Source organism: Carettochelys insculpta, chromosome 29 (assembly GCF_033958435.1).
Source record: "Carettochelys insculpta isolate YL-2023 chromosome 29, ASM3395843v1, whole genome shotgun sequence".
Classification (NCBI taxonomy): Eukaryota; Metazoa; Chordata; order Testudines; family Carettochelyidae; genus Carettochelys; species Carettochelys insculpta.
Window position 1 is genome coordinate 4017592 of NC_134165.1, and position 106258 is coordinate 4123849.

The 106258-nt window shown below is 52.8% G+C and overlaps 1 protein-coding gene across 1 annotated transcript; it reads right to left on the reverse strand.

Annotated features, from left to right (window-relative positions):
• Positions 1-29633: 29633 nt before the first annotated feature.
• VAV1 (vav guanine nucleotide exchange factor 1) lies at positions 29634-98654 on the reverse strand. Its single transcript, XM_074980392.1, has 28 exons — positions 98451-98654; positions 93177-93293; positions 73495-73611; positions 64039-64097; positions 62430-62495; positions 61606-61714; positions 60943-61038; positions 59613-59681; positions 58587-58690; positions 56890-56989; positions 55544-55639; positions 53853-53921; positions 52577-52663; positions 51141-51226; positions 48540-48672; positions 46506-46615; positions 45853-45954; positions 45212-45309; positions 43556-43578; positions 41905-41950; positions 41183-41319; positions 34894-34959; positions 34192-34223; positions 33791-33907; positions 32877-32964; positions 32362-32476; positions 30992-31146; positions 29634-29963 (listed from the first exon to the last, which is right to left on the reverse strand). Exons 1-28 carry the CDS (start codon positions 98652-98654, stop codon positions 29910-29912), a joined length of 2655 nt encoding a protein of 884 aa, XP_074836493.1. The 3' UTR covers positions 29634-29909.
• Between the last annotated feature and the right edge of the window lie 7604 nt (positions 98655-106258).

Here is a 106258-nt window from a genome sequence, read left to right on the forward strand (position 1 = left end):
TACCTCCATTGCATCTGCTCGATCCGTTGGCTAATGAATAGTTTATCTGAGAAGTACAAGAGCTGCTGCCAACGGCATTAGAGCAAGTGTCACTACAGTCACCCCATCACACAGCTCCTGCTCACTGAGTGGAGCTCTGCAGCTGATACTCACAAACACACTTCACAGCTGGATCGGTGAAGGGCTCCTTCCCAAAACTGGGCACAAACCCATGCCTACAGCTGCAGCGGTGGCCCCCAACAATGTTTTCACAAGTGGCAGAATCAGGACAGACGGAGGAATTCGCACACACGTTAACTGTGAAAGGAAGATGGAGCCCTGTCATTTAAGGCATGCAACAGAGAACCCTTCACACCTTGTCTTTGACCTTCTCAGAGAGTCGGCTGGGAACCCTGACATATAACTCTTCTGTCAAGAGCAAGACTTGTTCCCAATGGCATTTCTGAAAGTGACGCTTCAGTCACCCCATTACACAGCTCCTGCTCACTCAGGGGGGGATCCGCAGCTGATACTCACCCACACACTGCACTCTTGGGTTGGTGAAGGGCTGCTCACCAAAAGTAGGCACCAAACTATCCTTACACGTGCAGCGGTAGCCCCCGAAGATGTTTTCACAAGCTGCATTCTGAGGACAGATGGAGGAATTCGCACACCGGTCAACTGTGAAAGGAAAACGGAGCTCTGTTGTTTATGGCATGTTACAGAGAACCCATTCCACCTTTTCTTTGACCTCCTTAGTGTCCTACACATTCTTTTGTTCACCTGTTATTTGTGTGGTGAGGAGAAAAGGGTGGACCTAGCAGGGCAGGTGGCTGGGGTGTCAGGATCAAGCCAGTTAGAGGACTCCTCTGAAGGTACCAGGGCAAGGAACTAACCCCATCTCCTGAAGCCACAAAAGGAAAAGCAGGAGTTGCTGAGGAAGGTGGAGGACTGGTATAGGGGACGGGGAGGAACTGAGCTGGCTCCGACTGGTTTTACGCCAGAACACAACCAACCCACGTACACATTTCCCAGTCTGCACATATGAGTCCCACAGTTTAACACCGCACCGTGTCAAACTAAAACTTCCCTTTTCATCCATTTGCTTGTGGCCGGCCCCAGAATGGCCCATAGAAGGAGGGGAGTGCCCAAATCCTCCACGCTACATCTTCTCAGTGAGGCTTCTGCCCGAGAGATAACAGCGCCCCAAAGGGAGTGGTGGAAAGGGGAGGGGCCACCTTACGCTCCTCCCCTCTCCACTTCTCAAAGATCCTGCCAATCACGTGGAGGAGGGAAAGGTGCTGAAGCCATGGAAGGCTGTAAGGGTGGACTTGACGGCTCCTATAGCCTGGATATCTCCCAGGAACTTTCTGCCCCAAGAGCCATCCTGCTCCGTCACCCGAAGCCCTGTGCATTTCTTACACTTTACCCCAGGGCTCTCATATTTCTGACAGGAGAAAACTGAGTTCTGTCACCACACCCCCACCATGCTCTGTGCTATGGCCCTTCCATCGCTGTCGCCATTACTCCTCCTTTCCTCTCCCCCTAACTCACTCGCTTTCTCCAGGCTGAGGAAAGGGGCTGGAGATCTTGGGCTGTGGGGACTGAGGTGGGCCAGAAATGAGGGGGTTGGAGTGATCCGAGGAACACAGGAAGCGGCAACGTGTCCCTCAGCTCCAAGGTGGAGGAGGGGGCCAGGAGCGTGCTGCCCCCACTGGCAGAGGCAATGGGCGGGAGCAGCAGGATCAAGCCAACGGCTGCTGCTAAGGCGGTACTTGCAGTGGGGCAGCAAATTGACCTCTCCTAAACCTGCCTCCACCCACACAAGGTGGCAGCAACCGCCTGGGAGCCATGCACAGCCGGGGGCGCAGGTGGGGGCCTGCCTTAGCCCCACAGTGCCGCCAACCACGCTTTTAATGGCCAGGCGTGCAGTGCTTTTCTGCCAGGCGTTCTGGTCAGAATCCGAACACCTGACAACACGAGTTGAACCCAGCGTTGGTTGAGCCTCCTCTACCCTGCGCTGCTTAGAGATGGATTCAGCCCCAGAAGGACTATACATCTCCATGCTGCCACTCACCCAGGGCTGCGTGCTGAGTGTACAGTCTATTGTTATCCTGCTTTTTTCACTCTCACTGGATGATCTCTCATTCATGGAGAGAGGAGAGGACAGATTAATAGATGGCTCCGGAGTGTTGTAATAATCCCTTTGGCAGGTCGTAGCTGGACTTTGACCTGAGGGCATAATTCCCATTCTTGAAGGGAAATCCTCGCACCGACTCCCACCAAGCCAACGTGCTAACAAGAGAGTTGAGCTACAGCAGCGTAATCTAAGGTGCTGGGAACTCTCAGGGGCAGCTAGCCCATCCCACCACTTCCACCAGCCTGGCTACTCTCTATCGGCAGCATGCTACCTCCATTGCATCTGCTCGATCCGTTGGCTAATGAATAGTTTATCTGAGAAGTACAAGAGCTGCTGCCAACGGCATTAGAGCAAGTGTCACTACAGTCACCCCATCACACAGCTCCTGCTCACTGAGTGGAGCTCTGCAGCTGATACTCACAAACACACTTCACAGCTGGATCGGTGAAGGGCTCCTTCCCAAAACTGGGCACAAACCCATGCCTACAGCTGCAGCGGTGGCCCCCAACAATGTTTTCACAAGTGGCAGAATCAGGACAGACGGAGGAATTCGCACACACGTTAACTGTGAAAGGAAGATGGAGCCCTGTCATTTAAGGCATGCAACAGAGAACCCTTCACACCTTGTCTTTGACCTTCTCAGAGAGTCGGCTGGGAACCCTGACATATAACTCTTCTGTCAAGAGCAAGACTTGTTCCCAATGGCATTTCTGAAAGTGACGCTTCAGTCACCCCATTACACAGCTCCTGCTCACTCAGGGGGGGATCCGCAGCTGATACTCACCCACACACTGCACTCTTGGGTTGGTGAAGGGCTGCTCACCAAAAGTAGGCACCAAACTATCCTTACACGTGCAGCGGTAGCCCCCGAAGATGTTTTCACAAGCTGCATTCTGAGGACAGATGGAGGAATTCGCACACCGGTTAACTGTGAAAGGAAAACGGAGCTCTGTTGTTTATGGCATGTTACAGAGAACCCATTCCACCTTTTCTTTGACCTCCTTAGTGTCCTACACATTCTTTTGTTCACCTGTTATTTGTGTGGTGAGGAGAAAAGGGTGGACCTAGCAGGGCAGGTGGCTGGGGTGTCAGGATCAAGCCAGTTAGAGGACTCCTCTGAAGGTACCAGGGCAAGGAACTAACCCCATCTCCTGAAGCCACAAAAGGAAAAGCAGGAGTTGCTGAGGAAGGTGGAGGACTGGTATAGGGGACGGGGAGGAACTGAGCTGGCTCCGACTGGTTTTACGCCAGAACACAACCAACCCACGTACACATTTCCCAGTCTGCACATATGAGTCCCACAGTTTAACACCGCACCGTGTCAAACTAAAACTTCCCTTTTCATCCATTTGCTTGTGGCCGGCCCCAGTATGGCCCATAGAAGGAGGGGAGTGCCCAAATCCTCCACGCTACATCTTCTCAGTGAGGCTTCTGCCCGAGAGATAACAGCGCCCCAAAGGGAGTGGTGGAAAGGGGAGGGGCCACCTTACGCTCCTCCCCTCTCCACTTCTCAAAGATCCTGCCAATCACGTGGAGGAGGGAAAGGTGCTGAAGCCATGGAAGGCTGTAAGGGTGGACTTGACGGCTCCTACAGCCTGGATATCTCCCAGGAACTTTCTGCCCCAAGAGCCATCCTGCTCCGTCACCCGAAGCCCTGTGCATTTCTTACACTTTACCCCAGGGCTCTCATATTTCTGACAGGAGAAAACTGAGTTCTGTCACCACACCCCCACCATGCTCTGTGCTATGGCCCTTCCATCGCTGTCGCCATTACTCCTCCTTTCCTCTCCCCCTAACTCACTCGCTTTCTCCAGGCTGAGGAAAGGGGCTGGAGATCTTGGGCTGTGGGGACTGAGGTGGGCCAGAAATGAGGGGGTTGGAGTGATCCGAGGAACACAGGAAGCGGCAACGTGTCCCTCAGCTCCAAGGTGGAGGAGGGGGCCAGGAGCGTGCTGCCCCCACTGGCAGAGGCAATGGGCGGGAGCAGCAGGATCAAGCCAACGGCTGCTGCTAAGGCGGTACTTGCAGTGGGGCAGCAAATTGACCTCTCCTAAACCTGCCTCCACCCACACAAGATGGCAGCAACCGCCTGGGAGCCATGCACAGCCGGGGGCGCAGGTGGGGGCCTGCCTTAGCCCCACAGTGCCGCCAACCACGCTTTTAATGGCCAGGCGTGCAGTGCTTTTCTGCCAGGCGTTCTGGTCAGAATCCGAACACCTGACAACACGAGTTGAACCCAGCGTTGGTTGAGCCTCCTCTACCCTGCGCTGCTTAGAGATGGATTCAGCCCCAGAAGGACTATACATCTCCATGCTGCCACTCACCCAGGGCTGCGTGCTGAGTGTACAGTCTATTGTTATCCTGCTTTTTTCACTCTCACTGGATGATCTCTCATTCATGGAGAGAGGAGAGGACAGATTAATAGATGGCTCCGGAGTGTTGTAATAATCCCTTTGGCAGGTCGTAGCTGGACTTTGACCTGAGGGCATAATTCCCATTCTTGAAGGGAAATCCTCGCACCGACTCCCACCAAGCCAACGTGCTAACAAGAGAGTTGAGCTACAGCAGCGTAATCTAAGGTGCTGGGAACTCTCAGGGGCAGCTAGCCCATCCCACCACTTCCACCAGCCTGGCTACTCTCTATCGGCAGCATGCTACCTCCATTGCATCTGCTCGATCCGTTGGCTAATGAATAGTATATCTGAGAAGTACAAGAGCTGCTGCCAACGGCATTAGAGCAAGTGTCACTACAGTCACCCCATCACACAGCTCCTGCTCACTGAGTGGAGCTCTGCAGCTGATACTCACAAACACACTTCACAGCTGGATCGGTGAAGGGCTCCTTCCCAAAACTGGGCACAAACCCATGCCTACAGCTGCAGTGGTGGCCCCCAACAATGTTTTCACAAGTGGCAGAATCAGGACAGACGGAGGAATTCGCACACACGTTAAGTGTGAAAGGAAGATGGAGCCCTGTCATTTAAGGCATGCAACAGAGAACCCTTCACACCTTGTCTTTGACCTTCTCAGAGAGTCGGCTGGGAACCCTGACATATAACTCTTCTGTCAAGAGCAAGACTTGTTCCCAATGGCATTTCTGAAAGTGACGCTTCAGTCACCCCATTACACAGCTCCTGCTCACTCAGGGGGGGATCCGCAGCTGATACTCACCCACACACTGCACTCTTGGGTTGGTGAAGGGCTGCTCACCAAAAGTAGGCACTAAACTATCCTTACACGTGCAGCGGTAGCCCCCGAAGATGTTTTCACAAGCTGCATTCTGAGGACAGATGGAGGAATTCGCACACCGGTTAACTGTGAAAGGAAAACGGAGCTCTGTTGTTTATGGCATGTTACAGAGAACCCATTCCACCTTTTCTTTGACCTCCTTAGTGTCCTACACATTCTTTTGTTCACCTGTTATTTGTGTGGTGAGGAGAAAAGGGTGGACCTAGCAGGGCAGGTGGCTGGGGTGTCAGGATCAAGCCAGTTAGAGGACTCCTCTGAAGGTACCAGGGCAAGGAACTAACCCCATCTCCTGAAGCCACAAAAGGAAAAGCAGGAGTTGCTGAGGAAGGTGGAGGACTGGTATAGGGGACGGGGAGGAACTGAGCTGGCTCCGACTGGTTTTACGCCAGAACACAACCAACCCACGTACACATTTCCCAGTCTGCACATATGAGTCCCACAGTTTAACACCGCACCGTGTCAAACTAAAACTTCCCTTTTCATCCATTTGCTTGTGGCCGGCCCCAGTATGGCCCATAGAAGGAGGGGAGTGCCCAAATCCTCCACGCTACATCTTCTCAGTGAGGCTTCTGCCCGAGAGATAACAGCGCCCCAAAGGGAGTGGTGGAAAGGGGAGGGGCCACCTTACGCTCCTCCCCTCTCCACTTCTCAAAGATCCTGCCAATCACGTGGAGGAGGGAAAGGTGCTGAAGCCATGGAAGGCTGTAAGGGTGGACTTGACGGCTCCTATAGCCTGGATATCTCCCAGGAACTTTCTGCCCCAAGAGCCATCCTGCTCCGTCACCCGAAGCCCTGTGCATTTCTTACACTTTACCCCAGGGCTCTCATATTTCTGACAGGAGAAAACTGAGTTCTGTCACCACACCCCCACCATGCTCTGTGCTATGGCCCTTCCATCGCTGTCGCCATTACTCCTCCTTTCCTCTCCCCCTAACTCACTCGCTTTCTCCAGGCTGAGGAAAGGGGCTGGAGATCTTGGGCTGTGGGGACTGAGGTGGGCCAGAAATGAGGGGGTTGGAGTGATCCGAGGAACACAGGAAGCGGCAACGTGTCCCTCAGCTCCAAGGTGGAGGAGGGGGCCAGGAGCGTGCTGCCCCCACTGGCAGAGGCAATGGGCGGGAGCAGCAGGATCAAGCCAACGGCTGCTGCTAAGGCGGTACTTGCAGTGGGGCAGCAAATTGACCTCTTCTAAACCTGCCTCCACCCACACAAGATGGCAGCAACCTCCACAGAGCGAGGAGCAGGGGCCTGCCTTCGCGCCCCCCCCACAGTGCCGCCAACCACATTTTAGTGGCCAGGCGTGTGGTGCTTTTCTACCGGGCGTTCTGGTCAGAATCCAAACACCTGACAACACAGGCTGAACCCTGCGTTGGTTGAGCCTCCTCTTCCCTGCGTTGCTTAGGGATGGATTCAGCCCCAGCAGGACTATACGTCCCCATGCTGTCCCTGGCCCCAGGCCATGTGCCAACTGCACAGTCTACCCTTATCTTGCTACTGTTCACTTTGATAGGGTGACCCCTCATTCATGGGGGGCGGAGGGGACAGATTAATAGATGGCCCTGGAGTGTTGTAATAATCCCTTTCGCGGGTCACAGCTGGACGTTGACGCAAGGGCGTAATTCCCACCTTTAGGAGAAATCGTTGCACCAACTCCCACCAAGATCCTGTGCTAAAAAGGAGCTCAGTGCGGCAGCGTGATCTAAGGTGCTGGGTACACTTAGGGGCAGCTATCCCATCCCGCCACTCCCACCAGCCTGGCTACTCTCTATTGACAGCATGCTAGCTCCTCAAACTGGGGGTTACTGCTCCAGGGTGAAGGGCTAACACACTCTTGGTCACTGCGTCTGCTCAGTCCGTCAGTTTTGTACCCTAAGGAATAGCTTATCCAACAAGTGCAAGAGCAGCTCCCTACAGCGTTAGAGCAAGCGTCCCTACAGTCGCCCCATTACACAGCTTCTGCTCGCTTAGTGGGGCTCCGCAGCTGATACTCACCCACACACCGCACTGCTGAATTGTTGAAGGGCTGCGTCCCAAAACTGGGCAGAAACCCATCATTACAGGTGCATTTTTGATGCCCTCTGGTGTTTTCACATTGTGCATTAGCAGGCGAGAGGCTCACATTTGCACACCAGGTAGCTGTGAAAGGAAGACGGAGCTATGTCATTGAAGGCATGTAACAGAGAACCCTTTGCCCCTCTTCTTTGTCGTGCTTAGTGTGGTTCATATTCATTCATTACTCTTGCAAGGGGTGACAGAAGGGTGGACCTAGCAGAGCAGCTCATTCCTTGCTGAATGTGTGGCAAGTGAAGACAGTCGTTTCTGTCCCATAGTAGACCGAAGACAGAATGTACGTTTTGTAATCTTTGTGTCTTGATACGTTTTAACTTTGAAAATGAGAGCTCCCCTTCGCAATCTGTTCCGAAGGTGGGGAGATATCATTGCTTTCAGCATGTGACTTTTGGAAAATTTGTCACCAGCTTGTCTGTTATTTGTACACTGATCATTTCTGCCACCTTTCTTCCCTGTTGCATGCATACATGAGAAGAGAAAGTCCTCTGTAAATGCATGTTTAAGATCTGATGGACAGATATTGAATAATGCCCTTGCTCTTAAGGCAACGTCATCATGTGACATTGATCTATCTGTACCCCACACACTGAGGCTGTGTCTACACTAGCCCTTTCCTTTTGGAAGGGGCATTGTAATGAGCGAGTTGGGAAGATGCTAATGAGGCACTGCCATGAATATGCAGTGCCTCATTAGCATAACGGTGGCTGCTTGCGATTCAAAAAGCACCTCTTTGGAATTGCGCACTGCCCATGTAGGCAGGGGCCTTTCAAAAGGATCCCCTGGATTTTGAAAGTCCCTTCTTCCTAAAACTAAATAGGAAGAAGGGACTTTTGCAGTCCAGCGGGTCCTTTCAAAAGGTCCCCGTCTACACAGGTGGGGCAAGATTCAAAAGTGGCGCTTTTGAATCGTGAGCAGCCGCCATTATGCTAATGGTGTATATGGTACATGGCCATTTGGTTATGTGCTTGGCTGAGGAGCCAATGGGGCGAAGCTACCATCTGTGGGATTATGACTGGACGCCTCTAAGTCAGAGTCCCCCCTAAACCTAACGATACGGCAGCGCCGTGGAGCCTCGGTTGGCCCTGGATAGCTGGTCCCCTCTCTTCAGGGAGGCCAGGCTCGGTGAGGAGAGCCATTTGCACCAGGACCAGAGCGTGGGCAGAAGGGAACAGCCTCTCACCCGTTGCAAACCGCATGTTCGTGGGGAAACCTGGTGCTAAATCATTTGTAGACAACCTGATTCTGGGTCAGGGTTTCCATGCGTAGCAGAGCAGCTCTCTTACTGCATATTCATGGCAGCGCCTCATTAGCATCTTCCCAACTTGCTCATTACCATGCCCCTTCTGAAAGGAAGGGGCTAGTGTAGACATAGCCCGAAGGATGTGGGTTTCTGTCCCATGTGGTGGCACGCAGGCCACCTACACAAAGAAAAGCTACGTCACCTCTGCAGCCTTAGCTGAGCAGCAGCTGGCTTTTTAGCTCAAACTGAAGCTCCTGCATTAAACTCCAGAGGTCCCAGGTTCCAGTCTGCCTGTGGGCGGTTACATATCCATGAGAAAACTACCAAAGTTCCTTGTATACGACCATGCAGCTGCTTAATAAGCACAACCCAGGAACACAGAGTGCTGGAGACTCAGGAGAGCGGCGGAGAGGGGACCTGAGGGCAGCTGTCTTATACCCACTGCTCAGGGACACAGGCCAAGGCCTGCTGTCCTCGAGCACCCTGCACCACGGGCAGGCAGAGAGACCGTGGCAGTTCCTTTGCCCAGCCACAGGTGGTTCGTAGACAGAGCCATGCAGGCAGCAGTAGGGAGCCACTGGAGCTCTTCGCCTGCCCCCAGGGCACAGAGACAGAGGCAAGGGGCTGTGCTCAACCCCATGCTCAGCAAGGGATGGATTTTGCCCCCTCTCTGGTTTGACTGGGGGCAGGGCCTGTTGGGAAGAGAGGCAAGATGCAGCCAGGGAGCAGCCCCCCACTTTTGGGAAAGCCCCAGCACTACGTGTCAGTGCTTGTTCCTGCTTCCTTGCAAGCTCAACAGCATTAGAGCGAGAGAAAGAACCGTCTCCCTTTTCCAGGGCTCCCCGGATTCCGTTGGACTTAGGAGCTCGGTCACATTTGCACTGAACAGTTGGATCCGGGAAGTCTGGTCCCTTTGAAGTGGCTACAACTCAGGCTGGTAGATGCAATAGAAGCCGAGAAAGCAGCACTCGTCATTAACGAAAACTCGACCCTGTTCAGCCACCAGTGGAGCGTGCAGCTTTCTGCTGAGTGGGGAAGTAGGAGGCAGAGACAAAACGGAAGAGGTTGGAAGAGAAGGAGAAGTGTCCAGAGAGTCAGAAAGAGGAAAAGGGATGAGAAGCATTTTGCCCGTTCAAAGTCCCTTTCCAGCTCCAGGACACATCAGGGCTCCACTGTGGAGATTTTGTCCGTGTTTCTTGGTGTCCACTTACGAGCACTGCCGAAACATTGAGTCTCCATGAAGCAGACGACCCAGCAAAAGCCTGAAAGAGAAGAAAACAACCAAGGATATTTTAATTGCACTGAGCTTTAATGCTGTTACTCTGTAGGAGGCTGCATGGCCTAATGGATAAAGCATTGGGGTTAGGAGGCTGGGGTTTTATTCTGGGCTCAATCATTGTCCTGCCAGTTGACCTAGGATAAATCCTTACCCCTTCTCACTGTCCTCTTGGTCCAACATTTGTTTCAATTGTTAAGGTCAAGGCAAGCATTGAGTCCCCAGAGGACCTGACATAGTAGGGGGCTCAGGTTACAGGTTGTGAGCCCTAAACATTTCTGGAACATAGTCTGCACATAGCAGCAGCAATTATGGATTTTCAGTGGGACAAACCACAAGGACTTGTGGAATAGTAGGGATGGAAGGAGTCAACACTGAATCGCTAGAGGTCAATAAATGGCCAGCAGGACCTGCAGGAAGCGGTTGCCTGCCCTGAGATGCTTTCTCCAGCTCCCACTGCCCAGAAACAGTGAACCAAAGTCAACAGGAGCTGCAAGTGACTGTACCCGCAGATGCACTGAGCAGACGTGAACAATAAGTGGCCCACAGGCTGGACACATTTTCATCAGGGTTAGCCACAAGATGCTTTATTTACCCGTTGACTTCAGCAGAGCTATAGCAACTCACCAGCCCTTAAAACCCAAAGCCAGTTTTGTCTGAGTAAACACTGAAGCTACATCTACACTAGCAGCCCCCTTTCGAGAGGGGGATGCAAATGTAACATTGGGATAAGCTAATGAGGCGCTGCAATGAATATGCAGCACCTCATTGGCATAATAGCAGCCGCAACACTTGGAAAGTGTCGCTTTTGATCATGCACGGCTCGCCTACATGGGGTCCTTTTTGAAACGACCCTGCAGATGTTGAAATCCCCTTATTCTTATTTGGTTATAGGTATAAGGGGATTTCAAAGGGTGCGGGGTCCTTTTGAACAGGACCCCGTGTAGATGAGCCGCTCATGATCAAAAGCACATTGAATTAATGAACATGCAGCACCTCTTTAGCATATCCCAATGTGTCTTATTCGCATCCCCCTTTTGAAAGGGTGGTGCTGGCATAGACATAGCCTGAGTGAGGACACTCAGGATTTGTCTCATTCTGTAGCCTGCACTATAAGGCCCTGTCTACAAGAGCCAGTTCTTTCAGAAAATCGGGCCCTTTTTCAAAAGAACACACGGGGCGTCCACACACACAATGCGCTCTTTCGATCGGAGATTGAACGAATGCGGCTGTTCTGCCGGAAGCCCTCTTCTGCTCCCAGATCAGGAAGAGCGCCTCTTTCGAACGCTTCCTTAGGGGAAATAAAAAGAGACGTGTAGACGCTCCACAGGCCCTTTGTTTGAAAGAGAGGTCTTCAGAGCAGCAGATTTTTCGATCCCTGGCCTGTCCTTTTGAAAGAGCGGGCCCGTGTGGATGCTCTCTATCAAAAGAGCGGCTCGATCTTTCGATTCGCTTTTTTGTGTGTGGACGCGCTCTTTTGAAAGAAGATCTTCCAGAAAGTCATCTTTTGAAAGATTGCGGTAGTGTAGATGCTGCTTGAGAGAGAGACGGTCTCATTTCTCCCATTGCCCAATCTCCCCAGACCACATTTATCAGATCATCTACCACCACTGTGTGAAAGCCGCTTCTTTGTAAGCTGCTCGCAGTCCCAGAGTACTTCTGTGTATCTTTAACTGACCCTCTGCTAACTTTGCAGAACCTCGGGACCATGCTTTGGATGTGGCCCTCAGAAGCCCAGCAGCTCACCAAGAACCTCTCTGGGGCTGGACAAGCAAGAGAAATTCTCAGAAGTTTAATTCTGGTCCCAGAACTGTAGCAGCCCCTGGAAATGGTACTTGAAGCTTCCTCTTTCCACTCTCAACTGGAACCAGGAACCGCAAAGGCACATGGTGACGATTTGAAAATAAAGTGAACAAAACGTTTTCGATCTAAGATATTTGGGGCTGATTCTTATCTTATCCTGACAGATTTGGTAAACTGAGGCCAGGTCTACAGAAGACCTTAAAGTCAATCCTAGACATGCAATTCCAGCAACGGCAAGTACTTAGCTGGAATTGACATATCTATGCTTGACTGATCTGTCCGTCCTCACCGAGGGAGGTTGATGGAAGAAACTCTCTCACTGACCTCCCTTACTCCTCACAAGACTGAGGAGTACAGGGATTGACTGTTGAGCCCTGATATTTTGATTTCCTGGGTCCCCACTAGGCAGGGGAAATCAAGCCCTGGATGGTTGACCATGACCGTGTTGATCTACCGGATAGTGTAGATGTACCCTTACAATAAAATAATGGGTCGCACCAGGCACTGGAGAAGCAGAGGAGCTCACAGTCTTTGGCCAGAGGCTTTTCCAGCCTCTCACTGCTTTGAATTTGTGATCCTGAAATTTGCAGCCCATTATATGAGGCTTTTTTCACTGGGGATCCCAGGTGGCTGCAACTTAAAGGAAGAGCTTTCCCAATAGGACTAGTGATGGCAGACAACCCAGCTTGTCTGATGAGGGAACGGACAGTCAGAAGTCATCTAGCTTCAGCTCCCAGCCCTGGAGGTTGAGAAGTCATTTCAGCTCTGAATTTGGCACCAGCTTGGTGGAATCTTGTGTCCAGTTCTCATACCCACTATTCAAGAAGAATGGTGAGAAATGCGAGAGGGGTCAAAAAGAGCCAAGACAATGACCAGAGGATTAGCACACTTGTTCTAGGGAAAGACTCAAAGAGCTCCATCTATTTACCTTACGAAAGACTGGATCTATACTAGAGATGAAAGCTGATTGTAGATACACAATTCTAGCTATGGCAATTGTGTAGCTGGAACCGACTTATCTACAATCAACTTACCTGGCTGTCCTCACAGAGGGAAGTTGATGAGAAAAGCTGTCCCATCAACCTCCCTTGCTCCCCGCGATATTGAGGAGGATACGGGTCAACTGCTGACCCTAGATAGTTTAATATCATGCATCCCTCCTAGGTGAAAAAAACCAAACCCCAGAAGATCGACCCTGTTGACCTTCTGCATAGAGAAGACATATCCAAAGACAAGGTGAAGACTTGATCACCTTCTATAAGCAACTGCATAGGGTACAAGTATTTAATAATGGGATCTGTAGTTTAGCAGAGAGTCGTAACACAGTCCAGTAGCAGGAAGATGAGGCTAGAAACACTCAAACTAGAAACAAGGTTCATGTTGTTGAAGGGTTAGTGGGGTAAATAACCATCAGTCCAATTCTCCAATCTATATTTCTATTAAATTGGTCTGGCAGCACTTTATGTTTTCTTCCAGATCATCGATAAAATGAGCACTCATTTCCAGAGCCAACAATCTGGGCTGAATGCCCATCGCTGAAGGACCCCACAAAAATCCCAGCACACTAACTATAGCAGCAGCTGCTCATGAACCCTTACACTAGGGGATGTTCAAACAGAGAACAAAGGTAGGCCCTCTGCCCTAGAGAACTTAAGTTGTCTCATCAGTGATCTACAAAACATCCTGGGCAATGATCCTTCACTCTCACAGACCTTGGGAGGCAGGCCAGTCCTCGCCTACAGACAGCCCCCCAACCTGAAACAAATTCTCACCAGCAACTATAGACCACATCACAGTAACTGCAAACCTTGGTGCCAACTCTGCTCACATATCTACACCAGCAACACCATCAGAGGACCTAACCACAGCAACCATGCCATCAGGGGCTCATTCACCTGCACATCTGTTGCGTCAGGTAACCTGTGGTATCTACGTAATGTAGTATTGTAAATAAATATATGGAGATATACCTCTCTCGTAGAACTGGAAGGGACCTTCAGAGGTCATCGAATCCAGTCCCCTGCCCTCACAGCAGTACTTTTCACTATCTACTCATATAACGTTTGCCACCTTGTGCCAGCAATGCCCCTCTGCATTATACATTAGCCAAACTGGGCAGTCTCTATGTAAAAGAATAAATGGTCACAAATCAGACAACAGGAACGGTAACATACAAAAACCTGCAGAAGAACACGTCAATCTCCCTGGATGCTCAGCAACAGATTTAAAAGTAGCCAACTTACAACAAAAAAGCTTCAAAAACAGAATCTAACGAGAAACTTCAGAGCTGCAGTTCATTTGCAAATTTGACCTCATCAGTCAAGGATTGAACTGGAGTTGCTGGCCAGTTACAAAAGCAGTTTCTCATCTCTTGTTCACACCCTCACATTAGCTGCTGATAATGGGCCACATCCTCTGTGACTGAATTGATTGTGTCAACTCCGGCCGTCCTCTTGACTGGGACTCCCTCCTTTTCATGAGCCTATAAATTTAGACCACCCTCTGGAACCCCCACTCATGCCTGTGATGAAGTGGGTCTTTGCCCACAAAAGCTTATGCTCCAAAATATCTGTTAGTCTATAAGGTGCCACTGGACTTCTTGTTGTTTTTGAAGATACAGACTAACTCAGCTACCCCTCTGATTCTTGAGTTTTGGTTTCTGTCAAGTCCCACTGGAGGAACACAACCCCAGTTCTTTCCAACTTACCAAGAAGACAGGTGATAAGCAGCCTCATTGGAGGAACCTCCTTTTACTCCAAGGCAAGAACACTGCACTTACTTTAGCTGGCAGTATTTTTCTCAGAGGAAGTTTGCTGTGCAACACAGTTTTTACCAGGGCTTATCATCACAGTGCCTTTGTAACCGCCCATAGGCAGGCTTGAATCTGTGATCACAGGAGCTTACTCCGGAAGCCTCTACAGTTTGAGCTAAAAGGCTAAACCTGTAGAGGAGACTCATTCTTCCTCTGTGTAAGTGGTGTAGGTGCCACTACACAGAACAGTGAACCGCACCTAGGTGTGTGGGTTACACTTCATCTCAGCTGTCTCTCTCTCAATACCCGACTCCTACCCAGGATGGTCTCTAAGCAGCTGGAGAATGTTTATTATAGGAGTAAACCAACCTCCAGTGATGCTAGAACTAGGGGAACTGGGGGGCTGCCAAAGCCCCCAGTTAAATAACAAATGCCAAATGCCTGCTTTCCACCAGCAACTGCCCCAGCACTTCCACACAGTATAAAAATTGTTCCAGCTCCCCGTTTACTTCCCGGCAATCTACCAGATGTAAATTAACAGGGAAAACTGAAACTGACTAACAATAATTGTGGAGTGGGATGACTTTAAATAATCTCAACTGTTCTTAGTTGCACACAGAACAACATTCCCTCATGGCAGCTCTCGGGCTGCCTTTCCTTTTAGCAGAACACGACTGAAATCAGAGCTCCATCAGCTTTCAGGCCATGCAAACTCAGGGCTTAGCAACCAAATGAGTCTGTAGCGCTGATCATCTCCAAGTTGTTCTAACAGTCAGTAAACCCACAAAACAAAAGCAAAACTTCCAGCTGGAGCATTCCACCTGGCCACAACTTCCAGGACTTTCTACTTAGTGTCCCAGCTCCAGGAACCTGCACTTTCCTTCATCTTCTTGCCACCCATCACCAGCCCCTTTCCTGCAGGGAACACTGGTCCCTTTCTCAGCTTCTTCTGATTAGCGAGCAAGGCTGGCTTTAAATCAGGCAGGTGCCACCCTCCCATTAGAGTCTGTTTGGTTCTTCTAGTCCACTGGTTCTCAAAATGTGATCCAGGGCAGGGGGAAGGAACTGGGGGCTACTAAGTGAGAAGAGGGGACTATGGGAGTCAGCACATCTGGATTCTATTTCCAGATCTAAGAGAGGACTGTAGTCTCATGGTTAAACCAGGGGCCTGAGTGTCAGGTAGCCAGGGGTTTGGTGTAAGCTCCATTAATTAGGCAGGCAGTCTGTCATTTCCTCATGTGCAGTTGCCCAAGCACACACCTTACAGGGATCTGTTTTGAGCCTGGCTTTATTCAATATCTTCATCAACGATTTAGATGCTGGCATAGAGTATGCGTATTACATTTGCGGATGATACCAAGCTGGGAGGTGTTGAAACTGCTTTGAAGGATGGGGTCATCATTCAAAATGATCTGGAGAAATGGTCTGAAGTAAACAGGATAAAGTAATGCAAATTACTCCACTTAGGAAGGAACAAATCAACTTCATACACATAGAACGGGAAACTACCATCTAGGAGGGAGTACTGCGGAGAGGGATTCAGGGGTCATAGCGGACTACAAGTTAAATGTGAGTCAACAGTGATGCTGTCGCAAAAAAAAAAAAAGCAAACATGATCTTGGGATGCATTAACAGGAGCGTAGTAAGCAAGACATGAGTGGTCATTCTTCTGCTCTACTCTGTGCTGATTAGGCCTCAGTTTCCAGTTCTGCGCACCACGTTTCAAGAAAGAGGTGGAGAAATTGGAGAAGGTCCAGAGAAGAGCAACAAGAATGATTAAAGGTCTAGAGAACGTGAGCTATGAGGGATGACTGAAAGAACTGGGCTTGTTTAGTTTAGAAAATAGAAGACTTAGCTGGGACATGACAGCAGTTTTCAAGTACCTTAAAGAGGGTTACAAGGAGGAGAGAGAAAAATTGTTCTCCTTGGCCTGAGGAGCAATGGGCTTAAACTGTAGCAAGGGAGGTTTAGGTTGGACATTGGGAAAAACTTCCCAACTGTCAGAGTGGTTAAACAGCAGAATAAATTACCCAAGGAGGTTGTAGAATCTGCATCACTGGAAATTTTTAAGAGCAGATTAATTAGATACCTATTGGGGATGGTCTAGACAGTGCTTGGTCCTGCCAAGAGGGCAGGGAACTGGACTTAATGACCTCTTGAGGTCCCTTCCAGTTCTAGTGTTCTATGATTCTGTACTAAGGGCTGGGCAGAGCCCTGACTGGCCCCAGAAGGGAGGGAATGCAACATTTCTTCTGAACTTAGCTACTGTAGGTTCTGTCCCTTCACACACCTCTCTGCTGTGAAATGACTCACTTCTGGATCTGTCTGAAGCAGTGGTCCTGGGGCCTAGCCAGACTAGCTGGACAAGGTTGTAGCACATCACTGCCAGCCTGTGTTTGCAGCACTGTTCCTCAGAGGACCATCGTGGCCAATCTCCTGGCCTGCTGCTAGGGGACAGCTGTGGAGACCAAGAATCCAGGTGGGGAGATAAACTTTTGGGGAAGAGTGCACATACAAGTCACCATCCACCCAGCCAGTGAGGGTTAACATAGCATGCACCACTCGTCTCTCTGCTTTAGTGGTGCAGCTTTCTGCAGCCTTATCTCCCTGCTCGAGCTCAGTTCCCCTCCTTTATGTCCTGGAGCTGGGTGGTGACACAAAATGTGAAAGAAAGAAACTTCCCCCTTTGAAGCCACAGGCCTGGGTGCTAAGAGGCCAAAGCCCGAAAACCAAGAAACACCCTGGGTGGGGGGAAGGGAGAACCTGCCTGGGAAGCTAAAGGCTTACCACCAATGCAGCTGGGAGATGTGACCATGGCACTTCCAGACATGTCTGAGTCAGTGCCCAAACCCCACACCATCCCGGCACTTTCGGGGGGAGCCAGAAGGACATTTTGCGATACCTCCAGCTCTTGTGGGCCCTCCTGGGCCCAGGGAGCTTCATCTAGTCAGATCTCGGCCAGAGTCACAACAGCAGTGATGTCCTGGCAGCGTAAGCGGCTGCTGCTCAAAACGCATCCTGGGTCCTTGGCAAGCAGCATACAGCCCCCTGCTCCTGAAACGAGCGAGCTAGAGGGAGTCTTTGTGGGCCTGCACAGGCTGCAAACCCACGTCCCCGGCCACAGCAGGTATCAGCGGGCGAATGGTCCCGCTGCTGAGGGAAACTTGCCCAGCTTCAACGTGACCTCAGTGAAATAGGCTGGAGAAAGTATCTCCCTTCCACTCTCCGGTGGGGCAGAGCCCACCAAACTCCAACAAGTCTGGGCCCAGGATTTTGGGGGGGGGGGGGGCAACCCCCACCCTTATTGTCACTGAGAGCAGGGGCAAGGGTTTCCCCTCTCCAGCGGGGTGTCTCTGCACTGGACGTTTCCCTGCCCCGACTAACCCCTTCCTCCCTTCCCCTTCAAATGCTCAGATGGGGGAGCCCTGTGCAATCCATCTCTTACACAGAGCTGATGAACCACCCTGTAGCCCCACAACAACTTCAAGCGTTGGTGAGACTCCACAATTCTCACACTGAGTGACAGCATAAATTGTGACTTTACAACAACATGTTGTTTACAATAGATAAAACCCCATTGCTTCACTTGCCCTGGAGAGGTACAACTGGGTTCAAAACAGACCTGGCTATGTTCAAGGAGGGTCAGGCTCTTAGCCAAGACCACTATGCCTCTGACTCACAGAAGATGGGACTGGATCATTTGGTAATTGCCCTGTTCTGTTCACTCCCTCGGAAGCATCTGGCACTGGCCCCTGCCAGAGACAGGAGACTGGGTGAGATGAACCATTGGTCAGACCCAATATGGTCATTCTTATGGCCCTAAGGCAATCCTGTCCCAAGGAGGAGAGCAGAGGATGGCTGTATGGGAGCCCGAGAGCTGGCTGTGCAGCTAGGGCCTTGTACCAGGCTAAGTTCAGACAGCTGGGGCTGAATCATAGAATCCTAAGGCTGGACAACACCTCAGGTGGTCATCAGATCCAGCCTTCTGCCCAAAGCAGAACCAAACCCAACAAAATCAGCTCAGCCAGGGCCTTGTCTGCAGGCTGTTGACAATGGTGAGCAAATATATGCCATGACGGCGGCAGCTGGGCCAAATTGAAAGAGACCAAAAATCCACGCGCAGCCCAGAATGAAGACCTGGGCAATGGCATTAAAGGGCAAGAGCCTGGAGAAAGGCAGAGAGAGAGGTCCCATGATCTGGGGTGGCTCAGGCGGGTCTGAGTTGAAATGACGAATCCCTCCAGATAGTGCTGCTTCATTATTGCCCTCTACAGGCGGGAGAGCGGCTGAGCCAGAGAGGAGTTAGTTACAGGAGAACTAAATGAAGAGCCCAGCCTGGCTGAGAGGGATGGGATGGATTCAGAGCCTTTGTGGCTCGGGCAAAAGGAGCCCTGTAACTCCTCACCAGTGCTGGCTGCAGCCACATGAAAACACAAGGAGGCCTTTGTTACATGACCCAGTTCTATGGGTCTGCCAGAGGAGCCCCGATAGGCCCTGTTGCAGAGGGTGAATGGGGTGAGGAAGGTGGCAGCAGGGGGTGCACAGCAAAGGGCACAGCAGTTTTGCAAATCTGAGGAATCGGAGACGGGGAACAGAGAAACTTCCACCAGCGGAGAAACTGTCCACCTGGGCTTTGCAGCCTGGGACACCAATAAAGGGGCATGCAGTCATGCTCTTGGGGACAGTCTGCCAGACGATGGGCCACCAAGGCTGGCACAGCACTCAGCAAAACTCACAGCTCCTGCTCCCAGTATCGTCGGGGGTCTGAAAGAGGGAAACTGAGGCAAGGTGACTTGAACAAAGTTACGGTGCCAGTAGGATTGCTGGGAATAGAACCTGGAAGTCCTGACTCCCAGTTATAACCATGTGAGCCCCTCCCTTCCTCTCCCCTCCCAGAGCTGGGGACAGAATCCAGGAGCCCTGACCACCACCCCACCCTCCCCCTCCCCCTTACCATAGACCCACACGTCTCACCTCTGCATTTAAAACAGCCTTACCTAGTGTCCTTGAGGGCAGACACTTCGTTGCTGAGGCTGGAAAGTTTTCTCTGCCACTTCCAGCAGGTTGAGCCAAACTGGACGGAATGAATCTAGAATCAAAGTAGAATGGGGTCACTTGCCCTGGTTTGTCTCGGGGTCCAAAGAGGGGATGTGAAGGGCAAGGGGGCAGGGCATGTCCCTGCAGGAAGGCGAGTACAAATTGTCCCCAGACAAGCAAGTACGCTGCTGTTTGGTATTATTCAGCCAGCCGTTCAGCTGGTGCAAACCAGCCCTGCTCCATTGACATCAATGGCACAATACCGCTCAATGCCAGCTGACGGTCTGGCCCTACAGTTGGCCGTCTCAATGTGACACTTAGCGATAGACCAGGGAAGGGAGGCAGAGTTTCAACGCCCCCCGCCACCCCGTGCTGAAGCAGAAGTCACACAGCACAGAGCCACGAGGGACGCATACCCCGATAATGACACACACCTCCCCCAGCAAACTCTGGTCCAGAGGAACCCCTTCTCCAGGCGGAGCCAGCCGCTACCAGAACAAAAGGTTAGCACCATCTTCACTGGCCCAACGATTTTCACTGACATTCAGGGTGACCGATAGCAGGGCTGACAGCAACGTACGTTTCTTACAGGTACCATCATGGTGTAAGCCCCTCTTGGGGGGCCAGGCTCAGGACAGAGAGTGTGGGGAGAGTTGTGACACAAGGGTACCTGTAAGAAATTTAAAAGTGGGGTAGGGGGAGCTTGGGGTGGTGCAGGAGTCAGGGCTGGGAGCTGGAGGTGGGGAGTTTTAAGGCAGGGGGCTGAGAGGGGGCTGGGTTACCTTAGCTGGGTGGCAGACAGGTCCCTGTCCCGCTGCTCCTGTCTGGGGCCACAGGAGCTGGGGCCTGGCTGTGTGGGGCACTGCTGCAGGCAAACGGGCAGCAGTGGTTTGAGAACCCCCCTGTCTGGCCGCTCATTTCCCCAGCTTCATCTCCAGGGCCGGCCGTGTACAATGAGAGACAGCAGGAGCCTGCCTAGGAGCGTGCCCACCTCCGACAGCTCACCCCCAGCCACCCCCGCTTGATCCTGCCTGCTCACCTGGCTGCCTGCTGTGGTGGGCGGGGTTGCCAGCAGCAGCGTGGAGCGGGAACTGCAAGAGCCCGGCTGGGAAAGCACGCCACGGATCTTCCCGGAGCAGGGCACTGAGGCGCACAGCCTTACTTCCACCTCTGGAGCTAAACTGAGAGCTTGGGGGTCCCACTGGGCACAGTCAGAGTGAGCGACTGGCCCTGCTGTGGACAGCACATTCTAAAGCCATCAGACGGCTGGATGAGGGAAACTGAGGCAGAGAAGGGGGTGTGGCTCATTTGGGGGGAGTCTTCTGGCCTGTGTCATACAGAAGGTCAGACCCCACAGTTGGGCCCTGCTGACCATAGAATCGATTAATGTTAGTCGAGGTCACCCAGAGAGGTTGGTCGCAAAGCCAGAAATAGGACCCTGGTGTCTTGCACCCCAGTCGACTAGAAGTTAATTCATTTGCTCAGGAAGATGGAGGCACAGCTGTTGAGAGAGAGAGACACCCATGGATCCAGAGCGCCTTTCCCTGGGAAGTGCTGGGACACACACACACACAGAGGACTAGCATAAGATAGGACCTACCCTTTACTCTCCCTGTTGCACTCAGTACGAGATCAGGTCAGTGAGGCCCTGCTGGCTAATCACCTACTCCGCGAAGGATGTATAAGGCCCCAGTACTGCAGCAGATAACCATTGTTAATCGTTTTGCCTCCCAAAGTCCTGGAGAAATTGAGATAAAATGGATGAAAGATTGAGGCAATTTTCCATGTGGGGAAACTGAGGCACAGAACAGCATGACTCAGGGCCTCCCTTACTCCATGTTAATGCCCTAACCACTCCGCTCGGGCTTGCTAACCGCCGGCATGCGTGACACTCCCGGCACATAAGCCAGTTTGCAGTGGCATGCAGTGGGAGCCCAGCACCGCCCCTCTACGCCCCCATGCAGCATGGGAGGGGGCGGGAGCACAGGGCTGGAGGCGGAGCTACCATCACAGAGTCCCACCAGTGGCGTGGGCCAGGGCTGTGGCATGAGGCCACCCGCCCACAGAGCCCGGGGATCACAAAAAGGCTTCTCTGCCAATTGTAAGACTATTAGTCACCTTCAAAGTATCAGCGGCCCTCGGCCCGTACTTGGACGTCCAAAGGTCAAGTTTCAGCACTCTGCCTCGGGAAGGTTGCTGACTCCTGCACCACACCATCCTGCCTGTCCTTCAGCCATGGCAGGAGGTCCATCATTTCACCCCCTTGTGGCACTTGGCCACGGGAGGACACTGGAAGCGGCTGCTGCTTCCAGGGCAGCAGCTGAAAGGGCCCGGCTCTGGCACTCGCTTTTCCTCCCCTCCATAGCCGCCTGGCATAACCGCCGCTGAGACGGCCACCGCCAGGGCTGGAAAGCCGTAGCCAGAGAGGCTCAGAAGCCGCATCTTGGGGCTGGGGGTGCCGAAATAGTCGACGACCCCGAGGTTGCAGGTGGTGAGGAGGAGACCCACGGCCCCCAGGATCATCCAGGCTGAGCAGACCAGGATGAGGTAGCGTCAGAGGACACCAAGGACCACGCAGGCCAGCTCAGGAAGGAAGAAGCCCCCTGCGGGAGCCCAGAGATCAAAGGCTCTTCCCAAGCGTGGTTCCTTGGGCCAGGCTGGCATTTCGTGGCAGCATTAGGCAGCACAGGACAAGCTGGTGAGGCAGGGAGGACCACAGAGTCCATGTCCAACAGTTTGGCTAAAGAGTATTGCAGCATGGGCTCCACCCTAGCACCAGGGGGACTAACCGCCACTCTCTGCTCCCCTGCAAATCCGGGCTCAGGGGAAGGAGGGTGTTTCAAAAAGCCCACTCAAGACCTCTGGGGCTTTCAGCTTGCACTAACGCGGACAGGGGTGGCACCTGTTTCATTTATCAACTTCCAAGGAGCGTCCCCAGGCTAGGTCCACCCGCAGCAAACACCACTTCTGCTCCCCTGCTTGAGAGAAGGGCTTTGCCCCAGGTTCTCCTCTCTGCCCTGAGGGCCACCACTAGAGACATGCCCAATAACCCTTCCTTCTTCAAAGCAGGTTGTGAGAGGCTCCCACCCAGGACAGGGTGGCCTAGTGTCTAAGCCCCCTGGCCAGGGCCTGGAGTATGGTCTTCAGCCCCACCCAACAATCTATAGGATAAGTTTGGGGCATGGCCCCAAGAACCTAGCTCCCCCTTTGGCAGGAGAGGGGTTCCCCACTCCCCTCTGTGCCTGGGGGAGGGTCCTGAGGCCATGCCCTCCAGCAGCTCAAGATCAGGTCCTGCTACCTCAGAGCCAGCTCTTGCCAGGTCAGCTTCAAACTGGGCTGGTTCCCTCCCTTTATACTCCACCAGGCCTGACACTGGCTGCAGGTGAACCAGGGTGGGGCTCATTGGGCCAATAGGCCCTGTTTAACCCCTGCCCTGCCAGGCCTCCCTCTCACACTCTTACATATGTCAATAGCGTTACCTCCATTTTAAAGATGGGGAAACTGAGGCAATGGGCAGGGAGGTGATTTGCCCCAGGTCACCAACAGCAGAGACAGGACTAGAACCCAGGTCACCACACGGCACTCTATCCACTAGGCCACACTGCCAGCCACAGGAGGTGCTGTGCTGCGGTAGGGAGGGCTTTGCCTGATGGCTGGTTCTGTCCACCATGGTGTGGAAGAGGAGGTTGGCCGGGAAGAGGCAGAGGCAGGGCTGCAGGTTGAGGGAGGTGCTGACATTGCGGATGGAGCAGCACAGGAGGAAGGTGAGGATGGCGAGGAGGAGGCTCAGCAGGGAGAGGGCCGGCCCCACACGGGAAACGAGGAAGAGAAGGAATCCTGCCTGTCGGGGAGGCAGGACAGCATTCATGAGTCCTCCCATGCAGAATAGCTAGTGCAGATGGGGCTTGGTGAGTAAGCCCACTGTTTTCCTGCGCATCTTTCCTGCTGTTGCAGGAGAGCATGAGCAGAGGAGGATGTAACTCTACGGGATGGGGGCCTTTATTTTAACCCCAGGGCTCTGGAAGCCGGCACAGCACCACGGCATGGGGAAATGCTACTTCCCCTGCCCACTCCTCACATCAGCCCCTGGGTTTTCTCTGGTGCTGCCCCCAGGCTGGGAGGGGCTCCCTCTAAATACCTGCAGAGCTACCACCCTACCCTCCTTCAAACTCTCCTTTGATAAATGCACAGAATCCCAGGGCTGGACAAGACCTCAGGAGGTCATCAAGTCCAGCCACCTGCTCAAACCTGGACCAACCTTAACTAAGTCATCCCAGCCAGGGCTTTGGCAAGCCAGGACTTACAAACCTCTAGGGATGGAGATTCCACCACCTCTCTAGGCAACACATTCCAGTGCTTCACCACCCTCCTGGGGAAATAGTTTTTCCTAATATCCAACCCACACCTCCCGCTCTGTGACTTTAGACCATTGCTCCTTGTTCTGCCATAAGTCACTACTGAGAACAGCCTCTCTCCATCCTCTTTGGAATCCCCTTTCAGATCGTTGAAGGCTGCTAACAAATTCTCCCCTCCCCACCTCACACTCTTCTCTTCTGTAGACTAAATAAGCCCAAATTCCTCAGTTCCTCCTCACGTGCTCCAGCCCCCTAATCATTTTTGTTGTCCTCCGCTGGACTCTCTCTTTTTGTAATGGGGGGACCAGAATAGGACACAATACTCCAGATGTGGCCTCACCAATGTTGAATCAAGAGGAGTAATCACTTCTCTAGATCTGCTGGCAGTGCTCCTACAAATGCAGCCCAATAGGCCGTTAGCTGTATTGGCTACAAGGGCACATTGCTGATTCATGTCCAGCTTCTCATCGACTTTAATGCCCAGGTCCTTTTCTGGAGAACTACTGTTGCCATCCAGTCCCCCACCTGTGGCTGCTCAGATCCTCCCCCGAAGCACACAGCCACATGCTGCAGGCCCGGGGCAAGTGTGGTCCTGTTACCATTCTATTCCCTGATGCCATGAGGACTCAATTCAGGGCCTCATTAGTAATCTTCAAAATGGCCATTTGCAAGGCCATTTTGAAGTTTCGGCCAAGTGTGGCCACAGCCATCAAGACGGACTTTTAACCAAGGCTTTCTTTAAACTACGCTTCCAAGCAAACTGCTTCAACGAACAACCCTGTCCTATCTTCCCTTTTAAATGCTCAGATGAGGGGAGCCCTGTGCGATCCATAGCTCACACAGCACCCTGTAGCGCCTCCCCGCGCCCAACAAATTCAAGCGTTGGTGGGGCTCCACAGTTATTATACTGGGTGATAGCATAAATTGTGACTTTACACCACCATGTTGTTTACAATAGATGAGAGGCCATTGCTTCACCTGCTACCCATCAGGCTTTGTTTGCAAGGTCTTACACATGCACATCTTTGCTTTTTCATGCAAATAATCTCCAAAGGACACATTCCTCAAACCCTTCAGCTGCATTGTGCTTCTGCTGGCACATTCCTTACATGCCAAATGACGGGAGGTCAGTTTTGTCTGGCAGACCAACCCTTCCACTGCTGACTGGGCTCTTAGGAGACATTTAGGGGTAAATTACAGCAAAGTAACAGCACAGAACACAGCAAGCCAGGACGGAGGGCTGGAAACAAACTTTATGGGGTCGCGGGAACTTGGCTATACCTGTGATAAGTGGTCGTCCGGCTAACGAAAATCATGCCAGATTATGGATGTTGCTGGAGAACAGAGTTCCAGATTTGAGAGGTTCAACCTGTAGTCCGGGGCCAACAGTCCCCTCTCATTCCTCTGATACTCTCCCAGTTTGTCACCTGACATACACCCCACAATGAGTCCAGGTCCATGCCTAACAGACACTCCCCCGCACACCTGGCCAAAATAATACCCAGTGAGCTCCCTCTGCCTACACGGTGCTAGCTTCTGGGCACTGTTTTAGGTGGGGACCTAATCATTGTCTCCACAGCTGCTGTTTTAATTCTACCTGTAAGGAGGATCGTTTGCACCTGTGAACCTTGATTGAGGATTGGGCCCTGGCAGTGCTAGGTGCTGTACAAATACAAAAGACAGTCCCTGACCCAAAGACTATAAATTATTTTTTTCATTTTTTTGCCCAGCATGCATTAGAATTAAATACCCAATTCCATGCAAACTTACTTGCACCTTCATTGTGGCTGCTGCCTTCTCCTATCAAGCAAGCAAATGGCACAGCTTTTATCATGTGGTGGTCCTTCTCAGAGGAAGTTTCCTAAATGACACAGTTTTAACTGCAGCTGCTTACGCACAGCACTGTTTCTCTTGCAGCAGGCCTGTTCCCGCTACCCAGAATGGCTTGTGGACATCAAACATGTGCCCATTATCAGCGTGCCCAAATATTACCCCTGCTGTTAACAGGAAACAATGGGGGAAGTTGAGATCTTGTCTATTCAGGAACTGAAAATAAGGTATGGGGGATTGGTCTTGTGTGGACTGAGGAGATAGGATGCCTGGGTGTGTGATCTCAGGGGTAGAGCAGTAAATAGGAACTGACACACTTAGGGGTGGGGTCTCTCATCAGGGCAGCATTGTCTAGCGGCTAGTATTAGCAGGTGGTGAGATTCAGTGCAGGGAGGGAAAATTTCATTTGACAGAGGAGTTCAAAGCTGGTTTTCGTGCCATGCAGGAACGAAGCGTGAAACTTTCAAAATTCTCTGAGAAAAATAATTTTGGGGCACAAAACCATTTTGGAGGTCGTGAAACGTTCCCTAGCAGTGAAGGTTTTTCGCCTCGCTTGCTGCTTTGAAAACATTCCCTTGTATCACTACACACCCTGTGACACAAAACGTAAATGGCAGAACGTAATGTTGGGTTGGAAAAGAAAACTTGAACCGTTTGGCTCCGAATGCTAAAAACGAGACACCATCGGAACTTTTTTCTCAAGACAAATGGGCTAAACTGCAGCTCGGGCGGTTTAGGTTGGACATGGAAAAAGACTTCCCAACTCTCAGGGTGGTTAAACACTGGCATAAATTGCCTAGGGAGGTTGTGGAGTCTTCATCGCTGGAGCTACTTAAGAATGGGTTAGGCTACGTCTACACTAAGCAATAAATTCACATTTATTAAAATCGATTTTTTAACGCTGGGTTTTATAAATTCGAATCCGAGTGTCCCCACCTCCCCAAAAATTCCCCACAAAGTGGAATTATTGCTGCCACCCTCAATCACCAACCATTGACTCTTGCAGTAGTGCATCGTGGGAACCTATCACACACTTCCCTCTGCCCCTTAGCATTCTGGGTATTTTTGCTGGTGCAGCACAGGGGAAAAATGCCCCGCAAGTGGCAGTGGGTGTGTGATGTCATCTTCCCACGTTGCAGTGGGCTCATTCCCTTCCCGTGGCAAGCAAACAGCCGTTTTTCCAGAAGGAAAAGTAAAGAAACCACAATGATCGCCCAGTTAACAGAAATCTCTTGCTTCAATAACTGAATTGCTTTTTGTAACAGAATTATCAAAGGCGTCTGAGTCCTCTCAACTGGCCCTCCAGCCCTTTTGCCTTGTCTCAAGGGGGACCATTTGATAAGGAATTTGCCAAAGCTTGAAGAAGAAGGAGGATAGACACAGTTAAGTAAAAAGTTTTGGGTTCCACACTACACTACACAGAGCTCTCCAACATGGGGAATGGGGCTTGCCAAATTTCAAAAAGTGGTGGTGCTCAGGTGGGGTGGGGGCAAAAGCCCCCAAAAATCTTAGCCACCAGGGACAGACTTTCCCCTGGCAGCAGCAAGGCCCTGAAAATCTTTCCTGCCTTTGGAGCCCTCACCGCGCACAAGCCAGGCCACAGGGCTGCCTGGCAGCATGGTCTGCACTGAACAGCAAGCATGCCCTTTTACTGGGGCAGGAGCTAGCCATGGGATGCGGTTGGGCGCGGGAAAGACTCCGCCTGCATGGCGCCTGGAGGGAGGGAGGGAGGCGGGACCCTGCACAAATGTAAACTGCAGATAAGAAGTTTCTCAGCCTCTGATAGAAGCACATCCCCCAAGCAGCCTCGCTGCAACATGGTGCCAGAACAGAAAACAAAATCCAAGTGCTCAGCTTGCAGAGGTGGAGAGAGAACCATGAACTCTGTGTCGGGTCTGTTTGTAAAGGATGGATGCGCTCACAGCATGAATAGCAAAGAAAGAAAGAAGTTTCTCAGCCTCTCACAACAGCATGAGACGCCCTCCCCCCCCCCGCCACGGGCTTCCTGGTGCCGAATTCAAACTCGCAGGCTTCCTGTTACCTAATTCCTGAGCACCTGGAGAGCAGTGGAGATGGAAGCGGCCGGAGCAGAGGACTGTGGGGCATTGTGGGATATAGACTGAACACCTCTGCATGCTAAGGAAGTCTATTAAAAGACATGGTGTTTCCTTCATTCGAACTTGCCGCCGGGGGGAGTAGCTTGCTGCAGTGTTATAATACCCACCTTAGCGTTGCCTGCAATCGACCTAATGGTCTTTACAGTTGACAGTGACACTGTAAAATCGAGCTGACTGCCTTAAATTCCACTTTATCATGTAGTGTAGACACAGCCTTTGATGGAGACCTGGCAGGGAGCTCCCAGTTCTAGTCGGCTATGATTTGATGACAAATGCTTCTGTTTGGAGAGAGATTTCCCATTCGGGCCGTCTCTTGGGTTCTGTCCCCAAACTAGGGAGCGAGAGGGGGAGGACCCCTGGGATCTCTTCCCAGCTTTAGGAGGATTGTAATGTAGTTAGATAAGGGCCCAAAAGAGAAGCCGGTTTACCACACTGGCTTGGTGTTAGGCCTCAGGCCCAGGCAACAGACTAAGCTAAGTGAAGCTGTGAGCAAGATGCAGGTTCTGCTCACAGAATTCAGCCACAACAGGGCTGATATTACACTCGCACACATCCCAAAGTGGCACAAGGCACTGGCCGTAAACAGATTCCAAAGGGAGGGTAACAGGAGACCTCATTAGGAGGCTTTGTTGTACCAAACCACATCTCACAAACCGTCTTGACCCAGCAAACTCTGGAGCTTAGCACAGCGCCCTCAACAGTGTGAGCTCAAAGGTCACCGGCTCTCAGCTAAGGCTGCAGAGGAGACGGTCGTTCACTGTACGTGGTCTAGGCGCCAGCACATGGGACAGTGACCCACAGCCAGTAGGTGTGAGGGTCACAAAGGTAAGAGGGGCACACCAACCGCGGCAAACAGAAGGGTTAGACTGTTTTGATCCAATCACCTTACACGAGGTAATGAGTGGATCTAGGGACCACCGAAGGCGGCAACCTGCTCCGTCAGGAGTGATGGGTCATGGCTTTGTGCCTCCAGCAGCAGCACAGAAGTAAGGGAGGGATGACGGGGAAGGACCACGACTTTTGGGCAGGAACCACCACACTCTGACATACTTGCAAGGAATCCCACCAAAAAGAGGCTGAGAACCTTATCACTAAAGCCTGGTGGGAGAATGGGGAGCAGGCCTCCTGGGTTCTCTTCCCAGCTCCTGAAGGGGCGTCAGACCTAGTGGTTAGGGCGGGGGGGATGGGGGGGGACTCTGGGCTCGGAAAGTCAAGCCTCCTGGGTTCTAATGCTGGATCCAAGGGGTTTAGTTTGGTGCTTAAGTGTGAAGGGCTGAATCTGGGTCTGCTGGGTCTAACTGCCAACAACAGGATGTGCGCTCTGGTGCTTAGAAGCGGGGCCTGGCAGTCAAAAGTCCAGGGCTCTGTTCCTCGCTCATGCATGGGCTTGCCAGCCCACCCTGCTGAGCACTTTACTAAAGGGTTAATGGCAATCGCATGGGCCTGGTGCTACGTGGGCGAGGGACCTTCCCTCTCTGTGGAATGGCCTCCTACCTATTCACACGGCAGCAGCCCTCTGCGGTTCACCTGCCTGGGGCGGTTGGATCATGGTATGGGGACTGGAGAGAAAAAGGCTCTTGGGTGCATGGCAGCGTTCCCGATAAGCTGAGCGCTTGGGCTGCTTCCCAGGACAAAGTCAAGTGCCAACCAGGTGGTTAGCAGAGCGCCCACAGCCAGCAGCCTGTGTGTCTATTGGTGGTGCACACCCGCACGTGTCTTGGAGCACACAACAAAATTTATTCCGCCCTTGGGTGGAAAAAATTAGCGGGCGCGCTGGTGCAGGGTGCCGGATGATGCATCCACCATTCCAGTTTATTTAACACAAAATGTCCTTTACACGTAAGAGAACCGGGAAAGAGAAGAGGTATCTGAAAGGTCATAAATTAATAATCCGGGGGGCACTCTTCCCCGCCGCACTGGCCACTGAGCACCAACACACCAGCTGTTCTTGCTACAGAGCCCCGCGTGGGCCTCGGACGTGTTGGGAGCTCACGGCGTCAGCGCTGCGCAGGGTCATGCTCTCGGGAGGCAGGGGGGTTGGATTACACAGGGCGCCAGCCCTCAGCAATATTCTGAATAATCTTCCTCCACGTAATTCGCTGGGAACCAGCCAACCTAGGAGGAGAAAACCCAGTAAGGTGTAGAATTGTTATCACAAAACCCTTACTGGCAGATGGCCCACATCTTATAGATGCACTGCTGTCCTCTTCTCGACGGGATTGGTGCTGCTCACCTGCATGTCATAAGCCATGTACTGCTAAGAGCTAAAGGGGATTCTTCTGCAACTCATCTTTCTTTGCAGCAGCAGGAAGATCTGCATGCAATCTCCAGTGCTGTAGTGAGATCAGCTGGTCATACCACACAGCACGGGGGCCGCTATCGTGACGTGTGGGTAGCAGAGTCCGTACCTTGGATCTCTGGATTTAAGAGCACCAGTCTCTGCTCCTGAAGCTAAGAAGCCCAGCTCCATTCGCTGGCTCACCCACTGCTACTCTCCCATTTCACGAGAGAGGAATGAGGTATCACTGCCGTCACCATTTGGCCACAGCTTTCTTGGTCACACTAGGTGTTCATGATTACCAGTTTCATTAGAACCTGTGAGCGTGCGTGCACGCACACGTGCGAGGATTGTACTTGTGCAAGGGGGGATTGTGCAAGTGCACGCATGTGTGTGGAGACTGCATATGCCCATGTCCGTACGTGTGCGTGTGCACCAGGAATGTGGGTGTATGCGTGCAGATGTTGTGGGTTCGCACATCTTTGTGTGTAGGTTGTGTGTGTGTGTAAGAGCGAGCATGGAAAGTGCTACCCACTGAGTCGGGCAGGATCACACCTGCTCACAAGCGTGTGTGGGCACGGGCAAGCAGGAACTCTGCCCCCTGCTGGACAGAATACATCAGCATTGCTCTCCTGTGCGTGAGTGTAGAGAGCCGGGTTTGTGTGTGTCTGGTGAGGGTAAGCCCTATGCAGACAGCAGTGTGGAAAACACTGACCCCTGCTGGCTGCGACATGTCAAAGCCGGTCGCATGTGTACGTGTAACCCTGCCCCCTAATGCACAGGCCCTGTCGCCTGTTCTTGTGTATCTGGGGGCGGGGGGGCGTGAAACTCCCCGGTGTTAGCCCCCACGCAGCGGTACACTCACCCGGCCATAGATCTCCCCTTTCCACCAGCCCTGCTGTCCCTTCTTGCTGAGGATCTTTATGATGTCGCCTTCCTTGATCGTCAGCTCCGTGCGGTCCCGTGCGCAGAAATCATAGCGAGCCTTCGCGGACCCAAAGTACTTCAGCCCACCTGCTGCTGCAAGGGGAAAGACCCAGGCTAGAGACAGTTGTGCCAGGACCAGACACCCTTGAATTATGACCCAGCCCCTAGTGGGAGGCTGGAAGGTAAGTGGCCTCTGGTCGTGTCCGTCATCTGGTTGGGGGCAGTGACCACAGGGTGGAAGATTGTCTCTCTCCTCACCGGGGGTTCCATGGGCTTGGGCCACCAGGGTGGAGTCCAGGCACCAGCCGTGACCAGGGTAGAAGGAACCACTGGCGCAGCATGTGTGCAGCCCAGATATATCATAGAATCATAGAACACTAGAACTGGAAGAGACCTCAAGATGTCATCCAGTCCCCTGCCCTCCTGGCAGGGCCAACCACCATCTAGATCATCCCTGTTAGCTATTTATCCAACCCGGTCTTAAATATCTCCAATGATGGAGATTCTGCAGCCTCCCTAGGCAATTTATTCCAATGCTTAACGCCAGGAAATGTTTCCTCGTGGCCAATCTAAACCTCCCTCTCTGCAATTTAAGCCCAGTGCTTCTCCTCCCTGCCTCAGAAGCTAAGGAGCATAATTTTTCTCCCTCCTCCTTGTAACACCCTTTTAGATGCTTGAAAGCTGCTATCACGTCCCCTCCCAGCCTTCTCTTTTTCAAACTAAACCAACACAATTTTGTGAATCTTCTGCCATAGGTCAGATTTTCAAGATCTTTAAATCATTTTAGTTGCTCTTCTCTGCACCCTTCCAAATCCTCCCGTCCTCTTTTTAATGGAGTCTTTGCCAGATCCAGCCTGGAGCACAGATCTCACTGGGGTACTGGGTTTCAAAAGGCTCCCCCAGCCTGGCTGCTGCCCTCCCCAGCTGGGGACTGCCCCAGCCCCTTTACCGGCACATCTCCAAGTGCCCACATGCCAGCAGCTGGCCAGGGTGAATGGCTTGAGCTGGGCTGGGAAAGTTTGGCCTCACATTTTTTCCTGGATTTGTCAGAATGTTCCCATTTTTGTGGAAAACCCCAGTGCTAGGGTGCCTTCCAACATTAACCCTTGGAAATCTGACAACAATTAAAACAGGGAGGGAGCAAAAATTGGGGTGGAAAAGCCACCGTCCATCAAGAAAAACATTTTGGGGAACATTTCCATCCCGCCTGTGCTCAGGCACGAGGCTCTATCCCACGAATCCCAGGAGCTGCAGCACTGCGGGGCTCTTGAGGTCTCCCTACTCCACTGCCAGCCCTGCCCTTGATACCAGGATATCGAGAGATGGTCCTCTGCTCTGGCTCCTTGAACGGGAACTGCAGCGTGGTGTCGAGGTTTTTGAAGCAGTCTTTCAGGGAGTTCTGCTGGTAAAACTCCACCAGCTCCTAAGAGGGAGCAGAGAGAGGCCCTGAGTGGGCAGAGATTCCTTCTGTCCTGGAGCAGAGATCGATGGGAAACCCATCCCCCAGCGGAACAGGAGCCCAGTGCTGGAGGTGCTGCTCCAGTGAGCATCACCCAGTGTGGAGAAAGGGGCTGGGGCTCCTTCATATTATCCATCGCCTTTGTCTAAACCCCAGATGCAAACAACTAGACCCCATTCCTTCTGCCCCCGCACCTCCAGCCAGGTGTAGGACCCAAGAGTCCTGGCTCCCAGCCCCTCCTGCTCTAGTCACTCCACCACACTGCCTTGCTGAGCAGCTGGCGTTACGCTGAGTGGAAGTGGCAGGAGATCTTCCAGCGAAGACAAAGTGGAAGCAGCAGGTAGGAGAGCCCTTCAGTCCTTACTATGAGTCCTTTGAACGCCTTCTTCTCCGTGATGCGGTACAGGCCCTCTGACGTCATGATCTTGATGTGTTTGACTTCTACGTTGAACCTGGGGACACAGACAAAGGGTTCCTCACGTTCTCAACATCTGTCATGTTCCAGTGCATTGCAGATGTACATTTCTAGCTGTCTGCTGCCTGGAGGGGAGGGTAGCTGCAGCTTGTTAAAGGAGGGAGAGACACACACCGTACTCTCTCTTTCACAAAGGGCCAAGATGGGGCTCTCACCCCATTGACTCCAGTGGAGTGACACTGATCTATGCCAGTGGGGCTCTGCCATGGGAATTAGTTTTCTCCATCATGGAACATCTTTGGCCTTGTAGCCTGTACCAGACAGGAAATATTGCCACCCAGAAGATCACTGGGCACACTGCAACATGAGACACTTTTCCCAACTTCCCTAAATGGCGCAGCTGTGGATGCTATTCTTAAACATCTAACCCTATCTAACTTACTAAGCACTTTATCATCATGAAGCAGGGAATCCCACAGGTTAACTATCTGTTGCATATAAAATATTTACTCCTACCAGGTGAGCATCAATGTTACCTCAATTTTACCCATCCGTGTGTGGAATAAATTTTGGTATATGCACCAAAGCTAGTGCAGATGCGCCTCGCCAATAGAAACCCATGCTGCCGGCTGTGTGAGGCTGTGGGCGCTCTGATAATCAGCTGAGCGGCATTTGGCTCACTCGTGGACAGCCGCCCAAGTGCTCAGCTCACAGAGAACACTGGTGGGGACATCATTTTGTTAAGCAGCCCTGGTTTCGCAGTATTGGGGAGGGGTTCAAAGGAGTTCTTCCTGGCTACAGGCTACTTAGTCATGCACACAAAGATACTGCTCTCTAGAAGCTGTTACTAAGGTTAGGGTTACTTGATACTGATGGCAAACTCAGCTGCGTCCTTGACCCTCTGTCGCACCAGGAAAGTGCCATCTGAACGGTTCATGAGGCTTTGCTCAGCCTCTGCTCTCTCCATGGGCCCGGCATACCTGCAAGTACAGACATACACACGCTTGAAGTCTATGATTCAGCTGCTAGATGTCACTGTGGGCTGTATGCCATATCAGCAATAGAGTGGTCTCCTGGTAAACAATGGAGACAAAGCTGGAACTCAAGTTGGGTGGATGCCTGTCAGTTTGTGTCTGTAGCTCTTTTCCTTTCACTTAAAACAGTCTGTGATAACACAGAGCATGAAATGCACCAGGCTGGACTTCAGATTAAACAGCAATAAATTATGAAGATGCAAATGTTTCAATTCTATAAATTTACTTACCAGCGATAAACAGAAAAATCGGGGGGTGGGGTCTGGGGAGGAAAAGAAAGAAGTTTAATTTTCTTGCAGTAAATAAAACAAAGAAGAAAGAGTTAAGTCTTGCCCAGGAGATACGGCGGAAATGCGACTTGCAGTCATTGCTGTGGTATTCTGGAGTTTCATTTTGCTCCTCGTCCCACATTGCAAATGATTTATTTTAAAATTTATTTAAAAAATGGTATAAAAAATGGGGCTCCATTGTGCCAGCTGCAACACAGAGCAGGGCTCCACTGTCCTAGGCATTACATAGACCTGAGTGAGATTAGACCTGACTGTGATCAGGGCCCCCCTGCATTAAGAACTTCACAGACATGCAGTGAAAGACAGCTCCTGCCCCAGACAACATATAAACAAAGAAAGAATTATTCTACCCATTTGAAAAATGAGGAGCTGGGGTACAAAGAGATGAAGTGACTTGCCCAGAGTCCCACCCAGGCAGTCTGTGGCAGAGGCAAGAATTTCACTCAGCTCTTCAGAGCTCCACTCCAGTGCCTTATCCACAAAGCCCATTCTTTCTTCCGCTCCTAAGCGTGCCAGACGTCTTCCCTTCGTCCCCAAAGAAGATACAACCCACCCAAATGTAGCTACAGAATTTAGAGACCCTAGAAAAACATCCAGCATTTCCTACCTACTCAAGCAAATGTGAAAGGGGCTGCTACTCACATACACATATGGTTTGACTTTTTGGCACGGGAACCAGCCGATCTCGTTGGTGGATGTGTTTCTGCCCTGCGAAACGGAAGCCAATGCACATCAGCTCTACCGTACAAAGCAGTTGGCACACAGGCCGAGGAGGCTGCTCCTGACCAGGTTTGCAGAGGCTGGAGGTTTAAGCCAAGCACTGATATTTCAATTTGGCTATGCCACCCAGGTGCTTCTTGGGAGTTGTAGTTTCGGTTCCTTGTTCTCCCACTTTTGGGCTGAGCTCCACAGCCAGACTACTTCACCCAGCATGCACCCTTGATGCCACCATTTCCCTTCACCATGAGGGCAGACTGTGATGCATCATGGGAGATGTAGTTTGACCGGGAAGCCTGGACGATGGAAGGGAAATAGGAGCATGAGGCACCCAAACTATGACTCACACGAGGCCCTGGGGCTACATTCCCCAATTGGGAATGTTGCCCCAAAGTTGGTATTTTGCACAGGAAAAAGCCCCTTTTCCCAACTGGCTCTTGACAGATGTCCTGAGCCAGCCCACACTGACGTCAACGAGCATCTTTCTCCTGGAGCCACTGCATTTTAGATCAAACCTTGCCCACCTCCAGCACCCATTGGCCACATATCAGCCTCTTCGATCAGGGCCAGCCCTAAGACCAGGGCTCCATCCTGCACAGAACCTGATGGACATCAGAGCCCCAGGGACAAGACAGCATGTGTGACCCTGCTGAATGGGAGCTATTTATGGGGCTAAAACCAGAGGTGTGAACATGAAGCCAGTGAAAGCCAGTTGGCCGCTACAGCTGCTGGACGGGGCAGAACCTGCGGTTCTCTTTGTCCTTTGGTGCCTGGAGCTCCCTCTGTCTGGGCCTCACAAGGAGAGTCGAGAGCCAGTTCTCAGCAACTGGGCCCCTTTCAGAAGAGGCCCAGAGCGGCTGTTTTTTCAGTGTCTCCTCAACGAGTTGAGGCTAAAGCACTAACTGATGGAGGCGTCTCTCCTCTTTGATGAGTCCCCATCATTTCTTATCAGGAGACCCCCAACTACAGTCATGGAATCCTAGAATACCAGAACTGGAAGGGACCTTGAGAGGTCACCAAATCCAGTCCCCTGCCCTCCCAGCGGGGCTTGATCAGCACCACCAGCCCCCTCCCACTTGAGTTGAAGTGGGTTCCACTGGTTGGCAGCACAGACTCGAGATGCACTAGCTTCTGAAGTCTTGAAATTGGTCGTGCAACCATAAGCTATCCCTGTAAATGCTTGGTGGCAAGGGAGGGGGTGGGTTCTGCTCCTGCTGATGGGCAGGGAACTCTGTAGGAAAGTCTGAGATGCGACCCTAGCATCATCTCCCATGATGCACCACAGCTTTGGAGGGATGGGGTTAGAGTATTCTGGTCCCTTATCCTATAGCAGACCTAACAGGATTTAAAGGAAGGGCTGGAACCAGCCCAGATTCTTGTTTTTTTCCAAGCTGCAATGCCTGGAGTCGCCAACAGAGGTCTCCATCACACCTGGCCCAATCAGGAGTGCTGAGTACAAGAAGGGAAATTCCTTCCTTAGATTGTAGCCAGCCAGCCTAGAACAAGGTGGGGGTGAACTGTGCTTCAGGGAGCAGCCTGCTTTGTCTCTCTCTGGTTTGTATTATCACTCTGGATTCAAAGACATAAAGTCACATTATACTGTGATCTTCCAGCAAGAGTATTCTGTGTTTATGCAGTTTCTCGGTTTCCATGCCATGTTACCCTTTGGGTGGATCAGCCATTATAATGGGATAAGTTTTGGCTCATGGTAAAGCCCCGTGGTTCTGGAACCTGAAGTCCCAACTTCAGGTCTCTGCTGACCATATTTACGTTCAATTTCTCTTGTCCGATAGTTCCCAAATTATGGGTCAGGACCCCCAAGTGGAGCCACAACATCAACCGATGGGGTTGGGAGTCCAAATAGATGGACAAATCTAAATGTGACCAGAACCAGCTCTGCAAAATGGCACCCTCCACAAGACCATGTCACGTGGAAGACGTTGTATTTGTTCACTCTCTAGCAGCAGGTCTAGCAGTGTGGTGGGATCTAGTTATGGGGTGGTGGGAATTAGAGGGATTGAAGCAGACAGGGGAGCTGCAGACATGGGAGTTTAAGAGGGAGTTTGACAGAGGGAGGCCTACGATGGTTAGGAAGACCCGCAACACCTGTGCCACCACTACTGCTGTCTCCTCCACCTGTGCCTGTAGCCAGACAGTCTGTCTGACCATGGATGCCTCTACCCAGATCCTGGTGTGGCTTTGCAGGGACTGTAGCTTGCGATTCCCACTCAGTGATATCCAGACTGGGGGGACCATCCAGTGTGAAAGGAGCCTGCTGGTGGAATCTCTCAGGCGACAGGTGGAGGAGCTACAGGAGGAGGTGGCCAGGCTGAGGAGTATCCGACTCCATGAGCAGTTCCTGGATAGTATGCATGTGGAGACAGCTGAGGTAACTGTCCCAGTGCACAGGACGGCTGATAAACCACTGGTGGAGGAGGAGATAGATCAGGGTGGACACTGGCAGCTGGTTACTTCTGGCAGCAGGCAGTGTTCCACCCCTGCTCAGAACCCTCCCACTGTGGTACTGGGAAACCGTTACGCTGTACTTGATACAGGAGACAAAGAGTTGCCCGGTACAGCAGAGGAGAAGCCTCGTACCCCCAAGGCTGGGAGGTCAGCTGCCACCACTGCGAGGAGGAAACAGAGAGTAGTGGTAGTCGGGGACTCTCTTCTGAGGGGGACAGAGGCGCCCATCTGTCGCCCTGACATTTCATCTCGGGAGGTGTGCTGCCTGCCTGGGGCCCGTATCCGAGACGTTACAGAGGCGTTGTCGAGGATTATCCGGCCCTCTGACTACTATCCCATGCTTCTCATCCATGTGCCCACTAACGATACTGTGAGGTATGATGCCGAGCAGGTCGAGAGTGACTTCAGGGCTCTGGGGGCACGAGTGAAGGAGTTTGGGGTGCAGGTGGTATTCTCCTCAATCCTGCCTGTCGGTGGTCGGGGCCCAGGCAGGTGCATCCTAGAGGTGAATGCCTGGCTTCGAAGATGGTGTCGCCAGGAAGGCTTTGGCTTCCTTGACCACGGGATGCTATTCCAGGAAGGACTGCTGGGCAGAGATGGCGTTCACCTTTCGAGGAGGGGAAAGACCATATTTGGACACAGACTGGCTAACCTAGTGAGGAGGGCTTTAAACTAGGTTTGACGGGGACAGGGGAGCAAAGCCCACAGGTAAGTGGAGAACATGGAAACCTGGGTGACGGGTCAGAAATGGGAGGCAGCATGGGCAACAATGTCAGAGTAAAAAGAGGGTCAGGGCAAAAGAGGGAGGCAAGATCAAATCAATATCTTAGATGCCTGTATACAAATGCAAGAAGTCTGGGTAATAAGCAGGAAGAACTGGAAGTGCTAATAAATAAATACAACTATGACGTCGCTGGCATCACAGAAACTTGGTGGGATAATACACATGATTGGAATGTTGGTATCGAAGGCTACAGCCTGCTTAGGAAGGACAGACAGGGAAAGAAGGGAGGAGGTGTTGCCTTATATATTAAAAATGTACACGCTTGGACTGAGGTGGAGATGGACGTAGGAGATGGACGGGTTGAGAGTCTCTGGATTAGACTAAGAGGGGTAAAGAACCAGGGTGATGTCCTGCTAGGCGTCTACTACAGGCCACCTACCCAGGTGGAAGAGGTGGATGAGGCTTTTTGTAAACAACTAACAAAGTCAAGCAGGGCCCCAGATTTGGTGGTGATGGGGGACTTCAGCTATCCAGATATATGTTGGGAAACTAACACAGCAGGGCACAGACTATCCAGTAAGTTCTTGGATTGTATTGGAGACAATTTTTTATTCCAAAAGGTTGAAAAAGCTACCGGGGGGAAGCTGTTTTAGATTTGATTTTAACAAATAGGGAGGAATTGGTAGAGAACTTGAAGGTGGAAGGCAGCTTGGGTGAAAGTGAGCATGAAATCGTAGAGTTCACAATCCTAAGGAAGGGTAGAACTGAAAACAGCAAAATAGAGATAATGGATTTCAGGAGGGCAGATTTTGGTAAACTCAGAGAGCTGGTAGGTAAGGTCCCACAGGAAGCAAAACTGTGGGGAAAAACAGCTGAGGAGAGTTGGCAGTTGTTCAAAGGGACATTATTAAGGCCCCAAAAGCAAACTACCCTGCTGTGTAGGAAAGATAGAAAATATGGAAAAAGACCGCCTTGGCTTAACCAGGAGATCTAGCATGATCTCAAAAGAAAAAAGGAATCGTATAAAAAATGAAAACAAGGAAAAATTGCAAAGGATGAATATAGGCAAACAACACAAGAATGCAGGAGAAAGATTAGAAAGGCTAAGGCACAAAATGAGCTCAAACTAGCTACAGGCATAAAGGGAAACAAGAAGGCTTTTTATAAATATATTAGAAACAAGAGGAAGACCAGGGACAGGGTAGGGCCATTGCTCAGTGAGGAGGGAGAAACAGTAACAGGGAACTTGGAAATGGCAGAGATGCTTAATGACTTCTTTGTTTCAGGCTTCACTGAGAAGTCTGATGAAGGAATGCCCAACATCGTGAATGCTAGTGGGAAAGGGGTAGGGTTAGAAGTTGAAATAAAAAAAGAACAAGTTAAAAATCACTTAGGAAAATTAGATGTCTGCAAGTCACCAGGGCCTGATGAAATGCATCCTAGAATCCTCAAGGAGCTGATAGAGGAGGTATCTGAGCCTTTATCTATCATCTTTGGAAAATCATGGGAGACAGGAGAGATTCCAGAAGACTGGAAGAGGGCAAATATAGTGCCCATCTACAAAAAGGGGAAAAAGAACAACCCAGGAAACTACAGGCCAGTCAGCTTAACTTCAGTGCCAGGAAAGATAATGGAGCAGGTAATTAAAGAAATCATCTGCAAGCACTTGGAAGGTGGTAAGGTAATAGGAAACAGCCAGCATGGGTTTGTAAAGAATAAATCTTTAATCTGATAGCTTTCTTTGATAGGATAACGAGCCTTGTGGATAGGGGAGAAGCGGTAGATGTGGTCTACCTAGACTTTAGTAAAGCATTTGATACGGTCTCTCATGATATTCTTATCAAAAAACTAGGCAAATACAATTTAGATGAGGCTACCATAAGGTGGGTGAGTAACTGGCTGGAAAACCGTACCCAGAGAGTAGTTCTTAATGGTTCTCAATCCTGTTGGAAAAGTATAACAAGTGGGGTTCCGCAGGGGTCTGTGTTAGGACCGGTTCTGTTCAATGTCTTCATCAATGATTTAGATATTGGCATAGAAAGTAGGCTTAGTAAGTTTGCAGATGATACCAAGTTGGGAGGGGTTGCAACTGCTTTGGAGGATAGGGTCAAAATTCAAAATGATCTGGATAAATTGGAGAAATGGTCTGAGGTAAACAGGATGAAGTTTAATAAGGACAAATGCAAAGCGCTCCACTTGGGAAGGAGCAATCAGTTTCACACATACAGAATGGGGAGAGACTGTCTAGGAATGAGTACAGCAGAAAGGGATCTAGGGGTTATAGTGGACCACAAGCTAAATATGAGTCAACAGTGTGATGCTGTTGCAAAAAAAAGCAAACATCATTCTGGGATGCATTAACAGGTGTGCTGTGAACAGGACATGAGAAGTCATTCTCCCGCTCTACTCTGCACTGGTTAGGCCTCAGCTGGAGTGTTGTGTCCAGTTCTGGGCACCGCAGTTCAAAAAAGATGTGGAGAAACTAGAGAGGGTCCAGAAAAGAGCGACAAGAATGATTAAAGGTCTAGAGAATGTGACCTATGAAAAAAAGGTTGAAAGAATTGGGCTTGTTTCGTTTGGAAAACAGAAGATTGAGGGGAGACATGATAGCGGTTTTCAGGTATCTGAAAGGGTGTCATAAGGAGGAAGGAGAGAACTTGTTCTTCTTGGCCTCTGAGGATAGAACAAGAGCTTGAACTGCAGTAAGGGAGGTTTAGGTTGGACATTAGGAAAAAGTTCCTAACTGTCAGGGCGGTCAAACAGTAGAATAAATTGCCAGGGGAGTTTGTGGAATCTCCATCGCTGGAGATATTTAAGAACAGGTTAGATAGATGTCTATCAGGGATGGTTTAGACAGTACTTGGTCCTGCCATTGGGGCAGGGGGCTGGAGTCGATGGCCTCTCGAGGTCCCTTCCAGTCCTAGTGTTCTATGATTCTATGAACATGCAGGAACTGCCGGTCCAGACAGTGTGTCTCGGTGAAGGCACGTGGAGCGGTGGGTGGACAGCGTCGGAGACACCTACCTCCCACCAGAGATGCTCCACCTCGGCTTTCGTCAGCTCCACGATGTCCCCCATGCTGAGTCGCAGCGATGGGCCAAATGCCCCAGGTGGTGGGGGTATCCCATTATACTCCTGGCACACCTCCATCTTGGGCAGCCCTAAGGAGAGAAGGACATTGGTGAGGAACCGGTCACAGGGCAACCTTATCATCTCCCGGCAGCCAATGACTGCCGCATGGCACCATCTGTGGTCAGTGCTCGGAGGCACATGTTGGACTGGCACATGTTCCCAGTGCTTGGGGGACACTGGAGGAGGGTGGAGGGACGTGCCAGGGGCACAGAGATTCTGCACACAGGATGGTGTATCTTCAGGGCTTATTGCCTCCTGAATGGTTGACCCAAAGCTCCTGTGAGCTAAGGAAGGTTTCCTTCAGGTGCCCCGAAGCTGGAACTCAGGATCCCAGCACGGATCAGGGATCCATCAGCAGGACTGCATCTCCCACGATGCACCACAGCTTTGGAGGTGGGGGGCTATAGTATTCCAGCCTCTGGTAGTGCAGCAGACCTAGCAGAACATTGGACCAGACGCCTGGGCTTTCTCCAGCCTGCAGCGCCTGGTGTCACCAGCAGGGGTCTCCATCACGCCGCACCTAATCAGGACAGCCCAGCACAAGCAAGGACAGTCCTTCCTGGCTACCCTGCCGGCCCTGAAGCATGAGGGTGGGCGCCTGCCACGGCACTTACCGAGACTGTTCTTCTTTCTCTCCTGGGTGTGTCGGTTCGATTTACTCTGCAGGAGGGAGACAAGGGGCCAGGCTCAGACAAGGACTGGTTTGCGGTTCAGAGGCCCCCACCCTGCTACGGCTCAGCGGGAGGTGCAGTATTAGGGCAGAAACTGGAGCAAGAGGGTCAGGCTCGAGGGAGGACTTAGGTCAGTGTGGTATTAGGGGAGGGCTCAGCAGGGCAAGTATCACACCCTCCCCCCATCTGGTACTGATGCCCTCTCTGATGGTAACTTAGCCATATAAAGAGGCTGGTAAGCTGCTTGCTAGGTCAGAGGTGCCAGGTTTGGTCCCCATTCCCAACGACTGGCCCTGCAGCGTAACGTAAGCCGGGACCAAGCTCCTTTCCGCCCTGTCCCTGGACCCTCTAAGGCTGGTGTCTTGGCATACATACTTCCAAAGCTCTCCCGCAGCCTTTCTTGCTCATGCAGCAGGGGGCTCTGATCTCCTGACACTGCCATTAAGGCTCTGACCAGGGCTGAGCCCCCAGAATTTCCCTTTCGGGGGTTTTCTACACAATTTTTCATGAAAAATGTCAACTTTCTGCAGGAAAACGTCAAATTTTCACCCGAAAAAATAATCACCCGAATTCCTGAAAAGGCCAAAATGTCAACATGCTGCCCCAGTGCCTGACGGGAGTTGTGGGTCGGTCGCCCCAATTTCCAGTATGGGCTTGGCTCCAGGGATGGCTTACATCTCCAGCACGCACAGGGCCTGGTTCTCCCCGCCCTAACCGTGAGGCCAGTGAGCTCACAGCAGCGTCACTGGTGCCAAACAAGGGGCAGCTGAGCGAGAAATTAGGCACAAGGTCTGTCAGACAAACTGGACAAGGTGAGCGACCTGAAGTGAAGGGAACCTTGTTGAAAAGGCTGGAGTGCTTTCCCAGGCAGTATTTCCCAGTGGGTAGAGCATTGGGCTGGGCAGCAACAGACTTGCCTTCTAATCCCAACTCTGACTTGGGTGACCCTGGCCAAATCCCCTCCCTTCTCTGGCCTCAGTTTCCCCACCCTCCTACTTTATTATTCATATTTATTAGGAGTATTATGGTATACATAGAATCCCACCCCCAGACCTGGCTCAGGACCCCATTGTGCTAGGTGCTGTACAAACAAAGAACAAGAAGATGGGCCCAGCCTCTTATTATGTGCTCTTAATTCGTACAGCACCCAGCACAGTGCAAACTTGGGCCTCTAGCTCATACCACAATGCAACAAAAAATTCCACCCCCCAGGAGAGAAAGGTGACAAACAGGTGAGAAACTGTTCTCAATGGTGTCAGACGGCAGAACAAGGAGCAATGGTCTGAAGTTGAAGAGGGAGAGAAGTAGGTTGGATATTAGGAAAAACTACTTCATCAGGAGGGTGGTGAAGCACTGGAATGTGTTGCCAAGAGGGGTGGTGGATTCTCCATCCCTCAAGGTTTTTAAGTCCCAGCTTGACAAGGTCCTGGCTGGGATGACTTAGTGGAGGTTGATCCTGCTTGAAGCAGGGGGCTGGACTAGATGACCCCCAAGGTCCCTACCAGCCCTGGGATTCTGTGATTCTATGTGAGCGGTGGGGAGCAAGTTTTCTCTGTGGGGACTTCAGATCATTTGAGGTTGGTTTGTTCGTTACCTTTTTCATTGTAGAGCCCAGATCTGGATCAAACAGAAAGGAGAGGAAAACGATTACTTGGAGATCTGCGCAATCTCATCCTGAGAGTTCTCAGGCTAAAGCCAAGCAGAGTTGTGTTTGAAGATGACCTGGAGGCTGGGTTAGAAAACCCACAGCCTGCCCCGTTCTTGCCCCGCTGGCACATGAGCAGCCTGTGGCTGCAACGCAGATGTGGATACAGAGCAGCGGTGCAGGAGGTAACTAGTGCCTGTAGGGAAAACCCTTCCCTTCCTCTGCTCCTGTATTCCCCTCCCTTTGCACCTGCACTCTCCTCCACAGCTTCCCACCACACCCCCTGCTGCATCCCAGAATCCCATGCAACGCCTGGGCCCAGATGTGTCCAAGCTCCCTTGCACCACTTTGTCCCAGACGCATCCCATAGTCCCTTGCGGCACTCAGCCCAGAGGCATCCCAGAATGCATTGCACATCCTGCTCTAGATCAGCGGCTCTCAAACGGGGGGGCTGGGGACCCCGAGGTGGGTCACGACCATTCTTCCCTCCAATTTTCCCACCCGAGCAGAATTCCGTGCAGCAATGTGGAGGTGGCGTGTGACACGTGACCTTCATATTGGCAGACGTGACAAAATTCACGTGACTGTGGAGCTCAGGGGTTTGGGGGTTTGTAGCGTGGGAGGAGGCTCAGGCGTGGGGCAGAGGGTTGGGGCACAGGGGTGGGAGGGCTCTGGCTGGGGGCAGGGCCAAGTTCAGGAGAGGTTTGGGGTAAAGGAAGGTGCTCCAGGGTTACTCCCCCAGTTGTCTCTCCTCACAGTACGTCTCCTCCCCATGGCAGCACCGGGACCATGGCAAGTTCAGGGATGGTCCATGGGAGGATCAAGGCCAGACTGTCCCAGCCACAGCAGGATCGGGGCTGGGCTGCGTGAGCAGCTGCAGCTGCAGCAGGATTGGGATGGGCTGCCCCACTAGTGGCAGCGGCCAGGGCCAGGGCGAGGCAGCGCAGGCTAAGGGGTAGGTGGGGATGGGTCAGCCCTCCCCTGGCTGCCACAGCTTCCCAGAGTGCCTGCGTGTGGCTGGCCCCCTGCCTGGGGCTTTGGACTCCTCCACCTGGGGCATTGGGGTTCACAGGGGATCAGGTGTTGGTCCCCGCACCCGCTGTCGCAAAGCAATTGTTGTCAGACAGGGGTCGCAGTGCAGGGACGTTTGAGAACCCCTGCCCTAGATGTACCCCACAACCTCTCACCCCCAACCCTTCAGCGAAGGCCAGCTGGGATCAGGTTTGCTCTGTCACAGGGATCAGCAATCCCTCCGGCACTGGTGCCAAGAGTGGCACACACAGGTGCCAATTTCCATCAGCACACAAGGCAGGCACTCAGCCCTGCCCCCCTCCCCCATGCAGCCGGGAGTTCACTCAAAGCCACGCTACCGGTGGATTAACAAAAGATCCTCTAATATGCCGAATGACCACCTAACCGGGAAAGCTCTGCATCTTCCTTTATTTATTAGCAACCCCGTTACTGACTTTAAAAGGCATCACTGGCACTCAGACTGTACATAGAGGTCGAAAGGTCAAAACTTTGGCCCTCCACCTCGGAAACGGTGCTGCCGCCTGCTCTATCACACACCCATGCTACTGAGCCGCGCTAGACGCAGCCACGTACCTGAGCCCGACTTTCCACAGGGGGGCACCCGGCCTAGACACTCCTTGTGAGCTGGAGCTCGACACCGGCTGCAGCGATAGCCCTGGTAGAATGTGCCCCTGTTCCCGAGGGCAAGAAAGAGAACATATGTGTTAGGGCTGCAGTGGTTCCCAACTGGGGGTCCGCAGAGCCCTGGGGGTCCGCAAGGGTATTGCAGGTGGTCCGTGAAAAAAATAAAAGATAAATAAAAATGATCAGAGAAAACAAGGTGCAAAGTTACACCCAAGTACTATTTTTAAATTAAATATCTTCCAGTCCTGCGAATTGTTGCCGAAAAACCTATGGTGCGGTTTCCTTTCTCCTTTAATGAAGTGTACAGAGCGGCTGGAATTGGCTTTGATGGGGGTCTGCGAATGGTTTGGGAGGTTTGCACTGGTGAAAAGGTTGGGAACCACTGTTTAGGGTCTCCGGGCTAAAGTTGTTCCTCCATCCCTCCACCCTGCCCTGTTAGCCCCCGTCTCCCCCGGCCCCACAAATTAACCCCACGCCTGGGATCAGCCAAGCTCAGGAGACAGTCGTGAGACTCTGAAGCCTCGTGCAGAGCAGCAGGGGGGGCACTTGTGGCTAAAGGTGAGTCGCACTAGGATCCGAGCAGCTCCTACCTGAGCAGCATCTGGCAGGATTTGCAGGACGCCGTCTCCTCGAAGGAGTACATGTGGAAGTCGTGGCCGTTGGACGTGGCGTTCTCAGGATAGATATTGGAGCTTTGTGGGGAGGGAGAAAGAGACAGAGTAAGCTATGCTGCTCATTATGATTTTATTGGGTGTATCACGGTAGCGCCTAGACGCCCCCTCTGTGCTAGGGCCAGCACTCTGTATTACGGTAGTACCCAGGAGCACTTCGATCTGACATAAGGCACTAAGAATAGCAGAGTAGCCAGGGAGGCAACCTGTCCTGCCACTCACGCGGCCACAGTTCCGCCTCCTTTAGCGCATGGCAGAGTCAGGCCCAGCACAGGTACTTCTGCTCGGGTTGGAAATAACAGAGCAGAGGGTAACCCTGTGTGTCTGTGCAGCGCCTGGCACAAGGGGGACCCTGATCCCAGCTGCGGCAGGGACCAGCTCTTGCTGTGTCTGTGCAGAACCCAACTCTCTGGGGCCGCTGTCGCTTGCCAGATCATTAGTGGTAAAGTAACAAGCAGCCAAGGGAGTTGGGGGACGTGGGGGGGATGTTTCAGAGAAGGGCTGGGACAGATATTTGACCCCTGATCTGGGGAGATTCCGTGGGGAGGGCTGGGCGTGAGGGGGAAACGCACATGGACATTTCAAACTGCTCCATCCATTTCTTCTTCAGCTCTCGCGTTTTGAAGAAGAGCTCGTAGCCCTGGGCCCCGTAGCTACAGATCAGGTGGAACATGTGGGTCCACTGGAAAAGACAAGACATATGTTTAACGGCGCCCCCGAGCTCCTGGGTAGAGTCCTTCCTGCCCACCTCCCATTAACTGCAGATCAGATGAGGGAACTCAGAGAGGTGACACCGCAGCCTGTCCCCCAGCAGCAAACGGGGGTAACATGGACTAATGGTTAGAGGAACGGGGTGGGGAGCAGTGTTCTCTGTAAGCTGTGCACCCGGGCTGAATAGCAGAGCGCCTAGAGTGAGGTTTTGCATTTCTGCTGGTGGTATGCACCTTCGCACCAGCCTTGGCGCACACACAAAAATATTCCACGCATGCATGGAAAAAAATATCTGCATGTGGATTGTATCAGAGAGGGAGCCGTGCTAGTCTGTCTCTTCAAAAACAACCAGAAGTCCTGTGGCACCTTATAGACTGACACACACTTTGGAGCATAAGCTTTCGTGGACAAAGACCAGCTTCGACAGATGCATGAGGATGCACGTGGATGGAAAAGCTTAGAGGGAACTTTGGTCGGGAGCCACGATGCCTAAGTTCTGTTTCCTGTTCCAGGAGGGCAGCAAAGTCTAGTGGTTACAGGGAGGGAAGACGGAGTTGGACTGAGACGGTTCCATGCCCGGCTTTCAGAGGAAGCGCTGACTAGTAGTTACAGCAGGGTATAAGTGGCACCCAGAACTCCTGGGTTCTACTCCTGGCTGCTGGGAGGAAAGTGCCCAAGGTTAGAGCAGAGGGATAAAGCGTGGGAGTTATCATGCTGACTCGCCCTGGCAGCCAGAACTGCTAGAGCTCAACAGCCCCAACCCAGGAGCAGAAAAAGGTTGAGCTGGGGGGCAGGGGAGCTACGGCCGGGGCAGATGCCAGAATCAGCCAAGATCAGGAGCTGCCTTACGCCAGTGGTTTTCGAGCACTATGCCGGGGCACACTGGTGGGCCGTGAGAACTGCCCCAGTGTGCCAGGAAATTCTGTCAATTCCCCCCTCTGTGCAGAGCTACCGCAGGGGGACATTGACAGCCCTGCAGCAGCTGGGGCTCAAGCAGCAAAGTTCGTCCATTCCCCCCCCCCGGCCATCTCCTCTGGCGGTGGCTCTTTGCAAAGGGGACATGCTGACCCTACAGGACCCCGCTCACACTAGGAGACAGCTGGAGCGCTGCTTCCTGGCCTGAACAGGCTGGCAAGGAGCCTGTTGCAGCTGGGACAGACACATCCATGCCACATCCTAGCTCCAATTGGCTGGCTGGGAGGGGAGCTCCTTTCAGCAGCCGCTCGCTTACTCATCATCCCCAGCAGACTCTGAAAACGCAGCTGCACTCGCCGTCTAAGACGCTGTGTTCCCTGCTGGACGTGAAACGTGAATGCGTTTATCTTTGTTCAGCTTGTGGTACGTGCTGCTGTATGGCAAACCCCGCTCGTGAGACTGTAAGCGCAGCCCACGTAAGTAAATGTGACAGGCATGGGCAGTGGATTCAGCTGAAAGAAGTGGGCATGCCGTGGGATTTTGTGGAGTGCGGCGTGTTACCGAACAGGTTGGGAACCACTGCACTAGCCCAGACTGTGTGCGTGTCTGTCTGTGTGTCTGGGGGGGAATGCAGGTCTGGAGCACGGATTGGTTTGTGTTGGCCGTGAGGGGTGGCCCACGTGGGCTGCGTTAGCAGGCTGGGCGAAGTCTCAGAGGGAGAGTGGTGTCAGTCTGTATCCGTAGAAACAACGGGAAGTCCTGTGGCACCTTACAGACTAACCAATTTTTTGGAGCATAAGCTTTGGTGGGCAGAGACCCACTTCGATGTACGATGATGCGCGCATCTGATGAAGTGGGTCTTGCACCTGACGGACCGTGTCTTTGCCCACGAAAGCTTATGCTCCGATAAAGCGGTCGGTCTGTAAGGTGTCGCAGGCCTTCTCGTCATATTTGCAGGGTGGGAGGGGCTCCAGCGTTACCTTCTTATTGTCTTTTTCACTCAAGGAGTCGTCCCGGATCTGGTAAGTGTGGAGATCAATGAAATCCTTCATCTCGTAGGAGTCCCCTTTCCTCTTGCAGATGAGCAGGGCTTGGTCCAGGAGGAAGGCGTACCTGCGGGGAACAGGGGAGGAATGGAGACCAGACCTGTGACAGACGTGCCCCGGAGAGGCCATGGGTGGATGCGTCGGGGAACGCCCCAGGACTTCAGCCCTGTTCTGGGCACAGTGGGAGGCTGCTAAGCCACTTGGAAACTGAGGCCAGTCTACGTGTAACAAGGAAGGCATCCCAGTTACTTTGTGCCGGGGTATGAAACAGCCACACCTCCTGAGCAAGGTCGTTAAGCTGACAGCCTCCACCACAGACAGCAACAGGCTGATGGGAGCTGTCTTCCGGGGAGGCAGACAAGCGACGTGACAGGAGAATCTGTCCAATGAATGTCTCCACTGAAAGGCTACAGCAGCCCAGCTGCCTGCTCTCTGGATCTACCCTAAGGGCCAGGCTCCTGGGACATGTTCTCCACCCTTTGGTATTCTGCGTGTGCCGGCCTGTACCCCACACCCCATGCTTCCTGGAAAATGGGTTACGAATATAACGATGCATAACTCAGAGACGCTTTGCACCAAAGGTGTCTTGTAACCTGTTGTTTTTAATGTCATAACCCGCTGGCTCTGTATACGATATTTTTGTGCCTGTAGCGTTCTTCTGTGTGAAGTTGGGAACACGGATTGTGTCTCCTTAGAGCAGGGGTCACACGAGCCACTTTTCCTCGGCACGTGAGGCAGGAGCTCAGCCCCACCCCTCCTCCCCCATGCAGCCAGGAGCTTGCTCAAAGCCATGCCGCCCGCGGATTAACAAAAGGCCAGCTAATGCTACCAGGAAAGCTCTGCATTTATTTATCAATGAAGCTGTTGTAAGTAGGACTAGAAGTCACTTTAAAAAGTGTCCCTGGCACTCGGACAATACATGGAGGTCCAAAGGTCAAATTTCAGTGCTCCGCCTTGGAAAGGTTGCTGACCCCTGGTTTAGAGTTTTAAAGCAGCTGATGACAACCATTATTGGTGCTCCCTGGAACAACCTCAAGGACTGGATCTTTTCTGACTAGAAGCTTTTGGATGACATAAAAGCAGCAGTTCCAGGTAAGAACTCACAAGTAACTAGATTCCTAGTGGAACAGAACTAGCTATGCATTTTCTTTTGTTTAATCTGGTAACTCACTTTGATCTGCCTGTTTTCCTATAATCACTTAAATCCTACTTGTTTGCTTAATAAAATCTCTTTTGTTTATCATCAAGCCAAGCAGAAGCAGTTATTACTTGGGAAGGGCTACCACTGTGCAGATATCCCTTTCGCTAATAAGGGGGCTTCCCTCATGAGCCCTCCCCATGCAGATCTTGTGCACAGAGAGAGACGGATTTATTTGGGGTTGTGATCTCTTCTGGGGGTTAATTTCCTGGGTGCTGTGCCCTAGAACTGCTTCCCCCCAGCGCTGTGCTTAAGCAGTGTTTTCACTGCTCTGCAGAGGGGGGGGTGGTAACCCCTACTCTGTGCCTTGACTCAGGGAGAGCAGAGGATCTGGCTCAGCAGGACAGTGTGGTGATCAGCACACCAGGGAATATCCCAAGGGGTCTTTTGTGACCACATCTCATTGTACTCTGCACCTCAACCTAAAAGGATGAACCTATTCGCAGCTGTATCTCCTCTACAGCCTCCAACCACTCCAAAGCTTGGCCTTGAAACAGGCTGAAGAGAGGCAATTCAAGCAAGCAAACTATTTTATTTTCTTTTATTTGCAGGAATTTCCATTAAAAAATCAGTGTGGGTTTTATTTCCAGCTTAAGAAAATGTGGGACTGAAAAAAAAAAAAAAGACAACCAATCAAAATCTGTTTTTTCCCAATTTAATTTGTCAAAAATATGCATTTTTATAGGAATAATTTTGACCAACAAGGGCATTTCCCCGCTGCATTTATTTTCAATGAAAAGCCGTTTTTTGTTGAAATCATGTTTTGGGTTTGAATAGAACCCAGCCAGCCCCAGCAATAAAAGGCAGCAGGCCGGTTCTGAATGTCATTAAGGCACATTACACCTTGGGAACACTGGTGCTAAAACATGCACTCAGCTGCCCTTCCCGAACAGGGATGCGTTTCCATGCGGAGGCCTTAAGCATGTGCGGAAATATAAGCATGTGAGCAGTCAGTTTGGCTCTGTTGGTCTCACAGGTGGCTGCCCGAGGCCACATCTTGAGAACCATAGTCCCAGGTCATTGTTATGTGACTGCATCGTGGTCCTATCTGGCTTTCTCGGCTGCGGTGAAAGTCAGGAGCCTGAGATGGCTCCGACAGCCCCAAGAGGTAAAACCATTTGTCAGCTACTTGCGCAACTATAAGTCGAGACAGCGCACTTTCCAGCAGCTGTGGGGCAGGTCAGGGAAGCCCTCCAAGGTCCCACCTCCCGACAGGGCCAGGAATAGAACACAGGTCCCACACATCCTGGTCTAATGCTCCATCCACTAGGCAGCACTGCTGCCTCTCAAAGCACACCCCCCTCCACCCCCCAGCTCAGCTCTCCGCCTGCCCTCACCTGTCCATCTTGGAGCGTTTCTCAGTGCTGCAGACCTTTAGCTCCCCATCAATCTTCGGCCTCCCGTACTGAGCCAGGGACTGCGACTAAGAGAAGGGGGGCAGAAAACCTCTTGCAGGAGCTCGGCCAGAGGCGTACGGAGCCAGCAGGCGGAACAGGCGCCCTGTACGCCTCTCATGACCGGCCCGAAGGCGAAGAGTCTACAACTGCTGCTGGACGATGGTGCGATTTTGGTAACTGAACAGCTAAAGTGTTTGGTCCCGGGGTGACTCCACTGGGGGCCATACTGTTGACAAGCCCGTGCGAGGATCAGCAGTGATAAACCTGGGATCTCCTGCTCCACAAGCACCACCACAACCAGCGCGAGGGGGCAAAGGGAACAGGTATGTGTAGGAACAGCTCTAACCAAGGCCACCCAGCAGCTGTGTGTGTGTGTCACATGCTCGGGTGCGCAGCCAGGGCTGCCGGCAGGAGGTGGGAAAGAGGCCAGCTGCCCCCACGCCAGGTAGTCCAAAAGGGCTTGGGGCTGTTGCCACAAGAACCCCACTGCGGCGCCCTGGGCAGTGCGTTCTGGATGGCTCTGGGGTGAGCAAGCCCAGCTGCTTTGGCCCCACCCCTTCCACCCGTGGTAGTCAGAGGCACTGAGACCTCATACTAGGGTGAGTGAAGTCTCTCCTCTACAGCCTCACCTGAGAGCCAGCTGGCCTTTAGCTCACATGGTAGAGTGCAGGGCTTTAGACCCTCTGCTTGTAGGTTCTATTCCTAGGGCCGGCAACCCGTGTCTGTTGGCCTTATGCACCCAAAACCCCACCCCCTCATTTTCCCCAGGGGCCCAGTGAGTCTGTGGGCTCACCTGTGTATGCCTATTCCAGGGGAGAGGAGAAACTGGGAAAAAATACGTTCATGGCCCCTGTTCGAGATCATTCGTTCACGAAAGGGAAAGCACGAATGAAAGACCAAACCAGAAGGAGAGGAGAAGAGTTGAAAACAAAGAATCAATGAGAGAAGAAAATAAAATGAATGAATGAAAAAAGGAAGAACAAAGGAACCAGCGCGCTGGTGAAAGAAGGGGGGGGAAAAAAAGAAAAAATGAAAAAAAAAAACCAGAGTGGAACTAAAAAAGGAAGAGAGCAAGAATGCATGAATGAATATAAAGGAACGATCAAATAAAAGAGGAAATGAAGGGGTAAGAGAGGAACAAGGAATGGAATGAATCAGGATCGGAACAAGCGGACAGAAGAGTGAAAGAGGAAGAATAAAGGAATGAATGAAAGAAATAAGAGAAAAGTGAATGAACAGTTGGTTAAAGCAGAGAATGTGGAATATGATGGAGGGGAAGGAAGGAAGGACCTAAGGAACAGGCAAGGAAAAAGGAAGAAAGAGAACAAAGGTGGGCCCAGAGGCAGATAGGCCTGGGGGCAGGAGTGGGGGCTCACCAGTTTCTCTATGGAGAGCTGGAAGTTGGTGATCTGTTTCAAGGTCTCATTGTCTCTCTTGATCTCATTCACACACTGCGCCAGATCCTAAGGGATGGAGCGGGTGGAGGGGACACAACAAGCCCTGGATCAGCACCAGCCACCTGTAAATTTTTCTATTTCAGGGTCCTTGGGGCATTCTCTGCTGGGCGCGTGGCCATCCAGCGTCCGACCACTAAACAGGGGAGTTTTCCTGGGGCTGAGCGACACCCCCTGCTAGCAAAGGGGGCGACAGACTCCTCCATTACGGTTCTTCCCCACTGCCATGTAATGGGGTGTATTGAATAGCCCCAGCCTAGCATCCCAGGAAAACCAACCCTCACTGCCCTCTCCAGCCACAGCCTCCCCACCCCCAACTCCTGGTGGGGATGACTTAGTGGGGGTTGGTCCTGCTTGAAGCCGGGGGCTGGACTAGACGACCTCCTGAGGTCCCTTCCAGCCCTGGGATTCTATGAACTCTCCAGCCACCCAGCTCACAAACTCCCCTATCAGGGTAACACCTCCCCCAACTGTTCCCCTCAGCCCCAACCTCCCCACCCGCACGTCCCTCTCCCTGCGGTACCAACCTCCAAGGCCCCACGCAGCAGCAGCTCCTCCACTGTTCAACCCACCTCACCAACAGCCGCGGTGTTATTTCTATTACATCCACACTTCGGCTGAGCAGCTTTTGTTTAGCTTTTGCCTGGGCATCTCAGTGTCTCTTTTCCCGCATTTGTTTTACAGTTTTCACCACTGCACGAAATTCTGGGCTTTCCACTTTTTCTTTTCTATTTTTTGCTACTTATCATTATCTTCCTTGTCACAGTTATATAAGAATTATTCTGGAATAACGACTTCAGAAAACCTCTGAAACAGTGGCCACCCCCTAACTGCAATTATTAATTAGTGCTTCCAGAATCACTATTTTGGTCCATTTCCACAACGCCACAAGCCCTCCAGTCCCCAAGGTGTTTGCAAATCACGTTTTTTTTTTTTTCCAGAATTTCCACCTTGAGGAAAAATTCAGTCTCAGGACGATGGGCCCCGTCCTCCTCCTGCACCCTTGCAACATCGACATTTCCCACGTCCACCCAGCCCTAAACAGGAACCTTGGTGCTCTCGCCTCCAGAGCTGATGCCCCTGTGGAGCTCACAGCCACTCTCCCAGCCCTGAGCCAGCCCAAGTCTGGTGACTACAACACGAAGAACCCCATCATGACCACGCTGGTGGCACCCAGCAGATGCCGAGCCAGCCTCACCCGCATGGCGTCCAACGCCAGCCGCAAATTCTCCTTCTCTGTCGGCTCCGTGGTGTGTTTTACCAGCTCCTGGGGAGGAAATAGCCTGGTTGGGTTTTACTGACTCAAAGGCATTTTGGGCCCTTCCAGCGGGGGGTTGTCAAGGTTTCTCACCACTCCAGAGCAAAGCTCATCAGGCAGAGCCAGGACTCCATAGTGTTAGGTGCTGTATGTGGTTTATTACAGTAACGCTGCAGCATCTTAGGCAGGGACCAAGACACCATCGCAACGGGTTATTCTTCAGAGCAGTGTCTACGCTACAGAGTTGTCGACAGAAGTCACTGTCGACATATACTTCCTGACAGAACCTCTGTCTACGGATCATCATCATCAATAACCGTGGGCTCAGCGCCCATTGGTGTCTGATGCCTCTCTCTCTATTTTCTTCCATCTTCCCCTATCCAGTGCAGAGTGGCTTAGTTTCTGTAGACAAGCTCCGCACCAATCTACTACATCACCTGTCCATTCTCTGTGGGGTTTGCCTCTCCTATTCGAACCGTCCGTTATGTCGAACGCCAGGGGCTTGATTTTTCATTCATCGTTCATTCTGCAAATCTGCCCAAATAGTTGTAGCTTCCGATTTATAACCTTCTGCAGCAGGTTCTCTTTCGGCTGTATCGTCCTATAGAATTCCTCACTGGTGACCTTCTGCAGCCATCCTATTCTCAGAATCTTTCTATAACAACTCCTTTCCAATGCCAATATTCTCCTCTTCGAATCTTTCGTTATCACCCATCTCACGTCCGTACAACATGCTGCTGAATACACGTGTTCAAGACGCCCAGCTTCGTTCTTAAGCTAATCACTTTGCTTTTCTAGATCTTACCCATTGCCTTCAAACTCGCTCTTGCTTTCACTATTCTAGTCGCTATTTCCTTCTTACAGTCTAGATCATATGTTATGTTGCTCCCCAGAACACGTCCACACCTAATACAGGCGTCTCCTGTCAATGCCCTCTGTCGACAGAACAGCCAACCAGAAGCTCCGCAAACGGCTGCCCAGCGAACCAGAAGCCGTCTCTGTGTACACAGGGCCCCCGCCCGGAGCATCTATGGTATTTTTTGTCTGTCGACAGAGGAGCTCTGCCTCTCACGGTCAAGACACAACTCTGCGGGGAAACTGCTGCGTTCTGTCGACAGACCCCCGACTGTGTTGACAGAAGGCCTCTTCTGTCGACAGAACTCTGCAGTGCAGACCCAGCTGATGTATATTATGGTGACACCTAGGAACCCACAATGATAGTCCCTTACCAACACAAAGACAGCCCCTGCCCCAAAGAGCAGAGTGATGCTGACCCCAGGCTGGCCCATGATATTGATGCCACGCCAACCACCTATAGGGGCAGGTTTTTTCCCTGAAGGTGGTCCCAGTTCTGCCTATTTTATAGAGGGAAACTGAGGCACAGAGTGGGGAAAGGACCTGCCCACAGTCACGCAGCAGGCCAATGGGCAAAGCCAGGAATGGAACCCAGGAGTGCTGAGGGTTCCCAGCCAAACCCCAGCTGCAGCCCACCAGACCCCCTCCCCACCGGGCCGGGAAAAGAACCCCGGCGTCATGGCTCCCAGGCCGTAAGCTGTCTGCAGAGAGGACCCCGTCCCCCTTGGACCAGGGCCCTTCGTGCCCACCCCCAAGTGCCAGCCGAGGGGCCATACCTGCAGCAGCAGATGGTATTTCAGTATCCGCTGCATGGGCACCATCAGGAGGTCGCGCAGGGTGAAGCGCCCGTTGTTGGCTCGCTGGGAGCACTCCTGCACGACAGAAAAGGGGCATTGGTGGGGGGGAGAGGCCCAATGCGCTGAGGCCAGAAGGTCCCACAAACACTAGCGCCCGTCCTAGGTGATGGGGCATTCAGGGGAGCCTGCCTGAGCCACATTAGGGAACCCATCCACCGCCCCCCAGACCCCAGAGTACCTCCTGTCGATCCCTCTGACCTCCCCCTGACTCCATGGTACCTCCAGCCAGTCCCTCTGACACCCCCCGACTCCATGGTACCTCCAGCCAATCCCTCTGACCTCCCCCTGACTCCATGGTACCTCCAGCCAGTCCCTCTGACACCCCCCCGACTCCATGGTACCTCCAGCCAATCCCTCTGACCTCCCCCTGACTCCATGGTACCTCCAGCCAGTCCCTCTGACACCCCCACCCCCCGACTCCATGGTACCTCCAGCCAGTCCCGCTGACACCCCCACCCCCCGACTCCATGGTACCTCCTGTCGATCCCTCTGACCCCCCCCCCGACTCCATGGTACCTCCAGCCAATCCCTCTGACACCCCCCCCGACTCCATGGTACCACCAGCCAATCCCTCTGACACCCCCCCCGACTCCATGGTACCGCCTGTCGATCCCTCTGACCCCCCCCCCCCCCGACTCCATGGTACCGCCTGTCGATCCCTCTGACACCCCCCCCCGACTCCATGGTACCTCCAGCCAATCCCTCTGACACCCCCCCCGACTCCATGGTACCGCCTGTCGATCCCTCTGACCCCCCCCCCCCGACTCCATGGTACCGCCTGTCGATCCCTCTGACACCCCCCCCCGACTCCATGGTACCTCCAGCCAGTCCCTCTGACCACCCCCCCGACTCCATGGTACCGCCTGTCGATCCCTCTGACCCCCCCCGCCCCACCTTATGGCACTTCCTGCTGTAACTTCTTTTGAACCCAGCAAAGCCTAAAGCTCTGCCAGCTGTGGCCTCTGTACCCCCCCATCTCCACTGCACAGTACCACCTGCCAAGCCCTCTGACCCCCCTGGCCCCACAGCACTTCCTGTCGTGCCCTCTGTACCCCCCACCCCATGGCACCTCCTGCTGAGCCCTCTGATGTTCTCAGCTCACTCCTGTTTAGACAGTTCATTGGGACTTTGGGGACCTCTTGCATATGGGGAGTAGACGGTAGATTTTGGTGGGAGGTCTCACTGGCATCTATGGGGGGTGGCTGTACTTAGCAGATGGCTGGGCGGGGGAAATGGCTTGGATGATACAGAAAATTGGCCCTGACCTCCAGCTTCATCCTCACATCCATGCTGGTTCCAGCCACTTGGTCCAGCCACCGGCTGGCTGCTTCCACCTGACTGCAGTATTTGCCATAGAGCAGGAACCTGCGGGGGCAAAGGGGTATATGGGTGTGAGCCAGCGGTGGGGTGGGGAGAGCTGGTATGCAGCCCTGGCCCAGGCTGGAATGAACCCTTGGCTTGTCTTCTTCCCATCTCCCTTTAAAGAAGGATGGGTTGAAGGAAGGACTGATGGAAAGGCGGAAGGAAGGACAGAGGGAAGGAAGAAAGGACAGAAGAACAGAAGGATGTATGGAAGGAAGGAAGGATGGAAAGGCAGAAGGAAGGACAGAAGGATGAACGGAAGGAAGGAAGCATGGAAAGGCAGGAGGAAGGATGGATGGAAGCAAGGAAGGACAGAAGGATAGAAGGATGGATGGAAGGACGGACGGATGGAAAGGATGGAAGGACAGACAGACAGACAGAAGGATGGATGGACCTCCAGGGAGAAGAGAGGACTAGGTGCTCCACCACGAGCCAGGGGACACAGCTGAGCTGAGACACATCAGGACTCGACATGAAGAGCCATGTTATATGGGAAAGAGATGCTGGGAGTCCTGTGTCCCACCATTCACCTCCTCCCTGGGAGAGAGAGTGAGAACAGTGGATCAGCTGTGCCCTGAGGCCCCTGACCCACCTCTGCTCTCCAAGTGTGAAAACGGCTTCCACGAGGTGGGCATAGGTTTGTGCTCAGCTGGAGGTGCCAAGGGAGATGGGAACACAGAAGGGGATGCAGAGAGAAAGAAGCACCTCCAAGGATTCTTTGAGACACTGAGCTCTGGCTGGGGGCAGGAAGAAGAAAGGGGAAACGAATTTCCTCGCAGCAAGAAAATCCTAGAATCCCAGGACTGGAAGGGACCCCAGGAGGTCATTGAGTCCAGCCCCCTGCCCAAAGCAGGACCAACCCCAACTAAATCAACCCAGCCAGGACTTTGTCAAACCGGAACTTAAAAACTTCTAGGGATGGAGATTCCACCACCTCTCTAGGTAACACATTCCAGTTAGTTTTTCCTAATATCCAACCTTGGCTTCCACCATTGCAACTTGAGCCCATTGCTCCTTGTTCTGCCACCCGTCACTACTGAGAACATTCTCTCTCCATCCTCTTTGTAACCCCCCTTCAGGAGGTTGACGGCTGCTAACCAATCACCCCTCACTCTTCTCTTCTACAAACTAAAATAAGCCCAAATCCCTCAGCCTCTCCTCACAGGTCATGTGCTCCAGACCCCTCATCATTTTGGTTGTCCTCCATGGGACTCTCTCCAACGCGTCCATGTCTTTTCAATACTAGGGAGCCCAGAACTGGATGCAATACTCCAGATGTGGCCTCACCAGTGTTGGGCAAAAGGAAATAGTAATTTCTTTAAATCTCCTGGAAATGCTCCTCCTAATGCACCCCAATATGGCGTTAGCCTTCTTGTCTCCAAGGGCACAGTGTTGTCTCATATCCAGCTTCTCATCCACTGAAATTCCCAGGCCCTTTTCTGCTGCACCGCTACTTTGCTGTTCAGTCCCCAAAAGAGGATGTGAGTCAAGTGACACTGGGAAGAACACAAGGCGACAGAACAGGCCCAAACAGGAGAAGCCCCCCAGCTTCTCCTGGGGATTCTTCTCCCACCCCGTCACCTTTCCGGAGGAGACTCACCTTTCCTTGTACTGGATAAAGACCTGGTGGAGGTTCTGGGCGTTGTTGAAGGACAAGGCGTTCTTCAGGTCCTCCAAGAAGAACTGATGCACCTTCAGGAGGTCCTAGGAGTGTGTTGGGGGGAACAATCAGCTCAGAGCCACCACACCTGCCATGAGCTGCTTGATCACCAGTCAGGGCTGCACTGAACCCTCACATGCACCCCAAGTCCCATGCTGGAGTTGCACTGGGAGGCGGACTTAGATCTAGACCTCAGGACCAGCCTACGGAACCCACCAGGACACGTGGTTCCTGGGCTCACAGCTGACATGAAATTTGCCCCGTCCCCTCTGGTGGAGCAGGAGCCCATTGGGCAGGAGCACACACACAGAACAGAAATATCAGCAGGGCCAGATCCCCAGTGGGTGCACATGGGTGTGGCCCCACTGGAGTCAACAGGCCAGATTCCCCCAGCTGGTGTTAATGAGATCCTCTTGTTCCCACAACCAGATCTCCCTTCTATCTACAACCAGAACCTAAGAGTCCTGACTACCAGTCCATCTTGATCTAACCAATAGATTACGATGTTTCCCACAGCAAGGGAGAGAACCCTGGAGTCCTGGCTACTAATCCTGCTTGATCCAACCCCTGGACTAGAAACCTCCCCAGAGGCAGGAATAGAACCCAGGAGTTCTGGCTACTAAGCCAGGTCGTTCTAACTACCCTGCTTTTCAGTTCAATTTATGACTACCCCTGCATGGATCACCAGTGAGAGTTGGACCCAGGGCCTTCAGCCTGGGTTGCTGCCTCCTGAACTAAAGGAGCAACTCTGTCAGATGCTAGCAGTAGTAGGTTGTTACCCACTTTGTGGAACAGCTACTAAAATGGGGGTGGGAGGATATATAGCACACCCTGAACCGCTGAGTCACAGAGTCCCCTAAACAGGGATGGTGGGCGGATGGGTGGGATTTAGCCTGGGTTTCCAGAACAAAGCTCAGTTGGAGTCCAGAGGTGTCTGCAGAAGCAAGGGAGAAGAAAGCACCTTACCTCGATGTTGATGAAAATGTTCTCCATGTCCTGGGGCTTTAGAAATCTGTGCAGGGGCTTCATAAAGTGCTGCAAAGACACACGGGGGAGCTGTCATGGAGGCCAGGCCTGTCCGCATCACGCAGCTCAGGGGCCGGCTTCAACGGACAAACCCGGGCAGGATTTTTAGGAGGCAGGGTGGGATTTGCTGGATTTTCCCAGGCCTGGCATGCAGAGAGGGGTGGGACTCAGCGTCCCTGGTCGTTATTGGTTGAGCAAGGCAAGGGGAGAGGGAGTGGGATGTTACAGGAACCAGCATGACACATGGAGCCCCAGCCAGTGACCTGGAGAATGGATCTGCCAGTGACTGGAGACCGGGAGACCCAGCTGGTACAGCACGGCCAGCTCAGGCCAACGGGCAACGCAGAGATTTCCAGCGTCGGACCAAAATTCTGGCCGGGGTTGGGCTTTTTTTTCCCATCAGAAATGGCAAAATTTGGATGAAAAATCAAAACGTGTCACTGGAAATTGTGTTCTCAGTGAAACACTCTGCAGAGCCCCCTTTGTCTTCCTACCAGCTCTCCAGGAAGGCCCCTCTTCTCCTTAGAAACGGTGAGAACTAGCAGACTCCAGCACAGTCATCCCCCCGGTGTGGGAGTCGTCCGTGGGGAGAGAGAGCCCACAGAGCTAAAAGCCAGTACAGGACGAACCTCCTTATTCGGGCACCCTGGGGTCCTGACTGGTGACGGAGGCGAGAATTTCCTGGACTGCAGGAGATCATATTGTCTAGCAGCATTACCCACACTGCCACTGCTGAGTCGGCTCTTACAAGATATTTAGGGGTCAATTATAGCGAAATACCGGCACAGAACCCTGAGAGCCAGGCCGGACAGTTGGAAAGAAACTTTACGGGATAGCGGGAAACTTGGCCACACCCACAATATGCGGTCTTCCGGCTAAGTAAAATCACACCGGATTATGGATGTTGCTGGATCAAAGAGGTTCAACTTGTGCTTTTGTTGTTGAGCTGCCGAGGGTGGAATGGTTTCCAACAACTACACAAAGCAGCCACTAAAGGCTGTGCCGGCCTCCGTAGTCACGCCTCCGCCCTAATTACCTCCTTGGTGACCTTAGGCCCCATGCTGCCATTGGTCTAGACCCTCTTTCATGTCAGCCTGGTTTTCCTAAGAGCATCCTCCCATCCTCTTGCCACCCACAATGAAGCCCTCCAGGCAGCCAAACTGAGAGGAGCCCCTTGTTCCCTGTGTCACGCTGGGAAAGGTCTGTGCGCCCCCAGCTGGCGGAGCGGCCAGCAGAGATGCCAGGAATGGGGATTGCCCGGCAGTCCTACCAGATAGATGGATTCTAGTGTGTCTGTGTATTTCTCCTCCGTCTGTCGGATTTCTTGAAGGCAGCAGTTCCTCTTATCCAGCTCTGTCATCTTCTGCTGCAGAAGACACAGTGCGGATGCTTGACTTCCAGTGACCCTAACCCCACTGGGGCCCAGGGCTCACCTGGAGAGCCCACAACCCTCCCCAGCCTAGGACTAGAAGCCAAAGGTCCAGGTTCAAAGCCCGCCCTGCTCTAACCACTTCCCTCCAACTCTCTTCCCAAGCTGGGAACACAGCCAGGAGGGCCGACTCCCTCACCTTTTTGTGGGTGGGGCCTCTGAGCAGGGGCAGGGCATGAGCAGGGTCTGGGAGAAGGGTCAGGGCCAAGGTGTTGTGTAAGCCGTCTCCACTCCCCTTCCAGAGCTAGGAATGGAACCCAGGAGTCCCGGCTCCCATCATCTCCTCTAACCTCTATGTCCTACTCCTCTGTCAAAGCTGGGCACTGAGTCCTGTAGTCCAGGCGCCCAGCCCCTGGTTGTGACCACTAGCTCACACTCTCCTCCCAGAGGACAGAACCCATGAGACTTAGGACCTCCTTATATACACAATACATCACGTCAACCCGCAAGGTATAGCCCGCCCCAGCAGCCGGGACTCAGCTACACACCTTTCCTGTTACTCACCGGCATAACCGCTGGCTCCGACCTCATCAGGTCTTCGTAGATTTCATCTCCTTCCGCCTCCTCGTTCTCCACGCAGTCGTACAGGTCGTCATCCTCCTCCACCGTGTCGCTGGAGGGCGAGAGCGAGCAGGATGCTCAGCACCTTGGACTGGGTCTGACCCATTCTCACGCAGAACATTCCACACGTCCAAACACAAGGGTTAAAAATCCAAAATTCAGGCACCTTAATAAGTGGTCGGAGTCCCAGGAGGGGCTCCCAAGAGGAGCTCTGCTTCCTCAGCACCCTCTGATCAACGTCTGCACAGACCCTGGCTGAGATCAGAGCCCCATTGTGCCAGGTGCTGCACAGACCCCCGAAAAAGACAGGGAACCTCACTGTGCCAGATTCCTCAAAGGCAACAAGCGAGATCAGGCCCCTTCCCACCCCCCCGGCCACATTCCAGACTCCAATCAAGATGGGTCCCCACTGTTCTGGTCCAGTGTTTAATTTGTCTCAGGGCTCGTCCGAGCTGATCTCCAGCACCTCTGGCCCTGGCTGGGAACAGCCCCAGCAGCTCTGGACTTACTGCATCAGGGATGAATGTGCTTGAGCCCTGGCTCCTCGGCCATCACAAATCTAGCCTAGGGAGAGACTCCTGGCCCCGAAGAAGCAGCGATAGAAGCAGGCACAGCAAAGTTGCCATTTGACAGAGGCAGAAAAGCGAAGGCCAGCAAGAGGTGGCAACTTGCGTAGAGTTGTGCTGCAGAAGTGCAGGGCACAGGACCCCGCTGGGTCCCTGCCCTGCTCTCAATCCAGGTCGCCCCGCACACAGAGGGGCACTTACTCAATCTGATCCGAAAGGTCGCCGTAAATGTCATTGTCCGTGACGCTCTCCTCCGTGGGGAAGGGCCTGAAAGAGGACAGAGAGCCCGCTGGTGATCAGTTATGATGCAGGCAAGCCTCATCTGCCAACGTCTTCTCTCCAGGAGGGTGCATGCCACTGGGCTGGTCTCCCTTCAGTTCATACCCTTGCCTGCATCCCTACCCGTGGCGAGGGAGCTGGGCAACCAAATGGGTCACTCGCTGGGGAATACAGCGGGTGAGAGGCTGGATATGAGTCAACAGTGTGCCCTGGTAGCCAAGAAGGCTAATGACGTAAGGGGTGCATTAGGAGGAGCATTTCCAGCCGATCTAGAGAAGTTATTAGGTGAGGCCACATCTGGCGAATTGTGTCCAATTCTGGGCCCCGCAGTATATAAAGGATGTGGATGCATTAAAGACGGTTCAGCAGAGGGCAACCAAAGTGATTAGGGGGCTGGAGCACAAGACCAATGAGGAGAGGCTGAGGATTTAGGATTCGTTAGTTATTCAGAAGAGTAAGGGGCAACTTGATGAAGGGGAGCTCTAAAGAAGATGGCGAGAGGCTGTTCTCAGCAGTGCAGTGGGGGAGCTCTAGGTCGGATATTAGGAAAATCTATTTCACTAGGCGAGTATGGAATGTGTGACCTAGAGAGGTGGTGGAATCTCCATCCCTAGAGGTTTTTAAGTCCCGGCTTGACAAAGTCCTGGCTGAGATGATTTAGTTGGGGTTGGTCCTGCTTTAGGCAGAGGGCTGGACTCAATGACCTCCTGAGGTCTCTTCCAGCCCCAGGATTCTATGATTCTGTGGCTCCCGAGGCTGTCGGTGGGCAAACTTGGAGCGACATCACAGTCAACCAAGAACACAACCACAGCAGCTGATAACTTCTAATACAGGGGAAGGTCTGGGGGGCTGGACTAGGTAGTCTGTTAGGGGTCGGTGGGGAACCGTGTTCGGGTCTCGGAAATATTTTTGAGAGTTTGAACATTTTTCCCCTTCTCAAATAGGGAGAAAATCCTGCAATCTTGAAACTCGCCCCGCCCTGAAAAACTTTTTATTTTCATTTCAGGGGCATCGAAACGTTTCATTTCAATCATTTCAAACATTTTGTTCAGATTGTGGCCTATTTATCTCTTTTTTACCACTCTAATTAGCTCTGATCCCTGAACAAAAAGTTGTTTCCAACTGGAAAAAAAAAATCAGGATTTTTCCATTTCAAAATGTCCAAATGTCACATGTTGATCATTTCTAAATTTCCATCTGAGTCACAAAATTTCGCCAACACATCCCTCCTTAGTGACCAGTGTTGGTATCAACAAATCAGCATTTTCCAATGAAAAATGATTTGTCAGAAAATTCCTTCCTTCACTATCCAGCTGGCATGAGGGTCACCAGGCAGTGCAGGACTCTAGATCCCTGGGACGTGGGTTCTAGCCCTATGCAGGCTGCTTGATAAGGACCATAAACTGGGATCCTTCTTCACCAAGGAGTGGCCAGGTGATATTAACAAACCACCAGGCTTATTACCCACCCACCAGCACATTCAAAACCCTTCTGCAGCACTCAGCCAGGGAGCGTGGCCATCCGTACTTACATGATCCCTTTGCTTTGCGCTATCTGTGTCCATGATAGAATCGACAAGGTCTCAATCACCTGGAAGGGGAGAAAGAGGTGTGTTGCGTCGGGGACAAGGAGAACAGGTACTGGAGCGACTACAGAACCATAGGGAGGGTAGATGGAACCCACAGACCCTGTCCTGGGGCTCCCCAAGGTTCTGGAAATGCAGCAGTCCCCTGCGAGAAAGTTAAAATGCCACTGAGACCAATGGTGACTCCTGCTCCCATGGGAGCTGCTGAACACAGAATGCCATTGCAAATATGGCTCTTTGGTGCTCGACTGGGCGGTTCCTGTGCCCCGGGGAAAATGAACAGCAGGCTGGGGAACGGGGAAGGACTGCCTCAGTCCCAAAGCCTGCTGGGCTTGCCGATCTCAGTCCCCAGATGTGCCGCTTTCCCCAGGTACAAAAGCAGAAAACAGGAATGGCTCGATCCAGGGAGCTTGAATCCGGGCAAGCAAGAAAGAACCAACGTAAAGTCTCCAAGAAAGAAAGAGCATCCCTTGTGGGGTCTTTCGCACACCACACCCCCGTGTAACACCCTGCAGCTCGACTCCCACCGAGAACAGTAGCTGCCTCTGCAGCCAGACAAGGAAACTCCTGTACATTTAAAGTCACAGGACACCCCTGCTTTTGGGTACCGTGTATCACTAAAAACAGCACACCGATAACCCAGGGGCTTCGGCTGCTGCCCACGAACCAAACTTTCAGATTCTTGGGCTTCTTCGGTACAGGTGGTTTTAAGGAATATGGGCCCTTTGGACTGAAAGGAGCAATATAGATCTATGTCAAACATTTCGCTCCTGGCTCTAGAGGGCCTCCTGCTGCCGTGATGGGGAAAGCACCATAAAACCAAAACTGAAGCTACTGAAAGGCCAGGGGGGAGGGGGAAATACACCCACTCACTTCCCAAGACCCGTTGTATATTACGGTTCTCTATTCGCCTTACGGTAGCTACTACAGATTGCACACATGTATTCACATACTGCTCTGCACACTCCACACACCTCAGCTGAGATCAGGGCCCCGTTACGCCAGGCAGTGCCCAAACCCCGACGGAGATCGGAGCCCCGTTGTGCCTGGTGCTGCGCAGACCCCGACAGAGTTCAGGGCCTCGTTGTGCTGGGTGCTGCACAATCACAGTAAGGGACACTCCCGACCTTGAAGAGTTTATAATCTAAATAGGCAAAGGGTGGGAGGGGAAATAGAGACTCAAGGGGGTAAGTGACTTGCCCAAGGTTCCCCAGCAGTTCAGTGGCAGGAAGCGCACCCACCTTTGTCCCTGAACTCTGCGGTGGTTTTCCAGGCCTACACATGCCGATGCGGCGTTATATTTTGGGTTCCTTGACTTGTGAGCTCCATGGAATAGGGACCTTTCCTTTGTTCTGTACAGCACCTAGCACAGAGGGTCCTGATCCATGACTGCTGCTCCCAGGCACAGCCACAGTCATGTAAAAACAACAGTAATTCTAGGCTTGAGCCAGAGACACCGTGGGGACCCCAAGGGACAGGCCAAGGCAGTTAAAACAGCTACTCCAGGCTGGGGTGATACCAGTGCGCCATGGCACACCGAGCCCACCACGCAAAAGTTCTGGAGCTGCCTTCTTCCCTGGGCCAGAGCCGGCATGTCGGGGCTGGCTGGGGAGCAAGGGAAGGGAGTATCTGGGGCATGCGCCATGGGGCCTCATCGGCTCCATGGCTCTGGATGGCTGTCCAAGATGGCCGCCACACAAGCCAAAGCCACAAGGGACTCCACTCTAGGGCTGCCAACCGGCCAGTCCAGTTGTATGGCCGAGAGCCATCGGCCACGCCCGGGAGTCCTGCTTTTTGACTGGGAGAACCAGACCAGGGCAGGGCCTTGTGGGGAAGTTTGAGACAGGGGCGGGGCTTGGAGGAAGGGGCGGTGCCTCAAAGGAAGAGGTGGCGAAGGGGCGTGGCCTAGTGGGGCAAGGCGGGGCAGAGGGCGGGGCAGCAGCAGTCTGGTGAGCAGCCCTTAGAAAGTTGGCATCCTGCTCCAATCAAGGCCAAAAGAGGGGCAGGGTGGGGCGGGGCGGGTCTGATACTGACGGGATCCTGAATGGCCTGGGGCATGGTAAAGCCTCTTAAAAAGGTGAGGGAAGGAGACAGGTGATCAGAGCTCAGCTCCTGTGTGATGTCTTGGAACATACGATCTGTGGTGCAGAGGTCTGTCTGGAGAGGAACCATAAAACTCTCCACTTCCTCCTTGGTCATGACTATCTGAGAGGTTCCCCCGGCACGCCGGAGGGTGTTTCTCTTTTCCCTGCTCAGCAGGTTCAGGGGAGGGTTCTGCTGTCAGACAGGAAGCTCAGAGGCAGCGGAAAGGTTGGTCTACCAGCAGCAACCATGATGCCTAGTGCATGGAGATGGGTGATGGGAACGCTCGGGGCCCCGGCAGAACAAGCCCAGGAAGAGAGACTGAAGCGCACAGGGGACAAATACACGGCTATAAAATACTGGTTTCCTGGATCATAAAACCAGAAGGGACCATTGTGATCAATTCTGACAACTAAGGAAAACCGGCCGGGAGCTTTTAGTTGTCCTTGTGGGTGAGGGTTGCCAGGCATCCCACAATCTGCGGGAGAGTCCTGAATTTCCATGACATGTCCTGCATCCCCCATTAATGCAAAACTGTCCTGCGGCCAGGATGCTTGTCGTGGAAATCCCCAGGCCCCAGCTGGGGTTCCTGTGGCTGGGGCTGCTGGTGGGGCTCCGTATCCCAGCTGGCTCCCTGCCGTGGGAGCCCCAGCCGGAGGGGTGGGGGGGACCCTGGCAGCCCTGTGGCTGGGAGCTGGCTGGGGCGCAGAGTCCCTCGCCTCCCAGCTGAGGGCAGCTGGGCACCGCAGCTGCTCAGCTGTGTGACTGCTGGGGTCCCCATCCCCTCAGCCGGGGAATGCCGTGGCTGGGGCTGCCTGTCCCACTCACCCTCCCCAAAAATCTGGCAACCCTATCTTGGGCTATCAGCACAAGGCGATCCTTTGAACAAAGCTGCACAGCAGCAAAGGATTTGCTTTCTCCATATGACGGGCATTCGCCTGTGGAACTCGCTGCCACAGCCAAGCCTGTGTCAAGATTCAAAGGAGGAATCCTCCTTTATTCAACACTGGTGAGGTCACATCTGGACTCCCAGGCCTTCTGCTCTAACCACTAGGTGCCAGTCCCTTCCCGGAACTGGAATTAGAACCCAGGAGTCTCGGTTCTGAGTCTGCCCAGTTCTAGCCACCAGACTCCCCTCTCACAGCTAGACTAGAACCCAGGAATAACTATTAGTTGAAACTACCTAAGGCTAGACAGGGGCACGCTACCCCATCGGGGGCAGCCCAGGGGACACGGCAGCTCTCACTCTTTCCAGCTTAAGCTACAGAAGCTGCCTCATTGCAGCTCTAAGAAACCCACCTGCTCTGTGGCGCTGGCATTGAACAGGGGACACATAACACAATCTAAGCAAAGGACTGCATGGGCACCCCCTCCCCATTCCTGGATGGATTCAGAACGGGTTCAGCTGTGTGTGTGGCATAGGCCCTATACTGCCAAGCGCAAACATCCATTTCTGCGGCTGCGCGGCTGTCAGAGGACGGCCTCTGGTAATAATAGCATCATCGCCTGTAGATCTCATAGCCCTTTACAAAGCAGGCCAGGCTTTTTATCGCCATTTTACAGAGGATGAAAACTGAGTCATGGGGCGATGACATGATTTGCCCACGGTCACCGACAAAGCTAACACAGGTCTCCTAGGTCAGTGGTCTAGCCACCAGACCGCACTGCCTTCCAGTTTGGCCCCAACTGTCACACTATAGCCGTGTCTACACGTGCACGCTACTTCGAAGTAGCGGCACTAACTTCGAAATAGCGCCCGTCACGGCTACACGCGCTGGGCGCTATGTCGAAGTTAACTTCGACGTTAGGCGGCAAGACGTCGAAGTCGCTAACCCCATGAGGGGATGGGAATAGCGCCCTACTTCGACGTTCAACGTCGAAGTAGGGACCGTGTAGTCGTTGCGCGTCCCGCAACTTCGAAATAGCGGGGTCTGCCATGGCGACCATCAGCTGGGGGGTTGAGAGATGCTCTCTCTCGAGCCCCTGCGGGGCTCTATGGTCACCGTGGGCAGCAGCCCTTAGCCCAGGGCTTCTGGCTGCTGCTGCGGCAGCTGGGGATCCATGCTGCAGGCACAGGGTCTGCAATCAGTTGTCGGCTCTGTGTATTTTGTGTTGTTTAGTGCAAGTGTGTCTGGGAGGGGCCCTTTAAGGGAGCGGCTGGCTGTTGAGTCCGCCCTGTGACCCTGTCTGCAGCTGTGCCTGGCACCCTTATTTCGATGCGTGCTACTTTGGCGTGTAGACGTTCCCTCGCAGCGCCTATTTCGATGTGGTGCCGCCCAACGTCGAAGTTGAACATCGACGTTGCCAGCCCTGGAGGACGTGTAGACGTTACTCATCGAAATAGCCTATTTCGATGTTGCTACGTCGAAATAAGCTATTTCGATGTAGGCTTCACGTGTAGACGTAGCCTATCTGGGCACCTGACATGGAGAACAAGGAGCAAAAAACTCCTAAGTCACGAACCTGTCAGCCGGCACTTTAATGGAGTGGGCCATTGCATTAATGACCTGAAGTCTGTGTTTTACTGAAAAGGAACTTTAACGATTGTTTACAGAGAGAGTGTTCAGAACTCTCATTTATATTCAAATTCGACACCTTAACACGTGGTTTGAACCGGGACAGCAATTACCTGGCCCATTATAAGGACTCTTTTACATACTTTGTTTTATTTAATTCAACTTCCCCACCCCACACCCGCTCCTGCCACCCCTCTGCTCTTCTGATTTGTCAACCTTGATAACAATTTTTTGGACCTCCGTGCTTTATATATTGAGTCTGTTCTGGTACGGCTGTGATCTGAAGAAGTGGGTCTGTCCCATGAAAGCTCATCACCTAATAAATTATTCTGTTAGACTTTAAAGTGCTACTTGACGGCTTTTTTGTTTCGATAGAATACAGACTAACACGGCCATCTCTCTGTCCCACAAGGGGAGGTATAGGTTGGACATTAGGAAGAACCATTTCCCCAGGAGTGTGGTGAAGCCCTGCAATGCATTAGCTAGAGAGGTGGTGGAATCTCCATCCCTAGAGGTTTTTAAGTCTTGGCTTGACAAAGCCCAGGCTGGGATGATTTAGTTGGGGTTGGTCCTGCTTTGGGCAGGGGGCTGGACTCAATCAACGCCTGAGGTCTCTTCCAGCTCTAGGATTCTATGATTCTTTAATCTTCTCAAACCCCTGGCAGATAAGACAGTGCTACGACCCTCACTTAACAGCTAGGGATGCACATGTCCGGCGGTACCTACTCTAAGAGCATCTCACAGTCTTTACCGCATTTACTCTCATGACACCTGGAAGCAAAGCAGGGCCTTAAACCCAGTGAGACAGCAACTGCTTTCACCCCTGCAACATCCAGCCCCTGGCTCTCAACGCCAAAGCACAAGAGCCCTCGTCTGAGCCTCCGCCTCTATCACAGTGAAGCCCTGGGCACCCATGACAGAACAGCTGCATCACAGGACACGGCCTGTACGTGACACGCAGGCCCAATCATTCAGCTCTGCGGAAGCCGGAGAAAGCTGCCAGCCCCAGCCCCAGCTCCAGCTCCCCTTCCCCACCCCGGCGGAACAGAAACTCAGAGAGCGGCCCGACCTCGACAGGATGCAAGATCTCAAAGCCAAACCACACATGGGCTGCAGCGCAGGAGCTGCAAAGGCAAGGCAGGGGCGGCTCGCGTGTAGCGAGAACGCAGCCCTCGCGGCGCCACCAATTTTCAGGCCTGCTGAGCCCATTCGATCATCAAATCAGAGCTCCCGGAGAGCGCAGGCTGGAGGATTTCACCCTGTTGTACATTCGGGCCTAACCACGCTGCAGGCAGCTGACTCAGAACGGCAGGGCTGGCAAATTGCAGGGGGGATATGTGGCTCAGGGTGGGGACTGATCTCGGGGAGCTGCCCAAGAGTCTCCACTGCTACTTCCAGCCCCGCAAGCCCGAGTCACCTGGACCAGACTCTGAGACTTGCTGTTGCAGGGGACACATCACTGGCTGGAGGGAACCCCAGCACTGGGTTCCGACCCGTGTTCCTGGTAAGCTGAGCCCTGGGGCGGCCACACAGGAGAGATTCAGGTGCCGCCCCGCTGATGGGCAGAGTGCCCGCAGCTGCCCACGCCCGGCAGTGCACATCTGCCCACGCCTTGTGCACATCACAAAAGTGATTCCGCCCATAGATGGATACAAATAGAGGGAACCCTGGTTCTGACTCAGGTTTGAGCTCAAGCTCCCCCTTAGTCTACGCGCAAATCAGTGTGACATGGGTCACCAGGCACCCTTGCATTCACGCCCTTTTTCGGGCACCGGGTCGGCGCCCAAGTTCTGCAGTAACTTGGGTCCAAGCCCCGTCATTTTACAATGTGGACGCAACTCACGTCACAGACCCTCGTCGGAAGGCCTGCCCAGGGCAGCGTGGATGTGTCAGCATGGCTGGGACCAGCAACAGCACATTCTGAGAGGGGCTGGGGCGCATGACTTATGCGGAGTGGCTGGCGGGACTGGGCATATTTAGTCTGCAGAGGAGAATCATGGGGGCCGGGGGGATTTGATAGCCGCCTTCAGCTCCCTGAAGCAGGGTTCCAAAGGGGATGGAGAGAGGCTGCTCTCAGTGGTGGCAGATGGCAGAACATGGAGCAGTGGTCTCAAGCTGCAGTGGGGGAGCTGTAGATTGGATATTAGGAAAAACTATTTCACTAGGAGGGCGATGAAACACTGGGATGGGCTACCTGGGAAGGTGGCGAAATCTCCATCCCCAGATCTTTTCAAAGCCCGGCTTGAGAAGGCCTTGACGGGGATGATTTACTTGGGATTGGTCCTGCTTTGAGCAGGCGGTTGGACGTGATAACCTGAGGTCTCCACCAATCTTCACCTTCTCTGGTTCTTTGATAACTAGCATATGATGCAATGTGGGCAGTCAAGCTCAGGCTGGGAAAGACACGCCTGCAGAAGACTGGGTCCCACAGACTTGGGCTTCCTATGAGGTCAGGAGGTTTAGTGAGTCAGCTGTACTTGGGGAAAGATGGACGGGCCATGAAAGGAATGAATTTATGGTCCAACAGCTATGCACCGCATTCCAAAATAGTGCCATGACGTCCCTCCACTTGAAATCATATTATAGGTCTTATTTGGGGCTTGCCAGCACTAGATCAGAAAGCAGTTTACAACAGAGTTTCATCAACCCCATTCAGAGTGGGGGAAACGGAGGCACAGGGCTGTTGTAACATCAGCAAGGTCTCACACTACCAGTGCTAGGAAAAGAACCCAAATCTTGCAGGGGGTAGTTCAGGTTCCTTGAACTTGCCAGCCCCAGTCATTCAAAAATCAGGATTCCAAATCAGTCACCTGACTGACTCACAAATCAGATTTAATAATAGATAATAGCACATCCAGGGCGTCTGTTCAGATCTTTTGTTACCTTTTTAAGGCGTAATTTTTTAGTAAAGGAAAAAAACCTCAGTAACAATTTGGGTAATTACTTTGAAAAAAATCAATAACAACTTTGGTTAAAATATCACTAAAATCTTCACCACTTCCCACAAATGTACCAATATTTTCACTTTTTGTTGGTGTTTTGTTTTTGTTTTTGCGTTTTTGGTAAACACATTCCCTCCAACTCATTAACATTTCTCCAAGATTTTCATTACACTTTTCCCCAAAAGTCATTTATGCTTCTTTCCCAAATCTCTCTCCCCCTTAAAAATAACTAATAGAGTCCGGAATACTTTCTGTACAGGCTGAACCTCTCTAATCTGGAATTCTCTCATCCGGCAAACTCTGTAATTCAGCATGATTTTACTTAGCCAGATGAACACCTATCCTGGGGGCAGCCAAGTTTCCTGCGGTCCCATAAAGTCCCAGGATTCCAGCCACCAGTCCTGGCTCTCAGGGCTTTGTGCTGTTATTAGCTCTAATTTACCCCTAAATGTCTCCTAAGAAGTCAGCTGTGGATGCATTGGTAATCTGCTAGTGGGAGTTATATGGTGAGATTACAGGTTGGACCTCTCTCGTCTGGCAAATTCTCTCGTCTGGCACCAGTCAGGTCCCAAAGGTGCCGAACGAGAGAAGTTCAACCTGTAAGCTCACCATACAATTTTCACCAGTTTCTACATCAAATGCTTCACTAACGTTTTCATACACAAAAAATATTGAAGTTTTCCAGAAAATCTTCCTTAACATTTTCACGACATTTTTCATTCCTATCACATAAGGGAACACTGAAGTTTTCACCAACATTCCACAATTAAAAAAAGTGCTCCCCAAAGTTCACAGCTATTTTCTTGCAACCCACTGGAGCCAAGGGGTCTGTTTCCTTCCATGCTGACAGGTTGACATTTTTCACCAAATCTGGTCAGGGTTTCTCAAGCGGTGCTAGTTAACCACTCATTCCAGCACCTGCTAAAGCATGACACATGACTCATTGAGGCTGGGGCTAGGCACAGGGGAGGCGGGTGGGAGGCAGGTCTGGGAGGAGTCCGATGCTTTCTGAAACTAGTTGAGAAACCTCAGGTGTAAAAAGAAACTGAAAAGACCAAAAAGAAAAAAAAAAAAGTTCCACATCTTTGGTGTGGGTGGATGGGGGAGGGGCAGGAGCAGGGTAATGGGTATCACTATGACACACGAAACACATGAAGTGCCCCTTTATTCGGCTGTCAGCAATGTTGTACTATGCAGCAGTGGGTTTTACCAGTGTTCGAGCAAGGCATGGTGCAGCTAGGAGCTGGGACCACTGGGTTCTATCCACAGCTCGGGGGTGGTGAGGACTAGTGGTCAGAGCGGGGGGGGGGCAGGGAGCCAGGGTGCTTCTATCGCTCAGTCTGGGAGGGTAAGGCAATGAGGTCTAGTGGTTAGAGTGGGGGAGGCTGGGAGTCAGGACTCCTGGGCTCTGTCACCAGCTCTGGGAGAGTACTGGTGCCTAGCAGTTGGTAGAGGGCACTGAGAGCCAAGTCTTGTGGGTCAGTCATCAGATCTGAGAGTGACTGTGGCTTAGCGGTTAAAAAACGACACTAGACTTGAGGATTCCTGGCTCTGTTGCTGATGAAACCTCCCCACTTTGTGCCTCAAGTTCTCCACACACCAGCTCAGCACAGAAAACAAAATGAGCTCCCATTTCCTGCTGTGCCATCGATTCCCCCGGGGGTGGGAGGGGAGGATGGGGACCATGTCATAGAGCTGCCCTGTGCCTCAGTTTCCCCAGCTGAACACGGGGACATTAGCACTTCCCTGCCCTGCTAAGGGGTTGTGAGGAAAAAAGGTACTGAAGACCACAAGGCGCCCAGACAGGTCAATGACAGGCACCAAACAGACACTGATCAACAATCCGACCCATCAAGGCTGACCTTCCCGAAGTCCCGCACGTCGAAAAGATCGAAGACTTCGAAGAGCTCGTTCTTGCGCAGGCCGAATTTGTCACAGCAGGTGGAGAGGAAGGTGCGGATGTTCTTGAGACACAGGAACTGGAAAGGAAACAGGAATTGGCCCTTAATCGGCGAGTTCATCAGGGCAGGGACTTCCCTCTTATGCTCTATGGCACCCCGGAGCCCTGACCCCTGACTGGGGGCCCAGAGGCTGCGGTGGCTGAAGACATGAAAAATAATAAATTATGGGCAGGAGGCAGGGCTCCCTCTCATTTTTACCACCTGGGGTGGAATAAATTTTACTATGTGCCCCCAGGGGCGTGAGGATGCACACCACCAAGAGAAACGCAGCCAGACCTCTGCACTGCACAGAACGCAGCAGGCCCCCAGCCTGGGTCCCCCAGCCCCGCAGTGCACAGCGCGATGCTCTGGCAGCGATTTAAAGACCCAGGACTCATCACTCCTGCAGTAGGAGCAGAGGCAGCCGGGAGCCCAGGGCTCCTTTGAATCTCCAGGCCCCGGGGCAACTGCCCCCTTTGCCCCCCTTGGCAGGACTGGCTTGGGCCGGCTCGTCTGCTCCAGCCCTCCATTCGGTCCCCATCCTGGCAGCTTCGGGACGGGGGATTTGTCAAGGCGAGAGCGGCTCACAGAATCACGGGGTTGAAAGAGACCTCAGGGGGGTCATCGAATCCAGTCCCCTGCTCAAAGCAGGACCAACCCCGACTAAATCATCCGAGGGAGGCTTGGTCGAGCCAGGATTTGAGAACCTCTAGGGATGGAGATTCCACCACCTCCCTCGGTAACGCATTCCAGTGCTTCACCTCCCTCCTGGGGAAATAGTTTTCCTAATATCCAACCTAGACCTCTCCCTCTTCTCCCCATTCTGTCCTCTGTCACTGCTGGGAACAGCCTCTCTCCATCCTCTTCCGAACCCCTCTTCAGGCAGTTGGAGGCTGTTATCAACTCACCCCTCACTCTCCTGTAGATTAAATAAGCCCAAGTCCCTCAGCCTCTTCTCATACGTCCTGTGCTCCAGCCCCCCAGTCATTTTCTCATCCTCCGCTGGACCCTTTCCAATGCACCCACATCCTTTGTGTAATGGGGAGCCCAGAACTGGACGCAATACTTTTTGATAAGTGCCGTTGATACTGAGCCATTTCCACCTTGCTGAATAGACCCTGTCAGCTCTGGCCCTCCCTCTTACTGGGACCCCACTCTTTAAATACCCCTCTGAAGCCACCTCCCCACCACTTATGCATCTGATGAAGCAGGTCTTTGCCCATGAAAGTTTATGCTCTAAAATATCCGTTACTCTAAAATGTGCCACAGGACTTCTTGTTGTTCTCAAAGTTACAGACTAACGTGGCTGCCTCTCTGATACTTGCAGTACTCCAGTGTCAAATAAAGGGGAATAAACACTTTTCTACATCTGCTGGCAGTGCTCCTCCTAACGCATCCCAATATACCGTTATCCTTCTCGGCTACAAGGGCACACTGTTAGCTCATACCCAGCTTCTCATCCAGGCTAATCCCCAGGTTCTTCCCCACAGACCTGATGTTTAGTCAGTTGGTCCCCAGACTATAGCATGTCTCCAGAGCAGAACCACCAATGGGGGGAAGGAAGGGAAAGGAGCAAGAACACGTGCCTCAGACAATTTACCAAGGCCCATTTGCTGCCCGCTCTGGGGAATGGATCTCCTGATTCAGTGATAACTCCAGAACTTGCACGGAGTACATCAACAGAGTCTTGGGCTGAAGAGATGCATCTGACGAAGCGGGTCTTTGCCCACGAAAGCTTATGCACCAAAATATCCGTTAGTCTATAAGGTGCCACAGGACTTCTTGTTGTTCTTGAAGATTCAGACTAACTCGGCTACCCCTCTGATACTTGGATGGAAGAGACGCTGCTGCAGCTTTTTCCCAGCAGGGAGGTGGGGTCCGGGGAGGTGAGATGCAGGCTCATCGGAGTAAGTGAGGGATGGGGCTGGGACGGCCCAGGGCTCCCCTGAAGGTGGGGTAGGGGAAGGGACATTTGCGGCTTCTCCAGGCAGGAGGAGCTTGTGGCCCATATCCGCCTACGGGTGCAGAATTGCTGCTGGAGAGCAAGGGGGATTTGGGGTGGGTGATGGCAGGGCAGTGCCAGGGCGTGGACAGGTCAGACAGAAGGACTGGCCAGGCTTGCCTTGCTTACGGAGGGTTAGCGACACTCCGAGGAAGGAAACGGACAAGGCTGGAGCTCCAGAGGGGAGAGGTTCTCCGGGGAAAGAAAGGGAGACCCAAACCGATCCCTGCCTCTCAGCCGTAAGGGCTGGTGCTGGGAGGTGACATCAGACAAAGCCACAATATTTGCAAATGAATCTGAAGGTGAAAACAGGGGCTTGCAACCAAAATAGCAAGAAGAGCCTTTTTTCCCCAATTTGGTGAAAAACTCAATAATTCCAGAGCCGCAATGCACACGAATATGAGACAGTCCTTAATAAATAACGTCAACCGTCCTTCCTGTCAACCCTATTTTAAGAACAGCGCACACACAACGATTTGTAAAGTGATACAGGTTTGCTGCAGGGCATTCACAAGCTCTTTTCGTATGCTGTTTCCTCGCACTTTACAGGTGCCTGCTTGTACCACTGTCAGTCTGACTCTCACTTCCACAACTCTCTCTCCAGAGGACACTCAGGGGAGTTATCCACCGTTGCGAGATCACATGGCGATTGCTAGTTCGAGACGTGTTGTTCATTTCTGCTCTTTTAGATGTTCACCGTTTACCAAAAATGAGCAGGTGTTTTGGGGGTTTTTTTACTTTGCAATTATAGCATCGGGAACCACAAAGAAGTTATTAAAGAGCCGCAGGTTGCAGACCCCTGGGTTAAAACAAATTGACAGGCTGAGAGGAGCTATTTCTGCTTACCAGTCTGTCTCTTTAATGCTTCCCGCTCCATGCTGGATTAGATGTGTTCTGAGAGTAATAAATATAATGCCTTATTCTCACTAAGCCTAAGACCTGGTCTACACTCTGGTTGACCCAGCTACGTAGCACAGGGGAGGAAAAAATGCACTCCTCTGAACGGCAGAGGTAGCCTGACCTAACCCCCAGCATAGATAGTGCGAAATCAACGGAAGGATTCATCCGATCTCCTGTACAAAACAGGCCATAAAACTTCCCCAGAGTAACTCCTAGAGCAGATCTTCAAGGAGAAACATCCTCATTCCCAGAGACTAGGGCTCAGATCTTCGAAGCTATTTGGGCTTTTCAGTTCCAATTAAATCAATGGGATTAAAGTGCCTAAATACGTTGTGCTTTGAGTACTGCCAGGGGCTGCAAAAAGTCTAAGGGGGGAGATATCACCCACCTCCCTATCCCTGCATTCTGAGGCCCAACTTGGTCATTGGAGTTCTTTAGAGCAGCCTCAGGGCTGCTCTAACTCTGCTCCACTAGGAAGCTGAAAATAGCTATAGCACAGTGCATTCTGGCCATGTGGCTGGGAACACAAGCAGCTGTATGGCTCTCACAAGTTCCACACTGGCCCTTTTGTGGGGAGCTTCTCAGAGAGGCTGTTTCTGACCACTTTAAGGCCCTTCCATGCTGCACAGAGTAGTTACACCGCTGGCTTAAAATCCCACCATTTGAGCTCTGTTTTATTCACCACCACTGAAGTAGACTGAGATGTGTCTATGAAGCACTGCAAGGTCTCAGTGGTTAGGTGTGACCTGTGAGACACTCAAAACTGGCTTGAGATTTGTGTCTGCTGCGTCATCCTGGACGAGATGTCTTAGTCGCCCGGCCTGAGCGTACTCTGAATGCAAAACCCACGTGGCGTGGCTGAAACAGCTAATCTTTGGCCCTTCAGTGCAGACGATGGAAGCTACCAACTACTCCCAGGGGAGCTGCTTCCAGAAGGTCTGAAGGCTGCAGAACTGGAGCTGGGCTGAACACAGGCTTTTCCACCTTGTGAAAAATGTGGAGATGCCAAACAACTGGCATGTCCCCCATAGGTGGCGGATGTAGGAGGCAAAGGGAGGCAATGCCTCCCCTGGGTCTTAGTGAATCTCCTCATCCGTCTTCCTTTCCCCCTGCCTTGGGCAGTTTCCAGCTGCCTGGCTCTTCCCCAGAAGTGGATCTGTGTACTTAAAAGTGAAAAAGCTTCCAGCTTGTTGGACCTTTAGCATAACACAGAACCTGAGAAAGAGCTGGGGACTGAAACGTGTACCAAACCCTGACTTTACTGACAACACCTGGGGGGCATGACTACGTTTACAAAACCTTAGTTTAAAATTTCCTTCAAATATTTCCTTAGTTTGTAGCTGAAGCTTATAAAATCATCTCTCGAAAAATCCTTATAAGAACGGCCCATACTGGGTCAGACCAAAGGTCCACCCAGCCCGGCATCCCGTCTGCCGACAGTGGCCAACGCCAGGTGCACCAGAGTGGGTGAACTGAAGACAATGATCGAGCAATGTGTCTCCTGCCATCCATCTCCTGCCTCCGACAAACACAGGCCAGGGACACCATTCCTACGCCCTGGCTAACAGCCTTCTATGGACCTAACCTCCATGAATTTATCTACCTCTTCTTAGAACTCTCTTACAGTCCCAGCTGTCACAGCCTCCTCTGGCAAGGAGTTCCACAGGTTGGCTGTGTGAAGAAGAACTTTCTTTTATTGGTTTTAAACTGCTGCCCATTAATTTCATTTGGTGTCCTCTAGTTCTTATATTATGGGAACAAGTAAATAACTTTTCTTTATTCACCCTCTCCACATCACTCATGATTTTACACACCTCTATCAGATCCTCCCTCAGCCTCCTCTTCTCTAAACAGAAAAGTCCCAGTCCCTTTTAGTTGCCCTTTTCTGAACCTTTTCTAATGCCCAAATATCTTTCTTGAGGCGAGGAGACCACATCTGTACGCTGTATTCCTTATTTAGATGCACAATCTGAGGATTCAGCGTTAGCCTTAAATGCTTGGATCTGCAGACGTAGTTTTAAAACAATTCTGCAAAAGACCACCCTGATCTAAAATAATTTTTAATTTTAATTACGATAGTACAAGAACTTGCTTCCAAAGTCCTCCTGTCCTTTCTAGCCATCCCTGCTCCTCTTTCCCTCCCCTGTCGAAGAGAGCCCTTACATGGACAACTCGCCTTTTCTTCCAGACAAATGAGTTTCCCTTTTACTTCTATCTGATGAACTCATTTTCAGAGAACTCTCCACCAAAATCAGTACCGTACTAACATAAAACCCTTTGATATGCCGAAGGTTTTTGGAAACATATTTTAACATATAGTGAAATTTCGTAAACATGCCTTATTATGGAAATCACACAAAATACTGTTCCCTTTTTCAAAAAAAAAGTGAACTAAGTTGTTCGAAACTGATTAATTAAAAATTATATTTTTGTTTCAATAAGTTTAAATACATACAGGTTGAACCTCTCTAATCCAGAATTCTCTCGCTCGACAACATCCATAATTCGGTATGATTTTAGTTAGCTAGACGACCGCTTACCCGGGGTGCGGCCAGTTTTCCCATGTCCCCATAAAGTTTATTTACAGCCACCAGTCCTGCCTCTCACTGTTTGGTGCTGTTATTTAGCTGCAGTTTAAATCTGAATGTCTTCTAAGAGCCTACCCAGCAGTGAAAATTTCAGTAATGTAAACCAGAGAAGGGCTGCATCATGGATTCCATAATATTTAATACTGTATTCAGCTGGACAACTGGCTTGTCCTTACTACAGAATCTTTGCACGCAAATCTCTGACAAACTTCAGGATATATCATAAAACCCATGACTGGCATTTTTTACTCTCAAATTTAGTGCTTTTTAATTAAGTACCAGGACAGAAGCTCTGCTGGCGGGCTGTCTCTGCAGCTGTTCATCCCATCAGCTCCGCTGCTACAGCTGTTTCCTGAATGGCCTTTCTCCCAAATGCACAAAAGCCTCCAGAAATGATCCTGGCCATGAGGATTCATAAAATTGCCATTTGGCTGCTCTAGGCAAATGGTCCAGGAGAAAGGTTTGCATAACAAATCATGCTTGTTCATGGCCTTGTTTAATGGAAAAACCAAGCAGCATGTTTCAAAGCACACAAGGAAAGCCAGATAGCTCAGGGCCATCCAGGCTGGGGACCCTGGGGGTAGAGGCAGAGTTATTTCTCCTGACTCACCCTGGCAGCTGGCACAGGCGAGTCCTATTACCAGCTCCAGAGTAACAAAGGGGTTGTTGCTGTAAGTGCTAAGGCCATGCTTCAGAGACATGCTAAGCAAGGTCTGTGGCCCCGGCACATGCTCAGTGATGCAGAGTTTTTTAGTGTTTCAGCCTTAAAGAAACCACAAACATTCAATACTTCTGATCTTTGCAGGTGTAACCACCCACAGGGGGACTTGAACTTGGGACCTTTGAGGCTTTGTGCAGGAGCCTCTACAGCAAAGGTCAGCAACTTTTCCACAGGGGGCAGTTGGAAACTCAACCTCTTGACTTCTCTGTACAGGCGGAGTGTCGGGGATACTTTCTAAATTCACTCCTAGTCCTCCTTATGGCAGGTCATTACTAAATGCATTCAGCTGCAGGGCTTTCCCATTGAGGCCCTGGCTGGTAGCATTAGCTGGTCTTTTGTTACCCCACAGGTGACCTGGCTTTGAGCAAGTCCCGGCTGCATGGGGGAGGAGGGGTGGGACTGAGCTCCTGCTTGGCATGCGGATGAAAAATCAATTTGCCTGCCATTCTCAGCACGCATGCCAGGGGCTGCGGATCCCTGCTCCACAGTTTCAGCTGAAAGCCAGCTGGCTTGCACCTCAGGCTGCAGAGGATACTCGTTCTTTCTCTGTAAGCAGTCTAGGTGCCATTGCGTGATGGAGTGGGGGGAGTGCACGTGTGAGACTCTGGCTGGATGTGTGTGAGACAAGCAGAGCAGCTCCCGGTGGCTAAGGATGACCCCGGGGGCTATAACCTAGGCTGACAGGTAACACCTCTGCCCTGAATGAAGAGGAGGGAGGAGCTGAGCGGGGTTTGAATCGGAGGCAGCAGTTAGAAGCGGGTGGGGAGAGGGAGCTGGAAGGCAGCCAGCCAGGCGAGGGGGGAAGCTACACCCCAGAGGGGCACCCCTCAGGCTCCTCTCCCCAGGACGGGTTGGAATGACTGTCCCTGACTGCTGCACTGACTCTTCTGTGAGAAACTGGGCCTCTGTCGCCTAATAAACTTCCTATTCTACCTGCTGAGTGAGAGTCACTCCTGCCTGCGGAGGGGGTGCAGTGCATGGGGACCCCTGAACCCCATCACACATTGCGTGGGACAGTGAACCACAGCCCAGAGAGACACAGGTTACACTTTACACAGAAAGGTAGAACTACCTTTGCTGACTCACCCCAGTGCCAGGGCCCTGCCCGGGGGGGATATTCCATCATTTGCACACCTGTTTCACAGCTCACGGTCAGAAATGCAGCCTTCACTCTTGCCGCCAGACCAGGTGGAGCCTATGAATTCCAACCTGGGAGTACCAAAGGCACAAGCCGCCCCGACAGAACTAAGGTTAGGAGTGGAGGTGGTTTTATGTAAAAGAACCAGCCAAGCTCAAGAGACCACTTCGGTTGAAGCCAGCGTTGCCTGTAAGCGGAGTGCTGGGGCAGCTGCCCAGGAGGTGCTGCCCAGCTGATTAGCGAAGCAACCACAGTGGGCAGCTTGTGCTTCTATGAGTGGTGCACATTGTCCCACGCCTTGGTGCACATCACGAAACTGATTCTGCCCCATGGGTGGAAAAAAATCAGCGGGAACCCAGGGGGGCAGTCCTGAGCGTAACTCATTGCAGGAATTCTGAGGGCGAGGCTTCGTTTGTGAAGTCCCTACTCCAAATGGCTGTTTTATTTCTTATCGATACAGCACAAGAACATAAGACTGGCTCCATTGGGTCAGACCAAAGGTCCAGCTAGCCCAGTGGCCTGTCGCCCAACTGAGGCCAATGCTGGAGGCCCCAGAGCAGGGGGCTCTGCAGCTGAAATAGCGAGAAGAGCCATTTGTTCAAATTCAGTTACAAAATCACCACTACAAGAGCAGCAGTGTGTGTGAATGCGAGACCGTCCTTCACAAATAACCTCACACTGTGCTTTTTCTCACCCCTATTTTAAGGGCAGTGCACATGCAAGGATTTGTACCAGTTAGAAAGTTAAGTTACCCCCACCTCCAGGCTTCATCCACCTCAGCCCTTAACTCTGCCCCCATCCCCAAGCTTTACCCCCCCAACCCATCCCCGATCCCCAGGATTAACCTCTAGCCGTGCCAAATCACCACCCCCATCCCCAGGTTTAACCTGCATCAGCCACCCTGCCCCAACTTACCCACTGAATCAGGATCTTGCTTGCCCACCCTCTGCTCTCCCAGGACACATGCTCTGAGTCCCTTTCCCTCCCCACTCTGCATCCCCGCAAAATTGCTCAGGCCAGAAAGTGCCTGCAACTTTCCCAGCCACTTCCCACCCAAGGGTGCACGCACCAGACTCATTGGGTCCTGGGGCAGGGCAGGGAGCTGGGCTGGGTCCTGGTGGAGCTGAGTTTGCACTGCTGGATGCACCTCCAGGCTCCAGCGGCCTCTGCGGAGTGAGGAGGAGATGGGGGCACTGCACTGCCTGGGAGGAGGCATTGGCTCTGCGGGGAGGGAAGCTGCGATCCTTAACGGGGCTGAGCAGCTCCGACAGGGGCAGCCCAGATGCCACTCTCCCTGTTCACTTCCCCCACATGCAGCGCAGACGGCACCCTGCGCAGCCCCCCACTGAAATAATGTAATGGCTTTAAACGAATTCATTCTAGTTCCATTATTTCTGCAGCAGGCAGCGCAGGGAGCTGCAACAGCAGTCAGCAGCGACAGCGCCCAGAGCCGCAAGTGGCTCCTTAGAGAGCCACAAATGGCTCCTTAAAGAGCCGCATGCGGCTCCAGAGCCACAGGTTGCCGACCCGTGTCCCAGAGGGCGCAAACTGAACAGTTCATCATTGAGTGCTCCCTCGTCTCCTATTTTCTGCCTCCGACAGACAGAAGACAGGGACATCATTCCTACCCAGCCTGGCTAACAGCCATTGATGGACTGAACCTCCTTGAATTTATCTAGTTCTTTTTTGAACCCTGCTAAATTCCTGGCCTTCACAGCACTGTAGGGCACCCTGTAATAATGCCCAGGCCAGTATTACAAGGCATTCAGCCTGTTGGTAAAAGTAATGGGGGTGGTGACCAGTGTTCCCAGGCCTGCCAACAGGGGTGGGGGGGCAAATGGGGCAGTTGTCCCAGGGCCCAGCCTTTCAAGGGGTCATGGAGCTCCAGGACCCTCTGACATGCCAGTAGCACGGCTCTGCATGGCTGTGGGGCGCCACAGTCCCAGCAGCGCTAAGGGTGACTGCTCTTTGCCCCACCCCTTCTGGGGCATGGAGCCAGGTCCCTCTCCCACTTTGCTCAGGCGCCTTTGGTGACTGTCAGCCCCACTGAATGTCCACTGTAAACTGAGCACTGGGGCAGCTGCCCAGGAGAGATTATGGGGCAGCTCTGCTGATTAGCAGAGCCGCCACAGCTGGCGGCATGTGTATCTATTGGTGGTGCACATCCCCCATGCCTTGGCGCCCACAACAAAAATTATTCCGCCCGTGGGTGGAAAAGGTTAGCAGGAACCCTGATTTCAGTTTCTGTTTCGGTGCTGTTCAGATGAGGAACAGGTCAAGCACTGAGCAGCCTTGTCTGTGTGATAGTGACGCATCTACGGGCAGGAAAATATGTTAATTTACCCCACTCATCTCTCATCCCATGACCTACCGGAGCTGGTCACACTTAACCTCCCAAATCACAGCATAACCCCCCGTACTACAGAGCCCAGGCTGGCCTTGATGCACAGACGGTATGAGTCTGTTACAGCATGAGCTGCTAGTGCACGGTGCAGAAATCCGGGACTCTCTTATCCAGCCGGACCACGGATGTTCTAGGACGAGAGTATACCAGGCTGGGCCTGTGGCTGTGGCCATTGCAGGAGTCCCCCTCCCACGGCCTCTGCCCCGCAGAAGCAGGGCCCATGAGGTGGAGACTCGCAATCCCCTCCGCAGAACAGCCCCCCGTCCCGCCACACCCTGGGGCCAGAAGGTTGGAGCCTCTGCCTGCCCCTGCAGCTCAGACACCAGAAGCTACAGCCGTCCCTGCCCCACAGGCCCAGGGGACAGATCTGGAGCCTCCTGTCTGCCCCACAGCAGTCAAGGGGGCAGGGCCTGGAGCCCCGCGGCAGCCCCTGAGACCCTGGGCTGGGGCCAGACTCCTGGGGGTCGGAGGCTGCTATCCAGAGCTATCTGGGTGTGGAAATCCCAGATATCCCCAGTCTGGCAAATTCTCTAGCTCAGGACCTGGCAAGTCCCGAGCTGCTGGATAAAGTCGCTGAAACCTGGGGAAAGCTTCAACTCACTAGTGCAAGATACTCTGGAGGTCATCAGATTTTATCCCCATTGTGGCAGCCAAAATGGTGACCACCACATTAACATCGCTTGAGACAAAGGCCGGGCAAGCACTTTGCAGGAGACCATCTTTTCACTGGCAAATCGATCTTAGTCCAAATGGAATTTTTTTCCTCGGGAAAGGGCTGGTTTTCCCCACTATCCTTTCCGCTAAGCAAAAACAGGAAGAGCCGAGTTTGCGACTGCCAAAAAGCACGTCGAAAGAAGTTCTGAAGTTGCCAACAGGTTCCGCGCGGATCTGAACGATTTCTCCAGGAAAATCTCCGCTTCCCTCTTCAAAAACGTAAGTGAATTAGAATAAAAAAAAAAAAAGCTTTTCAGTAAAAACAAGGATGAAATCAAAATATTTTATTTCCACTGACCTGGGCTGGGCGCAGAGGGGACCTGGATGACAAGTTTGAGAAGTTTGTGGCAATTTTAAGCCAATATGGGGGGAGGCAACTTTTGCCTGGAGCCACGTCTACCCCTCTGGGGCCTGCCAGAAGGGAAAGAGCTGCGGTATCTTTGGGGAGGATGGTCTACCTGCATGGTAGGAGTGTGTGTGTTTGGCTGGGCCTGTTGTAAAGAATGGGGCATAGGGATTTCAAACACCCAGGAGGTTTGTGTAACCCAGACACCCCAGTGTGGTTCACCTGCCCATGGAATGGCACCTCAACCACTGAGCCTCTTCTGCAGCCTGAGGTGTGAATCTACTGGCTTTTAGCACAAACTACACCAGTGCCTGCACTGAGGTCCCCGGTTCAAGTCTGCCTGTCAGTCCCACATTTGCCAGAGCTCACATTTGGGCGGGAGAGTCGCCAGCTTGAAGGCCAAGAAGCAAGGCCTTGGAGCTGGGCTGCAATCCCCCAATCTCAGCAACCTGGGGGAGGCCCGTGGGTGCTGCTGAGCCACCTCGGTTCTTTAAAATCACTTCTGTGCTCCCCTCCACCCTCGAATCCACTTCCTGTTCCTCACCCCTTCCTGTCTCCTCTCCTCTAAACTTCCTCCTTCCCCCCCGCCCTTTCTGCCCCCATTTTACTGTAACTGGAAGCTTCATGCGCCCCTTGTCAGCCAGCTCACTCGGCCCCAAGGCACTGGGCCAGCGCAGCCCACGGCACCCGCAAGCTGAGCTCACCGGCCACAGACATGCCCTCCAGGCCACGGTTTCACTTTCGTCTCCTTGTGAAATTTCAAGTACGCTGAGTTCAAAAGAGAAAAAAAAGATTGTGGGGGGGGCACTTCTGACCGAGAACCCCAGCTCGGAATGCGCCCAGCTCTGGGGAGCAGCTGTGGGGGCCAGGTTCTAGAACTGGCCAAAGAATGCAGAGTTGAACATAGAGTCATCGGGCCCAACTCAACTCCCCTGCCAACCCTTGGGCGCTGGGAACCAGCTCTGCTGCTTGGGGAACAGCACAGGGTGGGGGAGGTTAAGTAGCTTTAAGTGCCCCCTTGTGCTCCCTGGAGTCATGCTTGTCTCCTGTGCCATTGAGAGCAACCTCAAGGCTGCTCTAACTCATGCTGTGTCTTCTGTGGGCCCTAGCAGGACAGAGAATAGCCACAGAGCAATGCACTCCACTCACAACCCTCATTTGCCCCCTGTGGGGTCTGTAGGAGGCAGAGAATACCCACAGCTCAGTGCACCCCAGCCATACCCTCATTCTGCCCCCTCTGGAGACTAGAAATGCCCACAGTACAGCACACTGTTCAATACTCTCCCTACGCCGGGCACTGGGAGGCCCCCTGCACCGAGGAGCTCTCAAGCGCCAGGTGAATCAGCAGCAAGAATTCAGCCCCATGGGCAGTGTTCCGATAAGCCCAGCGCTGGGGCCACTGCTCAAGAGGGATTCAGGTGCCTTCTGGCTGATTAGCAGAGCACCGACCACCACCTACAGCTGGCAGCACATGGTGGTGCATATCCTCCTAGGCCTTGGTGCACCTCATAAACTTTATTCTGCACATGGATGGAAAAAAATTAGAGGGAACCCTGCCCATGGGTCTAAGTCACCTCTGGTTTGACTCTGTCACACTGGACAGAGGAGCCAAGAGGGACTGGAACCTGCAAAAGTTCCCTGCTGTGGGATTGTTCCAGCAGAGAAGGAGAGACCCTTATTTCGGTCCACACCAGCAGTCACCAGAGTAAGTGCATCCCAAACAGAAGGAAACGTAGAATCAGAGGCTGGAAGAGACCTCGGGAGGTCATCAAGTCCAACCCCCTGCTCCACACAGGACCAACCCCAACTAAATCATCCCAGCCAGGGCTTTGTCAAGCCGGGACTTAAACACCTCTGGGGTGGAGATTCCACCACCTCTCTCCATAACGCATTCCAGTGCTTCCCCACCCTCCTGGGGAAATAGTTTTTCCTAATATCCCACCCCGACCTTTCCCACTGCATCTTGAGACCATTGCTCCTAGTTCTGCCATCTGTCGCTGCTGAGAACAGCCTCTCTCCGTCCTCTTTTAATCCCCTTTCGGGTAGTTGAAGGCTGCTGTTAAACCCCCTTTCCCCGCCTGCACTCTTCACTTCTGCATATTACATAAAACTCAGTCCCTCAGCCTCTCCGCCTAAGTCCCAGGCTCCGGCCCCCCGAATCATTTTGGTTGCCCTCCGCTGGACTCTCTCCAATGTGTTCCACCTTCTCTTGGTAACGAGGGCCCCAGAACTGGACACAGTGTTCCAGACATGGCGCCACCAGCGTGCAATCAAGAGGAATAATCACTTCCCTAGACTGGCTGGCACTGCGCCTACGAATGCAGCCCCACGTGCTGCTAGCCTCCTGGGCCACAAGGGCACAGTACCTAACTCACAGAACTGGAAGGGACCTTGAAAGGTCATCAAGTCCAGCCCCCTGCCCTCATGGCTGGACCCATCACCTTGGTTGACTCACATCCAGCTTCTTGTCCACTGTGGTCCCCAGGTGCTTTTCTGAAGGGGTAAAGGATGTTGGACACCTCCTAGCTCTGCTGCAGCCTGCGGGTCCACCGTAAGCAGGTCCATCAATCTCTCTGTGCCTCTGTTTCCCCACTGGTCTCCTAAGGCTACTAGCACTGCGGGGGTTGGGAGAAATACATTAAAGACTCTGAAGTGAGCACAGAGCTAACAGTGACGGAGGCCAGCTCGGTACCTTGGGCGGCTACCGCCCAGAGCCCCCGTCCTAGACCAGAGCCCACAGGGCTGAGCGCTGGAGATTCACAGAACAAAAAGGCAGACCCCTGCCCCCAAAGAACTCACAACCTGCAGCTTGAATCCGCCTGACGGACTCCGGGAAAAGCACCCTAGGACTCTTTAAACAGCTCATGATTTTTAAGGATACTTTTGGATGGGACTGAACTGTGCTTTTCAGAGGACGTTGAGCTGCTGACGCTGCCTGGGAGCCAGTGATGCTGCCTGGGGGCAGGCAGAGAGGGGCTGCATGAGCACCGGGTACTGCCCCATGGTGGGTGATGCCTGGTTGGGTAGGGTGAGCTCCACAGCGGGGCCACGCTCCCTTCCGCCAGCCCCATCTCTCTGCGACTAGGGAGGGCTGGGCCGGAAACAGGAAGCTCTGCGGAGCCATCAGATCGGCTCCCTCCACCCCCGAGCCGTCGCTGGGGAAATTGGCTCCCACAGAGAGCAACTACTGAGCGCAGCAGGGCTGACGTTTTCCTCCGACTGCATCTGCACAGCTGGGGCTGGGGATGTCCCGTATCACACAGCCCAGTTAGCGCTGTGCTGCCTGGGACACACGCTCAGCTGCAAGTGGATGCAGAGTATCGTCGGGTTACGCTGGCTTAGATCCCACCCCTCATGCTTGATTCTGTTACCCCATTGCCCTGCTTTGGGCAGGAATGGAGGAGGAGGAGCTTTAAACCACCTTTCTGCTCCCCAGAGTCTGGGCTCTGCCCACCTCCTGAACCAAGTTAAAGCAGCCTTGTGGCTGCTCTAGCTCACTGGCCCCTGGGAAGCAAAGAACTGCAGCAGCACTGCAGGCTCTAGCTGTACCACCGCTCTGCCCTCTGTGGGACCAGAGCCCTGCCCCTTACACTAGATCCACTAGTTGGGGTGTGTGGAGGGGGGATGCTCTGGAGGCTGTACCCTCCTGGAGCACCCGAAAGGGCTGTAGCATCACTAAGAATGGAGCACACAGGCAGTGGGCTACAAGCAGGCTGCTAAGGGGGCTGCAGCAAGGCCAGATTTAACCCTGGGTAAGTCCCACCAGTGCCACCATCCTGCTGCCCGCACTACTAGTGATTCAGGGGTTCGGTACAAGCGGTCTCGCTCTCCTCCTGAGCTGTGGCCTCAGGCAGGCTGGGTCCGGGCTGCGGAGTCCCAGCCCTTCTCCCGGCAGCTCTCAGGCCGGCCTGACTACTGAGGAGACAGGTTGCTCTGTGGCTTGGGGCCCTCAGCTCGCTAGAAACCACCTGCTCTGAGCTGTGCTTTCAGAGACCCCAGCCCTCTGAGGTCTTCTCACCCCCGCAGGGCGCTTAGCATGCTCTTGGAAGGCAATCAAAGCGCAAGGCGAGTGCCCAGCTGTGGGCAGGCCCCATCACTGCAGTTCATCTTGCCTGCCTGGTCCCTGTGCCCCCCTCTGTCCACGCACAAACCCTGCCCAGCCGGCCAGCTGGGTCAGAGCCCAGTGCCGCTCACACTAAGCAATGAGGGTGAAGGTTAATGCCACTCTAGTCCTCCCACCTTCCCATCATTCCTCTGCGTGCTGGGAAGAGCAGACAAGTTCCCCGGGAAAGGACCAGAGCTGTTCCTCTTTGTGCTGCACTGAGATCTCCAGCAGGGGCCAGCAGCCATTCTAACAGCACATGGGCAAGCCCAGCAGCAGGGAGGAATGGACCAGGAACTGGCGCTGGGCAGGTGCCGATCAGGCTTCTTCCGACACAAAGCCCTATCCGAGGGGTGAGAGTGTAGAGGAGGACTCCCTCGCCCGGGATCCAGCGTGAGACGGGCCCTCGTGCTGCTGGGAAGGGGTGGGCTCCAAGCTGCGACGCAGCCTTCAGCACCGTACTGATCTCGGCTCCTCTACGTGGGTACATATCCTGCCTTCATGATCGTGGCTTGTGGGCGCCTCCCAGGCATTCATCAAATCTCTCTTGTTCTCTCTCTCTCGCCCCGGGGGAGCACTGCAGCTGTGCCAGCAGGGGGTTGTTTCAGGCGGTGCTGGTGTCTGTGCCAGGGCTGCAGTCGCACAGGGGAAGGCCGGTTAGGAAAGAGAATCCGGAGCTTATGTGCCCACAGGTGGACTTGAATCTGGGATCTCCCAGTTCTTGTGGCAGGTCGTTCCACCGGCTTGGAACTGACCCCCAAGAAGGCTCCGTCCCGCTTCGCCCGGACGGCAGACAGAAACGCTGAGCCTGAGGCTGGGCCGGGGAGAAAACCCAAGACCTTGAATTGGACCGTGTTCCAGGGGAGCAGATGTGGAGAGCCCCAGGCAGGGAGAGGGGCTGCTGGCGAGAGGTGCCGAAGGACCTGGCGTTCCCCAAGGGCTGAAGGCTTCCTGCCAGGTCATCACAGGGTTGCAGTTGAGCTCCGCGGTGCCAAAGGCCTGAGTCCCCAAGCCACCGCTGGTGACAGACGTTGCCAGGCCCGGAGAAATGTAGGGGTTGGGGGCTCGGCACCAGGATCCCCGAAGGGGCGTGGCCTTGGGTGGAAGGGGTGTGGCTTCAAGATAGCCTCCGCCCACCAGCCCTCAACCCCAGCCAGAACACATTGCACAGGGCTCCAGTGACAGGTTAAAGGGTCTGGGACTCCTGCTGCTGTTGTTGCCACCATAGCAATGGCAGCTGACCAGCACCCGGGCCCTTTTAAATCTCCAGGCCCCCGGGCAACTGCCCCTTCCCCCCCATCGACGTCCAGGCCCCAGCCAGTCAGCTGCCAAGTCCTGTTCTGCTTCCATGCTCTAATCTCAGGTCCCTGGGCTACTGGGGGCAGGCGGTGCAGCCTGCAGTGAGAATGGGTGTCCGTGGGACTTGGCCAGTGAGCAGCCTGGGGGCTGAGGGCTGGTCCCCTTCCCTGCTCCTCAGGTGAAACCCTCCAGGGAGGAATCAAGAGGATTTCAGTCATTCCCTGGACCCCATGTCACAGTGCGATGAGCCCAGCGCTGGGGCGGGATGTGGAGGATACGGACCACTGTTCGGATCCTGGGCTGAAAGCGAATACCGGGACTTACCGGTGCACCCTGGGGAGGCCGGGGTCCTGGGCCAGGTGCGGACGGCCCTGGGCCTGCAGAAGGGGCAGGGCTGGGGACCAGTCTCCCCCTGCCAGCTCTCCACGGCCTCCGTGGTGGTGGCGGCTGGGAGCCCCAGGGTTCCAGTGGCAACTTGAAAGGCCCCTGGCTCCCACCGCCACCACTGGACCCCACTGGAGCTGCACTTTCCGCACCTCCCGTCAGCAGCCCTGCCAGTAGGATCCGGGGTAGCAAAAGGGGCAGGATGTCCAGCAATGGTGGGGACCTGCGGCCTGCGCACCCTCCGCCTGGCCCCTTCTCCTGTGTGCCTCTCGCGTGCAGGGGCACCAGAGCCCCACACGGCCTCCCCCTGCCCCGCCCTCCCAGCACCTTCGGAATGCCGTGAATCAGCTGTTCAGGACATCCCAGCGCTGGGAGGCAGGGGGAGGATCAGGGATGGAGGCCGGAGCAGCTCCAAAAGGGCAGGGGGGGGGCTCCGATACGTGAGAGGCACATGGGGCAAAGGGGCAGGGAGGGGTTCAGAGGCCACATGCGGCACATTGAAATGAAGGAGGGCCTCTTCTGTGGCCCCTGTCTTGCCCGTCGTAGGTGGCCGCTTCTTGCCCATACCACATACTGGCCACTTCCACCGCTGGTCAGCTGTGATTGGGGCAGGGACCATCTGTTTGTTCTGTGTTGTACAGCACCTAGCACCATGGGATCCCAATCCACACGTAGGGCTCCTAGGCTGTACCATAATACACCTAATACTACTTGATAACCACACGGCAGTGGTTAGGTCCCCAGGCGAGACGGACCGGCGCTCAGAGTCAGTGCAGCAGGGAACCAGACGACAGTCTAGACCCCTGAGGGCACAGGGATTGCTGGGTGGGATCGGGCCCAAGGTTCTCACAGCCCTGGATCTTTTCTCTGACAGTGCCAGATGGCTCAGGGGAAGCGGAAGGAACCCTGCACAGTGAGTGTGGGAGATCTGCCCCAAATTAGGTCTCCTCCTGCTCCCACAGACTGTCTCAAACCCTGAAACTGACTCTCCTGTCACACAGTGACCACCATTAATTATCAGAGAGGGAGCCGGGTTAGTCTGTAGCTTCGAGAACAGCAAGAAGTCCTGCGGCACCTTATAGACCAACAGATAGTTTGGAGCATGAGCTTTCGTGGGCAAAGACCCGCTTAGTCAGATGCAACTGACGAACCTGCATCTGACGAAGTGGGTCTTTGCCCACGAAAGCTCAGGCTCCAAAATATCTGTCAGTCTGTAAGGTGCCACAGGACTTCTCACCATTAATTATGTCAATTTGGGGTATTATGGGTGTTACGGTAGCAGCCACAAGCTCCAAGCTAGATTGGGATCCCCTGTTGTGCTGGGCACTACCTAGACCCCGGCCAAGATCAGGGCCCCATTGTGCCAGGCACTGCCCCGACCCTGGCCAAGATCAGGGCCTCGTTGTGTCAGGCGCTGCCCAGACCCCGGCCGAGATCAGGGCCCCATCATGCCAGGTGCAGCCCAGACTCCAGTCGAGATCAGGGCCCTGTTGTGCCGGGCATTGCCCAGACCCCGGCCGAGATCAGGGCCCTGTTGTGCCAGGACATAGCCAATATTTTTCACTCAGCTCCATCTGGGGACCAAAGTCCCACGGACTTTCAATGACACTTAAGTGCTTTCTTTTCAAAATCGGCCTTTAGGCACCTCCAGCCTTTAGGGGTGTTTGAAAGGCAACTCAAGAGCACCCTGGGGAGAGGCTGAGCAAGCGAGTGCACGCTCCCGCAAGCGGAACTGAGGAAGGAACTTGAATGCAAGCCCAGCAGAATGCAGGGTTCCAGCGAAACAAAGAGCTTTTCTCTCTTGCCTGGCCAGGCACACGTGCAGGGAGGCTGGTATGTTTCATGTCTCCTGGGAAAGCTCTGATTGGTCTCCCACACATACCCGTCTTCCCCTGCCGCGAAGGCGCGAGACACTCTCAGCCAAGGCGGCGTTTGCTACCAACAGAGCAGCTGGCATGCCCAGGCTTGGAGGCAAACACTGTCTCAGCATCACCCTGGGGACCACCCTGAAGCTCAGGTCCACCTCTAACATACACACACCACCATCCATCCTGTGAGGCCCCAAAACGATCTGCTGCCACTAAAATGCAGCCACCACGAGGGCAGAACGTGGCAGCTGATAATGACAATGCTGAGCAGACCTCACCCCCCCCCCCCGGCACTGAAATGCAGCTGCCTCTGCTGTGGGACAGAGCAGCTGTCCAACAGTACGCAGCAACACTGCAAGGGAGAACTCGCCCTATACTGAAATGCAGCCACCTCTGAGGTTGGATGAAAGCAGCTGCTTAATGGGACACACTGATTGCACACCCAGCACTGAAATACAGCTGCCACTGTGGTAAGAAAAGGCAACTGTCCATAACACACAACAACACTGAGCAAGACATCGTTCATCTAGCCACCTATAGGGTGGGGCTGGGCAGCTGCTCCCCAGCTGCACAATCTGCAGCAGCCTTGAACAGAAAGCGAAGGAGAACTTAAACGGCAAGGGGGTGGGGGGTAATTAAGAGAAGCAGAATGGAATAACATATTAGAAATCAGGCAGAGCACCAGGGTTTACGCCCTTGAGCAAATCACCCCAGGCTCTCTACTGACCGTAATACCCCAGTGACAGGCGCCTCCAAAATACAGAAGTGGTGTGTGGCTCAGAACAAGTGAGAACACACAGCTTAGCCAGCAGCGCATCTGCTGGCTGGGATCCTGCCCAGGACTAGGTGAAACCAGAGACAAAGAGAGAACCACAGGATTGGGCTGTAGCCAGCAGCCTCCATAGCTTTATAGTCATCACAGATGAGTCCTAGGTTGTTCCAACCACTGGGGACTCACTGGATGATCCTGAGGTCAGGTGCCCACAATGGCGTTCTGGGTTTCCCACCCAAGAGCCAGCAAGGCCTGGCTGTGCACAGCTTACAGACATCACAGCCCAGCGCAGCAGCGAGTGCATATTGCAGCTCTCCCTTGCCCACAGAATAAGAGCTTGCTGCAGCCCCACAGCACAGGCCTCACCTGCCCACCACTGAAATGCAGCCACCTCTGGTGTGGAATGCAGCAGCTGCTAACAGCGGCAGAGTCGCAGTGTGTAACAGTCAAGGACAGGAAGTGAGGGAGAATTAAAACTGACAGCTGGGGGCAGGGAGGGAGGGATTTAAGAAGGAAGCTCAGGAAGTCTGGCTCTGCAGCTCAAGCAGCTGTAAGATTTTGCTGTGTGTTGTCCAGTCCAATCCCTGTGTGTCAGTGAAGATAATTCACTTGCCAGCGTCCTTAAAGCCCCTCTCCTTGGGAGAGCTTGGGGCATCCCCGCTCCATTGTTCAGGTCGTGGTCACCCTAGGAACAGTCCTGTAACGTGGCAACCTCACTCGGAATTTGGCTACCTAAACACAGCAGGAGCTGTTGATAGTCTTTTCCCCGTATCAACAGGGATGTTGTTTTCAAACACTGGGACAAGTTGAATAGTAACAGAGAGAAAGTCGTACGTGCCATCATGTGCCAACAATGCCCAGATGCTTTGTATATTGGACAGACTTCAAACTCTCTTAAACAAAGAATTAATGGGCACAAAACAGACATAAAAACACTCCTGATGCAAAAACTGGTCAGCCAGCACTTTAATGGAGTGGGCCATTCTGTTAATGACCTGAAAGTTTGCGTCTTACTGAAGAGGAATTTTCACAACACTCTGGAAAGAGAGGCTGCTGAACTCTCTTTTATATTCAAATTCGACACATTAACACGTGGTTTGAACCAGGACGGGAATTTTCTAGGTCATTATAGGGGCTCTTTTGCATACTTGGCTTTATCTAATTCTTGTCTCCCCCCCACACCCCCTTCTGCCCCTCTGCTCTCTGATGTGCTCACCTTGATAATGTTTTGCTGATTTGTCAACCTTGATTACTATTTTTGGTTCTCTGGGCCTTACATACGGAGTTTGTTCTGGTATGACTATGCTCTGAAGAAGTGGGTCTGTCCCACACAAGCTCACCACCTAATCAATTATTTTGTTCATCTTCAAAGTGCTCCTGGACTGCTTTTTTGTTGGGACAAGTTGAGAGACGGTTGGGGGAAAAGTCCTGGGAGGAGAAGTAGACAGAGCACTAGGCTGGGACTCAGTACTAGGCTTCCTACCTAGAGACACTGCCCTATCAGCGAGAGCAATCGGCCCCATTCTGCCTTGCCATCCTCAACCCACTGCTGGCACCAATATGTGCCCGCCCTGAACCCTGAGCATGTGTCCAGGTGGAACCCTGGCCCAATTTTTGCCTCATCACTCAATATTTTTGCTGCTGGGTGACCGCGGACAGCTCTGTGCCTCAGTTTCCCTACCTGTAAAATAGGGATATTGATGCTGGCCTTCCTTTGAGCTCTACGGATGAAAAGAGAATGCTATGGATGATTATTAATCGGGACTCAAATCTTACAGGCTGACAGGCCGGGAGTACAGGGACCGTGAAACTCTTACATAACCAGCACGAGTCAGCGCTGGCCAGTTCCATCATGTCATAGACTTTAAAACTAGATGGGACCATTAGATCAGCTCATCTGCCCTCCTGCAGAACATAGGCCGTCCTATCCAGCCCTGGTACCCTCCCGCTGAACCCAGAGACGCTAACCAACCCAGCGCATTTCAGACTTCAGGAAAGCATGTTGGTGGAACCCAGCCAGGGCTCCTTTCCACTAAAGCCACAGACTAGGCAGCTCTTGCTGACCATGCTTGGTGCTAAGCCTGGAGCTCTTGCGATGGCACGACCGCGCTGCGCCTCTCCAAAGCAATTCAGCGTCCCTGCCTGCCGTTTCTGCAAATGCGGAAACGGGGGCCAAGCAGGGGAAGCAGTTTCACAAGCGGAAGCAGTGACAAGAATCCAAAATGGAACGCAGAAGTCCCAGCGTTCCCATCCTTCATGCTACCAACCGGCATTTCCCTCCCAGTACTGGGGACAGAGCTGAGGCAAATCCTCAGCCTGCCCGCTCCACCCACTAGGCCCTGCTTCCCTCCCAGAAACTTGGAGTTCTGACCTCCAGACCGCTTTCCGTCCCAGGAGGGAAAAGAGAACCCAGGAGTCTTGGCTCCCAGGCCCTTACTTGTCTATACCCTCCCAGGGCTGGGATTAGAACCCACCACTCCTGGCTCCCAGGCCCCTGCTTGTTCAAGCTCTCCCAGGGCTGCCATGAGAACCCAGGAGTCCTGACCCCCAGTGACACCTAGAAGCCAAGTGGTAAACACTGCTGCAAGGGATCCCCCCCAACACACAAGCATGTTCACCCTCACTGTGACGCAGCTCAGGTTACCAGAGCTGAGGGTCATGCCCACCCCCACGTAACCCCCCCATTTCCTTTGTCTGGAGGGAGAGCCTGGACAGGCCGGATTTACTCCGAGGAAAGTCAGAGCCAGTCTGCCCTAGTCTCCGGTTCCACAAGGCTCTGAGGAAGTGGAGGCTGGGAGCAATTTGCTTCTTTTGTCTCCCCCATGATCACATGGGAATGACTGAGACACTAAAGGCCTCTTTTCTCCAGAGTCGCTACCTTACCGGCGAGAGAAACGGGCCCCGCTCTGCCCTGCCAGCCTCGACCCACCACCAGCAGCATTGGTGCTCCTCCCTGACCCCTGAGCATGGTCCCTCTTCTGCCTCACCTCCCAAACGACCCACTGCAGGATTTTCCACCTCTTCTGACGCTAGGTCTAATTCAGCCCCGGCCACGCCTTCCAGCTCTCATCCACCATCAGTGTGTTTGGCCGGAGAATGCGGTGGGCAGTTTACCACCCTGGCTATGCCGGTTTAAGTGCTAGTTTATAGGGAGAGGGTTACACCAGCAGAAGAGGGCCAGGGAACTGACATAAATAGTACCTGCTGAACCTCTCTAATCCAGAACTCTCTCATCCGGCAACGTCTGTAATCCGGCATGGCTTTAGTGAGCTGGACTACCACTCATCAAGGATGTGGCCGTGTTTCCCGTGGTCCCATAAAGTTCGTTTCCATCCCCAAGTCCCGGCTCTCAGTGTTCTGTGCTCTTATTTAGCTGTAATTTACCCCAAAATGTCTTCTAAAATGGTGTTTCTCAACCCTTTTTTTTTAATATATAAAGTGTCCTCTTTAAAAAAAATATATAAGTCCCCCAGTACCTACAATTTTCAGACACACAACAGTTTTTCCAACATTGCAACACATTTGTTTAAACAACTTAATCACAGTTGGTTTGCGGGGGGAGGGGGAAGTGTCTATAGGCAATAAACCTGCCATCGTACTTATGATTGTGCAAAAAGGATAAAGGAAAACCTTAAGTCTAATTGTTTTATTAATAAAAAAGGTTGAGAAACACTGAGTTAATGTACCCTCTGGAAGAGCTCTGTGTACCCCCGATTGAGACCCACTGATCTAAGAGCCCAGTAAGCAGCAAATTCTCTGGTTCGGTACCCGTCCGGTCCCAAGGGTGCCAGATGGGAGAGGTTCAACCTGTACCAGCAAAAGCCCTCTTAGGCCAGGTCTACAATAAAGACGTTACTGGCTAATGTTGCTTAGGGATGTGATTTTGGGGGAACACCTCTATCAGCAAAAGCCCTCCAGCAGCTGGTGTTACGGCAGCCCAAAAGTGCCCCTGCCCATTGGTTTCAGGGAACTGGTATAAGCCATGTGGATGGAAGCACACTTTCGCTATAAGCTGTGTTTGTGCTGGGAGGGGTGGGCAGGGCAGCTGTTCCAGTATCCACCAGGCCTTAGTGGTATCGGGAAGTCCACACTGGCAGGGCTTAGCTATGCAGACCAAGCTGGCCAGCCCAGCCACACTGGTGTCTCGTAGTAGAAAAATTGCATGCTGTGCTGTAGAAGTCGGTCTAAATGACCTCCCCGACCTCGTCTCTAATAGCAGGACCATGACAGAGCAGGAAAGAAAACCCACGAATTGTGACATCCAGAGTCCCTTGCTCTAACTACTAGACTGAACTCTCCTACCCTACATTCCTGGCTCCAAGCCCACCCTGTTCTACGGGGCCCCGCTCCCCTCTGAGAGCTGTGGAACCCAGAGGTTCTGACACCCACCCTCCCCTGCACTTCCCTCCCCAGGAATAGGATCTAGGAGTCGGGGCTCTCCAGCCCCGTCATACTATTACACTGCTGGTCACCTACACCCCCGTGCCCCTGGGAACGAGGGTCGATGCAGCTCTACAGCTGAAATCGGCTTTGAGAAAAGGTCTTGTTAAGGTGCAGGTTGGTGTGTCAGCTCTCCTGGCCTCTGTCCCCAGCTCCAGAAGGGGAGCAGGGCCTAGAATGGGGGAGGCGGCTGGGAGTCAGGATGCCTGGGTCCTATTCCCAGGGCTGGAAGGTAGCGAGGGCTAGTGGGGGATTCTGGGAGTCCGGACTCCTGGGTTCTATTCCTTTCTGCCATTGGCCTCTTATGAAAGGCACCGACTGAACTCCAACCTTGAACTCCAATATTCAGGGGGCTATGTCTTGCCCTGCTCAGGTACCCCTGAAATTCCCAGGGCTTGGCGTCCCTCCCCTCCTCTGACTGCTAGTGCCTTTGCAGCTGGGAATTGGGGTCTCCCAACCCCTCGCTCAGGAGGGCTTGTCAGCCCCCTCCCCCACCGTTCACACTCCTGGCTGCGCCCCAACCCGCAGGGGAGCGGCGCTGGGGTCCGGCCCAGCTGCATTCCCATGTGCCAGGCCCAGCTCACCGAGGGCCCCTCTCACCTGCACCCCCCGTCCCCCAACCATCCCTGCTGAAGGGTCCACAGCCAGTGCCTGCAAAGCACCCGCCCCCACTGAAAGCACCCTCCTCCCCTCCCCCGACCCACCTTCCTGTTAACCCCACAGCTGCTGGGGGAGGAAGCCTCTGGCTCCCCAGGTCCTCTAACCTCTTGGTCCTCAGCAGGGGCCCAGAACTACCCACCACCCAGCTGTTAACCATTTAGCTGCCAGCTGGCTGAGCAACTCCCCACCCCACTCCCACACACGCTCTACTGTTAACCCCTCGCTTGCCAAGGGAGTGGTGGTGGGGGCGCTCCAGGAACTCCTCCTCCTCTTGGGTGTTAACCCTTTAATGGCCAACTTGGTCGAGAAGGGGGACATTAACCCCTTAGGTACCGATGACACCCCTCCCCCCGCAAGCCTTGCCTCTCTGTCCAGCATGTCCCCCTTCCTACAGGCTTGATGCTGTGAACACCCACTTCCCCCCACGTTAACCTCTTCACTGTCAGCTGGATTCTGCAAGCCTCCCACTCAGCTCCCAGATTAACCCCTGAGCTGCCAGACGCCCACCCCGTTCCTCCCCGGCCCCCCGCCAAAACCCACCTGGGACATCTGGGGCCGCAAGTTGATCTCGCGCAGGTTGACGGCGTGGGGCATGAGGTTGTTGAGCAGCTGGCAGAGCAGGACGCCATCCCGCAGGGCCTGGGCCAGGTCGCACACCTGGGCGCTGGGCCAGGTCACCCGGTGGTTGGGGGGCAGCACCCGGCACTGGATCAGCCAGTGGGCACATTGCTTCCACAGCTCCATGGCCCCAGCCGAGCCCCACCACTGGCTGCCTCTGCTGCGGCTGCCTCCTCCTCGTGTCTGGGAAACCGATGCTGAGCGTGACGGCTTCCTCTTTTGCAACTGACACCAAACCACAGTGCAAGGGGGCTGGGGTGGAGGCGGCCTGGGAGCTTTCTCCGCCCTCAGCACAGGGAGGAGCTGCGAGGGAAAGCGGCTCCTCCCTGGGATAAGAGCTGGCCCAGGAGACAGGCCCCTTTTGAGAGCACCTGCTGGGGGCGGGGAAGGTCCTGCCCGCACATAGCTGGGGCAGCCAGGGCTAGGCCCCTGGCTGGTCTTTGCTCACAAAAACACCCAGAAGTCCTGTGGTACCTTATGGCCTAACAGATTTTTGGAGCATGAGCTTTCGTGGGCAAAGCCCCGCTTCATCAGCCTTCGCCCACGAGAGCTTACGCCCCAAAATATCGGTTCGTCTATAAGGTGCCACAGGACTTCTGGTGGTCTTTGAAGATCCAGACTAACTCGGCTACCCCTCTGAGACTTTGCTCACAAAGACCGGAGATGAAGGAAAACCTCCCGTGCTGGCGGCAGTAGTAGACACCTTATCCACTTCACGGGGGTCTCGCCGTCTCTTTCACACACATCCTCCAGGAAGCGAGCAGGTCGGGCTCATCCCTGAGGCACAGGCAGGGAAACTGAGGCACGGGGCAAGGAAGAGATTTGCCGAAGACTGGCTAGGAAGGCTTCAGAGAAGCGACTCGCTGTTTCGGTCACAAGTCAGTCCCCAGCTACTCCCGCTAGGCTCCAGCAATCGGAGCCATAGGAGTAGCGCGTGGGTTTGCTTTTCGGGGATATCGTGGGAGGAGCTGGCCGGGGTGCGGATATCTGCAGCAAGATGCCCTGAGGGAGTCACGTTCTGTACGGAGCCAAGCACAGGCACCCACCCCGCCAATGCTCAGTGGGTTGAGTATTGGGCTGCTAAACCTGGGGTTGTGAGCTCTGTCCTTGAGGGGGCCATTTAGGGATCTGGGGCAAAAAAAAAAGGGGGGGTGCAGGAGTGCTTAGTCCTGCCAAGGGGGCAGGGGACTGGACTTCATGACCTCCTGAGGTCCCTTCCAGCTCTATGAGATGTGTATCTCCCTATATATATCTGTACACTGTCCAAACTGATCTTTCTCCAAATCCCTGTTCCCTTGAAGCATCCACTAGGGGTCACTCTTCTCCGCATTTTGCAGCAGGCCAGGCCGTGTTTGCAGACAGGTGGTGTGTGGGCAGCAGAGAGGTTGGGAATCAACGCTGAATCCGAACCAGGGGGCAAGGGGTGTACAACGCAGTGTAGACATCCCCTTACAGATCCCTGGCCATTCACACCCCCAGTGCTGGGATATAACACTTCCCGTGGGCTGGCGGGAACAGGGCAACATATGCCTTTCAGTGCAAGCACAGAGGGCATGTATCACAAAGAACAAGTCCTGTAGCACCTTAAAGACTCACATATTTGTTTATTAAAACAAAAAGGCCGTCCAGTAGCACTTTAAAGACTAACAAAATAATTTATTAGGTGGTGAGCTTCTCTGGGACAGACCCACTTCTTCAGACCATAGCCAGACCAGAGCAGAAGTGGGTCTGTTCCACGAAAGCTCACCACCTAATAAGTTATTTTATTTATTAAGTAATGGGCATCTGTGAGTAAGATCCACTTCTTCCGGTGGTGGCGGGGGGGCTCTCTCTTCTGAATCCATTACACATAGTACTGGTTCTCAACCAGGGACACACGTTCCTCTGAGGTGCACGGGGCTCAGCTGAGATGTACATCAGCTCTCCTAGATATTTGCCTAACTTTACAATGGGCGACATGAAAAGTCAGTGCAAACTAAAGTTTCACAGAATCATAAAACACTAGAATTGGAAGGGACTTCGACAGGTCATCAAGTCCAGGCAGGACCAAACACCATCTAGATTATCCCCGATAGGTGTCTACCTGACCTGCTCTCAAATACCTCCAGCAATGGAGATTCCACAACCACCCCAGGCAATTTATTCCAGTGTTTGACCAACCTGACAGTTAGGAATTTTCTCCTAATGTCTAATCTAAACCTCCCTTGCTGCAGTTTCAGCCCATTGCTCCTTGTCCTGTCCTCAGAGGCCAAGGAGAACAATTTTTCTCCCTCCTCCTTGTAACCCTCTTTGGGGTACTTGAAAACTATCATCATATCATGTTTAATAAGGACAAATGCAAAGTGCTCCACTTGGGAAGGAACAATCAGTTTCACACATACAAAATGGGGAGAGACTGTCTAGGAACGACCACAGCAGAAAGGGATCTAGGGATTACAGTGGACCACAAGCTAAATATGAGTCAACAGTGTGATGCTGTTGCAAAAAATGCAAACATGATTCTGGGATGCATTAACAGGAGTGTTGCGAACAAGACATGAGAAGTCGTTCTTCTGCTCTACTCTGCGCTGGTTAGGCTTCACCTGGAGTATTGTGTCCAGTTCTGGGCACTGCAGTTCAAAAAAGATGTGGAGAAACTAGAGAGGGTCCAGAGAAGAGTGACAAGAATGATTAAAGGTCTAGAGAACGTGACCTATGAAAAAAGGTTGAAAGAATTGGGCTCGTTTAGTTTGGAAAAGAGAAGATTGAGAAGAGACATGATAGTGGTTTTCAGGTATCTAAAAGGGAGTCATAAGGAGGAGGGAGAAAACTTGTTCTTCTTGGCCTCTGAGGCGAGAACAAGAGGCAACGGGCTTAAACTTCAGCAAGGGAGGTTTAGGTTGGACATTGGGAAAAAGTTCCTAACTGTCAGGGCGGTCAAACAGTGGAATAAGTTGCCAAGGGAGGTTGTGGAATCTCCATCGCTGGAGATATTTAAGAACAGGTTAGATAGATGTCTATCAGGGATGGTTTAGATAGTACTTGGTCCTGCCATTGGGGCAGTGGCCTGGACTCGATGGCCTCTCGAGGTCCCTTCCAGTCCCAGTATTCTATGATTCTATGTCCCCTCTAAGTTGTCTCTTTTCTAAACTAAACAAGCCCAGTTCTTTCAGTCGTCCCTCATAGCTCATGTTCTCTAGACCTTTAACCATTCTTGTTGCTCTTCTCTGGACCTTCTCCAATTTCTCCACCTCTTTCTTGAACTGTGGCGCCCAGAACTGGACGCAACACTCCAATTGAGGCCTAACGAGCACTGAGTAGAGCCGAAGAATGGCTTCTCGTGTCTTGCTCACCACACTCCTGTTCATGCATCCCGGAACCATGTTTGCTTTTTTGCAACAGCATCACACAGTTGACTCAAAGTAACTTGTTTATACAGCTCTATCTATTAGCCACTGGAATGGAAGTCCGATATTTATATTCCAATTGATTTAGTTAGGATTATATAGTAAATATGATAAACTCTGCAGCTTTTCAGTAGTAGCGTCCTGGGACACTTTTGTATTTTTAGATCAATGGAAAACGACCTGGGGATTAGCCTGGATGGGAAGCTGGATATGAGTCAACAGAGAGCTACTGACATATTGGGATGCATTAGGAGGAGCGTTTCAAGCAGATCTAGAGAAGTTATTGTTCCCCTCTATCTAGCACTGATGAGGCCACATCTGGAGTATTGTGTCCACTTCTGGACCACTGCAGTATAGAAAGGATGTGGACACGTTTGAGCACTTTCAGCGGAGGGCAAGGAAAATGATTAGGGGGCTGGAGCACATGACCTATGAGGAGAGGCTGAGGGATTTGGGCTCCTTTAGTTTGCAGAAGAGAAGAGTGAGGGGCAAGTTGATAGCAGCCTTCAGCTTCCTGAAAGGGGGGTATAACAAGGATGGAGAGAGGCTGTTCTCAGTAGTGAGGGGTGGTAGAACAAGGAGCAATGGTCTCAAGGTACAGTGGGGGAGGTCAAGGTTGGACATTAGGAAAAACTCTCTCACCACAAGGGTGGTGAAGCACAGGAATGCATTACCGAGAGAAGTGGTGGAATCTCCATCCTGAGAGGTTTCAAAGTCCCAGCTTGACAAAGTTCTGACTGAGATGATTTAGTTGGGGTTGATCCTGCTTTGGGCAGGAGGCTGGACTCAATCACCTCCTGAGGTCCCTTCCAGCCCTAGGATTCTATGCTTCTATGATCTAATTTTGTAAGCTAGTCATTTTTAATAGAGGTGAACTTGGAGGACCTAAGATAAATCAGCCTCCTGAAAGGGGTAGTAGTAGTAGGCATCCTTCAGTCTACGTAGACTATGGATTGTGCCCTTCATAGTTCCATTTGCGATCATCATTTGCAGCGTCGACTGTGACTCTGAAGGCCCACACGAGAGTGACAGTCCTTGCTGCATCTGTTGCATGTGTAGTGGGTGTCTGGAAGGTCCTTACTGAGCTTTATGTGGGCTCGCTTCTCCCTTGCTAGCTGTCTGACCCTCATCTCACCCTTTTGAAGGCCCTTGTGTAGTTCCTGCCTCCATCAACTGCGATCGTTTGCCAGCGCCTCCCAGCTGTCCGGCTCAATGTCTACCTCTCTGAGGTCCTTCTTGCAAACATCTTTGCAGCACAACTGGGGGCATCCGGGAGGTCTTTTGCCAGAGGCTACCTCGCCATACAGGATGTCTTTTGGGATCCTTCCATCATTCATCCTGTGGACGTGGCCAAGCCAGCAGAGCCGTCGCTGCCTGAGGAGGGTGTGCATGGTTGGGATTCCAGCTTGCCCAAGGACGGCGGTGTTGGGCACTCTGTCCTTCCACGATATTCAGCCTCTTTTCCTGCCAGGTGTACAGGGTCCAAGACTCACTGCCGTAAAGTAGGGTGCTGAGGATGCAGGCTCTGTAGATTTGCATTTTGGTGTGGGTGTACAACCTGATGTTATTCCACACTCTCTCGCTGAGTCTGGACAGAGTTGTGGCTGCTTTTCCGATCCTTCTATTTAGCCCAGTCTCCAATGACAGGGTGTCAGTGATGGTGGACCCGAGATAAACGAACTCATGGACGACCTCTAATGTATAGTTGTCAGTGCTGATTGATGGAGGTTCAGCAACGTCCTGACCAAGTACATTTGTCTTCTTTAGGCTGATGGAAAGCCCGAAGTCCTTGCATGCTTTGGAGAACTGATCCAGCAGTTTCTGAAGCTGGTCTTGTGTGTGTGACACGACAGCAGCATCAACTGCGAAGAGCATATCTCTGATGACGACTTCCCGCACCTTAGACTCAGCTTTCAGCCTTGCAAGATTAAACAGTTTCCCATCAGATCTTGTGTGCAGCAAGATGCCCTCTGTTGAAGATCGAAAGGCGTGCTTCAGGAGGAGTGCGAAGAAGATCCTGAACAATGTCGGAGCAAGGACGCATCCTTGTTTGACGCCGCTCCTGATGCTGAAAATATCCGATAATGTGCCATCATATTGGATGGTTCCTCTCATGTCTTTGTGGGAAGACTGGATCATCTTGAGTAACCATGGCGGACAGCCTATCTTGTGGAGCAGTTTGAACAGTCCATCCCTCCTGACCAAGTCGAAGGCCTTGGTCAGGTCGATGAAGGCTATGTAGAGTGGCTTCCTCTGCTCCCTGCATTCTCCTGCAGCTGCCTCAGAGAGAAGATCATGTCAATGGTAGAGCTCTTTGCGCAGAATCCGCACTGTAATTCACGATACACCCTCTCAGCAATCTTCTGGAGTCTGCCGAGGATGACGCGAGCAAAGAGTTTACCAGTGATGCTTAGGAGGGAGATTCCACAGTAATTGTTGCAGTCGCTTCTGTCTCCTTTGTTCTTATACAAGGTTACAATGTTAGCATCACGCATGTCCTGTGGAACCTCACCCTCTCTCCAGCACAGGCACAGTAGCTCATGTAGGGGTTCCAGGAGTGTGTCCGCGGCACACTTGATTACCTCTGGTGGTTTGCCACCCTGGCCTGGGGCCTTTCCTACTGCAATGCTGTCGATGGCTTTCTTCAGTTTGTCCACAGTTGGTTCCTGATCCAGTTCGTCCATTACTGGTAGGAGCTCGACGGCATTGAGGGCTGTATCAACCACAACGTTTTCGCGTGAGTACAGCTCGGAGTAGTGCTTGACCCAGCGCTCCATCTGTTTGGCTTTGTCAGGGATGACTTCACCAGATTTGGATTTCAGAGGTGCCATCTTGTTCTGGGTGGGTCCTAATGCCTTCTTGGTGCCCTCGTACATTCCCCTGAGATTACCAGAGTCAGCACTGGTCTGGATGCTGCTGCATAGCTGGAGCCAGTGGTTGTTGGCACAGCGCCTGGCTGTCTGCTGTACTGTTTTTCTGGCTGCTCTGAGCGCTTGCAGGGTACTCTGCCTCGGTGAGCGTTTGTACTCCAGGAGTGCAGCGCGCTTCTTTTCGATGGCTGGAATCATCTCATCGGAGTTAGCTTCGAACCAGTCATTTGTGTTTCTAGCTCTTCTTCCAAACACCGACAAGGCCATGTTGTAAATTGTATCCCTCAGATGCTGCCATCTGGATGTCACATCGGCACCCCCAGGGCTGCTGCGCAGATTCTCCTCAAGGGTCTCTCTGAACTTTTCGGCTCTCTCTGAGTTTGTTGTCTTTCTGTCATCAACGCGGGGCCTTCCGGTTGGTTTAGAGCGGTACAGCTTCTTGGGAATCACCTTGAGTTTGGAGCAAACTACCGAGTGATCTGTATCACAGTCGGCACTATGATAGCTGCGTGTCAGAAGGATGTTTTTGAGGTTATCACGTCTAGCGATGACCACGTCTAGTTGATGCCAGTGTTTTGAGCGTGGGTGTCTCCATGACACTCTGTGCTGTGACTTTGTTTGGAAAAATGTATTTGTGATGCACAGATTGTGGTACGTGCAAAGTTCAAGAAGACGCTGTCTGTTTTCATTCATTTTTCCCACACCAAAGTGGCCTAAGCAGGAAGGCCATGAGCCACGATCGACTCCAACTCTTGCATTGAAGTCACCCAAAACGTACAGTTGTTCGCGAGCAGGTATTTGCGCTATGGCAGCACTAAGCATGTCATAGAACTTGTCTTTTACTTCTGGTGTGGCGTACAGGGTTGGAGCGTAAGCGCTGATGAGGTGGACAGGACCGGTGCAAGTTTGAAGTATGACCTGAAGGAGTCTTTCTGATCCGCCCATGACTAATTGCAAAGGCTGAGAGCCACTGGTTTGCAGCAGTACATTTCAACAGTTGGTTCTCGGAGCTGGGAGTGCCCACCGGTTGGCAGAGATGGCTGTGTTTCACCTTTTCTTTTTTAAATCATTTTCCCCAAAATTTGCAGAAATTGAGGGCAAAATTCCCATGTGTTGACCGAAACCCCCCCTACAAACAAATAAAAATTGCTCTGTTGTTGTTGTTTTGGAAGCAAGGGTTGCCTCTCGCTGTTTGTCTGTGCAGCGCCCAGACAGCAGGGGCCTGATCCCAGCTAGGGTCTGTGCAGCTTCTGATATAATGGGCCTGCGGTCTGTTCAGCACCTGAAACAAGGGGGCTCAGATCTCCATCTAGGTCTGTGTAGCACCAGGTGCAGTGGGCCCCTGATCTCTGTCAGGGTCTGGGCAGAATCGGTGTTTGTCTCTTCTCGTCTCTCTTGCAGTGGGGCTCAGAAGACACCCAGAAGGGAGAAGCTGCCCCCTCCCTGGGTAGCCTGTTCCAACGGCTCGCTTGCC

Excerpts from the sequence above, each read along its gene's own strand:
- VAV1 (XM_074980392.1), bottom strand. The coding sequence starts at position 98,654 with ATGGAGCTGTGGAAGCAATGTGCCCACTGGCTGATCCAGTGCCGGGTG. Across the intron at positions 62,496-64,038 it reads GCGCAAAGCAAAGGGATCAT|GCCCTTCCCCACGGAGGAGA; the intron begins GTAAGTACGGAT and ends GTCCTCTTTCAG. Across the intron at positions 52,664-53,852 it reads TGGCGTTGGACGCCATGCGG|GATCTGGCGCAGTGTGTGAA; the intron begins GTGAGGCTGGCT and ends TCCATCCCTTAG.